The sequence below is a fragment of the Zalophus californianus genome, chromosome 17 (genome assembly GCF_009762305.2).
Source record: "Zalophus californianus isolate mZalCal1 chromosome 17, mZalCal1.pri.v2, whole genome shotgun sequence".
Classification (NCBI taxonomy): Eukaryota; Metazoa; Chordata; class Mammalia; order Carnivora; family Otariidae; genus Zalophus; species Zalophus californianus.
This window is the reverse complement of record NC_045611.1, coordinates 21,169,501-21,313,679: the sequence shown is the minus strand read 5'-3', so window position 1 is coordinate 21,313,679 and position 144,179 is coordinate 21,169,501. Positions and strand designations below refer to the sequence as shown.

Here is a 144,179-nt window from a genome sequence, read left to right as displayed (position 1 = left end):
ATTATGTGGTCTTATAATGGAAGACTGGTGAGGCCCTATGGTAATCATAAAGGTTTCTGTTTAGTACTACTTAACTGAAAACTTCTTTATGTTACTTCTATATAACAGAATAAGGGGTAGGGAATCGAAGAAGCATATGACTGAGATATGTATTAACATCTTTTCTTTTTTTAAGATTTTATTTATTTGACACACAGAGAGAGAGATCACAAGTAGGCAGGCACTGGGAGAGGGAGAAGCAGGCTTCCTCCTGAGCACAGAGCCCAATATGGGGCTTGATCCCAGGACCCTGGGATCGTGACCTGAGCCAAAGGCAGACGTTTAACCGACTGAGCCACTCAGACACCCCTGTATTAACATCTTCTTTACCCCTTTTATTTTATACACCTCCCAAAATAATAGTATTATTGAATTTCTGTTGTCTGCATCCAGTTATCTATATCAAAAATAGTTCTCTAAGAAATGGAATCTCAAAATACCTGAACACAAATTGTCAGGATCATCAAAATGCCCTGGACCCTCTCATTTCTTCAACAAATTGTGTGTGTTATGTGTATATCTTTCTGGCTGTAGCTCAGAAGATACATAAAAGATGGTGATAAAGTTAATGGTTTCTTCAACTTCCATGGTTGTGGTACCTAAGAACAATTTGAGACTTCAAGGTATCATATAAATTAGTTTCCAGGTTGCTATCCCCTAGAAACTAATTGAAATCATGTGCTTTTTCTACTTAACGATTAGCTCTGACAGCGCTTCTGAAAATGAAAAGCCAGAAGTAGCACTCTGCTCCTTGCTGTGTTCCGTTAGCTCAACTATGGCTCCAGAGTGATGATCTCTAATTATTGTAGGTTCAGCGAAGAGCAAATCTTACAGATAAGACAAAGTTCCAAATAACTTTTAGCTTGGCTGCCTTGAATTATGCTAACTAAAGTAATCTCTATTTCAGTTCATTGTTGGGGTTTCAGAAGAGATTACAGGGACCCCTCTGACTCAAAAAGCAACATGAACATTTGACACTCAACCATGAGTTTTCTGGCACTCAGTGAACTTGCCAATCCCCTCCCCCACCAAGTGTGTTAATAAACCAGAAAAGAATGGCAAAGAAAAAGTTTAAGCTTGAAATCATGGCCCTTTTGTGAGATCTGTCAATATGTGCCTCACCCAATTGGGTATTTTCATGTGGAAGAGTTAAGTATCAATTCCTTCCCAAACCCCAACATATGCTCATATTGCAGCATAATATTCTCCTTAGCGTGCACCAAAATTAACTCAGAAAATTGTTGGGTTTCAATATTTAGTACTTTTTTATCAAGTTGTTTATAGACTGTTTCACTAACTTTTAAGAACAAGAAACCATAATTTTAAAACAGGGCTTGTACATAAAAACAAAAACATAACACACATAGAAACACAGAATATTGCAGGGTATATGCAAATGTCCTGTGACTTTTGTCTTTCTTTTTATTCTGTATTTTATATTAACAATTTTAAATCTTTACATTTAATCTCTTATTGAGGCCCAGCTTGACCCTAGATTTACATATTCTCCTTGGGGCTCTTCTCTAGGCCTGTTTTCCTATCTATAAAATAACAATTAAGATTTATATATTTCTCAGGTGACTCAGTCTTAAAACTTTATCATGGCATTCTATTAATTAATTTTTATTAAAGATAAACTTTAAGAACTATCTTTATCAGTTCAAAATTATTCAGTAGCTTTAAAAAAAAAAATCCTTTAAGAGGTTGTATTCAAGTTACCCAATGGCATTTCCCTCCATTTCTCAGTAAATTCTCACATTTAAGATAGGCCAGCCCCCTCCTCAAAACTAACTCTGCAGCTGTAACATCTGTAACTTGCAGCACCTTGGTAGCCTCCTCTGTGGTTGATGATAGACACCTGAGTTCAGACCCTGACTCAACCACTTACATGTAGTTGAGCTCCAGGGTCTCAGTAAATTATTTACCATCTTGATCCTATTTTCTTATTGACAAAACAAGGTTGTTTATATGCTTGCCACTCAAAGTATGGTCTTCAGTCCAATGGCATCATTATCACATATGAACTTGTTAAAAATACAGAATCACTGGCTTAATCTCAAACCTTCTGAACAGAGAGGTATTCATTTATATAATTGCATCTAGTAACACAATGAACTTACAATGTTTCCTAATAATAAGAACTCATTAAATGCTATTATGCTTTTTTAAATTTTTATTGTTATGTTAATCACCATACATTACATCATTAGTTTTTGATGTAGTGTTCCATGATTCATTGTTTGTGCATAACACCCAGTGCTCCACGCAGAATGTGCCCTCTTTAATACCCATCACCAGGCTAACCCATCCCCCCACCCACCTCCCCTCTAGAACCCTCAGTTTGTTTATTAACTTGGGAAATGTTGACCAGTCATAGTTCAGAAGGACAAAGCAGAGTTAATATTTTGAATAAAGAGAGCAATTTCTTACAGCATAATTAATGCTGTCACCCAAAAAACAAAACAAGTGTCATCAAATAAGTGATCCTTAACCAGACTCCATTAATGGAGTTGAAAGGATTAACACATACTAATATTTTAGAGAAGAGACTACTGAGGCCTAGTGATGTTACATGTTCATTAAAATAGCAAATTATATAATAAAGTCTTCCTAATCATGTTCTACATCTTTCTCTCACCAAATTGAGGCTTTTGAAATGAAGTTCCAAGTAGGTGCCATTCCTTCTAAATATTCTTTTATGATTCATTAAGTGCAATAGATAAGACATAAACTTCTTGGTGCTCAGACGTTTAGTTTCAGCTTCTGATACCCTCCTCCATTCTCCTGTATGCCTCCATTTCCCAATCCATCACTGTGCTTCCATCACTTACACAGAATATGTGCATCCCCTTAAATGCTATCCTTCTCCATCAAGTGCAGAAATTCTGCTTAAATCCCTTCTTGCATGTCACCTTCTCTGTGAAAAAACAAGTTTCCAAAGAAGGTGTAATTCTTCTATGAGTCTAAAAGAACATAATCTCTACCCTCTCTCTAGCTGCCAATTATACTATGTTGGAACTGTCTGCTTAAATCTATCCTTTCACAAACTGTGCATCCAATGAGGGAATGTTCATTTCCACCATTTCCTTAGCTTATATTCCTAGATTACGCTTAGACAGTAGTGGACCTCAAACTTTACTGTTCATCAGAAGCTCCCAGAAGCTTGTTAAGACACAGGTTTAACTGGGAAAACCCCTGATATATATTAGGAACTCAGCAAACTTTTGCTGAACATATGAATTGAAATGGATGTATTTATCATCCTTGTACCTAATGTCAGATCTGAAGCAAAATCCCTGATCTTCTACGTACTAATCTATACATGGGCATTTTATCTTAATTTTGTTGTTGTTGTTCCCCAGAGAATTTGTTTTCTATCACTGCTTAACAAATTGCCACAAATTTAGTGGCTTAAAACACATTTATTACTATGTGGCAGTTCCTCTTGAAAAAGGTAAGCAGTGAAAGAACTTCCAAAAGATCCAGCAATTCCAGTCTTAGTTACATACTCAGAAGAATTGAAAACAGATATTCAAATACATGTACACACATACATAGTAGCACTATTCACAATAGCCAGAAAAATGGACACAACTCAAATGGCCATTGATGGATGAATGGATAAATAAAATATATATCCATACAACAGGATATTATTCAGTGACAGAAAGAAATGAAGTACTGATACATGCTACAATGTAGATGAACCTTGAAAGGAAGCCAGACACAAAGGTCACATAATATATGGTTCCATTTACATGAAATACCCATAACAGGTAAATCTATAAAGCAAAGCAAATTAGTAGTTGCTAAGGGCTTTAGGAAGTGGGGAGTGGAATGACTACTTACTTACTGGGTCCCGGGTTTCCTTTTGGGGTGATGAAAATGTTTGCAAATAATAAGTGGTGATGGTTGCACAAAATGGTGAATATACTAAATGCCACTGAATCGTATGCTTTAAAATGGGTTAACATTATGCTACATAAAATTTGCCTCAATTAAAAAATGATTAAAACACACACACATTTTTTTTTCCTTCGAGTTTTCATGCCTAGGGAGTCCTGGCACATTTTAGGTGGGTCCTCTACCCAGATCTCACAGGGCTGCAGTTAAGGTATCGGTTGGGCTGCACTCTGATTAGAGGCTTGACTGGGAAAGGATAATTTTTCCATCTCCCTTAGTTGGCAGAATTCATTTCCTTGTGCTGTACAAAATGGTACCTTTCTTCTTTAGAGCAAGTAAGAAATTCTCTGACCCAATCTTAGCCACCTGACTTCATTGCATTATACTTCTGAGGTTCTACGTCGTGACTCAAGCTCCCCCTCTGGAGTCTACCCAGACATTTGTATTCATCTTTCAATACCAATATTCTCCATGCAGGTTGTGGTCCATATATCCATATATCCATGTCCCCAAGACAATCAATTGCTACTTTTGCTTAAGTACTACACATCATAACAAATTATAACTATTTGTCTAGAACCTGCCTTCCCATATAAAATGCTAACTTCTTATCAAGAAGATAACATGACTTCTTCTTATGCCGAACAGATGGCACTCTTTTATAGGACTAACCTGATTAGATGAGACCTCCCAGAATGATTTCCTTTGATTAACTCAAAAATCAAATGCTTTGGGACCTTAATTGTATCTGAAAAGTCCCTTTACCTTTGGCAAGTCGCAGGTTCTGCTTGTACTCAAGGAGAGAGGGTTATACAAGGTTGTAACTCATTGAGGAGGTCACCTTATGATATGTTTGCTTGCTACAGAGTGAATGCTTGTGTTCTCCAAAATTGTCAAAAGATGACATCTAACCCCCAGTCAAGATATTTAGTGGTGGTGTCTCTGGGAGGTGATTAGGTCATGAGGGTGAGGCCCTCACGAATGGGATTAATCCCTTACAAATAAGATACCAGAAAGCTCCCTCGTCCTTCCACCATATTAAGACACAACAAGAAGACTGTCATCTACAAACCAGAAAGCAAGATCTCACCATCTTCCCATCCCCCAGAACTGTGAGAGATCAAGTTCTGTCCTCTATAAGCCACTCAGTCTCTGCTATTGCTGTAGCAACAGCCCAAATAAACTAAGACAATGTTATATTAACTTCTCAATTTGTAAAGTAACAAAGTAATAATATATACCCTTCAGTCTATCACAGGAATTCAATGAGACAAAGCCAGCACAATACTGGTATATTAAAGGCTTAATAAATATTAGGTACCATAATAATTATTTACCTCATTTATCATGTCAATTATCATTACTTAATTCTTCCTAATACCAATTTATTTTACTTCCAATAAAGTAAATGAGGCTGGAAAATAAACCTAATCATGAATATTATATTTTGCAGCTGAATAACGGAGACCCAACACACCTGACTCCAATGCTTCAAAATATATTTTGAGAGAGAAAATAGCATCCTAGCCCCACAAAGTAATGATAGGCGGGTTGAGAAGTAAATGTGTGGAGTTTTCTGAGCATGTGTACACATACAGTGCATCTTAGAAAGGGCTTTATTGGAGCCATTTTTTACCTGAATAATGGTGGTAACCAAATCAATGGGAGTTCACAGTGCTGTTGGATGCTGCTGCCTAATGGTTGCCTTCCCCTAAGGGTCTAGGTAAGCACTTCCAGATTATTCTTCCAGAGCCTTATGCTATTTCTTGCCTCTGAATAACTGCAGAATTTCTTCATTGCCATAATAGGCATATTCTAGATTTTCATGTAGCAGTGCTGGAAGCATAGCGAGCCGACTAGTGAGGAGGTAGATCTGCCCATTTTATGCAGGAGGGAGTGCTGTGATGAGGCTGGATATGTATGGTCTCTAGAAACAAAGCTGGACCCTGTATTTGTTTTATCACCATCAAGCTTTGTGGCTGGAAAATTATATACCTAGCTAAACCCAGGCTTCTTCATCTGCCAAATAAAAATAGCCATTCTAAATTTTAATACTGATTAAAGCATTACTTTGTATAAAATATTTTTGATTACTGGTAGCCAGTTTTGCTGTTATTGCTATTTTTATTATTATTAATGTTATGAACTACCTAATACAGAACCTGACATGTATGTGGCTTAAGGTCAATAATGATCCCATTTATAAAAGCCTTAATATTCAAAGCTTAGATAAAGCAAAGGGATTGGATACGGTTAGCTTTCCTGGAAGCCAAATGTGCCATTAGACTCAAACTATGTGGGTCAGGATCCCTGCTAATACTTGTATGACTTGGATCTTGCCACAAACTATTTATGCCAGTTGCATCATCTGTAAAATGGTGGTAAATCACAGGGCTGCCATGAGCATTGGACAAGGTGAGTTGATGGATTTCTTACCCAACACCTAGTACATATTGAGTGCTCGGTGGGGTAAGATACTAGAGAGAAATAATAAAGGGGGGGGGAATTTAGCATCATTCCTCTGACTCCATAATCCAAAATCTTAGTATACAACTTTACGTAATACACTTTTGAGGCTCTGCACAATGACTCAAGCTCCTCCTCTGTAAACCACCCAGAAAATTTGTATTTATCCTGATGTTTTCCATGCAGATTGTGGCTCATATGTCTATGCTCCCAGGGCAACCAATTGTCACTTCTGCTTAAGTACTATACGTTACACTGAACTATAATTATCTGTGTAGAATCTGCCTTCCCACTGAAAATGCTAAGTTCCTGAAAAAAATAACCTTTAGTCTTCTTCATATGCTGAATAGCTAGCACAGACCTCAACCAGCAGTAGCTGCTTAAGTAATCTAAAGTTTAAAATTAATGAAAGAATAAATGAGTGAATGAACAACAACAAAAAAATAAATGAATATTCCCTGACATTATTTTGCAGTTACCTTTGCCAGGTAAGCATCTGGTAAAGGAGAAATATAATTCTCATTTGCACATAGGAGATCCCTTTAAAATGATTTGAATGATGGCTGACATGATTCTCTGCCCTCAAACCTCTTTTCTAGAATTCCAGCTCAACAGATAAACTTATTTCACATATTCTTACAAAATTCTTTCCAGAGCTGTTTCCAATCAACCCAAATAAATCCAGCCAAAATGAACAAAATAATGTAAAAAAGAACAGAAATGGTGCAATAGGTGAAGGGGATTAAGAGTACACTTACCATGATGAGCACTGAGAAATGTATGGAATTGTTGAATCATTATATTGTATACCTGAAACTAATACTGTATGTTAATTATACTTGAATAAAAAATTTAAGAAGTAAAAAATAAATATAAATAAAATAGAAATTAAAATATATTTTAAAAAGAACATAAGTGGGGGCGCCTGGGTGGCTCAGATGGTTAAGCGTCTGCCTTCGGCTCAGGTCATGATCCCAGGGTCCTGGGATCGAGTCCCACATCGGGCTCCCTGCTCCTTGGGAGCCTACTTCTCCCTCTGCCTCTCTCTCTCTCTCTCTCTCATGAATAAATAAATAAAATCTTAAAAAAAAATAAGTAAAAATAAAAAAATAAAAGGAACATAAGTGTTTCCTAAGTTGTTTTTCTGCTTTATTTCTTATTTATTTTCCACTTTATTTTCTACTTTATAATAACTGAATATATTATTATTCAGTTACTTTGTTTTCAAGAATTCTAACTCTTGTTCCACACTTTTTATTATTTTAAAATAAACAAGTTTGCTACTCTTTCCACTCTCCTCAGAACTTTCTAGATAATCCTTTTAAGATACCTATAATATCACTTCCTAAGACCTGGTCCATACCCAATAAGAAATAGGGAGGCAGCCAATGTGACTTAGAAGAAACGAGGGGGTCTGTGGAAAATATCCTGGATTCCGGGGGCAGAGGGGTGGAAGGGGAAGAAAGAGAGTAAATGTCCAACTAATGATGGCAGTTCGAATGAGTGAATTTTGATGACTGGTAGGAAATTAGGTAGGTCCTAGAGAAGAACTAAAAAGAAAAAAGGAATAAATAAACATGCAAAAAACAAGAGTTTGAGGAAGAAAATGGAGAAGTGTAACTTCTTCATCACTTACTGAGTATGAGGCATCATTCTAGTGGTTGGATATTGAATACACACAAATGAATGTCTAAATAGCATGACTCCATCTACCCACTGCCTCATAATTTATGTCCCACAACAGGTTAATTACTCCAACTGAAACAACCTTGGTATGTTTTCTCTATAACATTTAAAATTGCTTTTACTGTTCCCCTCTACATTGACTGATATTCTCTGTCTTCATTGTTTTATTCTTACTCAGCCATATTTCCTTATACTTAAAATTTGAACTCAGGTATCACATCTTCCAGGAAATCTTGCCTGTCCAATCCCCTGCCCATGTCCAGTATCCTATACTATGTATCTTTATGCTGCCTTAATAACTTGTGGGTCTGTTTTGTTGCACTAACTTGATTGTGTCTGTCTTTACAGTCAGCAATGAATGATAGCTAAACAAATAAAAGTTGGACAAATGGTCTCATTTTAACCATCGCAGAAAACCTATAAGTAGGTGTTATCCTTCAAATCTTACACACAATAAATTGTCAAATACCCACTATCAGTGTCAGCTCCAGGATTCAAAGCCATATCTATCATACTTATAGTCCGTCCACACTCTTGTCACTCAGAAATATTATAATACTTTAAAATATAAGCTCAGAAATGAGAAAATGGCTGTTACTTGGAAAGAGTTACACCGAAAAACAATATGGACCTGACAAAGAAAATCAGAATAACTTCTGTACTCTTGATGAGAAAAAGCAAAAGAAAGGAAATAAACATTTCTGATTGATCAGAGAAGTGAAAATACATTCTGTGCAATGAAATCTGTGTTCTTTATACATGCCAGAAAGACATTTTAGGAAAAAAACGAAAACATAATCCATCAGAAGTATTATAAAGTCTTTCTTGTGCTCCTATTAATAGAACTCGTAGATGAAGATGAAAGGAAAAGAGCAATGGTCTTGGATCCAGGCAAAATGAATCCATTTGTCAGCCCTGATGAACACAGCAAAACTGGTATTTTTAACAGTGTGACCTTACCCATGTTACTTAAATTCTCCAGCCTTAGTCTCCACATCTGAAAATTGGACATCATGATATCAAGGTCATAGAACTTTTATAAGTTGTAAGTTAGTTCGTATAAAACACCCATTTCAGTAACTACCACATACTAAATACTCAGTTAAACATGATGATAATGACCATAATGACACCTAAGTCAGGTCTTAACTCCGTGAGCTACAGTGTCCTTAGGTGAATATGTTTTGCATAATCAAGTGATTATAGGGAGGACCCTAAATGATGAACTCATTTTAAGGCATAATGTGCATATGCAGGATGATGAAATTCTTAGGACAGTATTCAGGCTTATTTCTGTTTTTGTTAAGAAAGACAGTGGGCCAAGAAGCCTTCATTTCTATCTTTCTTACCATGAAAAGGGAAATGTAAACACATAGGACAAAACCAAAACAAAAATATGAAACTATTTCATTATCATTATTAGATAGAGACAGGTTTGTTCTCCACACTCTAGCATGACTCTCTCTGGAAGTAAGCAGCTGGCCAAATTGTAACCCTAAGCCAGAAAGTTCTCCTTCCTTCTACACCCAAATCATACAGGCAAAAAGCTGCTTAAAATCTCAAAGTATCACTGTACATATGAATATAAGAGTACAGATAAAGGGGTACCAGAGGTGGCTCAGTCGGTTAAGCATCTGCCTTTGGCTCAGGTCATGATCTCAGAGTCCTGGGATTGAGCCCTGCGTTGGGCTCCCTGCTCAGCAGGGAGTCTGCTTCTCCATCTCCCTCTGCCTCTGCACCCCCCCATCCTCTCCTTCCTCTCCCTCGTCTCCCTCCTTCCACTCATGCTCTCTCTCTCAAATAAATAAAATATTTAAAAAAAAAAAGAGTAGAGGTAAAGCAAAGCTAACTCTTCTTGATGTTTCACCCATTTGGTTTACCTTCTTATTGATGTTCCTAACACAGGGCCCAAAGCTTGAATTCTCTGAGAAGCAAATGCTGAGAGAGAGTAGGGGTCCAAAGGGTTTACTGGGGAGTCACCCTGAGAAAGGAGATAAGAGGAAGCATGATGGGGACAGAGGTGCCATCAGATTTCAAGGCAGAACTGGCAAAGTCTCTTGCAACTCAAAGAAAAAAATCTGGACCAAAGATTACCATCAGAGGAATCTCATATTGAATGGAAGTTGTCAGACTTTTTGCCACCACCTTCCTCAATAATTGGATAGAAGACACATGAGGGAGTGTGATCTAGGGAAGAAAATACTGAAACAGACCCTGACAATGCTATTAGGTGAAGACTGTCAGCTTCCACACTCCATGCAAATGGACAATAAGTCTTTTCTTGAAGAGGAAACTGAAAGGCATGCTTTAGTATCTCAACACAAGTAATGACCCACTATACTACTTATACAATACAGTCCCAGCCATGGCATGTAAATACCTCAAAATTGATACCTGTTCTTCTCTTTGGAAAACTAGCTAATTAAGGGACAGAAATTTTGTTTCTTCTCTTCACCTCTTAAAATGATGACCATGATAATGATGATGAGTCAATTCAAAGCACCTTCATTTGCTCTAAACTTTGTGCATCTGCCAGAGGAACTCCCTGTATATTTTTTAAAGAACTAATAAGATAAAATAAGTTTTAAAAAAGAAATTTAATTATTCTATGTTTAGAAGCTGGAAATTAATAAGAAAGCAAAGATCCCAGCATTAATCCTACTCTGACACAATTTTTGAGGTCATTTTTGGGATGGATATTTTCTGTTAGTAAGTATGAGGAAATGAATGAAAAGTTACAGTACACTAGATAATTTAAAATAAGAAATTCAAATATTCTTTGAATATTTGTGAATACAAACTATTCCAATTAAGTTGTACATTTAATCATCTTCCTTTTTTAGAATATTTAAGCCTCTTTCCTCCCAAAAAAAAAAAAGCAATTTTCCTCAGAAACCCACTGAAGCCTGAACTGAAATATGAGGAGGCTACTCAGTCATGAATTCTACCAGACAAAGAGACAAATAGCTCCACATAGTTTCATTTAATCAACTAAGCCCATTTGAGAAATGTGGGGTTAGGATACTAAGTCAAGTTGGAGATTACACATGTCAGCAGAGTTAATGACCTTTCTTTTTGAGAAATTGCCATGGGGACAGAATTATATTTAAACTTGTAGCTAAGTAAGAAAGAATTTAATTTAGCATATTCCATATTACCCAAGTGCATACTGGAATAATCAATTTATTGATCAACATTTTATTGAGCACCTATTATGTCTCAGGTAGCAGGCTAGACTTAGGGCTTTCAGGGAAGTATCAATAAATTAAAAGAATTAAGTGCTAGGATATGACTCTTGTGACTCACTGATCAGTTAGCTAAGGCTCATTCACTCTCACTGCATGAAAGCTTTCCTAAAAAATGCCCATGAAAGGAAAAGTGACTCAAATTTATAGTAATACTAAGAGATAGGCAAATTGTTCATATATATTTGAAGGAACTACCATGAGGTTCAGTGTGGAGAGATACCAGAGATTGAACAGATCCACAGCACACCAACCAGAAAATCCATCAATAAACTAGTCCCTTCCACTTAGCCAACACACACACACGCACACACACACACACACACACACACACACACACACACACACACACACACTACTCCTTTCCTTCTGCTTCATTATGGAAATTACTAAGCTAAGCTCTGGGGGTGGAAGAGGAGTAAAGTTTGGGTGCTACATTCTGAAATATGACATCAGGTAGATTTTGCAAACAGAGCAGGAGAAACAGGTAGTGGAGGAGATATGGGAATTTTATTTCCTTATACATTCTTCTAGATAGGAAAGAACCATGAATGATTTTCACTTATAAAGGAAAAACAAAACCTAAACTCCTCCATTTATTTGTAAATTCTATCAGGCAGAGATGTCAAGAGACACACAAGGCTCTTGCTACCCACACATCACCAATTAGAAGGACCAGAACAAATTCTTGCTGAAGCCCTGAAGCCCAACAGAGCCTCACGTGACTTTACCATGGAAATCTACACAATATACCCTATAACTGAACATCTGACAGGTACAGTCTAAACACCCAGATGTTTATAAGTGAAACAGAGGGAGAAACATACCCTTAACTCAGTGAACAAACAACTGTGCAAGTTAAACACGTAAACAATGTTCTACTTATAGACACTTAGCTTAAAAAACAATTTGTCAAATAAAAAAGTTGAACTTCATTAGAAATTAGGGAATTGCAAAATAAGACATTTTGCACCTATCACATAGGCAAATACATACATTTTAAACACAATAATTGTGCCTTCTTAAAGCCATTGTTCTCATAGAGCAGGAATTTGAGGTCTTAAGGGATCAGTAGATATCCCTTAAGAGGTAAAGGTATGTAAATATATACCAGAGAGGAAACATCTGAAAAGGAACTGAATTTTGAAAAAAATAACATTTTCTAAAACAAAAAAACATAGGTCATAATGCCTAGAGCTAGGGCTGTGTGGTGGTGGCAGAGGCGGCAGGGGTGGTGGTGGTAAGGAAAGAAGCCAGGTAAACAGAAAGTGGGGACCAATACAGAGCCTTGGAATTCAGGTTGCAGAGTTTGGGTCTATCCTACAAGCCAAGGGGGATCCACTAGAACCTTGGGCATTATTTTCTTGGAGCTCAGGTCAAACGGGTTTCTTTCAAATCTTGCCAATGTGGTCTATATACAGAAATGGAAATCGAGGAGACTCTGGTCGAGAGATGTAATGGGATATACTCAGGGCCATGTGATGAGTTACTGATTTTATTGCCAAGGTTAAATCCATACCCATGCATTGCTACAATATGCCTAATTATCCTTAAAAAGAACTATTTCTGCCTACAAAGGCATCTGAAACAGTGAAAAGTCTGTGGATTTTTTTGGTATTTTATGTAAATGTATTTGTCTTTCTTTTCTCAATCTGTTCCCATCTGTCCTTTTTAAGAATACTCTGCAAAAAAAATAAAAGGTGGGGGGTGAGGGAGGAACAAGCACCTGGTCATTTATATCAATTATTGAGTAACACTCAGAATAACACTCAGAATGGATTGTTCTCTAAGCATTTTGCAGTTATACTGTTTATCAATACCGAGTTCCTCACACATGCTTACTATGAAAAGATAAGCATTAACGACGTGGAACCGGCTAGAGTCTGAGACCTACAGAAACTGTAGCCAGGTGGCACAGACTTGACCCTGAGAACCTAGGCTATGATAGATGCAAAGCCTTATCAGCTAAACACCTCTCCTAAGGCAGGCTCTGCAGCTCCTTCACTGATGTATGTAGTAAGAACTGCATAGTTACTGAACACTGGGTTAGAATTAGACCTTTCACATAGGGATGCTATAAGCATTACATGGCACAATATATGTAAATGCCCTGCCTAGTACCTGGAACAGGGTAATTGGCTAATAAATGTTTCCTCCCATCATTTAGAATTACTCCTCTACCCTTACTCCCTTATACTATGAGCTCCTTATGGGCAGGGCATTTCATCTCTGTGCGTGAGCTCATCACTTTACACCTTATCGTTTACATTGTAATATGCTGCTTCTCAGTATAACACTTTCTCTGCCTCAACGCTCTCATCTGTCAAGTCATGATGGAAAACATTCTTCCTGAGCTTGAATTGCAGATTTCATATGGTTATCTGTCAGGTGTGTGAAACATTCATGGCAGACATTCAATAAATGTTGACCACTATATGCAATACTACAATATAGGGGCAGCGTAGCACCAGAGTTAAGCACATGTTCTTAGGAGCTATACTGTTAATAATAGCTGTGTAACTCTGGACTTTAGAAGCATTATTAATGCTTCTGCCTCCATTCCACATCGGAAAAGAGGGGCTGATAATAGTACCTTTCTGACAGGGTTGCTGAGCTTATTAAATTAGTTAACATAAGTAAAGCACTTAGAATAATATCTGACATATAGTAAACACTGCTATTTAATGTCTCACAATATAATCATCCTCCCTTCAGAGATGAACAAATGAGATATCAAAAGACAAAACAACCCATTCTTGTCACCCCTATTGTTTCAGATCCTACAATGCAGGGGTATTTCTTTAGAGCTGGCTGCTCCAATCACCAGCTGTTATTCTGTTAGAAAGATCTCTGGTGCAACTGGCTAGGAACACATGATAACCCCAGAAGATGTTTGCCTTCTGCTGCCTCAGGCTTTTGCAACTATTCAAATCTCGCCTCTGCTTTCCCTTCCTCTTTTCCTTGTCAGCTGTCGCTTTTGGAATCCAGGCTGAAGCCAACATCAGTCACTTTAGCAAACTTGAGTGCTGCTGTGGGCTGTTCTCTGAACCCCATCCAGCAAGCTCATGGTGTTCATCTGTGCGGAGAGAAGGAGTCTGCCCAAAGAATTCTCAGCTCTTCAGGGCTTCCAAGCATTTTCCTGGTGTCTTTGTGCATGTCTATTTCAAATTTGTATGTCAGAAAGTTGACATTGTTTGCATGGAGAGTAAAATGTTACGTTTGGTGTGTCATGTTTCTTTAAGGGTAAAGTACTTCAAATCTTGGCACAGGGTATTTTTACCAAAGTAGGTTTAATCCTAGCGCGTTTTTGTTTGTTTGTTTTGGCAATACTCATCAGTATTTTTACTCTGTTTGAGAAATGTCTAGCATCTTTCATCTCTTCAGAAAGACATACTTTCAGATCTAGATTTTGCAGTTCTGGCTATGGACTGGTTATTTTAGGACTTATTAATTCATAAATTCAAAAATGTTTATTCAATGCCAAATATGGGTCAAATACTTTGTTTCTTTGCATCACTGCATCCCCAGCACTTACAGATATTCCCCATGCTCTCAAAGAGCCTACATTTCAATGGGGATAAACACAAATCAATATGATCACAAACAACTGTGTAAGTAAAAAATTAGATAAGCTAATGGACAGAAGGAACATAAACTATGAAAGCAGTGAATAAACTTGCCTAAGTATAAGGATCATAGGAAAGACACCTCAAAGAAGTTATATTTGCATAGAAATTTGAAATCTGAGTACAAATTCACAACAGGAAAGAGAAAGTGCTCCAGGGAGAAGAAATGGATGTATAAATGTGTAAAGGCACAGTTGCTAGAAGGAGCATGGTCTGTTTCAGGATCTAAAATGTCAGTGAAAAAGAACAAAAAAGTTCATCTTGGAATTGACTATCAAAGAGGTCAAGGTTGAAGCAAGGAGTCTGCCTTGCCTTCTCTAATCTAGGCTAACAAAAATGACACTTTACTTCCTGTTAGTTTACTAATTTATGCTGTGAATTCTTTAAGCAACAGAATGTTGATGAGATATGTGGAGGGTTTCCTAAGATCATGCAAATCTTCCTATATTATTTATCTCTGTACCTCCAATTCTCTCCACCCACTACCTCCCTCTACAATAAACTGCTGTTGGCTCAGTATTCCTAAAACATATTTTGTTTTCTGGATGAACGGATGCTGCTTGTATTCTTATAGAGATGCTAAATTATTTCCTGTTTGGCGCCAACCGACCTTCGTTATTCTCTTGTGGTGGGGATGGGGAACTTTGCTTGAAATAGCTGCCTTCCTTTCCCTAAAATACTCCATTTGCTGCTGACCCATGGATCTTAACTCACAACCCTTATGTATTCTTCATTCTCATTTCAGTCCCTAGGTTACTATGATACAACAAAACTCCTACTCCTGCAGGAATAATAGCAAAAAGTCATTGGTCATTCTTCCAAATTGCTTATTTAATTTTATACTCATACTATTTTGTTCTCAATATAAGTTATTCAAATACAAGGTCATATATTTCATTTTTTATTGGCTATAGTACCTAGTCTCACTTTTTTTTTTTCTGTTTGGAAATGAATAGGATAGTTAAAAATAGGGAAATTAAAGAGGTCCCTGCCCTACATGAAAAAGTGCTCAACATCGCTCGGCATCAGGGAAATCCAAATCAAAACCTCAATGAGATACCACCTCACACCCGTCAGAATGGCTAAAATTAACAAGTCAGGGAACGACAGATGTTGGCAGGGATGTGGAAAAAGGGGAACCCTCCTACACTGTTGTTGGGAATGCAAGCTGGTGCAAACCCTCTGGAAAACAGTATGGAGGTTCCTCAAACAGTTGAAATTAGAGCTACCGTTCGATCCAGCAATTGCACTACTGGGTATTTACCCCAAAGATACAAATGTAGGGACCCGAAGGGGTACGTGCACCCCAATGTTTATAGCAGCAATGTCCACAATAGCCAAACTGTGGAAAGAGCCAAGATGTCCATCGACAGATGAATGGATAAAGAAGATGTGGTATCTATACACAATGGAATATTATGCAGCCATCAAAAGGAATGAGATCTTGCCATTTGCAACAACGTGGATGGAACTGGAGGGTGTTATGCTGAGTGAAATAAGTCAATCAGAGAAAGACATGTATCATATGACCTCACTGATATGAGGAATTCTTAATCTCAGGAACAAACTGAGGGTTGCTGGAGTGGTCGGGGGTGGGAGGGATGGGGTGGCTGGGTGATGGACATTGGGGAAGATATGTGCTACGGTGAGCACTGTGAATTGTGTAAGACTGTTGAATCACAGATCTGTACCTCTGAAACAACGCAACATATTTTAAGAAAAAAGAAAAAGAAGAAGATAGCAGGAGAGAAGAATGAAGGGGAGTAAGTCAGAGGGGGAGACGAGCCAGGAGAGATGATGGACTCTGACAAACAAACTGAGGGTTCTAGAGGGGAGGGGCTGGGGGGATGGGTTAGCCTGGTGATGGGTATTGAGGAGGGCACATTCTGCATGGAGCACTGGGTGTTATGAACAAACAATGAATCATGGAACAGTACACCAAAACAAATTAGGTAATATATGGTTATTAACATAATAAAAAATTAAAAAAAAAAGAGGTCCCTGCCCTAAGACATGAAAATTGAGAAAGTATACATCACTAAGAGATTATGGGCAAGGTAAATGAGACACTTAAAACTCTCTATATAGTGTTTTCAGAAATCTAGTCCCAACTCAGTTACTAAACCTAATACATTAAAAATCATAATCTTTGAGGATTATAAGCTTTCCCAGTGGCATAAGCTTTAGTTCTTGCTTGTGCTTGGTCAAGGTGCAGCGCTTCCTAGAGCAATGAACAATAGATTCAACACAGGTTTTTAGAGATTTTATGGGAGGGAAATAAACACACCACATACAGAAACTACTCATTCCATCATCTTAAACCAACCACATGGACCATTTTAATAAAGTACTTTTGACATGCAGAAGCTTAAGCAGAATCTACTTATATTTGGACTTCAGCGATCAAACCAGAAAATATGGCATAATACTCCAGCATAGTTCCAAATAGTGACACTATTCTTGGATTATTCGTTTTCTGAAGTATAAACTATCTCAGTATTCGCAGAAGTTTTCTCTGAAGTAATTCTGATTACCTCCAGGTCACTCGATATCTTATTGAAGTTCCCCACCAGGCCCGATCTTTCATCCTTTAGAGTCAAAGGACATTTAGTACAAAAATATTTGTGAGTGCACCTGAATATGTGTTCACAGCTCTACTAACTATCATTAAATATGGTGAGAAGGAAAGGTAGAATCATAGTCAGCTCAGGCTGCCATAACAAAATACCATAGACTAGGTGGCAGCAGAAATATATTTTCTCAGTTATGGAGGCTAGAAGGCCAAGATCCAGGTGTCAGCATTGTCAGTTTCATGCGAGAACTCTCTTTATCGCTTGTAGATAGCAACTTCTTGCTGGATCCTCAAATGGCAAGGAAAGAGAAGGGGAACGAGTTCATTGTTGTCTTTCCTTGTAGGGACACTAATTCCATCATGAGGCTCCACCCTCACAACCTCATCTAAATTATTTCCCCAAGGCCCTATATCCAAATATCATTACACGGGGAGTTAGGAATTCAACACAGGATTTGGGGGGATGCAATTCAGTCCATCACAAGTAGGAATTAGGTCAGTTCCCATTTTCAGTAGATTGAATAATTAGAATCTTTGGACAACTACTTTATTACTAGAAACTCCATGGAACTTTATCCCTATAATGTTATCATGTGTATCCAGAAACTATTTTGGACTTTATGTTGATGCACAGAAAACCGTCAGTACACTGGTTCTCCAGCCTGTAACATTTGGTCAACAAATGGATATCTGATTCCATCTTCCTGAATTTCACCAGATCCAAGACCTCTGGGCTTTTATTATACTTACTATAATAAGACATGTGAACACACTTGACTGAAATAGAATTGATTATATATTATTTGCTAAAAGTTACATTTGCATTGCCAAATACTTACATTTTATCCATCTTAATGACTAATTAGTAAGAAAAATTACCAAATACAAGATATAAAAAATATCAGCCCTAGACATATTCAGATAGGTGAGCATTTTCAAGATCATTTTATCCCATGACACTTGTCCTCAGCAGGAGCTCAGTGCATGTTTGCTGATGGATGTATATCATATGACAACACCAGAGCTGATTGAAAACTGGCTCATTCAAAAGACAGCAGGGGACAATAGCAGGGGGTGAGGTGTAGGAACTAAGAGTTCATTTTCAATATGCTACACTTTAAGGTGATTGTCTCCCTCACTGAATCGCCTGCTTCTTCAAATGAATTCACTAATCTCTTAAAATGGGCTGGTGTATCCTAAAACGGCATTGATGTACTTAATATTGGTAGAATAAATGCATGTATTGATATACTTAATAAATGTTGGTAGAATGTATAAATGAAATCTCAGTGCCTCCCCTTACCCCCTACCCCACACGTAAAAAGCAGTAACAATAGCAATGCTATTAGCATTTTTTCAATTTTTTTTCTTCAGAAACAGATATAGAATATATTTTCTCTAGCTATAACATGGTATTGGGCATTTGTGTCTATGAAAGGGAAGAGTTGAATGAACACTATAAACTAAAATTCTATTTAAATATTTATTTAGGGGGCACCTGGGTGGCTCAGTCGTTAAGTGTCTGCCTTCAGCTCAGGTCATGATCCCAGGTTCCTAGGATTCAGCCCATGTCAGGGCTCCCTGCTTAGCGAGGAGTCTGCTTCTCCCTCCTTCTGCCCCTCCCCCTGATCTTGGGCACTCATTCTCTGTCTCTCTTTCTCTCAAATAAAATCTTAAAAAAATAAATATTGAAAAGCCAAACCATTAGCTAGTTAAAATAATAGTGTGTGACCCCAGCTGACATGAATTAACAAATTAGTATACATGCTCATATATTCCAGTAAGATTTAATGAACTTCTGTTCTGTACTGGGCTCTCTGCTTGGCTCTCAGATTTTAAAGACAACCTACAGATATGGCCCACAAGACGTGCATAATCTAGCTGGGAAGATAAATATTCAAACATGAATTATAATACATGTTTCTGTCATCAATAGCATCTATATAAAAAAGAAGAGGTCTGTGAATCTAAAAAAAAAGTAAAAAATAAATAAAAGCAATAGATCACAGGAATGGCCAACCATGTAGACTAATTCAAATTCAACTGATGAATCAGTTCTAATTCTAATGATGGAAAGAGATTGCTAGGTGAAGTCTTTCACAAATATTTACATTTTAAAGTCGTTAGTGTCATATAATCCACTATGTTCCATTTATAATTCTAAAGTTTTTGAAATAGTTCTAGACAAATGAGTTTTAAAAAATGTAGGTTCCCACATAACCCTCATCTAGCTCGCCCTAATATAAATATCTTAGTCATAGTTTATCAAAATTGGAAGGTGAACATTGATACAGTTACATGAATATATAGATCTTACTATTTTGCCATAGGATACATGATTGATGTTCATCTTCTCAGCTTAATCCCTCCTCAAGTCAGGTGTTTTGACAGAATTTATCAGGAAATAGAAGATTCTTTTGTGCTAGAATTTCTAGGTATAGAATGACAATCTTGGGACTACTACAGTAGAAGACGGCTAGAGAAATATAGAGAGATTCTTTTTAGTTTGCTTATTTATTTGAGAGAGAGAGAGAGAATGAGAGAATGATAGAGAGAGAGAGAGAGAGAGAGAGAGAAAAGCAGACTCCCTGCTGAACAGGGAGGCCAATGCAGGACTCGATCCCAGGACTCCAGGATCATGACCTGAGCCAAAGTCAGTCACTTAACCAACTGAGCCACCCAGGCACCCAATATAGAGAGATTCTTAATGATATTAGCATAGTACAGCAGTGACTGATAAAGATCTATCCCTGAATGCTTAGTTATAGGACTAAACAAATACCTTTTTACTTAGACTACTTAGAGTTTGACTTTCTGTCACATGCTAAATAAAAAATACAGATATATGTAACTGATAGATATACACAAGTGACTTCTTTCAGATAAGAGCACATTAAGTCATATGTGTATATATAATTATATAATTGCCCTTGGAAACAAAGCTCTACATAAATTATAGGAGATGAATCTGGATCTTGAGTATGCTAACTTGCCACAACTTAAGTTTTTTCTCGATCTCTCTTTTTTAACATTTATTTACAGAGAAAGAGAGTGAGGAGAGAGCACAAGCAGGGGGAGTGGCAGGCAGAGAGAGAGGGAGAAGCAGACTCCCTGCTGAACAAGGAGCTCCATATGGGGCTCAATCCCAGGACCCTGGGATCATGACCTGAGCAGAAGGCAGATGTTTAACCAACTGAGCCACCGAGGTGCCCCCCTTCTCTTTTCTTAAAGATATTTATTTGAGAGAAGAGAGAGAAAATGAGAGAGCACAAGCGGGGGCCCCCTAAGTTTTCTCTTATGAGGAAAATCAAATCTATCTTACTGATTGAGACACTGTGCCAATGCACCCAGCACCAGAGTCTAGATGATATACTAGATCCTGTGCCAGGTCATCAGTGAATGACAATGCTCCTTTCTTTCACAAATTTCAGGGGGCACTGTCACTTTTTTTACCCTAAGATCATTCATTGAGAACAAGATCCAAGAGAGGCAGAAGAAATTATATTGACTCTTCATGAATTCCTCAACTGTCCTACTCACTCACTCTTTTGGTGGAAAGAGTGACTTGTAGTGTGCTGGGGAGTTTGAAATTCTCCCTTTATATTCAGAATTTAGACAAGAAGTTTGATATAAAAACTGCCACGATTATTTTCCTGTTCTCTTTGTAAGTTGCAGCCAGGCTGGGAGTGTGTTTGCCAAGTTTTCCGCCTGGAGGAAAATTGTGTGGCTGAGTTATAAATACATTGATGGATCCAGCTGGAACTGTCTCTTGTAATTTAATATGCAGAGAAATAATCTGAGTCATAGATGGAGACAAGCAGCTCCTTTCAGATAAGAGCGCTCTAAGTTTGGCTCTACCGAAGACTTTCAAAAGCTTTCTTCCATAGAAGAATAAGAGGTGGTCACAGAGCAAGTGGGGTCAAACTCTGTCCTTTAAAAAATCATTCAATTGACTGCCCCATTCTTTGGTCCAAACATAAGCAAAGGGGTTTATACCACCTGAATTCTTTAATAGTCTTACATCAAAGGATGGTCTATAAAATGTTTGCCAGTGCTGGAAAGAAAATGGATTTTAGTTGCTGAGAAGTACACTTTTTTTTTTTTACATTCAAGTCAAATAATATGTATGTGTACCACTATGAATGAGATAACATGCTACAGAGTGGAAGGGATGAGAGGCTAAGAATCGCAATTGCACGCTGCTCTCAATATAATGTTGAAGTCATAATTTAATCCATAAGTATTTGAAATAGCTCTTAAGGCATTATAACTTTACTTTCAAGTTTATGATATGATAATGCTATTATGTCAATAGTAGCATTAATAATTTCATAATTAATTATGCTTTTAATAGCGCTTTCTTAATAAGAACTTAAACCATTTGATACATATTCACACTGTTTTAACTATTGTTTATAACCAATCACTCCCAAGACTTAGTGGCTACCAATAGCAATTTTTTATTTATCTTGATTATATACGGTGGCTAGGAGATTTTCCACTGGTTTCACCTGGATTCATTCTTGTATTGCATGTATCTGAAGGATTGGTTGTTCTAGAAGACTTTAGATCCTCTTTCCCAGGTCTGGTAGTTAGTGGTGATACTGCTGAGGAATTTTCATTTTCCTCCATGTGGTCTCTCACCCTCCAGATGACTAGACCAGCTTCCTCACACGGCAATCTCATGGCAGCACTTCAAGAGGGTACAAACAGAAGTTCCACATCTTCTTAAGATCCAGCCTCAGAGGCAGAGTAATTTCTCTTCCATCATTTCTATCACTCAGAGCAAGTCTTGAGGTCAAGCTGGGTTCAAAAAGTAGTAAAGTGATACATGGTAAACATGAGAAAGCTGAGGCTCAGAAAGGTTAAGAAATTCCATAGTAAATGGCAGAATGAGGATTCAAACCATAGATACTCCCAGGGCCAATGGTTGTTTTTTCACAATGGCTGTGTGTTCAGTTTGTGAAGCACGTTTACCTACCTAAGACTGTAATTCTATCATTCCTGTGAGATAGTTGCTGTGGGTATTTTATCAATACAAAGTAGAGGTCTGGAAAAATTTGTGATTTTGTCAGAGGAATGTTGGTAGGTAGGAGTACCATATAGAATATTGAATTTTACCAGCCTCCTTCACATTTCACTGATGTCATTTATCCATCCATCCAACCATCCATCCTTACTGCTCTGTGGAGACTACAATGTCAGGGCATCAGACTCAATGAAGGAGGTAAATTAGGAGACTGTTGTGATGATGATAATGATAACCGGGGTCTAGAAATGGAGAGAAGTGGACTGGCTTGGCAACTTTTTTTTTTTTAAGGATTTTATTTATTTATTTGAGGGAGAGAGTGAGCGAGAGAGAGCACAAGCTGGGGGAGGGGCAGAGGGAGAAGCAGTCTCCCTGCTGAGCAGGGAGCCTGATGTGAGACTGAATCCCAGGACCCTGGGATCATGACTTGAGCCGAAGGCAGACGCTTAACGACTGAGCCACCCAGGGTGCCCCTGGCATATCTTTCTGAGATAAAACTGTGAGAGACCAGAACTTTGTCCTCAGATCCACTCCTCAAACTTGCACTGCTCTGTTTATTGAGAGGTTATCCCAGCAGGCAGTATCTCTAAGGCTTCACTGTCATCTGGATTCTCAACCAATGGGAGGCATAAGTGAGAGATCTGAAAGGAATGAAACAGAGCAGATGGTGTTTTATGTGATCCCTCTCAGCCTCAGAGGCTGCTGTGTATCTTCCAGGGCTTCATCCCTGCTGGATGATCCCAGCTTTGTCCTACCAGTCTAAGCATGGTAGTAGCTTTCTGTGTTCCTAGGTGGCCAATGGAGTATTTTCTTTGGCTTTCTGCTTATCTACCACCAATGTCATCAATTCCTGGTCAAATTCCCTTTCCTCTAAGTAAACATAATGGTTATATTTTTCCTGCTTAGATCCTAGACTGATAGCGACTCCCTGATGGGTTACGCGAAAGGAGAAAGGAATAGGGGAGCCACCACGTCAGGCCTGAACAAGTAGGTGGCTTGAGGTTCCTCTTAATAAGATTTGAAATCTTGCATGAGTGTACAGTTGCTAATTTTCACTCTCTAAGACTTGTTTAAATATCAACCCTCAAAAACCTTTGCCTTGAACTCCTATGTAAAAGATTGTCTGGCTTGGTCCCAAGCTTTTGATTTTTATATCTTTCAGCACTAAATGAATTAATTTTATTTTGAAACTTTCTGCATAAAAATGTAAGCTCCATGGTAGCAATGCCATGACCCTCTTGTTCTTTATCATATTCCAAGTGCATCACACACTAAATGATAGATTATAGTGTTTGTAAAAAGAAAAACGAAGATAGGAAGCAAAGAAAGGAAGGAAGGTAAAGGGAGAGGAAAGCTAGAGAGGAAGGGAGGGAGATAGGAAAGGAGTTAGACAAGCTAGTATTTCTGGATGTACCTGCCCTGGGATATTCTCATTCTTTTCTCCACCGTCTAGGAGACAGCTTTACCACTATGTTAAGTCTCAAATGACAATATATTTCCAAGGATGTGCCTTCCCCTATGTCTGTCATTACACTACCTAGGTATCTTGTTTAATAGGTGTATCCCTGATGAGAAAACATTAAAAGTCTGACATATGCATTATTCTCTCTATATAAGACTCTAGTTAGGGGAGAGGCCCCTCAACAATCCACCTCCTCCCAAATGCAATTAACCAATTCATAATCAAGTTTGTTCTTACATATAATACCTTGAAAGCAAAGTGGTACAGAAAAACTTGAGAATTAAACACAGCCAGGTTCATTCCACCTCTGGCTTGTTAATTCAATAAATCTTTTTCCCTCCCTGAGCATAAATCTTCACATTTGAAAGTAAAAGATAATTACTGAAACATTAAAAACATGAAATCAATATTTGTTGAAGGAAAGAATAAAAACCTGTCTTTGTTTCTCTGAAATTTAGGAAATTTTACATGGGTACAAAATAATAACATGGCCCCTGTTCCACAGAGGTACTCATCAAATATTATTTCATCAGACCTCCAAATCCTAATTGATATTAGATTATCAGACTTCAAGTCAGGCCTATTCTGCCCAGTTATTATGATCATTAACGGCTAGGGAAATCCCAGAGGACTGCCTTATGCCATTTTCACTTCACTAAAATATTACAGTCTACAAATTTCTCCGTGGTTCATGTTTATCTAACTGCCTGACAGTACCCTCATTTTTGCCTTTCTAAACCTCCACTCATTCCTACCACAAAACACCTTATGTTCCTTTTAAATTCTTGTATTTCCATGCTACAGACATGGAGTCATAATACCGACATGGAGTCACACTTCTCTGATCATGTCCAATTGATTCTTTCACAAAAATCTCTAAATACCCAATTTTTCTCCTATTTTTACTACCTATGATTTAGTTCTAGTATATATTTTATTGCTCTTCAATTATTTTCTGTCTTAATAGACTGCTTTTCAGGTCACTTGAGGATCCTCATTTTCTATATAGTTCATTATTTATGTTGCTATTTGAGTGATTTTTCTTTTAAGATGCTGTTTATTTATTTATTTGAGGGAAAGAGAGAGAATGAGCATGAGCCCAGGGAAGAGCAGACGGAGAGGGAGAAGTAGACTCCCCACTGAGCAGGGAGCCCGCCACAGGGCTCAATCCCAGGACCCCAGGATCATGACCTGAGCCGAAGGCAGATGCTTAACCGACCAAGCCATACAGGCGCCCAAAGTGATTTTTCCTTTTAAAACATCACATAAATAGATAAAAAAAATGAAAATCCTATCTGGTCATTATCCTTCTCAGTTTCCTTATCTGGGTCCTCATAGGAAAAAGCCCAGTCTTCTAATCATAATATACCATACTCTTCACATTCCAGCCCCAACCTACCTCCTTGGCTTTGTCACTAAAGTGACTAATACACTTTTATTATTAAGATTTTGATTTTTTAATTTTATTATTTTTAAAAGATTTTATTTATTCATTTGAGGGAGAAAGGGAGCAAGCATGAGTAGGGTGAAGGGCAGAGGGAGAGGGAGAAGCAGACTCCCCATTAAGCAGGGAGCCTGATAGAATGCTCAATCCCAGGACCCTGAGATCATGACCTGATACAGGGGCAGACACTTAACTGTCTGAGCCACCAAGGCACCCCCCAATATTTTTTTTTAAGAGCAGTTTTAGATTCACAGCAAAATTGAGAGGAAGGTAGAGATTTTCCATATTACTCCTACCCTCACTCATGCAAACCTTCCCTCATTGTCAACATCCCCCACCAAAGTAGTATGTTCGTTACAAGTGATCAACCCACCCTGACACATCACAATCATCCCAAGTTCATAGTTTACCTTAGAGATCACTCATTATTTCATATGTTCTCTAGTTTGGACAAATGTATAATGACATATAACTACCATTATAGTATAGAGATTAGTTTCACTACCCTAAAAATACTGTGCTCTGCCTATTCATCCCTCCTCACCTCCCTATCTATGGTACCCCTTGATCTTACTCTTCCCCAAGTTTTGCCTTTTCCAGCATGTCATATAGTTGGAATCATACAGATTGGCTTCTTTCACTTAGGTATATTCCTTTAAGTTTTCTTCATGTCTTTTCATGGCCTGATAGTACATTTCTTTTAGTTTTGTGTTCTTTTTAGTTTTACATGGTAATTCTTTGGGAGAGATTCATGCTACACAGTAAGGGTGCCATGATTTCACTTCCTTTGAAACTGCAGATGAAGGACTTTGAAAGTACTGATCTATTGAACTTGATACACAAAAAAACCCTCAAAATTAAAAGTGTTTTCTTTAAAAAAAAATGCACAACTGAGAAAAGAACTTTTGAACAGGGGACAAAAATAAAACTTAGCAGAGAAAGAAAAAATAATATACTAGGAAACACATGCACTCAGCATTCATACCAGCAGTATCACTGTCCTTGGCATTTTGCTTCCCCACCAACAGCCTCTAAGAATAAACAATAAGGAGGAACAGCTTGTTCATCTCTTCATATGCTGCCCCAAACATATGTTATCAAAACTTTCCCTTTTTAAAAATATCATTAAAAGCATTAAGGATAAATCAGGCCTTTGTGGGTTTAATTATTCAGTATATTACATTTTAATTATTTATTAATATTCTGTCTTTGACAAACATTTCCAGAGCATTGGGGAGGTTATAATAAAAAGATTAATTGACTCCATTAATATTCCAGAATGAGCCTAGTATATGCATCAACTAGGCAAAGCACATCCATCTTCTCTGAAGAGAACCTAAGACTAGCTTTGTAACCTTGGGAAAACTATATGACATCTTTAAGCCTTCATTTCCTCATCAGTGAAACAGAGATAGCAATAATGTCTTTAACACGAGATTCATATAAGGATTAATGGAATGAAGTATATTAAAGAGGTGGCAAAATGCCTTAAACATAAAGTGTTCAATAAATATTTATCAATATCCAGTGTTATTTCCAGTTACAGAGACAAGGTACCGCATATTTTTATATTGATGGTAAGGGTCAGGAAATGCCCTGGGAGAGTGAGGATATTTGAACTGCCTTTTGGAGGATAATGTAATATGCTCTAATTGGACAAGGCACTCCAGAAATAGCATCAGCAAAAAGCTATATTTAAATCCTAGCTCTTGGGTGCCTGGGTGGCTCAGTTGGTTAGGCGAGTGCCTTCGGCTCAGGTCATGATCCTGGAGTCCCGGGATCAAGTCCCATGTCGAGCTCTCTATTCAGCAGGGAGTCTGCTTCTCCCTCTGACCCTCCCCCCTCTCATGCTCTCTCTCATTCTCTCTCTCAAATAAATAAATAAAAATCTTTAAAAAAAATTAAATCCTAGCTCTTCTGTGATTGACTTACTGTCGGGCACCACCTAAAACTATGTTCTATAATTTTATGAATTAGTAAAATTCAAAGCAATAATTAGAACCCAGAAGATGCTGTTGGCATTTCCCACCAGGGTGTAAAAGTCTAATCACCCCAAACAAGGCATTACACACAAACATATACAGTCTTAAGAGCAAAGTAGATTCTCAAGAAGAGCCCTCAAATGTGATCTTGTTCCAAAGTTCTTAAGAGATAGCAGGAAGGATAATAATCTTTGCCACCTTGGATAAGCCTTCGATATTCTTAAAATTTAGAAGGGAGAAATCTCTGAATCTAGGATGAATTATCAAAGTAGTATCGGTTGTGCCACTTTTTGTTGTTGATGATCTACTGTCTGTCAATTTCCCCAGAATGACTAAGACCAATGCTCCGCAGATAAAAGAAAACAGATAAATAACATCTGTGGAATGTTTATTTTTTTATAAGTACCACAGAGATCACTTTATAGGCATCATCTTATTTTAGTCTCACAACAGGTCTGTGAGAATGATAGTATAAACATGTTTGAGGAAAAAAATAAGGAAAAATAAATGGTTAAAGTTACATAAAGGGTGTTGTGCACAACTGAGAATTCATCTCCTTATCCATTCTTCTATGATGCTATTATATTGTTCTAAGTTGCATATTAACCTACCGATGCCAATTAATTACAGTATTTTAGTTTGGCAGGCTCTGCCTTTGGAATCCAAGCATTCTAAAATCCAAACATTCAATAATCCAAATAATTATAAGACCATACATTCCTTTATAAAAGCAGGATCACGAAGAAACAGTGGTACCTATGTTTAGAAACCTCCTGGATCTATCCCCAATAATCAGAATTTGACTAATATGCCAAATCATATGTTATTGGTATAAATCCATCTTCCAGCCAGTATAGTATGTGGAGTAGGCACAAATCAGAATAAAAAAGGTCTGTGTTTTAGTTCTGTTACTGATAACTGAGTAATTCAGGGGAATGATTTTATTTGTATTATCCTCAATCCCCTTATAAGGAAATAGGAACATTAAATGTACCTACCACATAGAATTATTGTGCTTCCCACCAGCCTACCACTCCCAGTTCAGAAACAATTTTACAGTTTCCAAGGTATTTCATAATAAACAATTATATGTTAACTATTTGTACATCATACTTGCCATCACTATCCTCATCATTTTATGATTATCTGTTACTTTATTCACCTCCAGTGGCTCCTTGGATCAAGAAAAGATCATCAATAAAAAAAAAAAAGTGACAACACGTATGGGAAAAGTCAGCTCTCAGAAACCTCAAGTGTGCATTTATAAATTACTTTTATTAAAAGGAACCAAAGTCTGTTTTCTGATTGAGCCAAGTAGATTACTTAGCCGATAAGATACTTTTAGTATCTTATTGACAGAAAGAGAGATAGAGAGAGAAGTAATAAAGAGTCAAATAAAGAGGAAAAAGGAGAAAGAAATACAGAGAAAAGATGGTAGTTTCTACTACACCCCCTCTTTAGATCATGACCATGCTAATTACTGGAGACAGATCACTTCAAGAAAATTGATACACCATCTACAACTCAGCTTTCTTGCAAAATTAACTCTTACTTGCTTTATAACGCTCTACTTTTAACTCTGCTTTTCTCTAATTCAAATAGGAAGGAGAGAGACTTGTAAATTGTAAATGACTGTATCCCCTTGATTACTTAGAGTTCACTGGGAAAATGTGAGAGCAGAAATTAACAAGATGCTTGTAAACAATAGTCTTATTGGTTTAGTACTTATTGGAATGTTTTCCTGGGATATTTTTAAAAGGATTTTAGTTAGCCATGAAACAGCTTGTTTAGAATTGTACTGGTGTCAAGAGAGGGAAATGAACAATCTTTAAATAGAAAGGGATTTTCGCTAACTCAGCTCCCTAGAAGAATCAATACTGTATCATAACTCCCCCCCACCCCCCGTTGAAATAGTGTGGTTTAAAATATAAAGATTCTATTCTTCTTTGGGAAAAAGCAATGTTTAAATTTTCCACCTGACATGTTATAGTGTTATATTTCATGTCAGGTTGTTTCAGCCATGGCAAATGATAGGAAGCCTCAATGATACAATGATACAAATTCTGCAGCTCACATTGAGTTATCTTAGTGAAACATATCAGCTTGAAAACATACATGGGGAAGGTGTACAATTCTGAAAACCAGAGATAATACCCAGGGGTCCCAGAGATAGTGATGTTCATCATTTATTTTGGATGTAGAGACAAGATAACAAAGCAAGATAGTAATATTTATCCAGCTTCATAAAATTAAGACAACAGAAGTTTTGTTTTAACTCAGTGGGTAGATAAACCCCAAAACAGCCAAATAGAACCAAGTGATTATAAATAACTAATTCTAAAAAATGACAAGAAGGCTATTATCTCATATCTACTGTGTCAGAATCTTTCCAATATATTATTTGATTTAATAATAATTTTCTTGGTGTAGGCAACATTATTTTCAATCTTTCTTTTCCAAACACAAAGTGAAAAATAAAGTTTAGCATATTTAGCTAAATTGCCCACCATTGTCTTTTTCAAGTCATCCAAACACCACAGATTTTTTTTTTTTTTCTTTTTGGCCTGGCTTTGAGTCAAGAGACAAATAATGTCAGTTTTTCTGTTGTCGCAAACACTACCATATTTCAGGCTTTTATTCCTCTGGCTTAAAGTTTTATAGTTATTTTTAAAATGATTTTCTCAAATTCAGCTCCTTGTTAAAGCCTTCCATACACTGAAGCCAAGTTTTTATCTTTAAGTATAGTACCAATCACTCATTCCTCTCCTAAGAAAACTTCAATGGAATATATTTCCAGTTTTAAATACCATCTGAGCAACCAAGAGTTGCTGGCTCAGCCTCTCCCAATTTCCCACTGAAATAGTTAGAAACCTATAGAAATCCCAAACTCTTTCAGGCAACCAAAGAACTCTGATAGACGGTTCTGGAAACTGAGTAAATGTAGATGTAAACTAGGCCTCACAGCATACACGGATTAAAAGTAAGGCCAGAAAACTAAAGAGATTCTCTTATAAAACACCAGTTTCAAAGTGATTTAAATCGACAGGAACACCAGATACAAAGAAAGGGTCTTCAGTCAACTCCAGAAACATAGTATATGTTTCATAGTAGGGTTGAGGGGGACAGAAAAAAAAAAAAAAAAAAAGATGTTCAGATTGGAAAGAAGCCCTGAAATACCCAAATGCAAAAGCTGACTCCATTAAAGAGGGTCATGGTTATATATTATAGATGCTAAGCCAATTCTGCAGGAAAAAAAACCCTTACTATATTGAACATTAGGTTTACTTATTGCCAGAAAATGTTAGGACTGAAAATGACAAGAACCAGAACCAGACTGAGAAATTGTGGCTCATATTTGCTATGCAACAAATCACAGAAATCTACTAGTCTGATAAGTTAGCGGATCCCTCTATCTCTTTACTGATGTTTCTTATCTGAGTTTAGAGATGCAGTATTTATTAACTCTTCAATCACCTTCTGCCACTGCTTATGATTTTTCAGCCAAGACAGCCTGAAGGTTCTTCCTTTCTCATCCACATCAGGATCTCAACTGCTGTTTCTACTCCCAGACTAGAAGATGCAGAAAACCAGCAGCTAGGAAGCAGAAGCTACAGGGGCAGTCAGGGTGTAAATAGAGGAATGACAGGAAGGCTTCTGGTAGGCATACACGCAAGAGACTGTTGACAGACATTCCATCCACCAGATTGTCTGAAAACCTGACATTCAGGGTAAGGCTAACAGGTCTACAGTAGATTTAAACAGGAGCTATACCGGAATTGGGCTCATAGCTATTTACAACCTACTTCCAGCTATCAACATCCATGGGCATTCAATATAAGAGGATGGTTGGCAAACTCCAACTAGTAGGCCTCCCTTATTCAGGTGGAGAGGCAAAGTGAAAGTAAAATAAATCTATCCATCTATCTTTATATCTCAATAAAAATACATTGGAGAGCAATGGAAAGGTGTGTCATTCAGACACGGAAGGATAACTGATAGTGGCCTTATAACTTAACATTGTTCAGGAAGTTCTCTTTTTATGGACTAGTTAATACAAGATATGAATCACTTTAAAATTAAGTCACATTAAAAAATAAGTACACAACAGTATATTCAGTAGGATTCTGACTATCCATGTCAAAATGTGTATGCGTGTAAGAGAGGTGTATATTCATGTTTAACTGGGAGGAAATGTATGAATTATGTAATTATTATATTTGAGTAAAGGATTTTGGATGACTTTCATTTTCTCTTACCTACTTATTTATGGTTTTAAATTTCCTATAGTTGCCATTTTTCTCTGTAATAAAAATCTAATAAAGATTTAAAAATAAATGAATAAAATGGAGTAGCATGCAGAAAGCTCCTCATGGGCTGCTTCCAAATGTTGTATTTCTATCCAGTATTCAAGGCTTTCCATATTTCAAGTCTAATTGTCACTTCAGTTTTATCTTCATTACTCTCTTAAAACATGCTAAACCAAGTTCTCGTTTTGGCTAAAAGCCTCTAGCCAGGGCACTGTAAACTTACACAACGGAAGGAAAAAAAAAAAGAAAACATATAAACAGTTTTGTTATTTTATAGTCAGACAACTTATATTCAGTATTACCTCAGAGAGACTCTATTTTTCTATACATGACTTGGCCTGTCCATCTCCTTATCAAAAGGTTTAGTTTTATTTAAGTATTTCATGTTAAGGGAAAAGTTTATCTTGGAATCATTTAGTGCTTTCTTTTTATCCATCTATACCTATATATAAACTCCTTCTTCCCATCATATATTCCAGACCATGTGATCCGTTAGCCATAAGCCTTCTATATATCACCTATGATTTTCTTCATATTTTGGTTTCACTTGTTCTCTCCATCTGACAGCACTTGTGTAAAGCAGTAAATTAGATGTCCCCATCAGAGATCATCTCCCTCCTTAGGCATCCTAGGACACCTTACCCCTCTAACTTTTTTGCAATTATTTTCCCCCCACTGCACTGCTGTGTAACAATAAACTTTGGGAGGGCAAAAGGCTACATTTCTCTGTGCTTTCTGGTTTGCACATAACTGGTCATACAGTATCAATGAATATCCATGAAAAAGGTAAAAAATCGAGGTTTCATAATTGAAATGTGGTCCTTTGGAAATGTGCCAGGGAGCCCAGAGTAAGTGTCTAACTCAAGGAAATGGGGCTGCAGAGACCTAGGAAGAAAAGGAGAGAGGGCACAAACACTTTTACCTTCTTCACAATTTTGCCTTAGGCTCAACCCAAGGTAACATGGTAGGACAAGAATGGTAGGACAAGATCCTGAGATTGCAATCGATCCCTAACATACTAACTGGAAATTACTCCATTCACAGCAAATAATGAGAAAGAATCACCAAAGCCAAAGCAAAGCTACGTTACTTCCTTTTCCTAGAAATAAAGTAACCAAGAGTTATGATAGTAACAGAAATAGAATAGAGGGGAAAAAGGCATTTCCTTTTCCATGTTCAAATGCATTCTTCTCTTTGCTATAAAAGGAGGAATAAATGGGGGTTTGTTGAAAGCTATGTGAAGGATACATGTGATTTCTTCCAAATAGATACACAGGTGTATATATGTCTGCACACATTCTCCCTTTTTTATAGTACACCTCTGCAACAACTCAGTAGTGTAGTTGAGTACTTGAGATTATAGAGACAAAAAACCAGAGATGTCATCAGGTCTGAACTTCCACCCATGCATTAGGTTCAGTCACACCAGATCATGTGATCATTCAGCTACTGCTGTATTACAATGAGTGTTCAGTAACAGGTCATTTCTGCCTGACTACAAGTTTCTCAAGGGAAGCCCTATGTCCATTTTATCTCTATGTCCCAAATCCCTACCTTGGGAAATAGTGAAAAACAAGAAATGGTAGAATAAGTGAATACAATATTGAGTCATTCTAATAAATCAAAAGTTTTATTCTGCCTATATGGTATGTAAAATGTTCCATTTTACCTATTTCACTCAGAATCCTGTTTTACTCTTAAAACACAAAGCAGGAAGCTGATCTCTCTTTAGATTATTGACTGCTGCTGTCAAGAGTTCTGTTCGTCTTCTGACACTCCTTGTGGTTCTTTACTGTCACATTTTCATGATCTCTTTGAACTTCTCTTCCTACTATTAGTTCCACTTGGTCGACACCTCTTGCTCATTGATGGATCCTGGGAGCAACAGATTCTAGGTTATTGAATTTAGGTTGCTTGCTTCAGTCCAGATCAGTTCCTGACTTGAGGATGGAGGCTGCTTTTAAAAATACACTTTTGGGGCGCCTGGGTGGCTCAGTTGGTTAAGCGACTGCCTTCGGCTCAGGTCATGATCTTGGAGTCCCGGGATCGAGTCCTGCATCGGGCTCCCTGCTCGGCGGGGAGTCTGCTTCTCCCTCTGACCCTCTTCCCTCTCATGCTCTCTATCTCTCATTCTCTCTCTCTCAAATAAATAAATAAAATCTTTAAAAAAAATAGAAAATTATAAAAATACACTTTTGTAGATTCTACCTTTGAAGATGGTTTCATTACATTAGGAAAGAGTTCAAGTAATGACATTTCAAAACTTTTCCAAGTGATAATATTTCAATAGTTAACTTCTGGAGCTGTGGGAGGCAGATATTCATAACAATACAAGATTTGCCCAAGGAAACACCTCTGCAGAAATGCTGACATGAGCAAGGGAGGTGTGAGCCCAGGCATATAATGCAGAAGTTATATTTACCAATAAAGATGGAAATGTTCGTAACATTCCTCAAAACACACTGCACATGTTCTAATATTACCAGAGGTAATTTAGGAGTAAAAAGTATACTTCTTTAACATTGATTCAAGTAGGTAAAGTTTCTTCTTTTTGAACTATCTTTGTATCAAGGAGAAAGTTATTTTCATCTTGTCTTTATGGCAAGAGATACTACTAGTTCAATGTAAAAAACCAATATATTCAAACTTCTTTGGTATGGCACATAAATGAAGTATGTTAAGAATACTAAAATATCAAGTCAATATAGCAAATGACACTTGGTTGTGACAAAACCATGGACGTGGCAAGAAATGACTGATTTGGAAAACTGATCAGCAATGGATAAAAAATATCAGGTAATCAATCTCCCAGAAATGTATTTCTGATTGATTAGGAGTGGGGAGAGAATTGGCAAGGGCAAAAAATTTAAGTGGTATACATTTCTTAAGAAAAATGTCCCTTTTGAGGTCTGTCTCAGAACTGTTAGGGCAAGTTGATGGAGAAAATTAGGGAAGAATGAATGAGAAAATGGATTATCTCAGAACCGCTGAAAAACCCTGTCTATAGCACACCAACATATAGTCAGGATTATCCAGAGAATCAGAACAGAACATTCATTCCTTCAGTTTAAGGAATTGGCTTATGTGATTATGAAATTTGACAAGTCCCAAGATTTGCAATTAGCAAGTTGCAGACCCAGGGAGAGCTGATGATGTAATGTCCAGTCCAACGACCAGCAGGCTCCAGACCCATGAAGAGCTGATGTTTCAGTTTGATTTGAAAGCAGGAAAAAAAACTGATGTCCCAGCCTGAAGACAACAAGGCCAAGAGAGGTTCCCTTTATGCTTCTGAAAGCCAGCCTGTATATATATATTTTTTAAGATTTTATTTATTTGACAGAGACATAGCGAGAGAGGGAACACAAGCAGGGAGAGTGGGAGAGGGAGAGGGAGAAGCAGGCTTCCCGCCAAGCAGGGAACCTGATGGGGGGCTCGATCCCAGGACCCTGGGATCATGACTTGAGCCGAAGGCAGACGCTTAACCATCTGAGCCACCCAGGTGTCCCAGCTTGTTTATTCTATTCAGGGCTTCAGCTGGTTGGATGAGGCCCACCCACTTTAGAGACAACAACCTGTTTTATTCAGTTTACCAATTCAAATGTTAATCCTATCCAGGAACACCCTCCTGACAACATTGGATAACAGATAACATTTGTCCAAATGTCTGGGCACTCCATGACCCAGTCAAGTTGACATAAAAAATGAACAATTTTTTTTTTTTAAGATTTTATTTATTTATTTGACAGAGAGAGAGAGAACACAAGTAGGGGAAGCAACAGGCAAAGGGAGAGCGAGATGCAGGCTCTGAGCAGGGAGCCCGACTCAGGGCTCAATTCCAGGACCCTGGGATCATGACCTGAGCCAAAGGCATATGCTTAATGACTGAGCCACCCAGGTGCCCCAAAATTGGTAGTTTCATTCCCTGATTTTTAATCTTTCTTTCTGTTACATATTGCTTGACATATGTTGAAAGTTCAAGGCATGTTTGCTGAATAGAATGGGAAATCTCCCAAGTTTGCAAATTTCTAACTGTGTGCTTGAAATTTTTCCTTGCTGCCATCACCTATGTTCCTCCTAGCTTATGTCTGCCTTCAGATGTGCCACTCACTGTGTGCTTTCTGTACAGCCCAGCCTCCAGCACAGTCTCCTCAGGAGTTCTACAAAGAAACTTGTGTCCTTAGGAGAACAGGTTTGAAATGGTGACATTTATTTAGGTCAAATTTTTGAATCATTGAGAATATCATTCACAAACAGAAATCAACTAACAAGGACATGGTCACATTTACAAGGTTTGCCTGCAATTGGAAGGCTTTGTGTTAAGTCAAAAGAAGAAGAAAATATAATTCTAAGTATCACTTAAAAGGGATTTTTTTTTTAAACAAAGTGAGATGAATTTCAGTAAAGTGGCTTTACATTTGAATTTCCAGAACAGAGAAAAAACTAAGAGGTGGCATTTGTGATAAGGTCATAGTAGACAGAAGCCTGGCTTTTAAAAGGACTAAGGGTATGGGAGGCAAATATATCTAAAGCCACAACTTAATTACTGAAAATTAGTAATTTCCCCTTAAAATTTTTAAGCATCTTTTATCTCAACTGTAAAATGAGCATGATAACACATTTCTCTTGTCATTCTTCTGGGGACAAAATAATATTGGTACTTAAAATGACAAGCCACTAGCACATGCTCATGATATCTTTCCCTGCTTACTTAAAAGAAAGAAATCAAGGGGGCGTCTGGGTGGATCAGTTGGTTAAGCATCTGACTCTTGATCTGGGTTCAGGTCATGGTCTCAGGGTTGTGAGACTGAAGCCCACATAGGGCTCTGCACTGCAACCCTCTTCTCCCTCTTCCTCTTAAAAAAAATCAAGAATGGTAACAATATCATAAACAATTGAAGATCTATTGATTTGTTTGAATAACCGGGAAAACTTATCCAAAAAAGTGAATACATCCAAGAGTCTATAAATATTCTTCCATCTCTAGAATGTTGATTGGAATGGTAGATGAATGCATGAATTAATTCCAATGAAAACAAAGAAAAAAGTATAGAAACATAAAATGTTTAAGAGAATAGCTGATAGGTAATTCTCAGTAATTTTATCTCTATTTTGTACCTTTTACAAACACTATTTTACAATGAATAAGAAATCTTAGAAAGCTTAAGTGATCGTTCTTAGTTTTGAGAAAACTATGATTCAAATGGGAAGGCAAATACATTCTATGACAATGAACTCACCTGAACACTATCCTACAAGAAGTTTTCTCTTGAATTTCCACCCACAACCTTCTCAATGGCATTGTAGGTGAATTATTTTAATATTTATTTGAATACCAAATTCATCAAAAAGACATGTGGACTCGCAAACTACATTTATGTCATAGAAGTATGAGGGGATATAGTCCCATAATTTTTTTTTCCTCTTAGGTTATCCTTAGGTAAAACTTAGAGCTTGTACATTTCTTCCTTGATGTGTATTATTAAATGCTCTTCTCAGAGTAAAGAGATTTGAGATTGAAGTCCATAGGATGAATATACAAGATGGTATATTTTCTTATTTTAACCATTGAATTTGTATAGGGAGTACTTAGAGAAAAAATTAACATTCAGTAACATCATCTTATGCAATTCAGAGAAGTCTTTTGAAGACGTTTTCTTATTCACATTTTTAGTGTCTGACTGCTCAGTATCACAAAATAAGTGACAAGGTAGGTATTTCTACTCTCTCTCTTCTTAAAGTGTATATATTCTCACTCGAATGCAGCTTGTAGGTCTATGGACATATAAAAGTCCATAACAATATTTTTTAAAGAATATATTAAATATATGCCATTATAATTGGAAATTCACAGAGGAACGATTCTAAGCACCAGTAACACTTAACCAGAAAGTGTTAAAATCTATACTTGTTCTGTGATAACATCACACTTCTATCCCTAAGAAACTTCATGATATCAAGTGAGGTTTTTTTTTGATACATAAAAGTTTCTGAGGGGCTAGTTCACTTGGGGATTGTAGTTATTAACTTTTATTTTTATTCCTGACGTGAGTTTCAATAAATAAAACAAGTGATTTTTAACGCTAAGTCAATAGTTATGAAACCTAATCACTGAACAAATGCAGCGTTAGATTATGTCCATCATGTGGCAAGGTTTCTAAGACTTGATTAATAGGACTATTCTTTACAGAGAGGGGAAAAAAAACCCACATATTGTGAGTTGATTTAAAACACTATAAAATTAAAAAAAATAAAATTAAAAAATAATAAAAATAAAACACTATAAAATTATTTAAATACATGCAAACATTATTTCAGATATAAAACCCTTATACTCACTATAAAACTTTAAAACTGAAACAGAATCATACATTAAAAATACTATTATAGGGATGCCTGGGTGGCTCAGTTGGTTAAGTGTCTGCCTTCAGCTCAGGTCATGACCCCAGGTTTCCGGGATCAAGTCCCACATCGGGCTCTCTGCTCAGCAGGAAGCCTGCTTCTTCCTCTGCCTACCACTCTCCCTACTTGTTCTCTCTCTCTCTCACAAATAAAATCTTAAAAAAATACAATTATAAAAGAAAAAATCATTAATGTGGGAGACGAGGTTGTGTGCAGCTGGTGATCTAGTGTTTTATATAGAGTATGATAGTGGACAGTTTCCTTTGAATTTTGCACGACTATGCTATGGATACCAAGTAATGAGTCAGATTTTATGCTATTGTTTTATGTTCCAACTACAGAGAAAGCTTCATTCTGAGAGAACGCAAAAATGTCAGTTTTTTGTTATTTAATGGGAATATACAATTTATGACTATGCCTCACTTTTCAATTAACTTAAAAAAATTAAATAATTTCTACATGGTACCCATAGATATGTAACGCTAGATATTAAAAACAAAATAGAGAAAGAGAGAGCATACATAGTAAAAATGGTTTCATAAGTAGTACCTAGTGTATCTTTATTTAGGATTCTTACACGCCGATATTTTCAGGAAAAAAAAAAATCTCACCATTGAATGTCCATTTAACTTTGTGTAATCAACATTTTTCTAAACTTTTTGTGTTTTAAATCATAAGGTATTTTTAATAACATACCCAGCAACACAGTTTGAGAAATGCTACATTAGGCTGTCAATTAATTTTAGGAATCACTTTTATATAATTTTTATTAAAATGCATTATTTCATGTATCTTGTTCAGTTATAGTAAACACCAAGGATGAAATATATTGTGCGTGAAATTAAGTAAATAAAACCAGTGGGAAACAATAAGAACACACTTTTTTTCCCTCTCTTCCTTTTTTTTTTTTAAGAGAAAACAGCTTGTTGTATTTAAACCAATAAGTAAACAGATCTTATTATCTTCATACTTTACCATTTAAAAATACAGTTTTATCTGCAATCAGTAAATTTAAAAGAATTTTTAAATCTAATCTGATACTGTCAAAAGGAAGTTTTTATAGAAATCATTTAAGTGTATTGGCAATTATGATCAAGGTAGAGCATTACATATACAACAATGAAGTTCTATTTTAGTAAATGTTGCTTTAGATCTGTGTATGAAAAATAATTGAGGTAAGATATGAAGGACAAGTGAAAAATGCAAATGTAAAATATAGTATTTAACAGTGAATACACCAGTAGGGAGGGGAGAAGAAATGCTTAAGGCAAATTATTAGAAAAGGGTGTTTGTAAAGCGTGACATAATACTCACAGCAGGAGAAAGAGTGCGGATGTTCAAGAATGTAAAGAAAGGTCTTGATGGATATAGGTCACACTGAAACTGTATGAAAAATTATGGCCAGTTGTGCTTTGAAGAGCCTACTGAGTGGCCAGACCCCTACTAAATACTCTGCTGCTTAGGTCCCCTTACTGCTAAGGATTTCTCTTACACCAAACAAGTTTCTAAACTTTAACTCCCTGGACCAGTTCTCCAGTATTTCTTGAGACTCTTTTTAATTCATTGAGGCTGAAAGTCAAATTGGAAGAGGCAATTTCCTCACTTGCACGAGTATCTTTTCCACTTCAAGTCTCAAAGTGGTATTATTTCTTCCACATTACACTCTTCTTCCTAAAAATAGATACTGAGCTATAACCAGTTTTCCATACCAGGTATCTTAACTACCTTACATAGTTTATCTATTACTCTATTTAAAATATTCTGGGGGGTGGATTTTTTCCATTCTGGCCCTGTTGGGAGCTACCTCTGAGGATCAGAAGAAAGTATGAAACAGCAGAAATCACCAATTTTGAAATCGTACAGCAAATGTTTTGATAAAGTTTAAGACTTTAATAGACACATATAGAAGGAATAGCTAACAGGTATGAGTGATACCCTGGAAGTGATAATAATATAAGTCTCAAAGCATTAGTGGAGACTGCATTGGTAAAAATACAAAAAAAGAAATTTAGATTTATTTGTATTTTTCTGGAGAAGAGGAGGCATTTGGATGTGATACCAAATTCATGTAGTCCTTAGAAAAGCAGGCAGATTTTACGCCTAGTCTATACCTAGTCCTAGTCTATACCTAGTCCTAGTCTATACCTAGTCCTAGTCTATACCTAGTCCTAGTCTATACCTAGTCCTAGTCTATACCTAGTCCTAGTCTATGCCAGTCTAATGTAATTGTGCTAAATAATCAGAAGTTTTCTATTTAAATGTTATTAAGTATCTCAAAGTACATCAAAGTGGTAACTATTTTATATGCCACAATGTTATTTGGTAAAATTGTATTTCTTCTCTCTTCTTCCATTATACCACCAAATTACTTCAGGTACTCCTACTTGCAAGATGCTTAAATAGTGCATCCTGACATGCGCAGAGGTCTCTTTTCTCTTTTAGGCCTCCTTTTTTTTATTGTGGTAAGAGTATTTAATATGAGATATACTCTGGACAAAATTTTAAGTGGGAAATACAATATTGTTAACTATAGATACAATATTGTACTTCAAATCTCTATAGGTTATTCATCTTGCATAACTAAAACTGAACTTTTTATTTCTCCTCTCCCCACAGCCCCTTACAACTACCATTCTACTCTTCGCTTTTGTGAATTTGACTATTTCGAATACATCATATACATGGGATCATACATTACTTGTCCTTTTTTGACTGGCTTATTTCACTTAACATAATGTCCTCAAGGTTCATCCATGTTGTTGCATATTGTATAATTTCTTATGTTTTAAGGCTGAATAATATTCCATTGTGTATGTATGTATATATAGATATGTATTTCACATTTCCTTTGGCTTGTCATCTGTAGATGTATGTTGAGATTTTTTCTATTTCTTGGCTATTGTGAAAAATACTTCAATGAATATAGGAGTCCAAACACTATATATACATGATCAACAGGTAAATGAAGAGATACTCAACATCACTAATCATTAGGGAAATGCAAATCAAAACCACAATGAGGTATCATCTCATAACTGTTAGGATGGCTTTAAAAAAAAAAAAAAAGACAACAGAGCTGCCGAGGATGGAAAAAAATCAGAACCCTTGTATACTGTTGGCAGGAATGTAAAATGTAGCTGCTATGGAAATCAGTATGAAGCATCCTCAAAAGATTAAAAACTGCCATATGGGCCAGCAATCCCACTTCTGGATATTTATCTGAAAGAACTGAAATCAGGATCTCAAATAGGTAGGTTCCCTTTTTATTGATATAACCTCTATTTAGAGATTCTTAATACACAAATGAGCAGAGAATTGGCTCCTTTCTCTCTTTCTCATTCCTCTCTGAAAAATTTACTTCTCCTTAGAGGGTGGGAAACAAGAAATTGGGTGTGCAGAAAAAGGAAGAAATTGGACTGTTAAAGACAAAAATCAGATTCCACTTCTCTCCCAATTTACTTCATTGTAGGTAGTGTTTCTCTGCAGGGAGTTCACACAGAACCAATACTAGAGGCCAGATTAGGAGAGGAGATCCATTCATCAAGCTATTAAATAGAAGCAAATGTTTTATCAAGATCGTAAGCACACTTCACTTCTGTTTCCTGGATTCTCATGTCTACCTTGAAACTTTTGTATGAACTCATTATCTTAAATCTCTTTTCACAGAAAACTGGTTTTCCTTATAGTACATAAAAACTCAAAGAATAAGTTCAGAAAGGCAGAAATCAAGGCAAGATTTCCCACTGCTCACCTATCAGAATGAGTCTTTTTTTCTTTTCAAAATTTCTAAAGGCTCAACAGACATTACAACTGTCAGACTCCCATTAGACAAACTGGCCATAATGTAAATAGTCTTTCACCTTTGAAATTCCAACATTCAGCAGAAACAAACTTTAAAAGCCACAAAAGGAAAAGCTGCCCTGAATTAATGATGAGGTCTTCCAACATATAAATAAAATCATGTTTAGATGTGGATTACTTCCTCATATAGCATGCAGATGAAATTAGAATTAAGACTACAAATAAAAAAAAACCCCACAAACAAAAAAAACACTACAAATCTTAAATATGCAAAGTCCTTAGGAACACCTGACTCAGCTGTTTTTATATTCCTTGAGGTCCTTGGGACCCTATAAGGAGTCCTAATATCTGCCTAATTATTCCAAATTCCCAAGAGATATTAAACTTTGTAATTAGATAATGAGAAATTGGAATTCCCAAGAATTCTCAGGGATTTCTGGAATTATAAATTATTATTATAAATTATTCCATATTTTCATAGCATTTTTAAAATATGTTTTAAACATAATTAGAAACAAAGTGAGGGTTCTAGAGGGGAGGGGGTGGGGGATGGGTTAGCCTGGTGATGGGTATTAAAGAGGGCACGTATTGAATGGAGCACTGGGTGTTATATGCAAACAATGAATCATGGATCACTACATCAAAAACTAATGATGTATGGTGATTAACATAATAAAATTTAAAAAAGAAAAAATAAAACATAATGAATAGCTACAAAACAGTGACTCTTTTCTATGACAGTATTATACTGAATATTTCAGTGCAGATTTTGTAAAACAATTGATATAAAACATAAAAATGCTATTGCTATAAACAAGTATGTTATGACAAAATTCCACGTTTAAATAGTATGCAAAATAAAGTCTGCCTGATAAGGAGATATTTGATAATAGAAACATTATATAAGGGAAAATAACCACTACATGAATACCAATTAAAATTTAAAATTATAGTAGCAGAGGTATTTAATATTGAAAAGTTAGCATCTTTATAAATGAAAGTTTAAAACACATAAAGCTTAATTATTCTATCATACAATCTTAATTATTGTTTCACAACTTTCCCAGATGTTGAAAAAATTTCTTTCATTTTGCATTGATGTTGGGTGTACTGTTATGAGCTCACCCAAAATCTGCAAGTTGGGTGTTATGTTTCATATAAGCTCATTTCCTTTTTTAATAAGAAACATAATTTGTCTACTTGTCTCGATTTTTATTTGGCTCTTAAAATCTATATTTTTTTTTTTACTTCACATTTTAGATCAGTTTCTAATTTCAATTTGGAGTATTCCACATCAACATTCATATGTTCTCTTTGCATTTCTTCTTTCAAAGATCAATAGTATATAGTGAATATCCAAACACTGGAAAACCCCAGTGAACATTATTGGGTTGTGTTTAAATAATGTAACATGCAGAATATCTAGCAAAACTAACAGCACTTCACATAATTATGCATTGAAATTATCAATTTAAACTTCATTTGCCTACAAAAAGTTGTTATTTCTTGGAACACCAAAGGATTTGCTTAAAATGTACCATATGTCTAAACTTATTAATATTTAATATCTTTGCATGAATGACTCACCTTTGGCAGAAGCAAATGGCATCATAAACATGTACTGTTACATGGCAACAGCTCTAAGAAGATTAAATCATCAGATGGCTATAGCTTATTTTTTATGTATTTCTGTCCTGATTCCCAGAAATATACACTCTATTCCTTAATTCCACCTATCCATATTTCTTCTCTGGTTTCTACCTAATGTTATTCGATTCCTTCAATCCAGTGACCTCTTCATGCTAACTCTGCAGTTTTTATTTTCTGAGTATAATTGATATATATTTTTTCTTCTTATCCCCAAATAAACAGCTCCTCAGAAATGATTAGATTAGTACCAAATGACAAAATATTTGTGTGATCCAAGCCCTGAGGGGGGAGGGGGAGAGGAAAAAAAAAAAAAAGAGTTTGGTGAAAAAAAAATGAAGAGAAATAAACCTATAGATTCATGGAGCTTAGTGAGATTTAAACAGGATGAGTCCTCCCTCCCACCTTTAACATACTCAAACTGCTGGAAACTAAAGACAATGAAAAAAACCTAAAAACATAAAAATAACACTATCAGGGAACAACAGCCCTAATGACTAATGATTTCGCATCAAAAACCTTAAAGGATGGAATAAAGTGGTACAATCCTTTTATAGTGCTAAAAGAAAAAAAAAAAGGAAGTCAACTCAGAATTCTATATCTAGTAAAATTATACTTCAAGAATGAAGCTGAATAAAGGTATTCTCAGATGAAGAAGAACTAATATACTTTGTTGCCAACTTGTTCTAAAATAATCACTAAAGGAAATTCTTCTGAAAGAAAACTGGGATACTAGGAATAAAGTGAAAACCACAGGAATGGTTAATATTTGGGTAATTATGATTATTCTTCTCTAAGATCTTTAAAATGTTTGACGGTTGAAAGCAAAAAAATGATAATATTGTCTGACAAGGTTTTTAATGTATGTAAGCCTTAACTTATAAGAAACTATAACATAAAGCAAAGAAACTAAAGAAACTATATGGTAGGGAGATTCCTATATCCCACTTGAAGTAACAAAACGTTGCTACTAATGGTACTGTAAAAACATTAAGAATCTATATTGTGATCTCTAGAGTAGTCCATAAAAATAGCATTAAAATGTTATATTCAAATATACAATAGTAAAATAGGAATACTAAAAATGTTAACATGTGCCCAAAAAAGGAAAGTAAAAACAAATAAAGGGTCAAAACAGAAAAGTAATAAAATTATAGACTTAATCCAAACATACCAATAATTGAATTCAATGTAAAGTATCTAAATATTCCAATTAAAAGAAATTATAAGAATGCATTAAAAAATATGACCCAACCATACGTTGCCTACAAGAAATTCACTTCAAATACAAGGATATAGGCAGGCTAAAAGTAAAAGCCTGGAAAAAGACACACCACACCAATACTAATCAAAAGAAAGCCAGAGTGGCAGTCTTAATATCAGACAAAGTAGATTTCCAGTTAAACAAAACTACTAGAAATACAGGCATTACAAAATGATAAAAGAGTCAATTCATCTAGAAAACTTAATCTCAAATGTGTATATAACTTACTATAGAGTTTTGGAATATACCCAGCAAAACTGACAGAAATGAAAGGAGAAATGGGCAAACCACCATAATATTGGAGGCTTCGACATTCAACATTCTTATCCAGTAAAAACCAGGATTAGTATGAATTGATACTCATAAAATCAACAAGGACATAGAAAAATAAACTATATCTGACTGACATTCATAGAGCACTCCACTGAGCAAAATATGCATTCAAGTCTACATGGAACATACATCAAGATGGATCACATCATGGATCATAAAATCTTAATATATTTAAAATGACAGACCTCATATAAATTTTAATCTCTGGTCTCAATGAAATTAAACTAGAAACCATTAACAGTCACTTACCTTGTTGGAGACTTTGTATCAACTCTTCCTTTTAAAGCTTCATTCAGGTAAAGCAAGTTTTCCATTGTAATACATAAAGACTCAAAAGCCCTCCACAAAATATTACCAAATAGGATTCACCATATGTATAAAGAATTGTACACACCACAACCATGTGTGGTTTATCATAAGCGTGCGAGGCTTGTTTAATATTTGACAACAAACATATCCTAGCATAGGCATAGTCTAAAGAAGAAAATCCACATACTCATATCAATTCATGGCAAAATAACTTTTGAGAAAATTAAACTTCCACCGCTAATAAAAATTCTCAGCAAATTAGAAACCAAGACAACTTACTCAAACTTGATAAGGGGCATCAACAACAACAAAGAAAAAGAAAATCTACTGCCAATCTCACAATGGTGAAAGACTAAATGCTTTTCCCTTAAGTTCAGGAACAAGGCAAGGGTGACAATTCACACCAGTCCTATTATACATACTATTCCTATAAAACAGGAATGCTCTAGCCAGCTCAAGATGTTCAGAATAAAATAAAAGGCATACAGATTTGAAATGAAAAAATAAAACTGTCCTTACTTGTAGATGACTTGATCATCCAGGGTATAAGTAGAAAATCCCCAAGAGACTAAAAACAAAACAAAACAATAATAAAACCTCCCAGCATAAGTGAATTTAGCAAAATTGTAGGATACAAGGTCAACACACAAAAATCTATTATATTCTATGTACTACCAAAGTAATATACAATTGTAATCTGAAATTCAAAAGCAACATTGTAAATATTTAAACACTTTAAAATGTTTAAAACAGTTTCAAAGTGAAATACTGATGTATAAATACATCAGGCATATAAAGGAACTGTATTCTCAAAACTGAAACACACTGATGAAATAATCAAAGACAACCTCAAAAATTAAGATGTATATTGTGTTCATGCATTGGAAGACTCAACCTGGTAAAGATGTCATTTCTCCATTTTTTTTTTACAGATTTAATTCCAATAGAAATTACAGAAGTATATATTTATAGATATAGAGAAACACCTTCTAAAATTTAGCTGGGCGAGTGTAGGAGGGACATCACCAATATGTTGAAGTAGGGGACCACAGCCTCCACCCCTCCGCAAAGAGTAACTACTAGCCACAAAAGATCATAGCTCTAGGAGAGCTCAGGCGTCCACTTAAGAAACTTCAGGAACACAGGGGCACAAAGAACATGATAAAAACTGCACCAAAAGGGGGGCATCTGGGTGGCTCAGATGGTTAAGCTTCTGCCTTCGGCTCAGGTCATGATCCCAGAGTCCTGGGATCGAGTCCCGCATTGAGCTCTCTGCTAGGCGGGGAGCCTGCTTCTCCCTCTGCCTCTCTCTCTCTCTCTGACTCTTGTGAATAAATAAATAAAACATTTAAAAAAACATAAAAAAAAAAAAAAACTGCACCAAAGGTCGGAAGTTTCAATTTGCCTGCAACATTCCATCCCGAAGGGTAGCTCTGCTCGGCAACAAGAGGAACGCCCAAACCCCAGAGAGTTCCCTTCACTGGCAAAAAGAGAGCTGGGACTACGGGGCACAGCATCAGAACCCACTTCAGTTTCGCCCCACCCAGAAAGAGACTGCCATAGCTGAGCCACCCAGGGACGGCTAGAAACAAGGAAGAAAGCGGATGCTTCCCTACCCGCCCCAGAGCTGGAGGCGCCCCCGCTGCCAGTGGTTGGCTCTGCAAAGAGCTTCCACAGCTCTTTCTGCTGAGGACCTCAACAGCCCTGACCCGTGCTCAGACACCTGCTGCAGCTTTCGTCCTTGCTTTCATCCTTAAGGACCTCGCTGTGGACGGCAGGGACTTCTCGGCAGAGAACAGCAGCAGTTGGTGCCACTGAGGAAACCAATGCCCAGTGCAGCCACCACAGACGCCTGTAGCTTTGGCGGCTGAGGGCTCCACAGGCTTTCACTTGTTTACAGACATTAGCTGCCTGAGTCTTTACCTGCTCCAATCCTTCTTCTACTCCTCCTCCTCCTCCTCTTCTTCCCCAGCTGCCTCAGCCAAAGGCATCACGGACGCCCTTGGGGCCAGGATCCACCTCCTCAGCCATCCTCACAGCTTGCTTAAGTTTCTGTGCCTAGCACCTCAGGCGCCCTCAGCTGCTCAGTACCCGGATGTGGCGGGATTTCCCCCCCCACACACACTCCCTGGCGCCCACGCCCACGCGCATGCGCACAATTAATGCGCGCAGTCACACACGTGCACGCCAACAGCCGCCAGCCCCGCAGGTGTTCCTGGGCCCAGATTTGGACCTGAGTCCAGGCACTGGCCTGCGCAGTTGTGGGTACCCACAGGTAGCGCCTGTAGCTCTGCATCTGCGTACAACACGGCCTGACTTCTGTCACCGGCCTCGGCTGCTGTGCACAAGCCCAGAACTAAAGCCTGCAGCCTCAGGAGTGCACAGCAACAGCCAAAGCCCAGCAGCTACTGTTGCGTCTGGATCTAGTCACCACTCCTTGTTAGCTCCTAACTGGTCCCTGTACATGGAGGACAAGGACAGACAGAAGAAAGAGGCAGAGCACTTCAGACGGGTAGGTGGCAATTTTAATAAGCAAGGGAACTCACTCGTGAGAGTTGTGTCGGGCAGGCGCAAGGCAAGTAAATCTGCACACCGCCAGCTAGAATCTTAAGTTTATATAGAAGTCTTAATGCGGTTCCGTCGTGTATTCAGTGCAGGTGATCTTAAAAAAGCCATTACTCTTTAAGGGCTATAGCCGTGAAATGGCTCCAGCTGTGGGAAGTGGGCGGAACTTACAGGACTGGGGAGTGGGTAAGGAGGCTCCAATCTCCCAGTTGCATCTCACAGGTTAATAGAAGGTCACATACTCTCGATGAACTCCTCTAACACTTTATCCCTTATGGCTGGCTTTACAGTTTCATATTGCCCACCGCCTCCTTTTTCCACACTGTATCCTGAGAGGTCAGCAAGCAGTTCACTGGCATGGAGGTGGCTTGTTTGCAACTGTCTGGCTGCACCGTACTGGTGGCACATCCCATCGCAAATTCCAGTATAGTACAAAATGATCCATGGTGAAACTTGGGGCAGTGGCTCTCTCCTGTGACTTACATACCTTTACCATGTCCGGTGTCTTAGCAGGGGTTCCCAGTCTGGCATGTGGGTAGCAGGCCCTACTGGTTGAGTATTTGAATGTATTAACGGCTGGGGCAATACTTTAGTCCACCTGGTGCAGGTGGTTTTACTTGTTAGTAATTTAATCTGCTGCTTTAATATTCCTTTCTTTCTATCAGCTGTGATGCTTACCAGTTGTAAGGGAGATGGAACCAACATTAAATATCATATTCATTTGGTCAGTCTTGTGTACCATGACATTTAAGATATGACTCCTGATCACTGTCTATTTGACAAGGGTATCTGTACATGGTACTTAACATCTCTAATCCCCTAATGGTGGTAACCTGGTTTGCACAGCAACAAAGTAAGTCTTGGGTTAGGCCAGACTCAGTGTCCACACAAACCAAGGCATACTTAGAACCCTCCTTCAGAGGGAAAGGGTCAATGTTATCAGTTTTCCAGTTCTTTACTTGCTGGGAACTCTGGTGGATGATCCCAGATTCCTTTCGCAGTTGCCTCAGGTGTTGTTTAGAAAATAAGGGAGCTGTTATTGCATTAACCAAGTCACTGTATTTCCAGGTCAATTCAGCATCTTTGGCAATATGTCATCCCACCTAGGTGCTATGGTGGCCATTCTCTCCATGTATCCAATCTGTTAAATCTCCTGGAATGTCGGTTGCCAGGGTTCATATTTGGGCTAGGGCACCAGCTTGCTGAGGGTCAGGTGGTGTCAGCGTCCTGTGAGACAGGACATGGCAAACAGTGAGAACTGCCTCAAATGCTTGCAAGAGAACACAGGTGTCTTTCCACTTATCCTAATCCACAAGGGCTTATTCAGGATCATCCATTCCTCAAAGGGAAGTTCTTATAATATGTTGTTCCTTAAAGCTCTCTGGTCACATCTGATTCTATGTATAGTTTTAAATAAGACATTCCAGTCAAATCCTTGGTAATATAATCAATGTTTCTAATTGTTTCCTGTTACAAAGAGAACAGAACCTTATTGAACTTTGCAAATAATTATTTTACCATGAAAATAAAAAATACATTTGTGACCAAATGAACCTAAAAAACATATATGAGATATTCCATCCAATAGCAGCAGAATACACATTCTTCTCAAGTTATCATGGAACATCCTCCAGCAAAGATCATATGTTAGGCAACACAGTAAGTCTTAACAGATTTAAGAAAATTGAAATCGAGTATTTTTCCCAGGAAGAGATTTGGAAACACAAATATATTGAGGATTGAACAACATGCTCCTGAACAGCCAATAGCTCAAAAAGAAAAGGGAAATCAGAAAGTAATTTGAAGGATGCCTGGGTGGCTCAAGTCAGTTAATCATCTGCCTTGGGCTCAGGTCATGATCCCAGGGTCCTGGGATAGAGTCCCGCATCGGGCTCCTTGCTCAGTAGGGAGCCTGCTTCTCCCTCTTCCTTCTGCTCCCCCTGCTTGTGTGCGCTCTCTCTCTCTCTGTCTCTCTCTCTCTCTCTCTCTCTCTCACTCTCACTCTCACAAATGAATAAATAAAATCTTTTTTTAAAAAGTAATTTGAGATGAATGAAAATGGAAATGCAGCACACTAAAACTCGCGTGATGTAGCAAATCAGTTCAAAGAGGGAAGATTATAGTAACAAATACCTATGCCAAAATACATAAATAAGCAGCCTAACTTTATACCTCAAGGAACTAGAAAAAGGAGACTACACTAAGCCCAGAGTTTGTAGAAGGGAGGAAATAACAAAGATCAGATGGGGATAAATGGAATTGACTGGACAAACAACAGTAAAGGTGGATGAGACAAAGATTTTTTTTTTTTAGAAAAGATTAAAAAAAAGACAAACCTTTAGCTAGACTAACAATGAAAAAAGAAAGAATGAAATCATAAATTAAAGAGGAACTATTACAACTGATGTTAGAGAAATGCAAAGGATCTAATGCCAACAAATTTGAGTCCTGGCAGATGAGCAGGAGCGAGCTAGCAAGTACAACACAGGAAGGAATTCCACGAGCAACAGAGAAAACAGGCTCACATTTTTGAAAGTGTGTCGCATTCAAGGAACTGCAAGTAATTCCCTGTAAGTAGATACATGGAGAAATGGGGAAAGACAAACCTAATAAGATATTTAGAGCCAGTTGATACTAGAATGTGTGTTTCATGTCAGGGAGAGTAAATACAATGTTTTGGTTCTGCCTTGATTAGTTCTGAAACTCAACCAAAATTTTCTATGAAAATTCAGTAACCAAACCAGATGTAAAACTGCCATTTTTTACTTATGGGTGTGTTGGGGCAGGGGTTGGGGGTGAGGAAAGAGGGTCAGGGAGATTGGGAAAACTGAAAATCTAACCCTGTTTTTCTCCCTTGTACTTCCTGAAAATCCTCTCTAGCCAAAATTTGGAAAATATTGCAGTAATAATTGGTTAGTGACTAAGGGGCTTTCAGAAAAGGCATTGTAAGACTTTACAATTTGGACAGAAAAATATTCTTTTCAGTCAGTATTCACAGAAAAGGAAATCTCTGAAGAGTAAAAAATTAAAACCACTGTCTTTGATTCAAGTAATCACCACTGTATACCATTGCCGTACATGATGGACATGTGACTATGGCAAATCAAGACATCTTTCATTTTTAGGTCAAGTGTGAAATGTTTAGGGGAAGTTTTCCCACTGTTTTGGTCATAGCAAGGCAATGAAAAATAGAAAAATGCCCTAAGGCCATTGTCAGGCATGTACTTTAGCAGTAGACATTGACAAGTTATTTAATGAATAACAAACTTCAAATTTTTTATTAGAAGAGAAATCAGCTATTTCAAACGTCCCTAGATCAGAGGTTCTATTACGGTGCTCTGCAAGAATATCCATGTATAGCAAGTTCCCCAGGGATATTTATGTGTATAAATGTTTCATGATCTCTGCGTCTAGACTTCCACCTGTGTGAGAGCTCACACTTGATCTTATACATTCAAACTCTGGGCACACCTCTTACAGCACTGAATAGAAGACAATATTTGGGTAATTCTTGAAGATTTAAATGTTAGAGATAAGAGAAATGAGATGAGAGAGTTTATAAATCCTGTCCAAAGTCATGTAGTCTTTCACAGGTTCTCCTGAGAATTAAACTAAGTTACTTGATACAGTAACCAAGGGCATTCACTAATATCTTTATCACGCCTCCTCCCCTCCCCACAACATAGCCCCTGCCTGCATTCCCAAGTGGACATTTCCTGTCTCTCATGGAGATTATTTATACCTCAAAGAAAAGATCACTTTTAACAAGTAACAAATAGCGAATGCAGATGTTTCAATTCAATTGGCTGTTCTGGAAAAGCTCTCAGGGGTAGTGTGTGGGGGGCCTGTCAAAGCAACTGCAATTACTGATGCTCAGAAATTATTTTGCCACCAGTTTCAAGTTTTGCTCACATTTAATCTCTGGCTGCAATTAAAGACCAGAACAATCGTTTGAGATTCACATTATCTTTTCTCTTTGGTCTCTTAAGGACATGCTAAGAATTTGAGAAAATGGGCACAGCCAGATATCCAGGAGAAGCAGGAAATAGAGAACAGGGATGAATTTAAAGGGTTTGAAGCATCTAATCAGGAGATGACTTTTTTTTTTTTTTTCTTTTAAGAGAGTTGAATTGACTTTTTACATGCAAATTTGGATCAGGAAATCCCATTTATAACCTAATGAGGGTGTGAAGCTCCTAGGAGTTCTCATCAGCCATTGGACATTTGGCTTCCAGTAACTGAGAGTGAGCTCTGAGGTGTTTTTTGTTTTTTTTTTTTTTTCTAATTCAAGTCAGATTGACGGAATGTCTCCAGAAAAACCCTGACCTGCCTAGAGCTAGGTGATAAATAATTAAGGTGTTGGGAGAGATATGGTGGCCCTCACCTGCTTGATCCCTTCAGATGCCAGGGGCTTTCAGACTGTAAGGCTCTGAGAGAATGTTCTTTTCTGATGACTTAGACCTAGGAGAGAATCAGTAGGAAGTAAAGCAATTATACTCATTGTGTAACTTAATGACACAATGTAATGTGTCTGGTAAGTGGATGTGAATATATGTGGGTTATTAAAGCAAGGTTATGGATCTGAAGAAAGCAATAACCAAACTCTAAAACATTTATGACAATATTTAACAAGCTAATATTAAGCAGACTTTTAAGAAGTTTCAAGCAACTTCATGTAATAATGGAATTAACCGAAAAGAAACAGCAGCTCCAAAGAGTATCAGTCCAATCAATCTTTTTCTCATTTTGTAATAATTTATTTGTATTATTCTCTGAGACACTGTGAACATATGTGTTTATTTCTGCTTTGATGTATTGAAACTCATTACCAAAGGACTTTTTCTAAATATCCTCTGAAATATTTATGTAAATTACAGACATAACAATATTGTTTACAAATTGGCTTTATTTTATTCTTTCTTTCTTTCTTTCTTTCTTTTTTTTTTGTTCCCCTCCACCCAAGCCTTAGTAAGCTCTAATCTCAGCATGTAATTGTTGTGCTTCTGTTAGTGGGGACAGGGAGAAGATCTCAGGGTTTATAACTCTCCATCTGTGCTGGAAAGTTGACATTTGTTGCATAATATTGTTTTTGTCAAAAAATGAAAAACTGCAAAGTGTGTACGTACAGGATAATGTGACCTTTTTATATATTGATAGCATTCACTATTGCTGACTGTATTGTGGAGTGTTGATACCATACACTTGCCCTCTTCCTAACTGAGATTATTGCTTTTTAATTTAATCCATAAGTAAAGGAAATACTATCCAATTACTTTTTAAATTTTTTTAATTGTGGAAAAATATACATAACTTAAAATTGATCATTTTAACCATGTTTAAATAGTTCACTGACTTTTAATATACTCTCACTGTTGTGCAGACCTTACCACCATCCATCTCCTGAATTTTTCTCAGCTTGCAAAAGTGAAAACCTGTAACCATTAGAGAATAATACCCCATTCCTCTCTTTCCTCTGCTTCTGACAACAGTCATTTTACTTTCTGTATCTATGAATTTGAATATACTAGATACCTCTTGTAGTGGAATCTTAGGTAGTATTTGTCCTTCTGTGACTGGCTTATTTCAGCTAGTACAATGTCTTCAAGGTTCATCCCAATTACAGCATGTATCAAAATTACATTCCTTTTTAAGGCTGAATACTATTCCATGATAGGTATATACACCATTATGTTTATCCATTCATCCACTGATGGATATTTAGATTATTTCCATCGTTTAGCTAATGAGAATAATGCTACTATGAACATGGATATACAAATATCTGTTCAAGTTCCTGCTTTCAGTTCTTTTGATTTTATACTCTGAAATAGAACATATGGTAATCCAGTGTTTAATTTTTTGAGGAACTACCAGAACGTTTTCTGTAACTGCTACTCCTTTTTATATTCCTACTAACAATGTACAAATATTCCAGTTTCTCCACATCCTCACCAACACTGGTTCTTTTCTTTGTGTGTGTTTTAAACAATGACTATCTTAATGTGGTGAAGTGTTCCTCATTGTGGTTTTAATTTGCATTTCCCTAATGATTAGTGATGTTATTGGCCATTTGTCTATCTTCTTTAGGGAAATGTCTATTTAAATTATTTGCCCAATTTTTAATCGGGTTGTTCTATTCTTACTAAGTAAATTATGTTCTTAAGTGAATTTTTTCCCCCATTTTAGTGTTTTTAAATTCATGGCTTTGGACTTTATTCAAGCGTCTTAACAACAAATGAGGTTTCCCTGTGTAAATTTTCATGGATTGTCTCTGCCTCTTTCATCAGGAATGTTAACATTTTACAAAATACTTTGGCCTGTGACATATTTTAAGCTGAACTGAACTGTTATCTGAAGATTAATTCATAAAACAATGAAATAATGGTCAAAAAGGCCAAATTGGTTATCTCTTATAATTCAAAATTTCTCTAAAGAAGGTAAAAGAAAACTAGTAGTTATTAACTGTGTCTTATAAAAATTAAGAGTTGATGTCAGTGAATTTTACCTTAGAAATAATAGAGCTGAATTTGGTTGAAAGTAGTCTAGTAAACTGCAAGCAGCAGCATCCAGAACCCAGAGAACCCAATATGTCTTTGTCATCTCCAATTAGATACCATTTGAAAAGTGGTACATTTAAATAAAATTTATTATTCCCCTCCAAAACCTGACATTCAGTTTAGTTCTCCCTTCCAGGCAATATTAGTACGACCCATTGATGTGCTCAAGTCCAAAGCTTGACAGACATCTTCGATTCTCATGAAGGTTCTCTCACCACTACCCCCGACCCAATCCAAGTATGAATTCTTACAAGTAGCTCACAAATTTATCAACTTTTTTTCATACCTTTTGATACCTCCATGTGCTGGGTCATCGTGGTTGGCGTACTGGAATGATTTCATAACTGGCCTCTGGATTTCATTTTTGTCTCAGTCCATTTTCTAACATCAGAAATCTTTCTAAAATACAAACCTGCTAACGTGTCCCTCTTATCTAATATATTTTTACAAGGTTCTCAGTGCCCTTAGGATGAAGTCAAAAGCCCTGATTTAGCTTGAAAGGACTACTGTGACTGTGCCATGCTTTTCTGTCTCAGCACACTCTTCTTTTCTCTTCCCTTAACCTTCTGCCTCTCTTCACTTCCTTGAATGCATATTCTCAATTCTGGGACTTTGTACTCGTTGCCATCTATGTCTGAAATACCCTTCTCTTTTACCTTTGCAAAGTTGACTTCTATTTCTATATCAGTTGCTAATGTAGAAGAAATTCTATAGCTGTCCTCTCCTGACCCACAAATCTGAGTAAACTGGTCCAACTCACTGCTTTCACTCAACTTGTGAGTCCCCTACAGAAATTTATCCCATCGTGTTATAATGGCCTTTTAGTTCATTTGTACTTCCACCAGACTAAAATTTCATGAGGCAAAATAACACATCCATTTTGTACATAATTTTATTCACTCCTCTACCCTAACGCTTGGCGTTATGGATTGAATTGTGTCCCTACAAAATTTGTAGGTTGAAGTCCTCACCTTCAGTATCTCAAAATGTGACACTATGTGGAGATAGGGACTTTAAAGTGGTAATTAAGATTAAATAAGGTTATATAAATGGGCCCTAATCCATTCTGACTGGTGTCCTTATAAGAAGAGGAGGAGATACCAGGTATGTATGCACAGAGGAAAGACCATGGTAGGATATAACAACTAGGTGGACATTTGCAAACCATGGAGATAGGTCTCAGGAGAAACCAAGCCAGCCAAACTCTTAATTTTGAGAAATTATGACATTTTGAGAAGTATGAGAAATAAATTTGGGTTATTTAAGCCACTCAAAATACCACAAGGTATTCTGTGCTGGCAGCTCTAGTAGACTAAACACCTAATAAATGTAGACAGTTAACAAAAATGTGTTGAATGAGTGAAAAAAAGAAAGGCATGGTCAAGGAAGATTTTCATGGATTTTGACTTGAACTTTGCTTTGATTATTTAAACAAGTTCTGCACCTGCTGTGAATCATTTATTCTGCTTTTTTTTTTTTTTTTTTTTTTTACTGTAACCTTGCAAGTTAGCCATTATTACCTCCCCTTTTCAGGTGAGGAAACTGAAGCTCAGCAAGTTTCACTGAGTCTTCTGAGGATACCCAATTAATGGTAAAGATGAATTTCAAACCTGTGTGACTGGTTCTAAGTTCAGAACATTACTATGATAACCTAATGCCTCCTACATCATCTCCTCTGATCACATTTATTTCATTTTGGTTATCTTATAAATGAAGCAATAGCATACTTTCGATACGGACTTCTACAATCACGGAGCACTTGAATTTAAATATGGTTTTATGGTGAATGATACTTTAGATAAACCACATAAATTACCTTAAGAGATAAGATTTGTTCAGTTTTGGTCTACAATTGGCTTGAGTCTATAACATGTTAATTATTTGATGAATTTAGAAAGCTCACATTAAAATACCAGTATAAAAAGCATGTTTTGATTGTGAAAAGCCATATAATTAATATGTGAGAGTTTATTTCTAAATACATTAATTATTCTTGCAGCACACATTTAAACCTGAGTCTGACAGTGTGATATGGTTGAAAGCCTATTCAATTTAGTGTCAGAGGCAACTGGTTTCATACCTCACCTCTAAGACCTACAAGTTCTTGATGTTCTTGATTCTCGGGTCCTCTCCATAGATGCCATTTTTCTTTAAAATAATGTGAACCCCAAAGAACAGTTGTGGGGCTGGAAAGAGCAAACTCATATAAAACTCTGACACCTTTTCAATCAAAGTTATTACTGCTACTTTTGACATAAAGGAAGAAAAAATTAAGATGTTATAATGGAACATTTCCTCAAATCTAAAGTAATTAAACCACATCGAAAATTACTAGAAAAAGAACTGGAAATAATGAGTTTGCATAGTTTACCTAGAGCAATTTCTTACAAGCATAAAACTCTGAGGACATCTGAAATACTTTGTCAGTAATACTCCTTTTCTCTCCTTGCAGTACTTCTGAATGGCTACTATCTGTGATGCATTGGAAAATTGCCGTTCTATCCCTGGGTGTATGTGATAAGAGCAGAGCCTGAAGAAATAAAAGGTAGCTGGTGCTTTGGTCATGTCTTAGGAACTGTGTTTCCAAACTACAAGAAAGAAGAGCTTCACCTTTGGCAGACCTGTAAGTCACCTTTAAGCTTGTTTAAGTATATTTTCTTATTTCACCCATGATCATCTCCTTTATTTCTTAACAGAAGGTCAGTTCTTTCACTGTCTTAAAGAAATCTTTAAAATCACATATATTTGCTGTTAAACTATTAGGGCTGACAAGCAGAAGGGAATAGCCTACTGCTCCCAATAACTTACTCTTAGTAACTGCTCTGGAACCTGTGCATGAATAAGGGCTTTCTACAAATCTGGCATGCTCTGGTTGTATTTAGTTTGCTGTTGAATGTGTCATGAGTTGATGAGCTCTGCCAAGTTCACCGTGGAAGAAAGTACCTTCCTCCATCTTTCTTAATAGGTTGGTAAGCTTCAGTTATTTCTTCATTATCTCTAACGTGTTTTTTAAAGAACTGACCTAAATGTTGCTTGTCTTTTCTTTGAGGGCCTCTAAGTCACTTGGAAATAATGAATTTTATACATCCCCCCCCCCCCAAAAGATACTTATCTATGCTGTTCTGGTAATGCTGCTTTTTCTGTGTTTCACTACAAATACGTTTCTGTATTTCCATCATAATGATAATGTCTAATTGGCTATGTGTCCAGCTAAAATATACATATTGACTGGGATGTCAGCAAGGTGTCAGAACAGGAGGTCCCTGGCTATAGCTCCCAGTCACAGAAGGAGCAACAAACACTTATCCACAGATAATGATTTCGTGAAAATCCCAGAACCTAGAGTGAGGGTAAAGGACACCCTTAGACCACAAAATACAAGAAAAGCCACATTAAGTTACAAGGTTACAAGGAGTAGTTTCACTTTGACTGCATCAACCTTCCCCGAGGCTTATACAATGCCACACTGAGAGGGAATCTCTGTGCTGACAGTTTCACCAGGGGATAACAGAGAGCCCCAAGTGGATACCCAGCTTCCACAGCATTCCAAGCTACTTCCTAAGAGGCCTGTCCAGTTCTTTTTCATGGGGGAAGTGGCAGGGCTAGATTACTTGGGGTGAGCCGGGAACAAAGAAGGGGTCAAGGCTCACAGTGACCAGTGATGGTACTGCATCCCTGCTGGCAATATCACCTGACCAGTGAGTGCAACCATCCATTTGGCCCACCCATGGAGCAGAGCCGGTGGCCCTATTTTGCTAAAGAGCACAGTTGGCAGTTCTGCCAGGCTCAGGTTTCCAGATGGCAGTCCAGCCCAGCAACAGAGCACAGCTGTTGGCCCCACCCACAGAGAGAGCCAAGATGGAGACCCTGCCCAGCTGCAGAACATGTAGCCTGTGACTCTGCCCATCCAGAGAGCAACCCTGCCCTACTGCAGAGCTCAGCCTAAAACTTCACCGAGGCAAAGAGCTAAGCCAGTGATCCCACAAAACTGAGGAGCACATCCTGGGGCATTGAGGGAGCAGAGAGCTCAGAGAATGACCCCACCGGTTTGATGATGAAGCCCAGCTCCCACTGCCACCCAACTGAAAGATAAAGCTTCTAACCTTAATCAGCCGGGGAGTCTAGGGAGTCTATCAGCAGCCCTGCCCAGCTGACCTGCCTGAACTGTCAACATGGTAGCAAACCCAGCCCCAGGGAGAACAGCCAGCAGCACTGCTGGGAGGAGAACCCAACCAGTGACCCTGCCCAACTATAGTGCACAGCCTGTGGCCCTGATGAATTGCAGAGACCATCCTGCAGCCCTGCCTGAAGGCAGAGTCCAGCATGCAGCAGCAAAACTCTGAAAAGCGTAGCCTGGGGCCCCACCTGACCAGGGGTGATTGTGGAGTTCAACCTATGGAGCCACTCAATTGCAGAGTCCAACCAGTGGCTTTACCCTACCAGGGAAACTAATAAATGAACTCAGTAAAGTTATAGGGTAGAAAATCAACATACAGAAATTAATTGACAACAAAGTATCTGAAAAAGAAATTAAGGAAACCATCCTATTTACAAGGACATCAAAAAGAATAAAATACTTGGGGACACATTTAACCAAGGAAATGAAAGATACATATAATAATATGTAAAACATTGATGAAACAAATTGAAGAAGACACAAATAAATTTAAAGATACCCCATGTTCATGGATTAGAAGAATTAGTATTGTGAAAATGCCCATACTACCAAAAGTGATCTACATATTTAATGCTATCCCCCATCAAAATCCCAATGGTAGTTTTCACAGAACTAGGAAAAAAAGTACAAAAGTTTGGGAGTACCTGGGTGGCTCAGTCAGTTAAGCATCGGACTCTTGATTTTGGCTTGGGTCACAAATCTTGGGGTTGTGACATTGAGCCCCATTTTGGGCTCTGTGCTCAGTGGAGAGTCTGCTTGGGATTCTCTCTCTTGCTCTCCCCCTCCCCACTGTGCTCATTCTCTCTCTCTCTCTCTCTGTGTCTCTCTCTCTCAAATAAATAAATCTTTAAAAAAAAAAGTTTGTATGGAACCACAAAGACCCTAAGTAGACAAAGCAATCTCGAGAAAGAGCTTGATTTTGGCTCAGGTCACAATCTTGGGGTTGTGAGATTGAGCCCCATTTTGGGCTCCATGCTCAGTGGGAAGTCTGCTTGGGATTCTCTCTCTTCCACTCCCTCTGCCCCCCTCACCCTGTGCTTGTTCTCTTTCTCTCTTTCTCTCAAATAAACAAATCTTAAAAAAAAAAAAAAAAAAAAAAGGTTTATATGGAAGCACAAAGACCCTAAATAGCCAAAGCAATCTTGAGAAAGAGGAACAAACCTGGAGGCATCACACTTCCTGGTACCGGCATAAAATAGATTCATAGATTGGTGGAAGAGAATAGAGAACCCAGAAATAAACCCCCTTAAATATGATCAACTGATCTTCAACAGCTGTCAAGAATACACAATGGGGAGGGGCGCCTGGGTGGCTCAGTCCTTAAGCATCTGCCTTCGGCTCAGATCGTGATCCCAGGATCCTGGGATTGAGCCCTGCATCAGGCTCCCTGCTCCACGAGGAGTCTCCTTCTCCCACTCCCCCTGCTTGTGTTCCCTCTCGCTGTCTCTCTCTCTCTCTGTCAAATAAATAAAATCTTAAAAAAAAAATACACAATGGGGAAAAGATGTCTCTTCAATACATGGTGTTGGGAAAACCATAACCAAAAGGAAAAGAATGAAGATGGATCTTACCTTACACAACTCACAAACACTACCTCAAAATAAATTAAATCCTTAAATGTAAAATGTGAAACCATAAAACTCCTTGAAGAAACAAGGGAAGAAAACCTGACATTAGTCTTGGAATTATTTTTAGGTTCTGACACCAAAAGCACAGGCAACAAAAGCAAAAATGTACAAGTGGGACTATATCAAAGTAAAAAGCTTCAGTACAATAAAGGAAACCATCAACGAACCACAATATGATCTAGGAATTGGAAACAGAATCTCAAAGAGATATGTACACTCCCATGTTCATTACAGTGTTATTCACTGTAGTGAAGATATGGAAACAACGTAACTATCCATTGATGGATGAATGGATAAAGAAGATGTGCTGTATATAAGCCATGGAATAGTATTCAGCCATGAGAAAAAGGAAATTCTGCTAGTTGCAATAACATGGATGGATCTTGAAGGCATTGTGCTAAGTGAAATATGACAGAGAAAGACAAAACGCTGTATGATCTCAGCTGTATTTGGGATCTAAAAGAGTTGAAATAGTTAGAATGGTGGTTACCAGGGGCTGAAGGATGGGAGAAATGAAGAGATATTGGTCAAAGGATAGACTTTCATTTATAAGATGAGTAAGTTCTGGGGATCTAATGTACAGTATTGTGAGTTTAGCTAATTTTACTCTATTGTGTACTTGAAATATGCTAAGAAAGAAGATCTTAAATGTTCTCACCACACAGTGTTATCTATGTGAGGTGATAGATGTGTTAGCTAATGATTATGGTAATCATTTCAATATATATATATATATTTATAGTATATATACATATACATGCATGTATATATACATATATATACATACCTTAATATATGAAATTATATTTGTTAATACTTCAATAAAATAAAAATAGACATAGTGATATAGGTGGTACTTATTAAGAATAGTGAGAAGTGGCATACAAAGAAGGCAGAATACAGTTTATTTTTATTATTGTTATATTTATATAATTGTTATTTGGTTTTTATAAGATAAATGATTATTTCTGGAATTTGAAAAATTTAGAGAAATAACCAGAATTCATTCATTCACAGTCTGTCTCAGAGAACCATTGTTAATAATGTTATATAATTTATGTTTAATTTCCTTTTATGCATATGTTCATTTGTGTTAATATAACATTATAAATGTAATTCTATATTTTTATAATATTAACTTAATGCCTACACATTATGAGAATTCTGTGAATGTTACTCACGACTACATAATTTTCCATTCCATAGATGTAGTTCCGTTTATCTTTCTTTTTATTTCCATTTGGTATGTATTTAAATTGTTTAATATTTATAAATTTTAAAAATGGACAAATGTTGAGGCATTTTATTGACCCTCTAATCTTCCAAGGAGAATAGCTTCAAAATCACTGATTTCAGTTATGGTGATGGATTATGTGGATGCAGGGATTGTGTCTCACCTTTAAAGCTCCAAGCTGTTGAAAAATTTCTGCCATGTGGTATCAGCTCAAATATTTGTGAGAAAATGAAATAATGAGTGACTAATATCTATAAATACATACTATGAAATTGCTTTCTTTCTGGTTGCCATGTCTAGACAAGGATCTAGGTAAACGTAATAAGCTATAAAAAGTGAGTAGCAGATATTTATTTAGAATACTAATATGTAGTGACCTCTGAAGTAATGTAAGTTGCCCTCAGTAGCATGTGATTATTGGTCAGAGGCCAAGTCTCTGGGAGTGGAACGTCTAGATATTGGCAGTTGAGAGTTAGCCAGCAATCTGAGGCCTACACTGCAAGAGATAAAGTAGAACTGGGCTTGACTTAAGCTGAAAATGATATTCAAAATCGTGTGCATGTGTAGGCATGGTATTACATCAATTGTCTTCTAACAGTGGCAACCACAAGGACTCCACTGTATCAGTATGGGAGAATAAAACATCTAGGTCTTATACCCCCAGCAACTTACCTTATCCATGATCTCCATACCACTTTTTTTTTTTTTTTCTTTATTCTCATTCACATAAACACACCACTTTTGGAGTCTGAGAGACTAGTTCAAACCTAAATGTTGACACAGGTAAATTAGCTATGTTTTATTTCCCTTTGTCCACATCCCAGGGTTATTGGGAAGATTAGGTGATGTGGTATCTATGAGGCATCTAGTACAGTTCCAAGGACCAGTGAAGTACATAAGGAATTATAGTTTCTGACCCTCTCCCATCTTAGAGCTGATGACATTTAGCTTAAATAATTTAAAGAGATTGATTTTTATTTTAAAACAAAGCAAATAACAATAAACTGCTTGAATCTCTGAGTGTCAACATTATAGGGCCATTAAAATTTGTGAGCTGGGAAAGCCCGTGATAAAAAATGATACTCTAGGAGAAATATTTTGTCAGCATTATAAAAGGTAGATTGGAAGTGGACAAGGGAATTGAACATGAAGATATAGCGGTTGTAGAAGTATCTGTAAGAATACTTTATCCAAAAAAATATGAGGCTAGGAAATTTGGAATTTCTTAATTTCCAGGATAAGAAGAAAGGCATCATGAAGTTGTACCTGTTTATTACTTAGACTCTTTTCATCAGTATTTATTCTAAGAAAGAAAGTACTTTGTCCTTAGATCAAATAAAGGAGAAGGAGACAAAATATTTTATTTTGGCGTACATGCACCAACTACATTCAGCATAGGTGGAATGTAGGTGAAACCCAAGTGAATAAGATTAGTGACTTCTAACATGTTAAGTCTCTTACAACTTAAAAATATTGAGAAGATACAAAAGAGTTAATGCATTGTACCTTCTATAAGAGTCTAACTTAATACCCTTCTTCTCCTTTGACTAGGCGATAAGAATAGCCAGATCCAAAAATCATCCCCAAAGGGATGTTGTATGAAACTAAATAATTTTACCTTCATTTAATCACACTTATTATGACTCTGCCATTTATGAGGAATATATTCTGCTACATTTACAAATAACTAACTTAACTAATACCACAGTAGTTTATAGTTCTCCCTGTTCTAGTGGGGTGGGGTGGGCTGATGAGCAGAAAGATAACTACTATTTCTTGTTGAAGTACGGTTACTTATGGAGATAATTCTATTTTCTCCTGACATTTATTACTAGCATTAACAGTTGGCACTCATTTTTTTTTTTTTTTTTTACAAAGAAACTTGAGTGCCACCACTTCCCCAAGGTTATTATATGCACAATGAATAGTAAAGCATAATACAGCTGAACTGTGATACATATGCTATCTATACCTACCAAGTGACTGGCTCCCACACACCAGCTTCCTTGTCTGAGATTAAAATTCCTGTAAAATTATAAATCAATTTAGTTCATGGAGTTCTTGATTGCTCACAAAGGAAGATGTTCAATTCACAATCCCCAAGGGTTTGCAATACCCTTAATTGAAATGCTTTAAATTGTACATAGAACAGGAATAGAGAATTCAGATGCCATTGAAATGTTTTTGTATATGTTCAGCTGAAATTGGAACACATAGCGTGATTGCATTATGATAGTAAAGCATTATTTCATATCAATAGTAATAACTGGATTTTGTTTAGGGAATAAAATTAATTGCCTGGCACTTCATTTGGTCTGGAAACATGAGCAAGTAACTTTGTTTTGATTGCTCCTTGGAAGGTGATTAAAAGTAGATAATCAGGGCGCCTGGGTGGCTCAGTTGGTTAAGTGACTGCCTTCGGCTCAGGTCATGATCCTGGAGTCCCGGGATCGAGTCCCACATCGGGCTCCCTGCTCGGCGGGGAGTCTGCTTCTCCCTCTGACCCTCTTCCCTCTTGTGCTCTCTATCTCTCATTCTCTCTCTCTAATAAATAAATAAAATCTTTAAAAAAATTAAAAAAAATAAATAAAAGTAGATAATCATTTTGTCACAAAGGCCAGTGCAGAAGCACAACTGAATAAGCCATGAGTGGTGCATGTGAACTCCATTCTGATTGGGGGTTTCAACTATGAAATCCATTAGATTTGCTGCTTTTGTTTGAGCAGCTGTTGATCTGCAAATATATTCATTGTAAATGTTTATATTAAACATTTAGACACAGTGTGCAGTTTGCATTGTTTTAATCCAATAAAAAGGTATCCACGGGCACCTAGTTTTGCATCTTTTAATAAAATGCATAATGCATTTATAATGGATCCAAACACATTGCCATGAAGTTGGTTTTTTCCTCCCATTGCAAAAGACAATGACTCAAGTATTTTGGTGAATTGTTGGCAAGTTGTCTTTCCAAAGTGAAATTAAACCTTAGAAAATGTCCCTAGATCTTAAATTCAAGAGTCAGCCCCTCTTGTCAGTGGTGCCTCCAAGTGTTAGGGGAAAGTGAAAATTGTCTGGAATTTACTCCAAAGAGACATACTTAATGTGACTCCCTAAATAATGTCATTGGATGGTAAGCTGATGTTCATGGTTTAAGTGTAATTTAGTTGTCTTTGTCAGTAGAATGTAATATTTTGGTTCCATATTGGTGACTCCTTTAGCATCTAAGATGTATATGACAGTGGATCAGAAAAGAAATACATAGCTCAGGACTCCTGTTAATCACCTTTTTATTTTCAAAGGCTTATTATCACTTTAAGTATCCATAATCCTCTTTCAGTATAATAATCTTAGAATGTGTTCAACCAATGGCATTTATTAAGATTTTATTTGGACTGTTTAGTATAGCATGCTTGGTAGTTAGATGGAAGCTGTTGGAACCTTGTACTGTTATAACCTCTTTAAAGTTCACTTTAAACACTCATGAAAATCACGTGATTTGTACCATAGAGGCTTATTGTGAAGTTTGAATGGAGTGTTGTAACGGACGTCACTAATTGGTGATGTCTGCGTATACAGCAAGTGAAAAATATATAACCACTTCTTTCTTTAGGCAGTGTTAGCATTATCCAGGAGAAAGGTTTGGCCTGCATGAGTTCCTGTAATTTTCTTCATTCATTGTCACTGAGGGGTAGTACTATTTGTTTTGGGGTAAACAAATAGACTAGAAATAAACTATCATTAAAAAATAATAAACCTGGAATCAACTGCATAATGGGCAAAAACACATGATGCTTTAGTTTCTTTTTTGTAACCTTCTAATGCAACATGTGACAGCTGGGAAAGGAATAGCCAGTACAGAGTCATATGATTTTTGAAATGCCACCAGGTCTGTAGAAGAACAACAAGATGCAGTTTTCTGTCTGAGAGTGACTTTGACCCCATTCCCTGTTGCTGCTGATGGAGACTTAAGGCAACATGTAGAGGAATGGAGGGATGGTGAACCAAATGCACCACTTGGGTCTTCTTTGTCTGTTTTCAGATTATTGTTTCCCAGACCCTTGGTATAAGGCTTTTATTATTTGCTTTATAGTTTCTATGTTTCTTATTGTATGTATCACAAGGATCCCATAAGCTAAATGAATGACTTCTTAGACAAAACTAAATGTTTTTCAAAAGCTATTTGAATGGTATCCCTGATATACTAATAAACCTTTAACTCTGTCTTCAATAACTACACATTTCTTCTCATTTCTCTTTAGAAGCCTCCATAAGTAGTTGGTGATAGGTTTAATAGAGGTCAAATGAATAGAAATTAGGATTTTAACCTTATTATTGAATTAATGGTGTATCCCCAATACAACCATTGGAGAGACACAACTTTTACTATGTACTTAGGAAGAGTAATTGGATGAACAGAGTCAAGAGATAATGATTGTAAAACCTGGCATTTGTACTTGGCCTCACTCCTTTGCAGAGCACATTTGAGGTGCATTATATCATTTGGTTATTGTTTTATTTTAGTATGTCAAGAGCTGTGCTCTGGGTCCCACAACCCATTTGCCTTATAGGAGAGAAAACTGTGTAGCTCCTTACAATTTGGCTGCAGCCTAACTTCCAGGGTTTTCTCAAGAGAGGATCTTAAAAATAAATTGAATTGATGTAGAACTATGAGAGAGAATATTAGAAGGGAATTAATTTAGTCTAAGGTTTCAGGAGAGGCATCCCTAAGGTAGTACATGTTGAAATGGCACAGGATGCTAAACAGTCAACTGTGTAGGAAGTGGGATGGGGGAAAGGATTTCATAGTTTAGGAAATAGCAGCAGAGGAGAATAGAGGAACAAGGGCCATTGGTGGAAAAGGAGTTTATGTTGAGGAAGCATGAAAGAGAGAGAGAGAGAACCATTGAGTGAGATGACAAGAGTGAGTGATGGCAGGCTGGAGAGATAAGAGATGAGAGGAAAGGGGAAGAATGGAAAGTTAGGAGAGAGAAAAAGAAAGCAAGCAAGGAAAGAAAATGAGAATTGGGTAAATAAGGAAAGGGCTAGGGACTCAGGGCTAGAACAGTCAGCATTTTAAGCCACATTCAAATTTTGGACATCCTATGTTATGAAAGCACTTGGAGTGCTAAAGATGACCACGCCATAATCAAATTTGGGAAGTGTGGTTCCATAAAGGGAAGAGGATGATTTCTCACTTTAGAAGTTTAAAATCTAGGGGTGCCTGGATGGCTCAGTCTATTGAACATTCAATTCTGGGTTTCAGCTCAGATCATGGTCTCAGAGTCCTGAGATCGAGTCCCCCCAGTGGGCTCCCTGCTCAGCATGGAGTCTACTTGAGATTCTCTCTGTCTCCCTTTACCCCTCCCCCTACTCGTGCACTCTCTCCCTCACTCTCTAAAATAAACAAAATCTTTAAAAAGAATTTCAAATCTATGGGAGAGAGGAAGAAGTAGAAAAAATACATAACAAAAATACTGCAGAATGACAAAAACAACATGATATGAGTAAGTAAAGGGGGCTATCATGATTTATAGAAAGAAAACCAATCCAAACCTAAAGGAGAAGATGGAACATAAATTGATATCTGAGATGAGTCTTTAAAGAATTAATAACTGTCAGAAGAAAAATAAGTAAATATGTCCTAGGCAGAGGAAACAATCCAGGATGGTCATACTAAAAGAGAGAAAGAGAGAGAGAGAGGAGGGGAGGGAGGGAGGAAGGAAAGAGAAGAGGGAAACCTAACAAGTGTTGGGAAGGATGTGGAGAAATGAGAGCACTTCAACTTTGCTGGTGGAAATAGAAAATGGTTCATCTGCTGTGGAAAACAGTTTGTCAGTCCCTCAAAAAATAAACATAAAATTACCACATAATCCAGCAATTCCAGTCCTAGATATATACTCAAAATAATTGAAAACAAGATATTCAAACACATAGGGGCATACACATGCTATTCATAATAGTCAAAATGGAGGAGCAACTCAAATGTCCATCAACAGATGAATAGGTATTAAAATTGAAGCATGCACGTACAGAGGAATATTATTCATCCATAAAAAGGGAACAAAGTAGAGATACATGCTACAGTATAGATAAACCTCAAAAGTATTATGCTGAGTATAAGAAGCCAGACACTTAAGGTCATATAGAACATGATTCCATTTATATGAAAGATCTAGAATAGGAAAATCCATAGAAAGAGAAAACAGATGCCATTTGCCAAGGGCTGGAGTAAGAGGAAAATTAGGGAATACTTGCTTAATGGCCATAGGGTTTCCTTTTCTTTTTTTTTTTTTTTTAAGATTTTATTTATTTATTTATTTGACAGAGACAGAGACAGCGAGAGCAGGAATACAAGCAGGGGTAGTGGGAGAGGGAGAAGCAGGCTTCCTGCAGAGCAGGGAGCCCAATGTGGGACTCGATCCCAGGACCCTGAGATCATGACCTGAGCCGAAGGCAGACGCTTAATGACTGAGCCACCCAGGCGCCCACAGGGTTTCCTTTTCAAGTGACGGATAGATTTTGGAACTAGATAGAGGTAGTGTTTGCACAATATTGTGAGTGTACTAAATGCCACTAAATGGTTCACTTTAAATGGTTAATTTTATATTTTGTGAATTTCCCCTCAAAAATAAAACTGAGAAGTTTAAACTTCATACGTAAAGTCATGGGGAGCACTGAAAGGAAGAACGAATTTAAAAAATGGAAGATGAAGAAGAGAGCAAGGAGAGGAGGAAAGAAGGCAGATCACACATGTGTTTCTGAAAGATGACTCTGCCAAAAAAAAAAAAAAAAGAATAAAACCCTGCAGAAGAGGCAGTGCATTCTGTGAATCGAGCTTTAGATTTCCTGGAGACAGGTCTGGGAAGAAATTTGAATCTGAAATGTGTATTTGGGTGTACTGTTTAAACCTTGTAATCAAAAGAGCTATTCCTTTAAAAATGATTTTAGGATGAGCACTTCAAGTCCACATTTTCTAACTAGCCATCAGGTCTTATAATTATTTTTAGGTTGAAAAGTTTTAGAGAAATGTAAGAGCGAAACTCAGAGAAATATCCTCAGGGAGGTCACATTGTATAAAGCATCTCTGCAGAAAGCTGGGTTTCCCGGAGTTAGGACACAGCAGAGCCAATTATCCAAAGATTTATGAGCAAATTGGTCTAACTGATAAAGACAGGACATAATCCAATAACAAAATTTTGATTTTTATTCCCAAACTTTAAAGTGTGTTTCTGTGTGTGTGTTCGTGCGTGTGTGACCACATGCCTAACCAAGTAATTATAAAATGCTGAATTCTGTGATTGACTTTCCATCCTAGGAAAGAGTAAATGAAAAGTCTTTCCTGCTGTTTGGGGTACAGACCATATGATCTGAGAGATCAGCTCACACTAAGCAATTGACATGACAGGATGGAATGGTTTTATGATTCCTGTTGGCCAAGTTCTATCCAAATAATGTCGGGGATATAAATTGGTGTAGCCCCTATGATAGACAGCATGGAGTTTCCTCAAAAAGCTAAAAATAAAAATACCATATGATCCAGCATTTCCACTACTGATATTGACCCTAAATATGAAAACACTAAATTAGAAAGATATATGTACCCCAATGTTTATTGCAGCATTATTTACAATAGCCAAGATATGGAAGCAATCTAAGTATCCATCTATAGATGGATGGATAAAGAAGATGTGGGGGGTGTGTGTGTGTGTGTGTATGTGTATATATATGTATATACATATATATAATGGAATATTACTCAAGCATAAACAAGAATGAGATCTTGCCATTTGTAACAAAATGGATGGATCTAGAGGATATTGTGCTAAGTGAAATAAGTTAGAGAAAGACAAATACCATATGATTTCTCTTATATGTGGAATCTAAAGTGCATGCACACACACACACACACACACACACACACAGCCTCATAAATAGAACAAGCTGGTGGTTGCCAGAAGTAGGGCAGTGAGGGGATGGTTGAAATAGGTGAAGGGGATTAAGAGGTACATAAAAACATCCAATTATAAAATAAATAAGTCATGGGGATGAAAAGTACAGCAGAGAGAATGTAGTCAGTGGTGTTATAATAACATTGTATGGTGACAGATGGTGACTACACATACGTGGTGAGCATTATGTAACGTACAGAATTGTCAAATCACTATGTTGTACACATGAATATAACATTGTATGTCAAGTGTAATTCAAATTTTAAAAAGGAAAGAAAAACAAACACTGCTTGGAATAAAGAGATTAGGGAAGGTAATCTTAGCTAAATATCTTCTCATTCTTGGGTCTCCTTCATCTCTTTGCTTTTTTTTTATTTTTTTAAAGATTTTATTTATTTATTCATGAGAGACAGGGAGAGAGAGAAGCAGAGGGAGAAGCAGGCTCCCAAGGAGTAGGGAGCCCGATACGGGACTCGATCCCAGGACCCTGGGATCATGACCCGAGCCAAAGGCAGACGCCCAACCATCTGAGACACCCAGGCGCCCTCCTTCATGTCTTTGTATCATGAGTGTGTTGAAGATAAGTAGTTCTCTAACTTATTTTGCATAAGGAATCACTGAGGGAAGGTGTTAAAATGCAAATTCTTGGGCCACAGGCAAATATACTCTGACCCAGTAGTACTTGATCCTGATATTACTAACATGAGAAATATTGAAAAGGCAATGTTTAAGGTTTAAGGTACATTCCTGCTCAAGCATTCTATGGCTCAATAATCTTATCTTGCTTCCTATGGCAACAGTATCTTTACCAACCATGATGAATCACATCCATAGAATTTTTGTGACATGACTAATCACACACATAGTCATGTTGATTTCCTCTTCAAGCAAAATACATTGATGGTGTTTTTTCTTTAATCACACTATGAAGAATATAAAGGGTGTAGAAGTAAGTAGTGAATTGAATGAAAACCCTAAGACTTGTGCTTTCTTTCTTTCTTTCTTTCTTTTTTTTTTTTTTAAAGATTTTATTTATTTATTTGACAGAAAGAGACACAGTGAGAGCAGGAACACAAGCAGGGGGAGTGGGAGAGGGAGAAACAGACTTCCCGCTGAGCAGGGAGCCCGATGTGGGACTCGATCCCAGGACCCTGGGATCATGACCTGAGCCGAAGGCAGACGCTTAATGACTTGGGCACCCAGGCACCCAAGACTTGTGCTTTCTGAGTTAAGATTTTTATAGCTAGGTTTATTTCAACCCTGGCATACAGGTATCCCTGCTTTTCAAAGTTTTTGTTAGACCACTTCACTTTTATGAAAGACCTGTATTAGTACCTGTTTTTGCTAACAAAAAAGAAATCTCTGAGGAGGATTTTTACTTTTACAGGGAAAGGCCAAAAGCAAGAATAGTGTTCAGTGTCTGGTTTTGAGGCCCTCTGAGCAGGGACAGCTGCACCACCAAGCTCCTTCCCTGAGAACTACACTCAGCATCTCCTCACCAAGCGGCCATAGCTTTGAACTGTGTCTGTGAGCATCTGTGCTTTATCTCAATTTATTTTGCGCATCCATTAGGAAGATGTGTCCAAAAGTATCAGAAAAACCTAAGAGAGGTTATTTTTTGGGTCTGGGAACACTCAAAAATTTTCCCTGTAAATTGTAACTGCTTCTTCACTTGAATGCTCTACTTTCAGATAGCTGGGGAAACCTATATTAAGCTACCATTTATTTATTACCTCTGATAAACCAGACACTAGCATAAGTGATTCAAGGATAATAGAGCATCAACTCATGATCTGAAGGACATCAAGGTCACATAACCTTGTAGAGATATAGTTGCATGAAAATGCAGTAAGTATAATTAATGCAATAGAGAAACAGTACCAGAGAGGACTAATTAGTTTGTTTCAGGAACTAAGTTTTAATAGAGTATTTAGGCATATGAAATATTTTATTTAGCTAAGGAGAGACATTCAGATGATAATACAGTGGATATCAGTTGGATTGGATAGATCAGAAATATATTTGGAGAGATCTATCTTTTATATTAAATTATATGGACTAGGGTCCATGCACATGAATAAATGCTTCTGTAAGACCTGAAAATTGGAAAAGCACATAACCTAGGATTTAACATCAAGCATGTAATTGACTCTAAGCAGTAAGTTCCTGATTCATCTTGGAGCAGCTAGCTGACCAGGGACAGGAGGTAACATGGCTATGCTAAGGGAAAGTAGAACATATTGAAGAGTGTCTCTATATCAAACGTTTTGATACCCTACTATAATTCACGTGGGTAGGATGGTGGCATCTATGTAAAGCCAGGGGAATAAAAAGGTAACTAGTGTTAATTGAGGGTCATGCTGTGGCAGGCAGTGTTCTGATCACTGTACATATATTATCTAATCTGATCTTCTAAACTGTAATGTGAAGCAAGTGCCATAATTGGGTCTGATTTGCTGCTACAGAAACTGGGTTTAAGAGGCTAAGTGTTTTGCCCAAGATCACACAGCTGGTAGGAGAACCAAATGTAAACTATATTTATCTGATACGAAATTTTTTATCCTTTGCCTTGACTATCCCACAGTACTGCTTTCTAGCAAGCAATGGAGCTCTGAGGCATGGCCTAGATACAGGTGTTGCATATGTTTACCATTTTTTAAAAAAATTTTCTTATTGTTATGTTAATCACCATACATTACATCATTAGTTTCTGATGTAGTGTTCCATGATTCATTGTTTGTGCATTACACCCAGTGCTCCATGCAGAATGTGCCCTCTTTAATACCTATCACCAGGCTAACCCATCCCCCCACCACCCTCCCCTCTAGAACCCTCAGTTTGTTTTACAGAGTCCATCGTCTCTCATGGTTCGTCTCCCCGTCCGACTTACTCCCCTTCATTCTTCCCCTCCTCCTATCTTCTTCTTTTTCTTTTTTCTTAACATATGTTACATTATTTGTTTCAGAAGTACAGATCTGTGATTCAACAGTCTTGCACAATTCACAGCGCTCACCATAGCACATACCCTCCCCAATGTCTATCACCCAGCCACCCCATCCCTCCCACCCCTCCCACCCCCCACCACTCCAGCAACCCTCAGTTTGTTTCCTGAGATTAAGGATTCCTCATATCGGTGAGGACATATGTTACATGTCTTTCTCTGATTGACTTATCTCACTCAGCATAACACCCTCCAGTTCCATTCACGTCATTGCAAATGGGAAGATCTCATTCCTTTTTAGGGCTGCATCATATTCCACATCTTCTTTAACCATTCATCTGTCGATGGACATCTTGGCTCTTTCCACAGTTTGGCTATTGTGGACATTGCTGCTATAAACATTGGGGTACACATACCCCTTCGGATCCCTACATTTGTATCTTTGGGGTAAATACCCAGTGGTGCAATTGCTAGATCGTATGGTAGCTCTATTTCCAACTGTTTGAGGAACCTCCATACTGTTTTCCAGAGTGGTTGCACCAGCTTGCATTCCCACCAACAGGGTAGGAGGGTTCCCCTTTCTCTGCATCCCCGGCAACATCTTTCGTTTCCTGACTTGTTAATTTTAGCCATTCTGACTGGTGTGAGGTGGTATCTCATTGAGGTTTTGATTTGGATTTCCCTGATGCTGAGCGATGTTGAGCACTTTTTCATGTGTCTGTTGGCCATTTGGATGTCTTCTTTGGAGAAATGTCTGTTCATGTCTTCTGCCCATTTCTTGATTGGATTATTTGTTCTTTGGGTGTTGAGTTTGATAAGTTCTTTATAGATTTTGGATACTAGCCCTTTATCTGATATGTCATTTGCAAATATTTTCTCCCATTCTGTCGGTTGTCTTTTGGTTTTGTGGACTGTTTCTTTTGCTGTGCAAAAGCTTTTTATCTTGATGAAATCCCAATAGTTCATTTCTGCCCTTGTTTCCCTTGCCTTTGGCGATGTTTCTAGGAAGAAGTTGCTGTGGCTGAGGTCGAAGAGGTTGCTGCCTGTGTTCTCCTTTAGGATTTTGATGGACTCCTGTCTCACGTTTAGGTCTTTCAACCATTTGGAGTCTATTTTTGTGTGTGGTGTAAGGAAATGGTCCAGTTTCATTCTTCTGCATGTGGCTGTCCAATTTTCCCAACACCATTTGTTGAAGAGGCTATCTTTTTTCTATTGGACATTCTTTCCTGCTTTGTCAAAGCTGAGTTGACCATAGAGTTGAGGGTCCATTTCTGGGCTCTCTTTTCTGTTCCATTGATCTATGTGTCTGTTTTTGTGCCAGTACCATACTGTCTTGATGACGACAGCTTTGTAATAGAGCTGGAAGTCTGGAATTGTGTGGCGCCAGCTTTGCTTTTCTTTTTCAATATTCCTCTGGCTATTCGGGGTCTCTTCTCGTTCCATACAAATTTTAGGATTATTTGTTCCATTTCTTTGAAAAAAGTGGATGGTATTTTGATGGGGATTGCACTGAATGTGTAGATTGCTCTAGGTAGCATTGACACCTTCACTATGTTTGTTCTTCCAATCCATGAGCATGGAACGTTTTTCCATTTCTTTGTGTCTTCTTCAATTTCTTTCATGAGTATTTTATAGTTTTCTGAGTACAGATCCTTTGCCTCTTTAGTTAAATTTATTCCTACGTATCCTATGGTTTTGGGTGCAATTGTAAATGGGATCGACTCCTTGATTTGTCTCTCTTCAGTCTGGTTGTTGGTGTATAGGAATGCCACTGATTTCTGTGCATTGATTTTATATCCTGCTACTTTACTGAATTCCTGAATGAGTTCTAGCAGTTTTGGGGTGGAATCTTTTGGGTTTTCCACATACAGTATCATATCATCTGCAAAGAGTGAGAGTTTGACTTCCTCTTTGCCAATTTGGATGCCTTTGATTTCTTTTTGTTGTCTGATTGCTGTGGCTAGGACTTCTAATACTGTGTTGAATAGCAGTGGTGATAGTGGACATCCCTGCCGCATCCTGACCTTAGGGGAAAAGCTCTCAGCTTTTCCCCATTGAGAATGATATTCGCTGTAGGTTTTTCATAGATGGCTTTTATGATATTGAGGTATGTACCCTCTATCCCTATCCTCTGAAGAGTTTTGATCAAGAAAGGATGCTGTACTTTGTCAAATTCTTTTTCTGCTTCTATTGAGAGGATCATATGATTCTTGTTCTTTCTTTTGTTAATGTATAGTGTATCACATTGATTGATTTGCAGATGTTGAACCATCCTTGCAGCCCAGGGTTAAATCCCACTTGGTCGTGGTGAATAATCATTTAAATGTACTGTTGGATCCTATTAGCTATATTTTGGTGAGAATTCTTGCATCCATGTTCATCCAGGATACTGGTCTGTAATTCTCCTTTTTGATGGGGTCTTTGTCTGGTTTTGGGATCAAGGTAATGCTGGCCTCATAAAATGAGTTTGGAAGTTTTCCTTCCATTTCTATTTTTTGGAACAGTTTCAGGAGAATAGGTATTAATTCTTCTTTAAATATCTGATAGAATTCCCCTGGGAAGCCATCTGGCCCTGGGCTTTTGTTTGTTGGGAGATTTTTGATGACTGCTTCAATTTCCTTAGTGGCTATAGGTCTGTCAGGTTTTCTATTTCTTCCTGGTTCAGTTTTGGGAGTTGATACATCTCTAGGAATGCACCCATTTCTTCCAGGTTATCTAATTTGCTGGCATAGAGTTGCTCATAATATGTTCTTATAATTGTTTGTATTTCTTTGGTGTTGGTTGTGATCTTTCCTCTTTCATTCATGATTTTGTTGATTTGGGTCACTTTTCTTTTTGATAAGTCTGGGCAGGGGTTTATCAATCTTGTTAATTCTTTCAAAGAACCAGCTCCTAGTTTCGTTGATCTGTTCTACTGTTCTTTTGGTTTCTAGTTCATTGATTTCTGCTCTGATCTTCATTATTTCTCTTCTCCTGCTGGGTTTAGGCTTTATTTGCTCTTCTTTCTCCAGCTCCTTTAGGTGTAGAGTTAGGTTGTGTATTTGACACCTTTCTTTTTTCTTGAGAACGGCTTGTATTGCTATATACTTTACTCTCAGGACTGCCTTTGCTGTATCCCAAAGATTTTGAACAGTTGTGTTTTCATTTTCATTGTTTTCCATGAATTTTTTTAATTCTTCTTTAATTTTCTGGTTGACACATTCATTTTTTAGTAGGATGCTCTTTAGCCTCCATGTCTTTGAGTTCTTTCCGACTTTCCTCTTGTGATTGAGTTCTAGTTTCAAAGCATTTTGGTCTCAAAATATGCAGGGAATCATCCCAATCTTTTGGTACTGATTGAGACCTGATTTGTTACCCAGGATGTGATCAATTCTGGAGAATGTTCCATGGGCACTAGAGAAGAATGTGTATTCCGTTGCTTTGGGGTGGGAAGTTCTGAATATGTCTGTGAAGTCCGTTTGGTCCAGTGTGTCATTTAAAGTCTTTATTTCCTTTTGATCTTTTGCTTAGATGATCTGTCCATTTCAATCAGGGGGGTGTTAAAGCCCCCACTATTATTGTATTGTTGTCAATGTGTTTCCTCGCTTTTGTTATTAATTTTCTTATATAATTGGCTGCTCCCATGTTTGGGGCACAGATATTTACAATTGTTAGATCTTGCTTGTTGGATAGACCCTTTAAGTAGGATATAGTGTCCTTCTTCATCTCTTATTACAGTCTTTGGTTTAAAATCTAATTTGTCTGATACAAGGATTGCCACCCCAGCTTTCTTTTTGTGTCATTTGCATGGTAAATGGTTTTCCACCTCCTCTCTTTTTTTTTTTTTAAAGATTTTTTATTTATTTATTTGAGAGAGAGAGAATGAGAGATAGAGAGCACGAGAGGGAAGAGGGTCAGAGGGAGAAGCAGACTCCCCGTCAAGCAGGGAGCCCGATGCGGGACTCGATCCCGGGACTCTGGGATCATGACCTGAGCCGAAGGCAGTCGCTTAACCAACTGAGCCACCCAGGCGCCCCTCCACCTCCTCACTTTCAATGTGGGGGTGTTTTTGGCTCTAAAATGAGTCTCTTGCAGACAGCATATTGATGGGTCTTGTTTTTTAATCCAATCTGATAGCCTGTGCCTTTTGATTGGGGCATTTGCCCATTTACATTCAGGGTAACTATTGAAAGGTATGAATTTAGTGCCATTTTATTGCCTGTAAGGTGACTGTTACTGTATATTTTCTCTGTTCCTTTCTGATCTATGCTGCTTTTAGGCTCTCTCTTTGCTTAGAGGACCCCTTTCAATATTTCTTGGAGGGCTGGTTTCGTGTTTGCAAGTTCCTTTAGTTTTTGTTTGTCCTGGAACCTTTTTATCTCTCCTTCTATTTTCAATGCCAGCCTAGCTGGATATAGTATTCTTGGCTGTATATTTTTCTCGTTTAGTGTTCTGAAGATATCATGCCAGTCCTTTCTGGCCTGCCAGGTCTCTGAGGATAGGTCTGTTGCCAATCTAATATTTCTACCATTGTAGGTTACATATCTCTTCTCCTGAGCTGCTTTCAGGATTTTCTCTTTGTCTCTGAGACTCGTAAGTTTTACTATTAGATTTCGGGGTGTTGACCTATTTTTATTGATTTTGAGAGGAGTTCTCTGTGCCTCCCGGATTTTGATTCCCATTTTCTTCCTCACAATAGGGAAGTTCTCTGCTATTATTTGCTCCAGTATACCTTCTGTCCCTTTCTCTCTTTCTTCTTCATCTGGGACCCCAATTATTCTAATGCTGTTTCATCTCATCCTATTGCTTATCTCTTGAATTCTGCCCTCGTGATCTTGTACTTGTTTCTCTCTTTCTCAGCCTCTTTATTTTCCATCATTTGGTCTTCTATATCGCTGATTTTCTCTTCTGCCTCATTTATCCTAGCAGTTAGTAACGGGCCCCCGTTTTTGATTGCACCTCATTAATAGCCTTTTTGATTTCGACTTGGTTGGATTTTAGTTCTTGTATTTCTCCAGAAAGTGTTTCTCTAATAACTTCCACGCTTTTTTCAAGCCCAGCTAGTATCTTTAAAGTCATGATTCTGAACTCTAGGTCCGACATCGTACTAATGTCCATATTGAGTAGGTCCCTGGCTGACGTTACTACCTCTTGTCTTTTTGCTGAGGTGATTTTTTTCATCTTGTCATTTTGTCCAGAGGAGAATAGATGAATGAGAGAACAAAATGCTAACAGGTTAACAACGTCCCCAGCAAATATACTCTATACAAATCAGAAAACACCTGAAACCAGGGGAAAACAAAGGGAAAGAAAGAAAAAAGAAAGGGAGAAAAAAAAAGAAGATAACAACAAAAACAGAACAATACAAAAAAAAAGAGAATATGATCAAATATGATCAGGCTAGTGCATAGATCAGTGCCACACACTAGATTTTCAGCGTATTTTGGTCTGTTAGAAAAAAGTGCCTCCTAAAATTTTAAAGGGAGAAAGACATATATGTACAAAATAAGGGTTGATACAATGAAGGGATGGAAGATGACTGTAAAGATGAAAATTATAAAAGATTTTATAAAAGCAATTTATAAGATAAGTTGTTTGAAAAAAGAAGATTTAAAAAAAAAGAATAAAAGGGAGAGAATGTGATTAGTCAGGAGACTAGAACAAAGCCATACACTAGTGATTTAGGGTATATTTTGATCTTTTAGAAGAAACTTTATGTCAAAATTTTAAAGAGAGAACAACTTGTATATATATGCCAAAAATAAGGGTAACTACTATGAAGGGATAAAATATGACTCTAAAAATGAAAAATAAAATATGTTTTTTTAAAAAAGATATTGATAAACAATAAAAAAATAGGGAAATAGAAAAATTAAAAAAAAGTTAAAAAAATTAACTTTGAATAACTAATGAATTATGGTAAAAAAAAAAAAAAAAAAGCCATGAAATCTGTGTGCTGTATTCCCCTAGCGCTGGAGGTCTCCCATTCTCCTTGATCGGTAAACTTGGTCTTGGCTTGCTGGCTGTTCGTGCTGATCTTCTGGCGGAGAGGCCTGCTTCTGTGGTTCCCAAATGTCTTTGCCGGAGGTGGAATTGCCCCGTCCTTGTCGGTCCGGCCTAAGCTAGCTGCTCGGGTTTGCTCTCAGGAGCTTTTGTTCCCTGCAAGCTCTCGGTACAGCTTTGGATGACCAGGGTGAAAATGGTGGCCTCCCAATCTCCACCCAGAGAAATTGAGAACTCGGGGCCCCACTCCTCAGTGCGCCCCCAGAGAAAAGCAGTCACTCCCGTCTCCCCGGTCTCCGGCCGCACTCCGTGCTCACCCGGCCTGTGACCTAGCGTTTCTATCTCTGGCACCTGACCCCATGTGGAGTCTCCAAATCCAGCAGATCCCTGTGGTGCACTCCCGCGCCGCTCCTCCTGGGGGAGGAAGGGAGTCTCCCCGGCTCTGCCGCTCGTTGGGTCCCTCCTGGAGGAGCAGTGGCCCGACCGTGTCACGGATCACAGTTTATGGCCACCCCGAGCTGAGAGCCCGTGCCTCAACTCTGTCTCTGCAGCCGTCTTCCCCACTCCGATACCTGGGAGCTCTGCTGCACTGAGGCACCCCCGGTCTTTCTGTGACCCCAAGGGTCCTGAGACCACACTGTCCTGTGAGGGTTCCACCCCCAGCTTAGCCACTGGAGCGACGTCCCTCAGCAGAGCCAGCTTCTAAATGTTCCGATTTTGTGCTCTGCGGCTCTATCACTTGCCAGAAGCAGCTGGCGGAGGCCCCCTCCCCGCCCATCTATCCTCCTGAATATCGCCTCGGATTCACTTCTCTGCACGCCCTACCTTCCAGTAAGTGGTCGCTTTTCTGTTCAGAGAGTTGTTGCTATTCTTCTCCTCGATCTCCTGTTGAGTTCGTAGTTGTTCAGAATGGTTTGATCCCTATTCTGCTGAATTCCTGAGACCAGACAAAATCCAGGTCTCCTGCTCCTCCGCCATCTTGCTCCGCCCCTATGTTTACCATTTTTAAGCTTCTCATGAATACAGAAAAGAAAACCAGGATGGAAAAGAAAGCAAACTAATTAATCGTTTTCTCCTATCAGACAAAGACAGGACCGTTAGAGTCTTCTACTTGTACTCACAATCACAGTACCCCTCTGAATGTTCCATCAATTCACAGCGTGAAAACAATCAAATTACAGTCTTTGAAAGAAAGGTAAATCCAGCTAGGAGATTGATGTTTTTTAAATGAGCAGAATTTGTTGAGCTAGCCTACAAAAAGTGCCACATTATTAGACAGTTGTAGCTGTAAAAGAGGAAAGGGTATCATCCAGACATGTGTCTTAGTGAGATGTCTTTAAAGTAGAGGCAAGCTGTTCAGTTCACAGACTCTGAGTTTGGCCATTGTCCAAGAAGCTTACTCACCCCCACATAGATATGATGGCTTGGAGGTAATGCAGGATACAGAATTATATGCCATTTTGCCAGATTTACTCATTTAGAGACCACTTTCATAGCCTGACCCATTGCTACCATTAAAAAATATATAGCATTTCCTCACAATGCATGTTTCATGACTGCTTTGTTATGAATATTAGTGCTATAAATAAAACAGAAAATATTTATGAAGGTAATGTTGAGAGGGAAGAGTAACTGTGAATGACAAATTGATTGTGTCTTATTAAGAGTTAACTACAGTTGACACGTTCCAGAACAGCTTTAGGAATTCAAAAGACTTGAAGGAACACCTAGTCAGATGGTCCCATTTTACAGTTGGAGATCATGGAAGATACATAACTTTGCCAAAGTCAATGAGAAAATTGATGGCAGGATCTCAGTTAAAATCCGTGCTTTCTAAATCTCATCCAGTGATGTTTCTGATTCAGTATATTGGTGTAGTTTTTCTCTCTTTACATTTGTAAAATGTCTGTATGATACCGTATAATCGAGAGGTCAGTTAGGCCAAACAGTCCTTTGATATTGAACCATAGTAGGATTAGGGTGTTACCTCCTGTTTAGAGGAGAATTTAAGTCTCTGTCCCTCTCTGACCATTTATGAATTTGATTGAATTTTTCCTTCACATTCCTGCTTCCAATTTCTTTCTTCAACTGAATGAGAGATATTCTCATTTTTCTGTATATAACTGTCCCATTTTTAGCACTGCTTTGACCTTCAAGATAGCGACTCTGTTTACCTCGGACACTTCTGTCATTGAGTGCCTTGTATGTAAGGATCTTTTCTTGAAGGCTTGGGAACTTTAGAATCAAGTTATATCACAAGACTAAAAATGTAAAAAACAAAATAATAGACATTCCTTTTTCAAATATTTTGAGACCACCTAGCCTTGGAAAATTTTTACTGGGTCATCTATGTCTGTTGGCTCCAAACTTCCAAAATACTCATTTGCTTCCTCTCTTAGATTCCTCTCATTCTTGTTTTTCTCCTGTGTGTAGCAGACACGACTATTTTCTTATACAGGCAGGTTTTTTTGTTTCCTTGTTTTGTGTTTTTGCTTTTTTACTTTTGGTTTTGTGGTGTTGTTGTTTTAGCCTATGCCTAGAGCACTCCATCATCAAGAGTAAATTGCTCTAAATTGGAAAAAGGAGGAATCCTAAGGCCATATTTGCTACTGTAATACCACAGTGTTTCCCTATGGATGACATAGCAATCAAGCTTTGAGTGAAGTAGTCCTCCATTTGGACAGGACACAGATTTATTTTAAGAAGGGTTTGCTTATATCATGTTGATCTAACTTCTCTATTTCTCTAAAACCTAAATTACTTGTTTATTTTCTATTTTTGTTCATACCCAAGGAGAATGAGCTTTGTAAAAGACGGAAGCAGGAGTGCTGGAATACATTGCTTCTACCCTGTAAAAGCCCACTGAAATGCCCAAAGGAAATGGAATAGGAGTAAACTTGGTTACACACTGAAATGAAGGAAGGAAGCCATTAGTTGCCACACACCTTGAGGTCTCCCTGTTAAATATGCCTCAGATGGTATGGCCATCTGGAAAAATAATATGAATTAACCATCAATGTTAACTCCCATTAAAAAAAAAAAATCCCTTTTTGCCTGAGTGATTAAATAAAGAATTTCTTAAGGGACTCTCTCCCACAATTTCCTACACATCCAGAGTTTAATTGATACAGGCCAATATTAGATGCAATCCCTAAAAGAGGAGATGTCTAAAATTAGTGTTTCTTTTTTCCATGCCTATAAGCCAGACATAGAGGCTGTATCAAATCACTTTGGCTGTGAGACAGAACATACATAATAAATGCATAAAATATATATCCATTTATGCACTCCTACACTCTCCTACTCAGTGATTTGTACCTCCTCAGTGCAAAGTGTTCACCCTCAAGGGATTGGCACCAGCTCGTTATATTTGAAAGGCCAGGTCTGGAATTTCATGGTCTGGCACTTAAATAATCTCAAGATTATTTTCTACCCTTAGCTTTCTAAACTTCTTCAAAATTAGGAAATAAAAATATATCTAGAAAGCCAAACTTAAATAGGACAAGATCAGTGTGTCAAGTTGCAAAGCCAAAATCGTATGGAATGAAGAACTGTACGGGAGGACATGGGCATTTACATGTGTTCTGGCTTTTGGTATGATATAGTAGGTGGGATTTCAGTGCATAGGCTAAAAGAGAAGAATTAAAGTTGTATATAAAGTTGTTTTTGATGTATTTGCATACTATGCAAAATCCAGGAGTATGTTGAATGTTGTAGGAGATCCACAAATGTTTAAAATTCCTGTTTTCTTGGGGCGCCTGGGTGGCTCAGTCATTGGGCATCTGCCTTCAGCTCAGGTCATGATCCGAGGGTCCTGGGATTGAGCCCCGCATTGGGCTCCCTGCTCAGTGGGGAGCCTGCTTCTCCCCCTCCCACTCCCCCCGCTTGTGTTACTGCTCTTGCTATCTCTCTCTCTGTCAAATAAATAAATAAAATCTTAAAAAATAAAATAAAATAAAATTCCTATTTTCTTTAGATATTTTTATTCTACTTAGGAGCAACATCTTTATCTCTCATTTCAAGAAATTTTCCCATGTAAAATATAATCATTTTAATATTATGAAAACATTATGTTCATTTAACATTTCAAGTATTATACAAAGCAAAAAGAGGAAAGTGGTAGTGCCAAACACTGTACCTCAGAAATTATTAGTATTCACATTTGATGATAGGATTGCAGGTTAGTCATTAGTTAGACCTCTTTCTGTCCATATAGACAGACAGAAAGGTGGATGTGTGAGTGGATGGATAGATGGATGGATGCATAAAAAGATAAATAATAGGTGACTGGAAGGACAAAAAGGAAGACAGAAAAATAGTTGAATGGATGGATACAAATATAACTAAATTGATATTTACCCCTTTTGGGATTTTAAATAAATGAACTTCATTTGTTCTACTTGAATTTAAGAGAAAAAAAAATCTGAAGTAAAGCTAAAAGAGTTGCTACACTTAAGATTTTTTTTTTCACATTAAGGAATCTAATTTATTTAAAAATCCCTAAGAAATTAAGAAAATACATTATTAAAATCATTAAGAGGTTAGACTCATTATTTTCCCTACGTGTTTAAGGCAGTACGTATTGACTCCCTTTTATGCAAATAAGACAATTAGCACTCTGAAACTTTTTACCCACATCCCATTTTTTATTGCTAATTATATTAGTGTTACTTTGTTAAGGATTACACAAAGTACATTCTGTTCAGGATCAATTATTTTGCAGTTGTCGAGACAGTTTTATAAATGGATTAAAATGAATGCCAGCTTTTATTGTGGAATATTTCAAAAAACACAAAAGGGGAGAGGATAGTATAGGGAGGAAGCACATTATTAGTTTGAAACAAATCCTGTACTTCAAACCAAATTTAACATATTGATACATGTTATTTTGGAATTAGAGAGGAGTCACAAACTCAATGTCTAAATTGGCAGGCACTGTGAAAAATTTTGCCCTGTAGTGAAATTTGGTAAAAGTGTTGTCACAGCTGGGCATGGGGTGCTACTGGCAGTGGGTAGAGGTAGGGTTTCTGCTAAACAGGACAACACCCACAACAAAGAAGTCTCTTGCCCCAGATATCACTAATGCCAAGTTTGAAGAACCTCACTCTGTTATAATTCATCATTCAGTACACAAATTTCCTTATTATTTTCTGTCTCTGGTTTTCCAGCATCTACTCCAACACTTCTATCTCCTCCTGGGAGGTGAAAACTTTTACTTCCTCTGATAATTCCTCAAAGGACGTGGTTTTCTAAACACCATCACCATCTTGTTCCATGTCTTCTGAATGCCAGGCAAGTTTGGTTCAGACATCCAGAATGGACCAGTTTCATCTGATTAAAATAGTTTTCTTTCTAATCCATTCCTGGAAAGGTACATTTGAAGTTTCTGAGCCAGAAGTGAACCTGGATTAGGACCATCCTTTTGCTTCCATCCTTTGATCAAGACTAATTTCTGCTGCCTGTTTGCCTTGGTATTAAATACCATAAACTTAGTTGTCTGCATTCTACTGATGGCAAATTACCCTTTTTTGCATAATGTATAAACTTTGAGAACTTTAAAAACATCTTTATATTATATTGGCAAAAATATACCTGGGTTAAAATGTTTATACTTATTAGGCTATGTAATTAATATATTTATCATTAATTTCTTTGTTTAGCTAAAAATAGATGTTAACAAAATTTGTAAACACACCAAGAATGTGATACCTTTGTCATTAATCCTCTCAAGGGGGCATTTTTCAGTGCTTTTTCTGAAAAGTTAGTAGCTACTTATATACATATAGAAAGGCATATATAGAGGCCCTACTTTTAAAACAACAGGGGCGCCTGGGTGGATCAGTTGGTTAAGCATCTTATTTTGGCTCAGGTCATGATCTCAGGGTCCTGGGATGGAGCCGCACATTGGGCTCCTCTCTCAGTGGGAAGTCTGCTTGTCCCTCTCTCTCTGCCCCTCCTCCTGCTTGTGCTCTCTTTCTCTCTCTCTCAAATAAATAAAATCTTAGAACAAGTTAAAAATGAAGACAAAGAATGAAAAGTATATTGATGTGGATAATGAATCAGAATAATTGAACAGAATAAATGAACACAAAATATATGGTTAGTATTCTCAGAGTAGATCCTGAAGAAATATATGGGCTCTGAAGCTAAAATTCCTTAGCTATTAGTTATTACCCATAACTTCAGTTTCTTCATCTGTAAAATGGGCGTACTAACACAGCACCAGATTCAAAGGGTTATGCTAAGGAGTATTTCAAGTAATTATTGTGAAAGTCTTAGTTTAGTCCTTGTCACCTAAGGAAACACCAGATAAATACTAGCTGTTATTACTATCATTAATCATTGCTATAATCTAATCTGATCACATGTACCCTGTTTTTTTCAGATGAAGTTAATGGGTTTTAGTGTATGAAATGACTTTTTCAAAAGAGAAAATTTACTAAGTGGTATAATCAGTATTAAAACTCTTCTGCCACTGAGTCCATCTGCTTTGCCTGATTTTGAAACTAAAACTGTTAACAAATCCATTATTTTTAAACACAGAAGCTTCTGTGGGATACCCTACAGAGAAAGGAGAGAGGCACTTATTGAGTGCCTTAAATAAGAAGTTAGCAAAACTCTACATGCCAGAAATAAGTGGTTTGTCTCTTAGTTCTCAAGCCCTCATTTCCAGGTCCCTTCTTTTCATCTCTCTCTGATTTTATGACTTTAATTCAAGGGTCTGCACGTGTTGGTTTGGTGGCAATATCCAGAAAGACCTACATGAGTGAACCTTGACTTCACACCTAAATTCTTTCCTCCTTTTCTTAATTAGATGTAAACCTTAATACCTGTCTCTTCAGTACAGCAACCCTACATACTTTCTGGTTTGCTCATGTACCATCCTTGCACATAGCCAATAACCTAGAACATAACCTGAGGTAGGCTCAGAAACATTTTGTTCAGGACTACTCAGAGACTGACAATGGCAGATTGTGTTGGTTAGTCTCTGTGTGCTTCTCTTCTGCTTATTTTATTTACTTTAAGTGTTCAGTTATTTATTTCTGAACAGTTAGTGATTGATTAGTGAGATCCCCAGTTACCACTGACAAACTTATTCAATATTTATATGTATTTATGCTAATTGTCTTCTCTTCCTCATTGCACTAGAGCAGGAGAAATTGTTTTTACTCATCTTCATTTATTCATTTATTAACTCATTTGTGCATTTAGTGATTAATTCTAGAATTTGTTCAGTGTGTGGATTGAGTAGCTGCTACATGCCAGGAAAGTATGCAAGGCCCTGCACATATAAAGATGAGGAATAAGATGATTGATCTCTTGATACAGTAATGACATAGTAGAGGATAAAAGAGTGTCTTTGTAGGGAAGTAAATGGAGGGTTTATAAAGAAAGTAGTTCAGCCCATGTTCAAAGGCATACTAGAAACGTGGCAGGGATCAAAATAGGAGTAGCTATTCCAGATAGGTAAAACAGCATGCAGCTAATCAAGAAGAAACGGGGAGTTCTGAAGCCCAAATGGTATTTTATAAATTCCTGTTTCAAATCTGTCTCACAAAAGAGTGCTTGATGCAAATGTGCTTGATGTCTGTCACTCTAAATATCTCTATGACCCTAGCTTTGTAACCAGAGAAACTCTTTTCTTAGTCCAAATAGAGTTTGGGACCCTTTTCAGCAAACCCTAGAGAACAGAAATATACATACGTCACCTAACTTTTAGTGGTCTTACTCCCTTGCTTATTCCCATGGCTACTTGCAACGTCAAACAATGGAGCAAATAGCAACAACCATTTGCATGCAGGAAGTTCCTCTTGTCTCCAGGTAATAGTTGACTCCTCCACTCCACCTGGGCTTGATAATAATTGAATCACTGTGGTATCCTATGTTTGGATTGTCAATAAATGGGAAGCCAATGTCATTTTTAGTTTCAGGAAAACCAAACAAAACAACTTTCTGTATCTGCAGAAACATTAATCAGATCCTAACAAATAAACGACCAGAGTCACTATGCCCAAAATTAATGCACCAGTCTTCTCACTTTGTTTTCCTGTATTCCAAGGCTTGAATGTCAGCCCTGTCAGCAACTATGACAGTATGACAGTATGACAAGAGGGTGACATTAGGTAGTCTGCTAACAGTATAATGATGCTAACCCCAACTAGACCTAGTCTACTATTATATATGCAGTGCCTTCCATAAAAGGTATCCTTTCGGTAAAATGTTACATATGTTTTTTTATTTAAGTTATTAATAGCTGGGAATTTTGATTTTTTAACAGCAAAACCTTTAGAGAAAAAATAAATGAATATATATCTAGTCTGTGTGGAAGAGAGTTTGTTAGGTACTTAGATTGAAACACAGTTCTTTCAGGATCTTTGTAGACTAAAAATATATTTGGTGCAGACAGGACACTGAGAATATTTTAGGATTGCAGAAGAATAAAGTATAAAGGAGGAAATGCATGGGGATGATAATAGAAAAATAGGAACCAGATTATGAAGTGTCTGGTAAAGTGATCAGAGGACTTGAAATTCTTTCTTTAGCCAGCAAGAAGGCTTGAAGTAATTTTGGGCAAAAGAAGTAGAAGATTAGCTGTATTTTATTATAAAATTTAATCTAGTAGCAGCATTTCAATGGATGAGTCTGGAAAATGGAAAATGGTTAAGAAACTGAACCAGGGTGTTTGCCATGGGTTGGAGAATGGACACAAGACATATTTAAGAGTTAAATGCAGCTAAATTACCAGATTAATGACTGATTAGACAGTAGGCTAAAAATAGAGAGTCACTTGAGGAGTATTCCTCCAAATGCAAAACTAAACTATACTCTGCTTCCAAATGCCCTTCCCACCATTTCAGAAAATATTCAGTTATTGCTCACAGTGCCTGTCTTCCTTTTATACTCAGACAGCACTGGTGTAGTTATTTACAAGTCTCCACATCTGGAGAACTAATTTGTTTGTGGACTGCTCCAGTTCCACAGAGTAGTTAGCTATCACTCAGCTGCATGAAACTCATTCAACCCTGATAATTAAATTAAAATCTACCGTCATCAAAGAGACAGCAGAAACTTAGTAACAATACCAAAAAGTTTTCTAGGCCCCTAAAGAAAGCCACAATGCATTATAATAGATACAGATGACATATTCTGTAGTGGAGTGATGGTCAATTTAATATTCCACTCATATTTTAATGTGTCTGTAGTGTAGTCTAGCGGAATATGGTCTCACAAGTGGAGTAACACATTGGCGGCTCAATATAATAGGACTGACGTTACTATGGAGTTCAATATTACATGGGCATGACCTTACTGAAGAAGATTTAATTACTTGAAATACCAGAAGGATGACACCATAACAATATTGCAAAGGTCTTTAGAAAGAGCTTGAGTGTCATGGCTGCTGACTTCCACACATTCACTTTATTTTTTTTTTTTTTTTAAATCTGCATTCATTTCCTAAGTTAAGGGCATCACCATCAGTTTTTGCACAGCCTACAAGTCATAAAATCATTCCATCTCTTAAATACTTTTTTCCATTTTCTGTTTTTAAAAGATTGTGTGCACTTTAAAAAATAATCAGTACAAAGTAGTCTCCCTGCCATGCCTAAGCCACAGATGTTTCTTCTCTACAACTCAGTCCTTTATCCTTCCTGCAATAAGCTAAGAGTATAAATGTGTGTGTGTGTGTGTGTGTGTGTGTGTGTGTGTGTGTGTGAGAGAGAGAGAGAGAGAGAGAGAGAGAGAGACTGTTGGTCTGTCAGGTTCTGTGCTTTTATAGTACATTATGATATTTTACTTTTCTATACCTTACTTTCCTTATTTATTATTAACTTTCCTTATTTCCTTACGCCTCTTGGGAAGTGCTTACTACGGCTGTATAGTACTTACTGTATAGATTCACTATGATTTATTTAAATAGTACCCTATTGATGGCTCATTAGGTTGCTTACATCTGTTATGAGCTGAATTGTGTCTTCCCAAAATTTACATGTTGAAGCCCTAACACCCAGGACCTCAGAATGTTACTGTATTTAGAGACAGGAACTTTAGAGAGGAAATTAACTTAAAATGAAGCCAGTAGTGTGGGCCCCTATTCATTCTGGCTATTGTCCTTATAAGAAGAGGGATTTGGGATATACAAAGGGACACAAAGGACGTACATAGAGTGGTCTTCACATAGTGAGAAGGCAGTCATCTGCTGGCCAAGGAGAGAGGCCTCAGAAGAAACTAAACCTGCGACATCTTGATCTTGGACATTGGCCTTCAGAACTTATACTGTTCAAGCTACTCTGTGATATTTTCTTATGGCAGCCCTAGCAAAATAATAGTCTTTCACCTTTACAAAAATACAGAAATCAGTCATCTGTATGAGGTTATCAGTACATATCTCTGCACATTATAGATATATAGGATCTACTGACTCCATGTAAATTAATGTTGGTGCTTATTAAAAGCTGCACCAAAAAAGATTATCTTTATAAATACATGGCAAAATGGTATCTTCTTTCTTGGTTTAGTTTTTATTCCTTTAATTTTTAGTTGACGTATATGTCTTTTCATATTACTAACAACAAGCACAGGATACTTTCCTAACTTTCTGTTGTTTTAAACTTTATTTTTCTGTTGGTATGTTTGTCTTTCAAAACAGAAATATTGAATTTTGTTAGCCATTTTCAATCTCTGTTAAGTGACTTTAGGGATTTGTTTCTTATTTAGGAAAATCTTCTCTAATTGTAATGCAGTGAATAATTTGCAATTACTATACTAATATTTTGATTTTTTTTAAAGATTTTATTTATTTGAGAGAGAGAGTGTGTGTGTACAAGGTGGGGGAGGGGCAGAGGGAGAAGCAGACTCCCACTGAGCAGGGAGCCTGGCACTGGCCTTGATTCCAGGACCCTGAGTTCATGATCTGTGCCAAAGGCAGACACTTAACCCTGAGACACCCAGGCACCCCCTAATATTTTGATTTTTTAATTAGAAATAAATCTGTGATCAATTTGGAATTTATTAGGTATAAAGCTGAATATACAAATTAGCTGGGTTAGTATATTTAATATATATTAATTGGTCACCTTATAGTATAATAAATAATTACTTTTAATTATCAATGATTAAATGTTAATTACTGATTAATTAAATGTAACAAAATGGCCACTGGCATATGTATGTATAAATGTATAGTATACTTTAAATCTCTTTTATTGCCTGACCATGTGTTTTTCCCTTGTTATTATTTCTAAGTTTATCTCACTATTCCTACATGCTTATTTAGAATCAGCTCATTTATTTCTGAATTCTAAGTCCTGCCGATAAAACATTTTACAATTGTGTTAAAGTTTTAGATTGATTTAAGGAGAACTGATTTCTTTAAACATTGAGTTTTACCCCAAAATAACGATTGTCTTTTTATATATCTGAGTATTCCTTTCGTCATCACATAAATCTTGCACATTTTTTAAAGATTACTCATAGCTGTATTATATTTTCATGGGAGGTTACATAGGATGTCTTTATCCTCAGTCTATTATTATTTTTCTATTTAAGAAACTGATTTTTTTTGCATGCTAATTTTGTAACTAGTCATCTGAGTTAATTCCCTTAAATTCTTAATATTTTCTTTTTCAGTTGATTCTCTTGAATTAATTAAGACTTGCCAGAAAAAAAGTTGGCTTCCTTCACCCTTGTTCCATTCACTTTTGTCATTTCACTTCACTTTTCAGGTTTTGCACCAGCTGCTTTTTCCCACCTTACCTTCTGTTGCTTCAGATCCTATGATGGCCAAGGTTCTAGGTCCCTTTGGGTTTTTTGTGTTTTTGGTTTTTTTTTTTTTTTTTGGTCTGTTTTTTTGTTTTTTGTACTGCCTGTTTTTTCACAATTGCTCTCCCCTCTCTTCTCAGCTCAAATCTCTTAACAGTCAACAATCATAATGGAGTCATTTTGCATAAAAGTACCAGCAGATTTCTACTCACAACCAGGAACGTACACAGACATTGAGAGCCTAGTGCTCCTACCACATGCACAGGCAGATGGAAATGGTCAAAGAACACTGTCTAATTGTGGCAGATGTGTTTGAATAGAATTTACACAGGTTTTTTTTTTTTTTGGTCATCCCTGTACAGTTAAAATTTAATATGGGGAATTCCAAGGGCTCCGTTGGTGGGATAGTCTATTTCAGCTTTCTAATGTACATTCTTAGCCAATGGCCTTATTTGATCAAGCACCACTGAGAAGTCCAAAGGAGGCATTAGGAAGTAAACAACCTTGATTGTGTCTCCTTTCCCAACCTTTAAAGACTGTTATTCCTCAGCTCCGAGAGGTTGTGTGATCCAATTAGGCAAATTGAAAAAGACTGCTTTTATGCAAAAGCATAAGAAAGTTAATTGAAATCAATCCATGTTCAGTGAAAATGCTACAGACATCACTGATAATTTAGAGCAATTAAAAGATGTTGTCCTAAAGCAAGGCAGAAACATTAAGTTTAAAAGCCTGTTAAAGGAAAATTACTGAAAATATTTAAATGATGTTATTCACCTAAGATGGACTAGGGACAGCTAAACTAATTAGAAATTGTAAGGTATTTCATTAGTCAGAAGCTGTGTTTTTAAAACCATTGAGATGATGATTCTTCACCTGTATCCTTTGTTATTGCAAAATTATCTGTTAAAAACAATACATTCACCCTAGTTTTGAATAAGTTCTTCATGAAAATTGCTATTACAGCTCAACCATCAGCAAATAGTTCTCCTATATATGAAATAAAGGCATTTTTAAGCTAGTTTTCAAGCTGTACTTTTCAGAGATCTAAATATTCTGGGAGGTAATTGGGCATGTATTATTAGGTAGAGTAAGGTAGAACAGAGCACAAAGGAATAACCAGTTAGAACTCTGGAATTCTTATTTCATAACAAACACATGAACATCTCTGTTTTATTATATTGGAAAATACATGGACAACAGGGATCTCAGACAGGCTCACTGTGTCACCATTCCCTTTGCCTTGGCCATTACATATATCACCATTCAATCAGGTTTTCTTTTCCCCTGAAGCTTGGATAGAGCCTCAGAATCTTTCCTAACACAGTGATACAGGCAGCTATCCCCAAATAATCAGTTAGTGTGAGACAAATCTTAACATAAGATTTCACTTATGAAATGATTCCTTCATAAAAATAAACAACAGAAAAAATTGTTTTATCTTAAAAAAACAAACAAAAAGAACTATAAGCCCGTTTCTAGATGGCCTTGGATCTTGTTATGTTCTTTAAGCCTTGGGTGTACTAGCCTCTTTATCTGCTTCTAGATCCCCAGTTGCCCCTTGCTATTCTTATTGAGTAAAAATCTAACATTCTGGTTGCTCACAGAGTTCTGCTGAGAAGTCTGCTAGGCCTCCCCCCCTTGCTCACAGGATACAGGTGACCACCTTACAAGGGCACCAGAAGCTCTCCCTATTCTGGCTGTATAAACAACAATTTCTTATAGTTGCTTGCTCCCAGATTCATAAACTTATATACTTTCCTAAATGCTAAATGCCTCATGCAGTCTCTCTTTGCCCCTTTACTTTCACATGCTGGAAAAAGTCTCTGGAACCCCTAACCCTATCCTCAAACAAAATCATTCTATACCTTTCCAATCATTTTTTTAAAACCCAAGTAACATGTTTTCCCTCTGTGAGGCCTTGCTCTGGCCTGCTACAATGCTTTTTGAACCATTCTCCCTTTTTTTTCTACCATTCCACCCAATGTAACCCCACCTTGGAGTCCCGATTACCCTTCTTGTGATGATTTGAGATGATAAAATGCTTTACTACCTATCTGTGTGACTTTGGGGAAATTCGTTTGTCTCTCTGAGCCTTGGTTTTCAGTAAAAAGATAATGTTTGAAAATACTAAATTCACAAATGCAAATAAAGCACAAGTATTATGCAATCCAAAGTGGTTAATATTTCTATGTTTTTAGTGTTATCCAATCATTATTACTATACCTACAACTACTATTGTTGCTGCTACTGTTCCTACTATTACTCTGAATATCACTAATATTCTATCCACTGAAAAAAGTGTAAAGTTGTTGCTTGAAAATGTGCCCTATCATATGCTCTCAGCATAAGAACTCAGTTTGGGACATTCTCAGACAATTTCTTCTACTAGCATCACCCTTAGATCACGGTAGGTGAAACCTTGTCCCAGGCATTGAATTTCTAGGGACTCACACTTTGGAGTAAAATTCCTTGACATTTTCAACCAAGAAGTTAGAGCAGCAGTGACCACTAAATGGAATGTCCCTGAGTCCAGAACACAATACATGTGGGCTTTGGTCTCCGTTTATTTCCTTCCTTCAGTATTCGTCTACATTTCCAACGATCCCCTTACTACCCCTTCCAAGTGGGGTTTACCAGATGCCCTGATGATATCCAGGACTTGCACCTATGAAGTTGTCCTCGATCCATGATCAGGTGCAGTTCTAAAGGACAGCCTGATGAGCAGATCACTCTTGCTGGTCAGGGTAGTATTTCTTTCACAAGATCACATCAGATTGAGCTACTAGAACTTGGTTTGTTCAAATTATTTATATAAACAGACATCTCACCCAAAATTTTTTCTCAGGAGCCTAAATATTTTAGAGACACTTCCGTATAATGTAAACTCTACATTGTGCCACTTTCCTACACACTGATCATGTAACCCATTTCCATTTACTGCCATTGTCTTTGTCATACACGAGGAACTTCGCCACTCTCAAGGATTCACCCACTTATTCACTCTGGAAAAAATGCTGATGTCTCATATTCTACCAATCTGACATATTCTTAGATGCTTAATTAATTTAAGTGTGTCTTTTGGATGATGCCTTCACCTTGTAGGTGGGATCTACCCAGCTCAGTATTTGGCAATTCTTCTCTAAGGCACTTAACCATCATTGTTACCATCCATCATTTTTGGTGCCTAGAACTTGATGGAGACTAATTCACACACCTATGAATAAAAGATTGCTCCTGCCTTTGAGAAGATCAATGGAGATACAGGAAATACTGTCTTCCCTAACAATCACCTAGAAATACCTTGACTATGACATGGTCATAGTCCATGGCATGTGGCATCTTGTTTCAGGGGGTGATCATTTGCTGTTTGGATTTATTTGCATTATCTGAGAAGCATAATATCAGCTTCTGTGGGGATTAACTAGCACTGGATTTAAAATACAGTGACTGATGTCAGATAAGCAGAAATAAAATATTGAGCCAAATAATTTCATATCATGTAGGGCAACTGTAGCAAGATGAATAAACCTCTTACTCAAATGATCTACTTCCCGAAAGTAGAAAAGGTGGCTCATGGAAGATTCTAATAATAAAAACTTGGGACTATCAGAGGTCTCAGGACGCTGTCGCCAAAGAATTTGAGGAATATCTAAATGACAGAAGTGTTGCCAGAATATTTTTCCATTGCCTTCCTAATTATTCTGTTAATTATTTCCACCAGGCTCTGCAAAACTGGTTCTAATTTTTAAAAATATTAAACTGTTTTTTCTATCATAACCAAAGATCAAAGTGTTCTGATAAATGGAACAGCACAGGAATCTAGATGCAGATTTGTAACTACAATTACTCCAAACTATCCACATCATTCAGTTTTCCCTTAATTTTCACTGTGGGTAGAGCATTAAGTTAATTTAATTTAATTTTATTTTATTTATTTTTTTTGCATTAAGTTAATTTTAAAAAGAGAGAGAGAGAGACAACAAAGCAGATATATATATGACATGGCCGTTGACCTTGTCTTAATGACAGAAATTTATTCAACTAAGGTATAAAAAATAACATTTGTAAGTTTTTTGCCATTTTCAGATAGTCTTTTATGATATACCATATTTTAATATAGTATACAATCATTAAATATATAATATGTTCAGATATCTTACTTTCCCAACAATAGTGAAGGCCTCTTTGTAAAATGCACATAGTTGGCACTAGCTAAATTGAAAAAAACAGATAAGCTATTAATATTATTTTCATTTTATAGATGAAGATATTGACACTCATAAATATTAACTAAAGATAAAACTCATGCAGCAACTAATGAGATTTGACTTGAATCCGGTTGCTACTTCTAAATCCTTTGCTTATGTGCGTGTTTGTGTGCATGTGTGTGTTTTCCTATCTTAACTGTTTTGATTTTTTTCTTATCTTCCCTGGTACCTGGCACTTGGCTCTATTCCCACAACATTTGTGCTTCTAACTGAGCAGTCTCCCCTGGCACCCCAGAACAAGTGCCCACAACTCTCATGATGAAACTACACATTTATCCCACCAGATTAGAACCATGAATATGGCAGCTAGTTACAGAGGACTTTGGGTTTGCCACACTTACTTACAGGGTAGTTAAACTGATGTCTATCAGGAGATCAAGTCTATGAATAAGTTAATCCTTCAAAGTTCGCTCATACTCTTTCCCTGACTAATGCCCCTTCCCACCGTCCTGACTACAAGAACTCCAGGTTCCACTTGTCCAAAGGTAACTTGATTTATGCACTGGTTTTCTCCCTTGCATAAATACAGGGGTTTCTTGCTTAGCTTCAATGATCAATAGCTTTAACCTCACTAATATGTATGACCCAAAATTTACTGTAGAGTTTTCTTTAAAATAAGATTTCAAAGCATCTTAAATCTTTATTAGTTAAACAATCTCAAGCATAGGACTTGGTCAAAGAAAGAAAGGATGGTGATTAACATAACAATAAAAAATTAAAAAAAAAAGAAAGAAAGGAGACAGGTGGGGAGGGAGGGAGAAAGGAAGGACAGAAGGAAAGGAAGGAAGGGAGGGAGGAAAGGAAGGAAGAAAAGAAAGAAGGAAAAAGTAGAGGAGGGAAGGAGAGGGGGAGAGGAAGGAAGAGAAAGGAAAGTCTACTTTATTGGCCTTTCTATATAGAGGAATCAATCACTCATCATTGAATCTATTCATTAAAGAGACATGCATTAAGCACCTACTCTATGCTATGTCATATCACGTCCTGAGTGACTTGGCTGTGCCCACCCTTTTCCCTTCCAGTGGCCTTCCTGCAGTTTGTAATTCAGTTTCTTTATTGGCTCTCTCTTGGAGCTATAAACTCCATGAGGGAACGGACTAAAGGCCTCTATCCACAATGCATTAGATGATGTCTGGGACATAGCAGACACTCAACATTTTATGAATGAATTAATAAATGATTAAATTAATTAGAGCGTTACAATGGCTGAATATAAAACAGCTACCCTTTCAAGGATGCTCTGAGTGCTGTACTCCACCCCGGTGTCTAAAGTTCTCCTTAAATCCTGGATTTGAAATTTCCTGGTAGGACTTTCTGCCTGTGCCTAGAATGCCTTACTTCTCTGCAGAAGATGCTGCAATTGTCATTACCCCAGTATTCTGACGTAGCATCTTGTCAGCTCTGGATTTAGATCAATAAAGGTATCCAACATATACTAACAATTGAAGGTTAAAAAAATCCATTTTAGTGCTGAAAATATAAGCTTCATAATAAGTTAAAAACCAGATTTTGTAGATGATTTGTTCATTTAACCTCTGCTAAGGACAAAAAATATGTTTTATTGATTTTGATTTTCTAATAAAAAAATCATGTCACCTTTTAATAACCAACTTATTACCAGATGCTGGGGTCTTGGGTCCCATAAACAAGGATTATGGTTAAAACATATTGAAAGGAGAATTTCAATATAAAAATCAATAAAAATATGTAAAGAATAAAATGAATCAAGAGCAAAAGCAATTCCTTCTCAGGGCTTTATAATAACATTTATAAAAAAAAAAATCCTTAGCCTGTTGCTGATCCTGAGTAGAGCAGTTGAATAGTAATAGTGGAAAAATTAACAAGTATAGTCATAAATACTTTTTTAGTAAAGACAGTAGCTACCATTTGAGTACTCATTGCATACGATGTGTTAGTGTGGAAGCCTAAATTACTACAAGAGAACCATGTACATACAATTGAACGTGTTCCAGGCGAGAGACTTAGTTTTTTTTTACATAACTTATCATATTTAATACTCAGAGCAAATCCTTGCAGCTCTGTGTTTTAATGCCCATGTTTTAGAATGAGGAAGTAGAGGCTCAGAGATGTTGATTCACTTGTGCCAAATCACAGTTAATATGATTGAGTTTAGATATTTGGTGATCTTTCCACTAAACTCTACTATCCCTCCCAAACACAGGAAAATACTAAAATAAATTCAATCAACTACCCTGTCAATTGCTGTAGTTTTAGTTATTTTTGAGGGGAATTGTAGGTCTTTTTGTTTGTTTCTAATATATCATTCCCAAGGCGGTTCTTAGCTATTGCTCAGGATAGTTTTAATAAGTGCTGACATTTAAATTTTTGCATATGATAGTGAGGATTGTACAACCGAAAGCCAGGGCTTATTTTCTGTAATGTTTAATCAAAAGTGACCCATAATTTCAAGCTCCAATGCCTACCACCACCTTATTAATTTAATACTTGTTCACTTTGGAGACTCCTCACTCAGGTTTAAAATATGGTGGATGATCCTTAGGCTCTTTCCCTACCTTCCTCTCCTCTGGCTGCCCTTTCTAAGAGCTCAAGAAAGCAGCTTCTATCCTTTGGTTTCTTAATATCTCCTGCTTATGACAGATGAGTCAAAAAAATATTAAACTTGCTAATGAGGGTTTTTTTAAACAAAGTACAAAGTCTGTGGTATGTTTGTGTACATACATGCATGTGTGTCTATATGTGTGTTCTGGGATAGGAGCAGGAGAATATTTAGTCTCACTATTATCAAAATGCAGTCTTTTTTCCAGCCTGTATGTAAGCCACTCATCTTTAGTCTAGTATCCCAAAAGAATTTCCCACCAACTCAGTGAAGGGGACTATTGTATCTGACTATAGTAGAATGGGGGATATTATCCATTAAATCAATCGTATCAGTTGTGGAAAAAAGCGTATAGATTCTGCTCCCTTTCCCCATGACAGCATAAACTTACATTTTATAACTTTTGTTATTTTTAATAAATTTATGTTTTTTTTAAATAAGGATGTTTTATAAGAAAAAATAGAAAAATAAATTAATCCTAAAGCCATAAAATGCTGTGATCTCCTATGTTTTCAAATTATATGCCCACCTCCAGGCTTCTTCTTCCTTCCTTCCTTGATACCTTCCTTCTTTTCCTTTCCTTCCATTTTATCTATATATGTAATTTTTTAATGTCACAGATCTGCTTTTATCCAAGGTCTTAAGAGAGTGATTTCTACCATAGAATGGGAAATAAAACAATCAGAGGACTGGCTTTGAGAGAGAAATAAAACAGAATATCACATGAAGAGATGGTTGGCAATGTTTTGTGGAGGAGGGATTGAAGAGAGGTAGGAAGCAAAAGAAGAGCAAATAGAAGATAAACAGGGGAACGGCCAAGTGACTTGTTGAGACTGTCCATACCGATGTTGGCTTTTTTTCCCCCCTAATTGGGCCATTGCATGTTAAGTCTTTGAGTAGATTCATTGGGTTTGTATAATCAGGAGGAAGAGGCCCGTTTGACTTGGTATCACAAAGACACTGGCAGGAAATTGAGACCTGTGCTTTTTTAAAGTACAGCATTTGGATTTAGAAAGCCAAGAAGTTTGAATCCTGTTTTTATCGATACGATCTTGGATTAAGTCTCAGTTGGTCACCTTCAAGAAATCTTGTGAAAGAATTAAATTCTTACAGGTAAATGGGATTAGAGTGAGGGGATGCGGCAGGTATACCAAGAGGGAAAAAAAAAGTGATGATCAGTTTTGGAGATTTATCACAACCTTTGAGAGTCATTTGTGGCAAAGTGACTTACCTTTATTTTCCTTATGCATGATTCAACTGGGCATTTAGTAGTACTGGATTAATTCAGATCCCTATATTATCATCCTTTGGCTCAGTCTGTCAATATGTGGAAAGCTAGAAAGCCACGTTTTGGTTGATTTGTCACTTCCTGACACTTTCCTAAAGAATCTTTAGGCAGGCAAGTGTAGTTAAATGGTAGTGTGATGGTGTTCAAAAAAAAAAAAAATCAAAATATCCTTTAAGCTATCATTTCAGGGTCAATCCTGGGGTCTTAAAATTACTCTTCTGAATTGTGGTCATCCATCAGGATTGACACAGCATATCTTCTGCCAGAAAGTAAGATTTGGAAGTTAGAAAGCTTTTACTTACTGCATGCTTTTTTTTAAATTATGTTATGTTAATCACCATACATTACATCATTAGTTTTTGACGTAGTGTTCCATGATTCATTGTTTGCTTATAACACCCAGTGCTCCATTCAATACATGCCCTCCTTAATACCCATCACCAGGCTAACCCATCCCCCCACCCCCTCCCCTCTAGAACCCTCAGTTTGTTTCTCAGAATCCATAGTCTCTCATGGTTCGTCTCTCCCTCCAATCTCCCTCCCGTCATTCTTCCCTTCCCACTCTCTTCTTCTTTTCTTTAACATATAATGTATTATTTGTTTCAGAGGTACAGGTCTGTGATTCAACAGTCTTACACAACATGAACAGACATTTTACTGCATGCTTTTGATCCCAGAACAATTTTGTTGGTTCTAGCTACATTCCTCTTGTACACATTCCTTTTTTACCACGAAGAATGCAGTCAACCTTCACCTCTAACTCCCTCTCCAACCCATTCTTCTTACAGTAAATAAGTATTTGTACATATACATATATATTATGGTGCTGATGAACAAGATTAATGACAAGATATTTCATATTACAAGAGAAACATTATAAAAGGGGAAAAATGTCAAAACATATCAGCCATTCTTAGATAAATTTTGTAGAATATTTACCGTTTTGTTATTTTTTCTTTTGCTTCATAATACCAATACCTTCCCCAGTCCTTTGATAGAAATCTCATCCCACTGGGAAGTAACAGTGAATGAATTTGGGCTCTTCCAAGCTCACTGGTATCAGTGCTGGGTGAGAAGCTTAGATTATGTAGTCTGTTCAAGGGATAGGATCTAATCAAGGGAAAAGATAAGACCAAGAGAGACAGAAACATGCAATAAACTTTACTGAGTGGTACTTGGATATGGATGTATGAGAGACAAAGTCTCTTAGAACATGAGACCATCCAGAGGCTTATGGTTAAGAGAACCAGAATGGAGGGAGCATAATGGCACTCCTCGGGGAGGGGGAGATAGTAGATGATACTACTCAGCTGCAAGGCAGGGAGTCTGTGTCAAAGAGTTCTAAAGGGCAGGAGTTGCTTGGAGTCTTACCACCACAAGTCAATAATGCTGGGTAAGGTGTGCAAAGCAGGGAGGCTCTGAATGGCTAAAAATCTACTTATTGAGTTATTTTTTAACATTGAGTGTATGAAAACTTGAGTTTTGTACCTGCAGGCTTTTGAACTAATAGGTCTCAATATGCAGTGAAGAAATAACGTAGGGACCAATATAGTAGAGGCCATTTTTGCCTCATTTATGTAACAGATTCATAAAGAACTCAGAATACCAAAAGCTGAGATCAGGTTCCTAGACAAGGAACGTTGGAAAGATCTTCTGTTCCTTTCATTTTATAAATTTTTAAAAGATTTTATTTATTTATTTGACAGAAAGAGATAAAGCGAGAGAAGGAGTGCAAGCAGGGGGAGTGGGAGAGGGAGAAACAGGCTTCCCGCTGAGCAGTGAGTCCGGCGGGGCTGGATCCCAGAACTCTGGGATCATGACCTGAGCCGAAGGCAGACGCTTAACCAACTGAGCCACCCAGGTGCCCTTCATTTTATAAATTTTAAGAAAAGAAAAAAAGGGTACAGAATTTAGAGAAGGCTGGAGTTGACATATTCTTATTGAATTTTGGTGACGTGATCCTTTTTTGAATAAAATTTGGGCATAATAACATGATTTTCATGCTCTTGTCAATAAATTAAAATTTAATTTAGTTTAAAAATTTCCTAAGTAAAATAATCATGCCATATATACCTGATTTTAAAGAGCTATAACTATTAAAAGTGTCTGGGGAGCTGAAACATACACTAAATACTGTGACCTTAATTTGGCCTCACATAGTTTTTCAATTAATATTCCTATCATTGTATATCAAGCAACTTGTTTAACAGTCTCAAAACAACCTAGGTAGATTTGTTTGTTACTGTTATTTTGGTTTTGGTTTTAAACAGTCTTAGTGCTAACAATCTATCAACACTGTCTTTCAATCCCCTTATGTGTCTTTCTTGGTAAACTCTTACTAATGTATCAGCGTAAACTTATTAGTTACCTCCTCATAAAGTTTTCTCTGAATCTCCTAGGCAAAATGAATAAACACATCCTCTATGTACTCATAACATTTTGCTTGTGGTATTTTTATAGAACAACCCTGCTTCATATTATAATCATTTTGTTATATTTTCTATATTGTAGACCCCCTCATTCCATTCTTTGAAGGGTATGCCTCTTATAACTTTGCATCTCTATCATCTAGCACAGGGTCTGAAACAGAGTCACTTAGGATTGGCTAGATTAATAAAGTGTATTAATTTTTTGTAACATTGTAAAGTGTTTATCCATTTTAATGATATATGACTATGTAATAAATTACACTAAAGGAGAAGCTTTTAAATGATTAATTATAATAATTATTTTATAAAAAGAATGTGTATACAAATAAGCAAGACAAGTTAAATCCTTCTAAATGCCATGGGTGGATTCCAAAATATATAAAAAGTGTGAGAATATTTCAAAAAGTTCTGTAACTCACCTTTGCTTCTCTGGAGATGATAGAACTAATTGCCTAGGAAGTTCTTTCCCATAGTTTAGTGGGGGAGCTTCTTTTGGGTGGCAGCAATAATTCTCCATGTCATGAAAAACCAATGTCATTGGGATTTCCCCTTGAGAGAAATCTGACAATTTTCAGAGTAATGGAAAAAAAAAAAAGTCACTCAGGGGCATAACTGCTATAGCATGTTACAGACCTGAGTATACTAACTTTACCTGCACACACTACTTTTAGATTTTCTTTTAACTTAAACCATCTGTTGGTCTGGATCTTGTATTGAGTTGTGCATCCTTTTGGAAGGCAGAAGCACAACACCTGCCTTCACAGATGTTTCAAGACTCAACCAGATGCCCAGATGTAAACTGATAAAAAGAGAATTGGCTAAATTTAGGGTGAATAAAAAATTAAATGCAATTTAAAAATTTCCATCCACATATATGATAATCAGGAAATGGTTTATTAAAGGTCTTCAGGCCTGATTTTTAGGCTTGGTGCAATTATCTATGTTTTTTTCTGTATAAGACTGTATTTCCAGATCATATTTCCCCTTTCTTGATGCCAGAGTTTTTTAAGTCTTTGAGCAGAGCCTCATTTGATAATGCATTTGCTACTAAACAAATAGTATTTTTGCATAGTTTCTTTATATGATATGCATGGCTATACATCTACCTGGGGAAATACATGGTGCATTATGTGCAATTCATCTCTTTTGGATCATGGTAGACATGGCTAATCAAGCCATACACTCTGGACAGTCATTACCAGTCGATCATAATGTACACACTTACATTAAAAACTAGTTGTTTTCATATATACGATGTGTGTGTGTATCAAACAAATTAGGAAAATAATGACACTTTCATTCTTCTCTATTCAAATGTCCCCTATTCATAGAGAAGTTTTTGGTGACATTATAAAGTAATCCCACTCCCTAAGAACTAGCTAATGTATCATCCATTCACATGCTATTTATCACAATTTGGAAGTATTATATTTGTTGGTTACCTTGCTTTACTTTCCATATGCTTCATGAAAAGTAAGCTATAAAAGGACATACCTTATCTTTCTTTCCCAATCACCTCGTATTCCCAATATTGAGCAAACTGCCTGATAACTGGCAGGCACTCAATGTTTGCTTAATGTATGAAGAAAATGTAAGATAAAGTCCAAGAGTAGAAACAAAAATGAGATCTGTCTAATTTATGTCCATTAGTTCCTTTTCTCTAGACAAAACTGTCTAAAATAAATATTATGTGATCTATGTACACAGTTTTAAATTTCTTGTAGTCCTATCAATAAAATTAAAAAAGGAACAGGTGAAATTAATTTCAACAATGTATTATCTGTCCCAGCATATTTAAAATATTAACATTTTAATATGTAATCAATACAAAATTAATTAGGAATTCTGTATATTATTCATACTAAGTTATTGAAATATGGTGTGCGCTATATATTCACAGCACATCTCAATTTGGACTAGCCCTGTTAAAAATGCTTTATAACCATATGTGGCTAGCCACTGCCCTATTGGACAGCGTGGACCCAGAGTACAGAGTCTGTGCGGTGTTAGGTGAAAAACAAGACCATAAAAGTAGGGTTGGTTGGTTACAGTGTGGAAAGTCTTAGAATGGCAGGGTGAGATATTTGAAACAAGTAGACAAATGACATTTTCAACACGGAATGAGATGATTGGCACTGCACTTAAAGAAAAGCAATGTCATGCATGGTAAAGAAAAGGAATAATAAGAAAAAAATAGAGGTTAGTTGCCACTAAATAAGTGAGAAATAATAAATATTTGGAGTAAGGTGGTGACATAGACTGAGAAAGATTGGGCAGATAAGTCTGACTGGATAAATATTCTCAAATATACATATCTTCACTGTAACTTCACAAAATCTTCATGATTATATCTATTTTGTACCAATAAATATTTCCAGGTCTCATTTAGAATGATTTGCTCTAATAACAGTTGAGAATTATGAATCTTTTCACTCATAAAAGAAGTCTTCTTGCACCTTTAAATTACACTCTACTGACAGCCAACCTGCTGAAAAGTAAATTGATAAGTACAAAATGAACATAGCATTTAAAAAAACTGTACCTCATTATATCAAACTTAGTTGGAGCTCAAAGATAAAATTATCTTTTGAGGCTACATCTTTATGTTCAGGAGAACAGGATAGACTCTATATGGCGACTGCCACCCAAATACTGCCCCCATCGTCTCTGCTCCATCAAAGCCAAGTCCATAGAACTTGCCTCAGCTCTTTTTTTCCTCTGTGAATATAGAACATTTTCTGTGGGCCTATAATGTACCTGACAATGTGTTAGTACAATCGCTCACAGATATCCCAGCTCCCCTCTATCATACTGTTTTCTCCTTTAAAAGCTTTTTTTAAAAAAAAATATTTATTTACTTGACAGAGAGACAGAAAGAGAACACACACAGGTGGAGTGTGAGGCAGAGAGAGAGGGAGAAGCAGGCTCCCCACGGAGCAGACAGCCCAACATGGGGCTCTATTCCAGGACCCTAGGATCATGACTTGAGCTGAAAGCAGATGCTTAACAGACTGAGCCACCCAGGTGCCTCTCCTCTAAAGTCCTAAGGGATGTTTAAGTTCTTTCAATCTGTCCCTTTTTACTTAAAAAAAAAAAAAAAAGTTTATATATGCAGAAGACTCACCGTAAACCATTACATGTGTAAAACGCTTAATATATAGCGTTGTATTTATTCTTTGCAACAACCTTATAAAGTAAGCACTATAGTTAATCACATTTTCCAAAGAGAAGACTGAGCCTTAGGGTGTTAATTATCTTCCCAAAATCAGAAGAAAGTTGAGAAGGGATAGGAATATCGTTGATCTGCATTTTTAAAACAATCATATCAGATACCCTTTAACACTGTAACTTTTATACTTCTATTATTAATCTAACTTAAAGTGGCCATCTTTAGAGGAATACCCATGAGAGTTTCAAGAAGGATGTTGTCAGTAACGTCAGCTCATCCTGAGAAATTAAAGAAAATGAGGACCAAGGACATTTGTTTAATTGCATTTTCTGAAGAGGTCAAGATTATTTGGTAACTACTTTTTTTTAAAGATTTTTATTTATTTATTTGTCAGAGAGAGAGAGCACAAGCAGGGGGAGCAGTAGAGGGAGAGGGAGAAGCAGGCTCGTCACTGAGCAAGGAGCCCAATGTGGGACTCGATCCCAGGACCCCGGGATCATGAACTGAGCTGAAGGCAGACGCTTAATGATTGAGCCACCCAGGCGTCCCTATTTGGTAACTTCTGAAACAGTATTTTAGATGAAGAATGGGGAAGAAAAGAAATGGCCAATCATTGAAGAATAGATAATGATAGAGTAAGAAGGGATGTGGGTAATGCAGACTCACTGGGAACTTCCAAAACTCCTTCCTCCATCTCTGTTCAACTACCTACTTTGATTTCTCAGAGAAGTCACTGAAGATAGTGTTGGCAATATGATTGTGTTATAATCACTAGCCATTTTAAGCCTAATCTACTGGGTAGTCCTAAACCTTCAGAGTCAGAAGTGATTTTAGGAGCATTTAATACAGACTTCCCCTGCAACCTTCCATTTTCTCTGGTCTTTTGGAAAACAGCATGGGATTTGGTGTACTGGGTTTAAATGCTGATCCTTCCACCTATTTTTTTTTTTTTTAGTGTTTTTAATTACTAGGTAGGTATAAAAATCTTTTAACTTTTACAATGGATATAACTTGTATTGATGCTCTGAGATCAGAATAGAGGCATGATATATATGTATGTGTTTATATACTGGAAGAGTTATATATTATATATTTTATATAATAGGTAGTGTTTTGCCAATACAGTGCATACTTTCCTTTCCCCTTAAATATTCCTAATAATGACATATCCACTAATAAAACAACTCTTTGGTTTTCAGACAGCATAGTTGTAATGCCTAACTCTGAGTTGCTAAAAGTAGTTTTGGAAAAGAAAATTTCCTTATAAGAGAGAAAGAGCAATTCAATAACTCCTATCCATTAATATGACTGAAATGCCCTTTCTGCAAAATGCAGAGAGTCTCAGTAGCACCAAAGAAGTTTTTAAAGTTGGATTTTCTTATATCTCTCCTTCAACCGCAACTCAAAGTGTTTTCTGTCCCAAACCATTCAGAGTAATTTCTGTTAGTTCAGTAGATACTCATAATTTCAGATTCAGTTGTCTTCTAATCATTTCTTACTGGCCTCTTATTTTCAGTTTATTAGAGTATTGAGCAATAAGTGAGTTGACCCATTCTTAGTAGTTTGGGACTGTCATCTCCTTTACTGAAGGTACTAGGTTTTAATTAAAGCAAAAAACAAAACAAAACAGTGCAGTTTGTCATGGGCAGCCAAATCAGAGTCATCCCAATCTATCAACAAGTTTGAACATTGAGGTATACATACTTACTGAGTAGGAGCTAGCCCTCTGAAAATGTTGCACATTAATATTTATCTCAAATTGATATACATTGATGAACTAATATAAATGAGGAAGTATTATTTCTATAACAAGAATATGATCACTTATCCGCTTTTATGCTAGGTATACCTAAGTCTTTTTTTTTTTTTTTTTTTTTTACAGTATATCACTCCATTTATTTCCGTTCTCTTTGATTTCTTTCAATAATGTTTTGTAGCTTTCAGAATACAGGTCTTGCTCACTTTTCTGAGATGACTGCTAAATATTTCACATTTTTTATGCTATTGAATAGTATTTTTATATTTCAATTTCTGATTGTTTCTTAGTAGTATACAGAAGTACAATTAATTTTTATATATTAATCTTATGTGCTGCAACTTTGCTAAATTCACTTATTAGCTCTAGTAGATTTTTTTGTAGAGTCCATCAGTTTTCTACAAAGTTAACCATGTGTATGCTAGGTATACCTAAGTCTTTATATATTAATTACTTTGTGATGCGGGACCTTCTTCATGCCACTACCCTGACCTGTGGGGGCTTTGTATCATTACTCCGTCATTTACAAGTTAATATGTCTCCCTTAGTCCCAATTACTTCATGTACACAAAGTGCTAATTATGGTATCAATCTCAGGATTATTGTGCGATCCAAAAGGAGTCCATGTACTACTTCTCAGGACTGTAATTTGCTATATAATTATAAATATTGGCTGCTATTATTAATAGCTTTCAGAGTCATATGTTTGATATGTATGTCATAGGTCATATGTTTGATATGTAGAAGCTTCGGAGATAGAGCACAAAATTTAGGGGGTGTGGAATTAGAAAGGGAGGTCATCATGAATGTAGCAGATCCTGTTGACGCCAATTCTTTGTGACTTAAATTATGCATTCTGTTTTTTTCTACAAGTCTAAATGAAATTGTCATTTAGAAAAGTCACAGTGACTTGACACATTGATTTAGATCAGCGTTAAATAAGTCTTTGTATTGACAGAGACATTTTAGCCCTTAGTAATAGTTTGACTATTCAAAAAGGGCCTAGCTCCATAAGTGGGGACTTACTTGTAAGAAACTTAAATAGGAATCAAAGAAAAGGTGATGATATATGCAGAAAAAGGCAGGGGAATTAACAAATGTAGATATCACTTTCCATAACCAAAGCTAATGTGTATTTATGTAAATTGATCAGTGCTATTATCACATGCTGGATGAGTTATCCTATGTGAGTGGTGTTACTTGTAAAATTCAAAAACAGTAATCATAGTTATTAGCAAAACAGTCACACGGAAATCAGTTAGCCTTTTGCACTACAAAACATTAGAAATTTAACTCATTATTCTTGCCTGTCAGTTTGTTTCCCAGCCTTATATAAAATGATTCCAGTATGCAATGAAAACAACTACAACCCTTAGAAAAAGTTTTTTGGGATTGTGTCTGAAAGCAAGCGGGGGTCATGACTATGAAATAGTAACTTTATTATGCTCCTTATCATTATCTGTGTGTTTTCCTACCTTAAGTTTACACAGATTTACACTTAGTTTACCTATCAAATGGAAAATTGTGTGTGCTGTGATTTTTGAGACTTTTAGTCTCCTCAGTATGAATGCATATCCTTGTATTTGAAATCTAGAGGATTCATAATATAGCGCGATGAGTAGAGCAAGAGATTTTCAAAGTTGTAGTTTAGTTGCTCTTCTCCAGCACAAAAGAAATAATCTTCAATCCAACTTCTAAAGACTCCTTACATTTATGTATTATACATCTCTGTACTTTAATGTTCATGGAAGTGCCTTTATCAATTCTGCAATGAAAGTGACGAGGCATAATCTCTCTCTTTCTCTCTTTTTATCTCTCTTTCATAGACAACGGCTATTCTTTCCTGGGGCAATTTTTGTTTGGCAATATATTTAGAGACATTTTCAAAGTCAAAAAAGCATGAGGGGACTCTGAGATTATGAAGTTATGAAATGCAAGTTGTCTTCTTAAAACATAAAATGATTGTAGCGCATGCCACTCCAGGGGAACAGTGCCTTGCCGCTGATTTTTGCTAATGGAAACATCTGAATGACTCCAAGGAGAATGTTGCTTCATGATTACTAGGGCAACACTATTGTTCAAAATCTTGGTCTGATTTTAACACTAAGGACACAGTTTTAATGCCCAGTGATGCTGAGTTCTCTTGGGCAGTGAACAACTCTTAAAAATTTCAGATGTATCTAAAGGATCCCCAGCCTTAAAGTCTAGATGCCCGTATATGAATCTTAATTTTTTGTGAACTTGAACAAGTGATTAGACTCTTCTGAGCTTTTCAGGATTTTGAGGTTCCCTCCTGGTGACCCAGCTAGTTTTCCTAGTAACCATGTATTTAAGAAATAATTATTTTTGCTTGATTTATTGGTTTATTCATTCAGCGAATATTTGTGTAGTGACTTCCATTAGATTAATAAGCGCATGGCAACTCTATAAAAGCTTTACTACTGACTACAAGCTTTAGTTTAACTGACGAGTCATAAAATTTGCTTCAACATCCTTACCTTACCTTTCCTACCTGTTTAGTGGTGGTCATAAAATTTGCTTCAAGTACTTTATTTTAACCCAAGTACTTTATTTTAAACCTAGTGAGAGTATATACTCTAGAGCTCGAGTATGAAGACGTTTTGCCCTTTGCCAAGATTATAGATTTGTAGCCCACTAGAATAGTGAGACTCCTTCCAATAGTTCATGGATTTCTTTTTCTTTTTTCATGTCATATTTTCACATTACTGATTCTGTAGTATTGATTAGCACTTTAATAAAAATTGTGTCACTGTTTCTATTGAAAGCATCTTATATTATCTCTCTGATATATTGCTATCCATTAATTTCCCACACTCTTCTGATCTAACTACAAAGTGCTGGGGAGCATGGTGATATATCTGACATTAACTCTCATTCTCTTTCATTCCCTAAACAAGTACTGAGCACACTGTATGTTTTATTCTGGCCCTAGAGATATAAAGGATAAATGAGTCAAGATCTCTGTGTTACAATCTCATAGTCTAAAAAGAGAAGCTAGGATGTTAATTAAGGCCACTACTGCTAATGCAAGGAAGAACATTTTGTGTATATTGGGGGGATGCTCAAAGAATAAAGATAGTTCTTCCGAAATAATAAATTCCTCCTAAAGTTATTTATATATTTATTTGACATGCCTCACACGTTTTAGTCAAATATATCCAACCTAAATAATTGAAAGTTTATGTAACAAAATAAATCACAGTATTCATTTGTCTTTCTAAATAGGGAAGTATCCTGGAATAGTCCAATATTAATGTATCCTAAACTCAATTACAGATACCGTCAGTTTGTAAAATCCGAGAGGTTGGTATATTTACTGTCAGTTTAGTTCAAATAAAGCTGCTTTGCTCATTTAGTACAGTATGAAAACCTCAGAATTATCCTAGGTTTCTTTTTATTTTATCAGGGCTAGGACAAACTACATAAGGACCTAAAGGAAAGGGAGATTTTAACAGAGGAGACATTTTATTATTATTTATTAAACATCAAAAAAAATTTGCAAATTTAGCCCCAGTGCTTCCCAAATGTACCTGCAAATTCTAAGCTCTTATTTATTTTAAAATGTTGTTTTAAATCATAATTACTGACATTGTTGAATGTGCAACGTGTACAGAGCTCTCTTCTAAGTATTTTTGAGGCTCCATCTCATTTAATCCTGACAGTCATCACATGAGTCATTTTTTTTCTCAGCTGAGAAATCTGAGTCAGAGAAAGGTTAGCCAGCCTGCATGCACCCACCAGAGCCTAGCTAAATTTCACAGTCTGAGACATTTCTTCCCTGGTAGATGAGCCACAAGATAATAAGTCGTGGAGGAGTTACAAGTCTAAGTTCTTAACCAACTGAAGCTGTTGTGCATGTGAAAATTGACCCAACTACTTTGTAGCCAAATCAGCATATTTCACAGTCACTTCTTTTTTGCTTTCTCTGCAGAATCCACACATGGCTCTGCTTAATGTTAAGCTACGCATGGAAACCTGGTTTAATTGCAACTGAAATGGCACATTTCTCCACCCTGTCAGTGTTATTGCTACTGTAGTTTCTGTGAACTGTGATGCGCAGCTTATATTACTGTATTTGGCTTCTATGTTACAAAGTCCCTAAGAAATTGACAGTGTGCATCTTGATCTTTGACTTGGTACTGGAATAGTGTATGGGGTAGACTTGAATATAATTGAACTAGTAACATAATGAAGCTCAAAGCAAAAATGCTCAAATAACCAGTTCCTCAATTGAACTGTATAATATATATTTTATTACATTATTCTAGTTAAAAACAAAAGGGTAACTATCAAAATACTATTTTCAGAGTAACTTTATAACAAACTTAGAATGCCTTTGTATTTAATATTCCTTAGGAATGTGCTTGGTAGAAAAATGACTGCGTTTGTGGGAATTATTTTATTTTTATGTGTTAAAATTTTGTGCCAGATAATTCCACATTATCACTTGAGACTGTTCTGGGAATGGGAAAAAATATCAAAATGTTATTTGGAAACTTAACTGGGGTTTTAGGTACTTAACCACTTTTGTGTGTATATAATCTATTCAGGAAAATAAATGACAAAGATTCCTCTGAAACCATTTTTTAAATGGTTGAAATATTTTAAAATTTGGAGATAAGTTTAAGAATGTGGTATGTGTGTGACTATCTCTAATGGTACGAACTGAAACTGTCTGGGTCCAAATAAATTAATTAATACATAAACTTCATATAATCCTTTTCTACTTTAAAAATATCACATCTAAACTATTATCCAACCCACCCCCCAAGAGGGTACTCCATTGAGTACCTACACTTTTGAGTAGTGTAGAATTATCTATTTATTTAACTGTATTTGTATATAATTCCATATGTAAAAAACCCATTTCTGAAAATATAGTCATGTTTGTCACTTTCATCATTTTTTTAAAGATTTTATTTATTTATTTGACAGTGAAAGAGAGAGAGAGCACAAGCAGGGGGATCAGCAGGCAGAGGGAGAAGCAGGCTTCCCACTGAGCAGGGAGCCCGATGCAGGACTCGATCCCAGGACCCTGGGATCATGACCCGAGCCAAAGGCAGATGCCTAACCAACTGAGCCACCCAGGCGCCCCTCACTTTTATAATTTATGAATGCTCATAGCTGGTTGAGATATTCAAGTGGTTTTCACTTTGGTAATTATATTCTTCAGTTTTCACCAGAAAAAAGGTTAGGTTGTTAAAAAAATAATTACTCATAGAGTAGGTAGAAAACCACATAAATTGCCAGATACTGGAATAAATTCCCCCATTCAAAGGTAACACTCTCTTACCTACTGGGGAAGGAAGGAGGGAACTGTAAACGTTGAGGAGACATTAAGATCAAGCATATGTTATATCATGAATCCTATATGCTGGACCGTGCTGTCTCCTCTTGGTACCCTCCCATGCAGAAAAATATATTCTGTGATGTCTCTCCTTCTATATCATTGTAGTCTCAGATATTTGCCTAATTTACATCATGACAACTGGAACTCAATCACTTAGTTTATCTTACCTTACTTTTCCCACCAGTTTAGTGTTGGTCTACATTAGCTCTGGCTACTCCACAGATGAGCATAGACTAATCATTAACATAAGTGATTGCCTTATATAGCCAGAAGATAAAGAGGTTTTATATTGATTATTGATTACTAACAATGGTCATTTAGCCATGGTAACCCATTGGGCTATGGGTGTCCAATCCCTGCTTTCAATGTGCATGCATCAGTGGATGTACTCATACTTGACTGTCCAAAATCATCATCACAAGTGTGTCTTTCCAGTTTTCAACAAATATTTTTGGGAGAGTAACAGTGATATAAAAGAATGAGTGAATCATATTCATTAGTTCTTAGTCTCTGGTTGCCGATGCAAGTCTCCCTATCTGATTTGGTTGAGTTCCTTTTCTTCTCCTTCCCTACCCACATTCTCCCTTTCTCCTATTGACAGTGGTTCTAAAATTTTGGCATATATCTTTTTTTAAATGTAAACTTAATGTAAATTTATTAAAACTTGTATACATATATTTGTGCATATATTTTTAATTTATACACATAATATTATACTATTATAGAGCCTTTAAAAATTTTTTTTCTTGCTGGGTACTATGGTTTTAAGATCTTATCCATGCTGCTTTGTGAACTTCTGGTATATTCCTTCCAGCAAACTTTTTGTTTAACAATAGCCACTCAAGGGGTGCCTGGGTGGCTTAGTCAGTTGAGTGTCTGACCCTTGATTTTGGCTCAAGTCATGATCTCAGGGCCCTGGTACCAAGCCCCACATCTGGCTCCATGCTGGATATGTAGCCTCCTTAAGAATCTCTCTCTCCCTCTCCCTCTGCCACTTCCCCCACTTGTGTGCATGCGCGCTCTCTCTCTCCCTCTAAAATAAAAAAAGAAAGAAAGAAAGGAAAAGAAAAGAAAAAGAATAGCCACTCAAGTGATGATTAATTCTTGCTACACATCAAAATCTCTTAAGAAATGTTTGCTTGTTTGTTTTTGTTTTGTTTTAAAACATCTATGCCGGATATTCACCCTAGAAAATTCTCATTTATAGGTCTGGAGTACCAAAAGGTTTAAGCCTTTCTAATATTTTTGGTTCAGTCAAGATTAAGAACCAACAGTAGACTCTAATTATACACAATTTCTTATATCACAATCCATGTCCTTTATGTTATAATACCTCTAAAATTCAATCTAATCTTCTTTCTCAAATATTATTAGCATCCAATCAATGCTAATTATTTTTTAAAGATTTTATTTATTTATTTGACAGAGACACACACAGCGAGAGAGGGAACATAAGCAGGGGGAGTGGGAGAGGGAGAAGCAGGCTTCCCGCTGAGCCAGGGAGCCCAATGGAGGGCTTGATCCCAGGACCCTGAGATCGTGACCTGAGCCGAAGGCAGATGCTTAACCGACTGAGCCACCCAGGCGCCCCTATTTATTTTCTTAATAATGAACTTACTTGAACTCTGCACAACATCTGATATTAATTACTGCCTCTTCTCACTTAAAACTTTATCTCACCTCACTTCTTTCTTCCTCCCGAGTGACTGAGACATAGACTTAGGTGAAAGTGGTTTTTGGGGAATTTCTTTTGGAATGGAGTAAAGGCATAAAGAGACTGATTAGTGAAAGGAAGAAAGCCAGTAATGGTGCATTGTTGAACAATTTCCCATCCTGAAAACTAGGACCCAGTCCTATTGTTGATCCTCTATGGAACCATGTAGAATGTCCCAGCAGCACGTTCCTTCACGTTCCTTCAACTGATCAAAATACAGGGCATATTAATCCAATAATTTCTGTGGCTTATTGGTTACGGGTTACCCCCAGAGGTGGTAAGTAAGCTCCCCTACCTCCACATTGTCAGGCTGTGCCTGTGCTACCAGATGTCAATTGCTTGACATTGTTGAAAGCCTAAAAGCTACCATGGGTGCCTTGACATGAGATGCTGGGACTTTGCAAGATACTCTGCCCCACCGCTATGCAGGAATATTTTGTGAACCTCAAGTAGTGTTTACTTCAAAAGACTTTCTCTTCTTCCTTTCTTATTCTTCTTTGTCCCTTCTTTTTCTTCCTGCTTACACATAGAAATATAATCCAGGGTACTGTGTGAAAGTTCAAATAATGGGAAAAATCCAATCATTCGCTATTAATTAATGAATTCATGATTTACTGGGAAAGGTAGATCATTTCAATCCAAACTGGTACTGGAGGAAATAATGCAAACAGGACCATTGAGGTTGTTGTTCCTAAATCACCTTGGAGTAGTCATAGAAAGCTCTTTGGATGGGCTTACCTCTGAGATGCATCTTAAATGATGTTTACAAGCAAGCCTTTGACAAAAACAAGCTATTTCATTGTCATGTACTCACCCTTTTCATTTGCCTGAAAAAATAAATGATTCCATTTTTGACATTATCTCTTTACACATTTCTTCACTGTCATGTACAATTTAGCTTTTTTTATTTGAGTGATCATTTGATTAATGTTTGGCTCCCATAATAGACCATACACCACTAGAACAGAGATCATGTCTTTTTTCCCTTATTATCCTTGAATTTCAGGCCCTAGCACAGTGCCTGACACATGGATGAATAAATAAAGGAACAAAAGAGAAAATGGAAGAGCCAAGAGTTCAGTGCTTTAGTTTTCCCTTTACTGTAAACTTATGTATGGCGTTGGGGAGATAATTTGTCTGTCATGGGCTTCAGTTTTCTCAGTTTGTCATTATACTTAGTGATATAAAAGGGATCTTCTAACTCAGTCTTCTGCGACTGTAGATGCTGTGAAAGCAATTTGGGTATTTTTACTTTTCAGGGAGTTGATGATAGCTTTTCTTTGTGGAGTCATTTGCCTTGGAAAATAAGTGATCATCTTATGTGTACATGATCATAGAGTGACCGTAACTCACCTTTAAGAGGTTTTAAACCCCTTCTTTTCCTACCTTCCACATAAACTACACTTCTGTATAATCTTTCTCTAGAAAGGGAAACTTGTATTATTTGAAGGTTAAACAACATAAATATGAGCACGCTTCCATTTACTAAAATCTTCTCACTTCTCTGGTCCCAAATAGCCACCAAGTGGACATATAATCAGAGTATATTTAGAGCTAGTATATCTTTTGATTTTTTAAAAAAAATATATTTTAAGAAACATTTTGGGATTGCTAGGTTAATGTAAGTCAGATAACACCAGAGTTGAGATGTAGTGTCTGGGCAAGTCCTCAGCATCTGGAAGAGTCATGGAACTTCAGATCACTGTCACTTGAGCCATGCGTCCTCCAGCCAAGTTAGAATTAAAAACAGATACCTTCTGATAAATTCACTGCAAAACATGGTAGCCATATACTACCATGGGATATTTTCAAAAGCAGAGTGAGTCCTCAGTAGTAGAAAGAAAGTCACAAGATGATGGAGTGAATAGTCTTATTTCGTGAATCCAGGCCACTGGCTCTTTTCCTGTATATCCATTTCCATATTCAGAAGAGAGGTCACACATCCATAGTGACGTGCCTTGTCTTTACCTTTGTACAGAAGGGAGCACACCTCTGTACTGGGCGTGCATCCACAACTACAGAGGAGAGAATGCACTCTGACAAAAACTATCTAGTGAGTTAAACCTTTTCTTCAAACTTTCTGAGTTGTCAGCAGAACACAGTGTCCCATGCTGAAAATTATGTCAGCCTTTCTCCTCAGAAATCACTCCATAAAAATTTAACTCTGTACCATTTCAAATTCATCTGAGGAAAAGAAAGATAAAGTACCCTTAAATCAAAGAGATTTATGTATTCCACTAAAGCCGCAAGATTTTGTTTTGATAGCAATAATGCAAGAGCCAACAAATTAAATGCTCTTGAGGAATGATTATGGCTACAGGAGCTATTTTGTTTTTATCAGGACTGAATAGCTGTGTAAGTTGTCTCTTACAGCTGTACAGATTGCTGTGGTATTGATAAGTGGCTTATGAGAAATGGTGTTGAATTAGGAAGAAAATATAATTTACTTTTAATTTGATTTCATTTAGCAAACCTGACTTTACAGCTTGAGTTGTAGTTATTTATTATTTACCAGCCATGATACAAAGTAACCTGCCACCAGGGACATCAGTTATGCCCCGTGTGAAGATCACTGTCATTGGGAGGAATGGCACACCCCCTGCGTCGGTGTCAGTGATGAGTAAATTTGAAATTGCCTCTGACCTCGGAGGGAGTTTCAGCTTCTGCTCACTTCTGCTGCCAGAGGCTTGTCTGAATTTGGCATTCACTAAAGAGCCACAGAGGCAGAATGGACTGATCAAGTGATCCGAAGGCCAGTCAAGATAAATTAGATGCTTAATTTATACACCAGGCATTGCAGACAGACTAATTACACAAAGACAGTTTGATAAAGTAATGTAAGACTTTGCACATATTAGGCAGAGCCTGCTTCCATGAAGTTATTGCTGATATATGTGCTCTGAGCTTTGAGATTTTGCATGCACAATTGTGCAGCCAGCACTATGAAACACGTTCTGTAAAGGTATATAAAACAAAGTGCTATCTGCCAGCCTTTTCTCTTGTTATGCTGCCCACAAACAGACGTTTTTTTTCTCCTTTGCATTGTGCCTTTTATTATTTAAAGTACTTGCTGAAATGGGTATGAAAGAGTTAAACAGTTCAAAGATATGATAGCTGAGAAAGATGCTGAAAATGAAGCAAAAGCAATATTCATAGAATCGATCACTAAAAAATAGGGAGAATGGGATTTTTGGGGAAAAAATGCTGGACCTAAAGGTTCTTGTCTTATCTCTTAAGAATTCAGAGACTGCACTAGTGCTCAGAGAATCAGAGCACGAAATGAGAGCTGAAACACAGTGCTAGAGAGAGAAAAGGCCCGCTGATGTACTGCAGAAGCCCAGGATAAAGGACGAGCTTTATATTCCAGAATTTGTGTTTGTGTCCAGTGGCTAATAGGGGCAGCCAATAGTTCATATTCTTGGACTGGCTTTAAGCATAATTGAAATGTACGCGTAACTCAATTGCCTAAGGACAGACTAGGAATTGACTGCAGTTAGTATAAATACTAACTTAAAGAAAAGGCCACTTTGAAATCAAGGGTGAGACACATGGCATAATTTGGAGAGAAAAGAATCTCAGGTTATTAAAGGAGAACTTTAAAGATATAAATAGAGCTAGAACAGAAGCAGTTTTCATAATTACAGGTGGGTAATGTTTTTGAAAGTTCCCTGATATGGGGAGTTACTTTCAGAATCACACTGGGTGCTCATGTTAACATGGTGCATGAAAGAAATGTCTTGATTTATTTCTAGAGAAAAATATTTAAGATGAACAAACTATGCAAAGGCTCATTGTAGTCCATGTACTAGGGCACAGAATTTCTAGATGAGATAAGCACTACCTATAGCAAATAGCAAAGGAAACCTGGATAAATTTTCTCGGGTTCTTCTATATGTTTGACTTTCTATACAGTGGTTCCTTCCAGGTGAATGGTACCTGGAGTCTGGTATCTGGGTCATTGCATACATTCTCTCCTTAGGTTTCAAGAGACACTTTTATACCCATCTGAGCCTGTTAAGAGTTAGAACCTTGTTCTAACTTCAAGTGGAAGGCTGCCTTGAGGTTCATAGAATTCTTGACATTAAAAAATTTCAAAGCCACTTTCTCTAAAATTTCAGAAGAAAGTTTCAGTTAACCATTCCCAGCTTCTTGGGGGGTAAGGGTTATGGGGTGGGGAGGATTGCACTAAATTCCTAAACATTTGAAGTCAGCTCTGAAAATTTCTTACTCACCCCATCATTTAGCCTTTCTAAGACACTGTCCTTGCTGTGGAGACCGATCAAGAAAATAATTATGCTCTTATGTCCCTCTTATTATGCTTTATGATATTTGGTTTGCCAACAGTTTCCTTAGCAACATGCCTTAATTATGTGTTCAACTCTATCCTACCTCTATGTGTTGCACTCTCTCACCCATGAACTCACTTTAGCAACAGCAGCAATGAAATCCTACATTTTAATTCCTTTTTGAGTCACAGATTACTGATTGCAAGTGTATGTGGGGAGACAAGGTAGCATCCTCAATAAAAATAAAAGGTCTATAGGTTTTAGAGTCAGACTTCCTTAGTTCAAATCCCTGTACCCTATTTTGCCACAATATAATCTTGGACATGTTATTTTAAAAGCACCAGATTTTCATTTTGTTAACTTCTTTGCTTACTTAGTCAAATGGCAATAATGACCCTTATTTAATTGGACTATAAGGAGAATTAAATGGCAGAATATGTGCAAAACACTTAGCAACGTGCTTTGATGCATAATTAGTATTCACCAAATTTATAACTGCTGTATACTTCTCACTAAACCAGACTTTTCTCAGGAACATATATGGCTAATATTTAAAGTGAACTAGTGCATACTCTGTGTTCTCAAATGTACAGTGTTCATGGTTACACAAAAACGTTCCATTTCTGTGTACTAGATACATGAATTTGGCATCAATGAGATATTTTTCCTTGCAATTGACACAATCTTTAGTTCAGTAATATCATTTTTTTTGTTTCTATGTCTTGTACATTTTCTCTATCCATGTAAAACTCAGGTGAGAGACCTAAATTTCTCAAACCTTGCTTTTCCATGTGGTAAAGATTTGTCCTCCAGTACTAAATTGAAATACTGTGACTGAAATACTATTGAAATACTGTGTATTGAAATTCTATGACTTTTACTTACCAGACTTATAAAACCCTCAGGTTTTTTTTAATCTGAAAATTAACTTCAATATAGTATTTTATCAGTTACTAAAGTATCTTCATTCTTAATGCATTTCCAAGTTGAATTTCTAGCCTGATGACATAGAAATAACTAATTCCTCTAGCACAGGAAAGCTATCAGAAGACTAAATATTCTTCTGCCTGTGTTCCAAACATAAAACTGCTTGTTGGAAGTAAGAATTGAATGAATTGTTCAGTTACAATCTTTAGTAAATTTATTCATTCATTCAAAACTTATTTGACTGCCTGTTATGTGCCAGATGCTATGATAACTGCTAAATGTATGTGTGTGTGTATGTATATGCACACACACACATATATATAGTCACACACATGTATAGTCTTTATAGTTCTATAAAGTGCTTTTGATTGAGATTATATCATTTGACATTTATAATAATCCAATAAGGAAGGTGGATGCTCCATTTTAAGATAAAGAAAGTGATGATAAGAGAGACCAAGTGATTTTCACATCATTCCATAATTGAGTAGTGGACAGAAACTGGATATGGTCTGTTAAAACTTTGTTATTTCTAATAAAACTATACTCATTTTAGGGTTTTTTGTTTGTTTGTTTTACCACATAGTCAGAAAAAAAAATCTAGTTCAATACATATCTTTCTCAAGACTTAAACCTTAAGATAAAGTCTCCTGCCATTGCCTCTTTCAGCCTTAGGTACACTATATTTCTGAATGGTGAGTTAACACATAGAAAATCAATTATGCAGAATTGGAGGTCCTGGGAAAACCACTTGGATTCTTTAGCTAATATATAATGATTTCGGGTTGTCTGACTAATGAAGCATAGAATGCAGTGTTTCTCTCTAAATGGTGCTATTTCAACACTCAGCCTGGAACTTTATCAGAAATGCAAATTTAGACAAACAGAGCTGTCTGTGCATCTGCTGAGTCGAACGGTCTCTGAATGCTTATGCATTCTTTCTTTTGGCACACCTGAGGCTCTGAGAGCTAGAGAAAATAATCAAGACCACATATTAATAAAGGATGGGACTGACTTTTGAACCATCACTCCTTTCCTATATAAATCTGAATCTCCTGATTGGTTCTCATCTCCTTACAGAGAGAGGGGACCCTTCATTTCTGCAGTCTCAGTGCCAAGTGCACTGTGTGTGCTCATTAAGTGAGTATTGGATTCTCTGCATGGTGAACTTTTCTTTCTAGTACCAAATATGGGCTTTTGCACCAGATGTGTTTCATTTCATGGGGCTGGGTTTTGAACTGGATGAGCCAGTCATGGTTGCCTTGTCATGCTACACTGGATTGACTTTAAAAGCCTGCTTAATCCAGTAAGTGTTCCACGCTTAAAAACTTCTCAGTGAACTCATGGTATCTGATGTGCCTGCCCCCAAATGCACATAGACACGTGCCTTATGGGTATTAGTTTTAATATTATGAACTAAGAGCTGTCCCTTAAAATTTCCATTCCTTTTCCTATATCTTGTGCTGGAAGAGACATATAATTTAATCACTGCAGACATATAATTTAATCACTTCTATAATACAATGTTTTCCAGTTATAGCCGTTTAAATACAAGGCCATAGAGGTACTTTTTTCTTCTAAAACCATCCTCCTTCCATCCCCATGAGCACAACTAACACCAAGACCAGGGATATCTTCTGTACAATATCTCCCATGAAATTTGAATTTCAAGAAAAAAAAAAAAGATAGGGACAAAAGAGAATTACCTTAAGGGCATGTTAAATATTTAACTAAAGCATTCCTTGGTAGGTGTAGATAATTGCTAATAAAAATTGGTGAATATTTAAAAGTTCAATTGCCTAGAATTTTTCCAAAGTAAATGAATATTACAATGAATTTTCTGCCCTTAACAAATTTATTACAGTTAGATATTATTCAATATAAAATTACCTATTAAAATCACAAAATTCTCCATAAATGTATTTTATTATATATAGATACCTTCTATTATACTCAAGTATGTCGTCTATTTTATATATATATATATATAATGCTTCCTTCCTCTGAAAAAGATCTCTTACTAGAAAGTAAATTCCATGATGGCTTTGATATTTTTCTCTTTTGTTCACTGTTATATCTTCAATGCCTTAAATATACCTGGCATGTAGTAGATAATCAATATATGTTTGTTGAATGATCAGTGAAACTAAACTTAAGGATTTCTCATGGCAACAATTGCTTTATGCTAGGCACTAGCTTGGCGCTGGTGATTTGAAGATGAACTTGACCTGTTTTCTGTCCTTAAGGACCTAACAGGGTGTTGATTTAAAATTCTCTAGGGTAGCAAAGCTTTCAATAATTCCTATGTCCCAAATGTGGAAGCCAAGGCTAAGTGACACTGAGGGATTTGCTCAAGTTCATATACCTAATTGGTGGCAGAGCCAGGACTGGAACCCAGGATTTCTACCAGAAATTTCTTCTAAAAATTGTCCTGTTTTCCAAAGATTAAAATGCACATGCTTTGAGCCAGAAACCTATATGAGTAAACCTGAAGCAGCTCCCTAGTGGTCTCAACCTCTGGCATGATTCTCAGTAAGAGACAAAGTGGATAGTTGAGAGGGTCCCAGGGAAGTCACACCTGTCATGTGACTTATGAACATATAAGAGTTCTAGGGGAAGGATTTGTCCTCAGAGTCTACAGAATTCTTGAAAATATGAGTAAGCTTCATGAGAAAACCACTGAATGATAGTTTTCAGCTCTGGAAGGTCCTGGTCTTAAAGCCCCAAAAGAGGATCATGTGATTTTATTGATCTCTAAAGATAAGCAAAAATGATTATTATGGGCATTGCATGTTGAATTATTACTCTTGACACTTGTAGTTACATCAGTATTGCTTTATGTCCCAAAGGAAAAAGGTGCTGATAAAATACCAAAGACTGGAACAACTGGTATCAAACCATACTTATGTAAGTAAATATGTTAATATATGGTAAATGCCTTATACATGTACATATATCTTTACATTTTGTGTTTCTACATTTAGGAGTGTATTTTAAAGAAACAATCTCAAAGAAATTTTTGAGAAAATGGTATATTTTATATATTATTTAAAAATACTGGAACAAGAAAACATTCAATGTGGTATGACCTTAGTGTTCTGTAAGAAGTCTGTGTTTGTGTACATATGTTCGTTTCATGACTACCGAACAACTACATAAAACATTTCATTTCTATAAAGGAAAGTTGTGATCATTTCTTGCATAATGATCATTTGCAGTTGAAAATGATTTCATCGAACAGGATTTCACATTCTCAAGGTGCTGTTTCTCAAATAGTAGATTCCTAGGAACCAAAGGAAATATTTTCAGTGATTTGGGGAAATTATTTATTTCCCTTTAGAAGAGACTGTGCATTACTTAAATTTGAGAAATACTATTTATTATAAAGTGTAAAGTTCTCTCTGTATGTGTGTGCTAACACAGAAAAAAAAATCCTGAAAGGAGATAAACAAAAATATTGACTGCTATTTTCTTTACAGAATCTTCTTTGTCTTCAAGACTGTATGTTCCCCTACCCCCAAAACAAATAAATAGAAACCAGTAAATGTCATATTAAAGCCATATCAAATTTACTGGTCATTCCCTAAATGAGGTAGGCCAAATACATCTTCCTCGACTCTACTATCTTTTATTTAGGATCACTTTTAACTGAAAATTTCATATATCAGTTCTTGTAGCTATCAGCTACCATTTTCCAATTTACTAGTTGATCCAGTTCTGTGGAGAACATTTTAACACTTTTGAGATCTTTGGGCATATGCTCTATAAAATTGTAATAGCATTACTGATTAACTTCATGTTACTTTCACACAGAATAAGATATTTCTTATGGTCTAAATGGAAGTATATGATAAAATGTAAATCATTAACTCTATTACTATTGGTATTAATAATAATTTTAATTATAGCTTGAGTAATGAATGAGTCTGACTCTCTACAGAAAAAAAGAAAAGGGTTATATAAAAGGAAGAAGTTTTTATGAATCACTTAACTTTTTGTGGCATTTTATTTGTGAGATTGGTATTTTTATCTTTATTTTTAAATAAGTGAACACAGAGAGGTTAGCAAATCGGATCAAGGCTACACAGATTGTATATAAAAGACACTGCTGAAATTTGAATTTGGACCCTCTCTCTTGAAATCGATCCTTTCGATCATTACTGTGTGCTTCTGCTTCTCAAATCCCTTTGAAAATAGGTCCAAGTGTCTTATATTGTCCCATGCAGGCTCATTATTCCCATTGTAGGTCCTGCGTACCATATCTCTTCCCTTCTCCTGACTGTTCCCACCCAAACCAGCTTCCTCATGCTCCATCATGAGACCCAAACTCACCTGCCTTTTTTCTTCTCTGTCTTTGACTCAATTAAAAATAGTATTCATGTATTTTCTGCTCCAGGTTTATCACTATAGCCCACATATATTAGCTGCTAAGACACATACAGTTAGGGTACAGATATTCTTCAGAGAATAAGTAACTCCACAGTGCTATCACCTCATCAAAACTTTCTAAGATGGCAGCATTTATTGTCTATGCCACTTCTGTGCCAGAGGAGAACTGACAAAACCCATGTACTGAATTTGCATGGGGCAACCATAGAGGGTGTAGAAATGGGCATTGTAAATAGGCAGATCTGGATTTGTGTCTGAGTTCTGCCTTCTAGTAGCTGTCTTAGAGTGGGGTCTAGTGGAAGCAGACACAAGACAAGGGTTCAAGCAAAGGAGATCCTAGGAAGTGCCAGTAGGGAAGTGAGTAAGATATATTGGAAAGTGTAAGAAATTAACAAAGAAAGCATTAGTCAACAGGTTACAGTTGTGTGCAACTGAGACTAAGTTCCATTTGGAAACAAAGAGAGTGTAGAACATGCCTCAGTGTTGTCCCAACCAGAAGGGCAAAGAAACTAAAGTTTTTCTTCCAGCTTCCATCTGTCATAATCTGAGTCATACTCCTGAGACCATTAATTCCCTAGCCTTTGTGATCTACCCACTGAACAGGTGAAACACGTGCACACACACACACACACACACACAGACACACACAACTTAGGTGAGGAGTTATTGTGGGACCCTATCAACACATAATGGAACTATGAGTGTAATGTGGCTATGGGTGGGGCTCCTCTAGGGCCTGCTACATGAGGTGGAATATTTAACTCTCTCACCTTCATCTGTAAAAAGGACACAAAAATCACAAAGTGTTTTCAAAGGTTATTTGGAGTAGCATGAGTGATATCCCTAACACAGTGCCTAACACCAAAATATGCACACAGAAAAACAGCTATATTTCACTGTTAAGGGATAGTTGACAAAAGATACCTTTAAATATATTGAGGACACTCTAAAAATGTTTTAAGGCCATCAATTCTCTGGGCCACATGATGAAAGTTCTTGCAAAATAATATTTGAAGTGCTTTTATCTAGGGAAAGAAGTGCTTTATTTGCAGGTGGGGTTAGCAGTGGGGGTAAATTATGAATCCACTTACTAAGTTGTAAATGTGTATTAACTCCTGGGAAAGGAAAGGTCAGGTAGAAGGAGGGAGGAAGTGAATTAAAAGCATCCTGCTAAGTAATTGTAAGAACCTAAGAAAAGACTAGAAGAATTATTATGGTGCCACATTCTGATTATGGCCATGTCTACATTGAGCAAGTAGGTCAACTTACTTAACTAAGAGAAGAAATAAAGGATACAAAAGGAGTTGAGCTAGAAACAATGAAATCTTTGGTTGCTCTCTTGCAGTGTGGATTTCTACATATATCCATTTATCAAACAAAGTTATTTGTACATTGTATTAGGTAGTCTCTGTGAGTGCCTGTATATGCAATGCCTTTGTTTGTATTTATCTTACTATGAAATAGAACTCTTTGGAGATTCCACAGTTGCATACCTTTCCATGTATAGCAAAAGCAGCAAAATGCACAGTATAAAATAAACCCCCATACAAAATAAAAATAACTTTAAGACCATTAAAACAGGGTATTTTATTTGATATAACTAAGAAAATTAAATGCTCATTTAGGACTATTTCAGATTCAAACTTAATTTAAGGCTCATCTTAGCCTTGAAATTTAATAGTATACAGTTCCATGTGAAATAGAAAAAAAAGAGACAGAGCCCTGAGTTCAAATTATGATTGTGTAGAATAGATATGAGACAATAACATAAACCTTCTGTAAGCCTCAGTTTCCAGGCTTCCACAGTGGGAGTAGTAATACTTACCTTGGATGAAATATGCCTCTTCCATTCCAGTTAGTACACTCCCGATATTCCTGTTAAATTTAGCTCGTAATTCTGAGATAATTCATTTGATCAGTGCACCCATAGGATTTTTCATAGTCCAATACGTGACAAATGAACATTTTTCACAAATGAGCTATGCCGAACATATTACTATCTGGCATAACTTTATAGCATATATGTGTGGACTGCCAGGAATACCACATATGTATTTGTTTATTTACAATATTTATTAATGACTGTTATATATGGCGCACACATTTTCAAGAACCTCAGAAAAAATATACTTAAGACCTAGTCATAGTCCAGAAGTTGATTGTTTTAATAGGAAGTATATGTATACAATTAACATTACCTGTAAAAGAAGAAGTGTTGGGGGTATTTGGAGGAAAAAAAATCAAGAATTAGTGGTTATAAATAATATGTACAAGTGACCCTCATGGAAACAGTGGGTTATATGAAGGTAAAAACAATAATTTAGAGCCAGTTTTTGGGTTTAAGCCCTAGTTCTGCCACTTACTGTCAGTATGGCTTTGAGAAAGCTCTTTAACTTCTAGATGCTTTCGTTCCCTCTTCTTTAAAATGAGATTGTGGTGAGGAGTAAATTTTTCTTTAACACAAGAAAAACAATACAGTGTATGGAATGTGGCAAAGGCTGATTGTTAATCTTTATTATAATATACTAAATTTTAGGTGAAGGACTTTTTGAACACCATTTAATCCTGTCAGTACTATGAATTAAGACTGGTGTCAACTTCATTTTATAGATGGGTGAATTTGGTTTCAAGACATTATTTTAACTTGCCTAATTTTATACAGATAATATATGGCTGAAAGAGGTTTTATTCTATGTGACTCTAATACAAGCTCTTAACCATATTGCTCTTTGAAAAACCAGGCATAGCAAGAAGTTAAGGCAGGATAGTATCCTTGTTGGAAATCCAGATTTGGACCAATAAAGGATGTTGGCATGAAAAAAGAGCTAGAGAGAGAGAAAGAGAGAGAGTTTATAGTCTTACAGCTGTGTCTGAAAAACAGCCTGCTAATTTATTAGGAAGGTACTTTATGTTTGGTGTGATTAATAATGTAATTATGGTTAGAGATAAGTTTTATCTGACGTTAAAAAGAGTTGGAATATTGGTTGGTGAAAAAAAAAAACAGTTGGAAAAAATAACCCCTTTTTTTAAACAGGGGTTATTGCGTTTCCCTATGTATGGTTGAGATACGTACTTGTAAGTATGTAACCCAAATCTCATTTTTTTTTCCTATTCAAGAATCTGAATTAGCATAAGTTCCTGAGATCAAGAGATGACTCAGCAGATGGCATCTGACAAGTTTCTGAGTTCTAAGCAATCTGCTATGGGAGTCCAGAAAGGCAAATAGCTAATTCTGATTGGGTGAGGCCAGAAAGGTAATCATGGAAGGTTAGCTTTACCTTGAGCTGTGAAAAGTGTGTAAGCTATCATTCTTCTATAATGAGTGTTTTATTGATAGTACATTTAAAACCCTTTGCTCAATTACCTTTTATTTTACTTCCTTCAAAACTCTCTATTCTCTAGGTGGCCATCCACTCAGTTACCTGTTCCAGAAACAAGTCATTAAACATATCCAGCAGTAAACAGTAAATATACTCAAACTGGCCCATCTTGCAGGAAGTACATAATCAGCAAGTAAAGATGGGTTAATAGGACCTCTTGAATCTTGAATGGGGGTTTTCCTTAGCTGCAGCAATTAATGTGTTTGAAAATTAGAATTAATAAATAATCATAGCAAGTTCAACCTCAATTACCATTACAAATGTTTGTTTTTATTTTTGCAGAACAATTGACATCTAATTAGCATGTTAAGAGCTACTTGTGTTTAGATATTAATCTGATATCTTTAAAAAATCTTATCAGAGTTATTTATTTACATAAGGCAGGCATATGCATAATTGTAATTAACTTATACCACTACATGATTCACCTCTCACATAATTTCTAGAACCATAAACATACACTCACTTGTTTATTCATTTATTCATTTAATAGCATGATGTATCAGAAACCATTTATTCTCTAAAATACACGAAGATTATCCACACCTCTCTGGAATGATGTCTGCTCCTCTATATTACTCCAGAACCCAAAAGTCAAAGTTTTTTTCAGGATGTATCCTAGTAAACAAAATTGCCCTTGCCTATAAAGCATCTTCCAACTTTTAATACCCCTGTAGCACTCTGATAAGGTTTTATTCTTAATACTTTGTGTTATAATATTTATGAGTTCATCATTCCCAGGAAACTGTGAACTTCCCAAAAATGATTTTGAAGACTTTATTTTAGTTTGTATATCCAGTTTATAACACAAAGTCTGGAAAGTAATAGACATCCATAAGGCCTATTAAAAAAATGAATTATCTACTGGTATGCTCAGTTGTTAAAATGTACACTTTAAGTCCCTTTAAATAAGAGTGAACTTGTGGAAAGTTCAGACTTTGTTATTAAACCTAGGGTGAAAAATATGGCTTATTCCTTCCCTAGCAAACACGGGCAAATTGTATAATATCTGACTCTCAGACATCTCATCCCTACAACAGGAATTACAGAATTACAGTATTTCATGAGACGGATATAAAAGTCTCCTAGCACAGTTAATGGCATGGAGTAAGCACATGGGAAAGGGAATTTTCCTTTATTTATTTTTTTTATGTAGAAACAAGATATACCTCAAAAATGAGATTACATTTGTAGAAGATCCACACCAGTCTTAAGTATTGGTCCAATACATAGCCTCCGTCCAGCATCTGCTAAAAAGAAACAGTAAAGTGGAGCCATTCTTATGTCCACTTGGAATTTTCTGGTTACATGGCTCTGGGGAGCAATTTCTTTCACTCTGCGGAAGTTTCTTGGCCCTGTTTGCATGTGGCTTAGAGAAGTTACTTGGGTTTCAGTAGCTTTCTGCTGTTCCTTATGTCCCGGGGGTACACTGTGTTTTCTCTGACTCAGAACCAGTGCTTGGAAGGGGGTAAAAATAGTCAGAAAGCAGTTTTTGTATCAAACGGAAGAAAGTAGAGCTGAGCTAATTCCTGAACTGAAATCAGAAAGCAAGCAACGGCAAATGCTAGTATTTCTGTTGTTGCCCTCACTGGGGCAAACAGCCTCTTTGCTGGCTAAGAAAAGTAACAGAAATATGAGACTTCCTATCCATATGAGACTTTACTTCAATGCATCATAGCACAGACACTGCCTTTGAGAAGGTGGTCAGTCTACATGTTTAAATTACCACCATGACTAGGACCTCAACATCTCATTTTTCAACGCCTTCTGTTTTTGGTTTGGTTATATGTTTACTTATTTGTTTGCTTTTTGTTTCTGTGTTCAGCAGCTTCTAAGTTATCTCCCAATAATGCCTACCTTCTCATATTCATGCCCTTGTGTTATCCCCCTCCCCTCAGGAATCTGGGCTGGATCTCGTGATTTGTTACTGAAGAACAGAATACAGAACAAAATAATGGGATATGACTTCTGAGATTAGGATGTAAAAAGAGTCTGGCTTCTGTCTTGTTCAGCCTCTCTTGCTTTCTCATTTGCTTATTCTGATGGAAGCCAGCTGCCATATTGCATGCTATTCCATGGAGAAGCCCACATGGCAAGGAAATGGGGGTGCATCCAGCCAACAACCAGGGAGAAACTTAAGGCTCTCAGCTTAACAACCCAAAAAGAACTAAGTCTTTCCAACAAAAATATTTTCAAATAAACAAAAATGAAAATACAATATGTCAAAATTTGTGGGATGTAATAAAACAGTGCCGAGAGGAAAATTTATAGCATTTAATATTTATTTTATTTTATTTTAAGATTTTACTTATTTGAGAGAGAGTGAGTGAGAGAGAGCACAAGCCAGGGGGGTGGCAGAGGGAGAAGGAGGAGCAGACTCCCTGCTAAGCAGAGAGTCTGATGCGGGACTCTCTGCCAGCACCCCGGGATCATGACCTGAGCCGAAGGCAGACGCTTAACCGATTGAGCCACCCAGGTGCCCAAATTTTTATTTTAGAAAAAAGATCCGTAATCAATAATATATGTTTCCAAACTTAAAAAAAAAGAATTAAAAAAACTAAAAAAAAAGAAAAAAGTGAACTCAAAGAAAGTAGAATAAAAGAAGTAATAAAAACAAAAATCAATGAAATAAAAATAGAAAATAATATCAAGAAAATAAATGAAAACCTAAGTTAGTTCTTTAAAAAGATAAACTGATAAATATCTAGCAAGTCAGAAATAAAAGAATAAATAAATTATCAGTATTAGGAATAAATGTGCAAATATCTTTTTGAGATCCTGGTTCCATTTCTTTTGGATATATACCCAAGAGTTAGATTGCTGGATTATATGGTAGTTTTAATTTTGATTTTTTTTTTCATTTTGATTTTTCTTTTTATTTCGAGTGTGGTTGACACACAATGTTGCATTAGTTTGAGGTGTACAACTTAGTGATTCAACTTCTTTATATGTTATGCTATGTTCACCACAAGGGCGGCCACCATCTATCCCATTACATCTTTATTACAGTATCATCAACTGTATACATTATGCTGTGCCTTTTATGCCCTTGACTTAACCATTTCATAATTGAAAGCCTGAATCTCTCACTACCTTCCACCCATTTTGCCCTTCCTCCTACCCACCCCTACCCTCTGGCAATGATCAGTTTGTTCTCTGTATTTATAGGTCTGATTTTGCCTTCTGTTTGTGTATTCATTTGTTTTGTTTTCTAGATTCCACATGTAAGTAAAATCATATGGTATTTGTTTTTCTCAGTCTGACTTATTTAGCTTAACATAATACTCTCTAGGTCCATCCATGTTGTTGCAAATGACACAATCTCATCCCCCCCACCTTTTTTTTTTTTGGCTGTGTAAAATTCTGATGTGTGTGTGTGTGTGTGTGTGTATGCACCACATCTTCCTTACCCATTTTTCTACTGATGAATATTTAGGTTGCTTCCAATATCTTTGCAATATGCTGCAATAAACATAGGGGTACATGTATCATTTTTAAATATTTTATTTGAGAGAGAGAGAAAGAGAGAGCATGGTGGGGGGGTGGGCAGAGGGAGAGGAAAAACAGACTTCCTGCTGAGCACGGAGACTGATACTGATGTGGGGCTCCATCTCAGGACCCTAAGATCATGACCTGAGCAGAAGTCAGATGCTTAACCGACTAAGCTACCCAGCTGCCCCAGGGGTGCATGTATCTTTTCAAATTTGTGTTTTTGTTTTCTTTGGGTAAATACTCCATAGTGGGTTTATTGGATCACATGGTATTTCTATTTTTAAATTTTTGAAGAACATCCATACTCTTTTCCACAGTGGCTGCACCAATTTACATTCCCACCAAAGTACACAAGAGTTTCTTTTTGTCCACATCCTCACCAACACGTATTGTTCTTGTCTGTTTGAATCTAGCCATTCTTACAGCTGTAAGGTGATATCTCATTGTGCTTCTGATTTGCAGCTCTAGTTTTGATTTTTTGAGGAACCTCTGTACTGTTTTCCATACTGGCTACGCCATTTTGCATTCCCATCAATAGTGTATATAAGCTTTTCAATTTCGCTCTTTGCCAACATTTACCTTCTTTTTTCTTTTTTTTAATAATAGCCAACCTACTGGTGTGAGGTCATATCTCATTGTGGTTTTGATTTTCATTTTCCTTATGATTAATGATTTGAATAACTTTTCATGTACATGTTGGCTATTTGTATGTCTTCTTTGGAGAAATGTTTATTCAGGTCGTTTGCCTATTTTTTTTAAGATTTATTTATTTATTTTGAGAGAGTGAGAAAGAGAGAGAGAGAGAGAACATGAAATGGGGGAGGGTCAGAGGGAGAAGCAGGCTCCTCGCTGAGCAGGGAGCCCGATGTGGGACTCGATCCCGGGACTCCAGGATCATGACCTGAGCCGAAGGCAGTTGCTTAACCGACTGAGCCACCCAGGTGCCCTCGTTTGCCTATTTTTGATTAGGCTACTTGTGTGTGTGTGTGTGTGTGTGTGTGTGTGTGTGTGTGTGAGAGAGAGAGAGAGAGAGAGAGAGAGATTGAGTTTTGGGAGTTTTTTATATATTTTGGAAGTTACTCATTATCAGATGGATGGTTTGCAGATATTTTTTTACCATTCTGTAGGTTGCCCTCTTACTCTGTCTATTGTTTCCTTTGCTGTACAGAAACTTTTTAGATTGATGTAGTCTCACTTATTTAGTATTGATTTTGTTGCCTGTGCTTTTGGTGTCATATCCATGAAATCATTTCCAAGACCAATGTCGTGAAAATTTTCTCTTATGTTTTCTTCTAGGAGTTTTACAGTTTTAGGTCTTATGTTGAAGTCTTTAATCCATTTTGAATTGGTTTTTGTGTATGGTGGAAGATAGAGGGGGGGTGCCTGGGTGGCTCAGTCAGTTAAGCATCTGACTTTTGATTTTGGCTCTGGTCATGATCTTAGGGTTGTAAGATTGAGCCCCACACTGGGCTCTGTGCAGGGCATGGAGCCTGCTTAAGATTCTCTCTCTCCCTCTCCATCCGCCCCTCCCCACCTCTCTCTCTCCCTCTCTAAACAAACAAACAAAAAGGTAGAGGTCTGATTTCATCCTTTTGCATGTGGACATCCTGTTTTCCTAGCATCGTGTTTTAAAGAGGCTATCCTTTTCCCACTGTGTATTCTTTACACCCTTATCAAAGATCAGACAATTGTAAATGCATGGGTTTATTTCTGAGCTCTCTAATCTATGTCATCCGTCAGTCTATATGCCTCTCTTTATGCCAACATCATACTGTTTTAATTACTGTAGCTTATAATGTATTTCAAAATCATGTGTGATGCCTCTAGCTTTATTCTTCATTCTCAGGATAACTTTGGATATTCTAGGTCTTTTGTTATTTCATGCGAATTTAGGATTATTTTTCTCTTTCTGTAAAAACTGTCTTTGGAATTTTCTTGGTAATTGAAATCAGAATCTGCACTGCCATATTTACTGCAGCATTATTCACAATAGCCAAGATCTGGAAACAACCCAAATATCTATAGACAGATGAATGGAGAAAGAAAATGTATTATATACATATAATGGGTTATTATTCAGCCTTAAAAAAGAAGGAAATTTTACCATTTGTGACAACATAGATGGACCTGGAAGACATTATACTCAGTAAAATAAGTCAATCACAGAAGGAAAAATATTGCATGATTCTACTTATAGGAGGTATATGAAGTAATCAAACTTAAAGAAGCAGAAAATAGACTGGTGATTGTTATGGGATGGGGATAATGGGAAAATAGGGAGTTGCTATTCAGTGGGTATAAAGTTTTAGTTTTACAAAGTGATTAAGGTCTAGAAATCTGCTGTACAACATTTTGCCTATATTTAACAACACATACAGTGATGTGTACTCAAAAGCTTGTTAAGAGGGTAGATCTTATGTTGAGTGTATAATCACCACCCCCCCGCCCCCGCAAAAGACACAGGAAGTGTTTTACAAGTGATTTTATTATCTTAGTTTATTATCTTGGTTGTGGTGATGCTATCAAGGTTGTATGCATAAGTCCAAACTCATCAAAATTCATTCATTATATATCTTTAATTTTTGTATCAATTATATCTCAATAAAGCCATATGAAATATTAGGAATGAAAGAAAAGAGATCACTGCAGACCCCATAAACGTTACAGAATTTTAAGAGACTACTAAAAACAATTTTATATGCATACATTTAACAGTTTGCATAAAGTAGAACTATTTCCTGAAATACCACAAACTATCAAAATCCTAAGGATGATAGATAATTTGACTGTTGATAATTTGACAATTAAATTAGTATTTAAAATGTCATTGTTTTTTCCAGAGCTTTTGCAGATGAATTCAGAACTTTCCCATTGTATTACCCAGTGGCCGGTCTGGGAACTAGCAGTTGGTCTCTCTCGTAGGCTCATCAGTGCCCTCAGGGTTAGAGCCCTGCAAAAACAGCTCATGGGTAATCCCAAGTGTTCCTAAACAACTGTATATTGTCTGTTTTCCTGTGTGTTCCCCATGCTTTCTGGTTTCCCAGGGTCCTTCATTCAGAAACCTGAGGCCTCACTCTTTTTTTGCTATATACTTCCTACAAAAGCACCTACATTTGGGGCCACATAGTAAGAGGAAAGAGAGAAAAAAATGATCAGGGGCTTCATTCCACCCTCCTGAAATCAAAGTTCCTAAAATCGGAGAGGAATTTTCCCTGCCCTGAGAATTTTAGGTTCCTGTGGGCTGTCTTGGGCACAAGAAAAAGGAGAAAAGAAAATAATAGAAAATTTCTTCCACTCTCTGAACGTTTGGAGATGTCTTTCCCAGTGATCATGAGAAAACTATACAGGGCTTCTTTATCATCCCTCTTTGTCTGGGCAAAGGGCCACTTCTTGGTTTGGAGCTGCTTTGAGTCCATGCTGGAAGACATCAGAGGGGAGGAAAAAAAAATGAAAATTTTATTGTTTACTTTGAATTCTTGTCTTCTTTCTCAATCAACCTGCTACTTTTTAGTTTTCAGAGTCCTCAAATAGATGCTATATTTATTCTGCCCAGGTTTTACAACTCTGTTCAGTGGGAGAAAAACACGTTTTTTCCTAAGATTTAACTATCTTAAAATTCAAGTATTTCCCAATATTGTTGTATGTTGTGCTTTGTGTTAAAATAGAGAAATTTGTATTACGTCACCATCCAGAAGCACTTTTAATATTTCTCTATACATACTCAGTTTTCAAAAGAATGTATCTTCTACTTCTACGGAAAATGTAATATGCAAATCCAGGATCTGCACTAGTATGGCACAATGTTAAAATACTATAAATATATTTGCAATATAAAAGTGCATCATAGTGTTTGGTGAATAGCATGATAGGTTTTGCTTGCCTATTTCCCTGTAGGATATAACCAGAAAATATAGAACTAAAAGTGGAAAAAAATGTATCACAAGACCTTTGATGAATGTTTGTTATTTTGAGATTTATGATCAAGGATTCTTGACTCACAAGAGGTCTGGCTCACCCACTGAACTAGTTACTGCCTGGATTGAGGCACCAAGCTTTAACTCAACAATAATATTCACCAGATGCTTGGGATATAAAAAAGAAAAGTCATCAGAATCAATATGAGCCTATTTTTATAGAAAAATGTACTTCATAAATAGCATTCCCTTCATCTCACAAGTTCAGAACACAGAACTTTCTTCATTCTAGAGTTTGTCAAAGCCTTTCTCTCTCTCCCTCTCTCTCTCTCCTATATCTTATTCTCCTCCTTCCACGGATTTAATATTCAATTTGTTAAGGTTTTATGCAGGTAAATACAATTATTTAAGGAGAGTGAATCAAAAATCATGCTGTAGAAGCCTGATATATCAAGAGATAATTTTCTAATTCCCTTCTTTGATTATACGAACCTTTAAATATAAAATTCATTCAAACAGCACTTACTGAATTCTTATTCTATACCAGATGCTGGCTTGTGGCCTCAATCTCTACTGAAATGGATGGATGGATCGATGGATAGATAGATATTTTTTTTAAACTAAAGATTAAAATCGAGATCAAGTGCAAGGTAAAGTGGGATGCAGAGGATGAGGTGTCGAAGTTTATCTGATAACTTGCTTTCTCTAAACTAGTTTGGTTTGGATATGCTGTCACTTGTGATCATTGAGTTCTGATTTATACATAAATCTTAATAGAGGAAGTAATGTCTGACTGGGATGTAGGAGGAGATATCTGGGTGAGAGTATTTCCTGCAGGGGAAAAAGTATATTCAAGGGCAATGAAACATTTATCAGAAGCTATATATTTACATTTATGTTTATATTTTTGTATAAAGAGAGAAAAACAGTCCAAATAGTGCAAATGATCATTGATAATGGCGTAATGGAAGGGTAGGAAGAGAATGAATCATGAGACCCTTTCCAGACTTTTCACTATAAAAGACTGAGAATTATAAGTGTGTGTGTGTGTGTGTGTGTGTGTGTGTGCACGTGTGTCTGCGCACGCGCGCGCGCGCTTTGGGAGGAGATATGTTTGTGTTCTTATTTTAGAAAGTGGAAATAATTTATTGGATGGGGAGATGCAATAGTTAGCGTGATTAATAGATTATGAAATGATCCAAAATGACTAGGGTGACCAGTTAAGTTCAAAAGAACTTCATGTTATTTAAATGAACTTTTCAAATAATTTTAAAATATTTTATTTCTTTTTCTTAGTACACAATAAAATTTTAGAGGTATGGATTATAAAAATTGAAGGGCTTTTTTCCCTACATTTATGCTCACTTAGGGGATTTTTAAGGCAGATTTTCATATAAAAATATCAGAAAAGCTATGCTGGAGCAAGTGACTTTAACCCACCGAATTTCTGTTAATATGTCACTCCAGTAAGAATAATAATATCCACCCATCTGGACCCCGGGAATGATGTCAGGGTTGTTTAGTTGGGATTAGAGTTTGTATATTTCTGATATTTGCTTATCAGAGGAGGAAAAGGAAAAGAAAATCATTTGAATCTTGGTCTTAGAGACTTTCAGGACTGATCCATGGAAATCAAGAGGGGGACAACGTCCAAAAGGCAGAAGTGGGAACTATGAATGAAACCAGGGGCTAGTGGTTCAGTTCACAGAGTAGAAACAAAGGCAGTCCCAGAACTGGCATTTACCTGTTGTTGCATTTTCCTAGAATGGCAAGATCCAAGGCTTGCCCATTATTTTTGCTAACAGGCTACCAGGAACATACATATTTTACGTTAGTTTAAAGGTACAGATATTAGAGGGAAATCATTAATTATTCATCATGTCATTATGCAGATAAAATAAAAGGCAAGTTAAGGTTGGCTGTTGTAATCATTGTTATTTTTATTATATTAGGAGAGAAGAAACTATTTTTGTAGCTATGGAAGCCCTTACACAACCAAAATGTTATTCGAATGAAGAAGTCAAATATATGTGTTTAACTTCATTCATACAAATCTCTGGTATGTTTATCAGAGACTTTATGATTGTAGGCATTTGATTGGCCATTTATATAAGAACTTTCTATATATTTTAAATCATGTAGTATTGTTTCTTTGGCAACACCTACAAGATTTTAATAGATTCATTAATTTTTCTGAAGAGTATGGCGGAGGTGAACTAGCTGCAACAGCTATATTGTGGAATTTGGTTATGATTTCAGTTTACTCTGAGATCTTTTTTAAGAACTCAGGTGTCAAACTTGCAGAATGGAGTCCCACAATTAACATAAAAATGTGATTTTGCTTTCTATCTGTCTGGTAGGGCCCAGGAATCAAATGAAAAAAGGCTTAAAAGCTATTATGATAAATCTGCCCCATCTATTTAGCACACTTGCTAAAATTTGACAGATACCTTTCTACTTGAAAAGTGCTCTGCCATTCATTTTTACTGAAGAGTTATTATTTTGATCCCAAATTTAATCAGTAGCAAAGAATATGTTTGAGCACAAGTTTTCTGATCTTATTTTGTTGTTTCCCTTCTCCTAACTCCCACCCAGATTAACTCTTTTCAGTGATGAAAATACTGTACTTATTCACTGAAATCAATAAAGATGACCAGCCTTATTCAGTCATTTCCTGGGAAACAATTGCCATCTCTTTGTAATTCCTCTGCTCACATCTCAAAAGCCAAAATGTCCAATACCCTCCTTCCAATTTTTCATTAGCTACAACACAGTTACCTCACCTTACCTCTTTATGGCAAGTTGGTGTTTTTGCCCAGTACTTGGAATCTTGAGTTAGGAATACCAAGTGTAGAGGCAGTTCAGAATTCATTCTGAAGTGGGGACACTCACATCCATCACTTGAGGTGAAAAGCAGGAACAGAAGCAGTGATGGAATGGAATCTGCAGTGAACATAGACCAGCCTCCTTTGGTTCTCTTAGTTCCCTATGGGCCTTCTAGTAAACTTATTACCTAGTTAGTTGTCTTTTGTTGTTCGCAAACAAAAACTTGATACAAATATGTTAGCTCTGAAAGATGAGGCAAAATAGCAGCATATGCTGCCAAATTATTCCATGCAGGAGGATATATATTTTCAGTGCTTTGGTGGCACAAACATGATTTAGATATAGTTCTTGTCATTGACTTCCAGAATATTGTTTTCATCCCAACGTTTTGAGTTTTGCACACACCCTGTAGCTGAGATTAATATATACATTATTATTGACCAAACTTCTAATGTGCGTGTGCAGTGTGACATGACATAAAAGAAGTGGATGCCAAATTACCAGTGTTTGTTTAAATGCTTGAGGAAGAATATATATCCTTTTTATAAAAAATATGTGATAGAAACTTATTTTCAATTGTGCAAAAATAGTCAAGCATATTATTATTGGATGACAGACACTAGTGATTTATGTCATTGCTTTAAGGAAATGATTAACATCATCGACAGAATTGTAAACATAAAACTTTTCTGCAGTTTTTTTTGTTACATAACAAAAATAATCCGTGCTTTCCAAGCCAATGTTGTTAAAATTATTAACTAATGGGTATTTCAATCTCAGCCAGTGTTTTGTATACATACAGAAAAAACTCAAAGCTTTTGGATCAAGTAAAAACATTATGAATTTGAACAAAATCACTTAATGAACTCTAGTTCATTACTAACAATAATGCAATTTGACATTTGTTAGAACATTCTTTGTTATGCTAAGGCCTATCTGTGCCATGGGAAGTAACCTCTCACAATATCTGGCAATTCAAGTGTTGAAATCTTGAATGACTGCTGTGAAGAACGAGAGAAAGTTCAGAACCCAGGGTAGATGTTAAAAGCAAATGCTATGGCATGGTACAACGTATGGAGTGCTGTCTGAGGCCCAGGTGAACCCACTTCTGTGCATTGCACCCATGTGTGTTATATTGCTACTCAATTTTCAGTAAGCTATCATATTCAACTTCCCCGATCTTAGTTTCCTCATTAGTACCATGGTAATAAAATATTTATTTCTAATTAATGTGCTATTTTGATGATAATTTTATTTAAATAAATGCCACTGTACCTACTTCGAAGAGTTAAAATGCATCACCACTCAACAGTTATCATTAAATGTTCCAGTGAACACAAGGGAGTTCACATGAGATAAATTTCTAGATCCATCAATAGTTAACACAATCTGGATTAATGAATATATGAATAATGATTGTTTCTACCAGAGGACATCATTCCTCAATGAAAACTATATGAATAGGAGCAATTGAGAATAAAAATTTTAGGTCAGATATTATAGTGCTCTTACAAATATTTTCTCTTGGGTAGCATAGCCTCCAGGAATGAATTAAAATGCAGTATTTTTAAAGAGTAAGAACTGCTGACAAGTTAATAAGTACTAAGTAACATAGAATAAGGCAGAATTTCAATCTCCTTTTTTTAGTAAAATGAAATGAAAAAGGGAAAAGCCAGAAAGAGGTGTGTTGGACATGTTGGGCTTCAACATTTATTACACAAAATAACTCAAGTGTTCAGGTGGAATTGGATCCCTTCTGTAATATTTATGGAAGGGTTTTAAATAAACGGAAGAAGGTGTTCCCAACTATGGAATAAAAGATAGTCAAAATATTATTGACTCTAAAAGGAAAATATAATAAAGTTCTATTAGGTAAATGGATGTCAGAAGCATCATAACATTTTGTTTGATGACTTTTTTTTTCAGTCTATCCAAAGCACTCCTCCCACCCTCTTTTTTTCCCCTTTTCACTGAAAAGATCTGTAATAGGGCCCAAGCCCCCTTCTCATTCAACACAAATAAATACATGGGGAGGAATTCTTGTTATGTATCATAGAGTGTACTAGACTTTACCTATTCCAAGTATTCGAGGCATTTCTGAGACCTCTCTAGTGTGACCCAGGTGCAGGCTCTCTATTCTCTATCAGCTTCCATCTGGTCCAGCAAGTCTCCTAAAAAATGGGTTTTTACATCTTTCAGCCCAGCTTTTCCATCCATAACAGCGCCAGCAAGTAGGACTCATGAATCCATAGGCACCCACAAATACCTGGAATATTTTCATGGGATACAGACAGTCCATTGGGAAAAACAAGATGCAAGGAGATCAAAAAAAAAAAAAAAAAAAAGATGCAAGGAGGTCATCTAATGGCCCTTTTCCACCTGAGATTTAATTTCCTTCCTATGCAGACTCCTTTCAAATTTCAGTGTGGTACTTCTTTTTGGTGTTAATGCCAAAGCTGGCTCTTTTCTATTTTCTAATTTATCATATTTCAGTCTTCAGAGATTTTGTTTGTTCCTTGTATACCTACAAAACAATATATTCCATGCATGGCAACATAACAAAACTCTTAGAATGTACATTTCCCAGAAACCAAATGATTTATTCCCTGTAAAATAAATTTATATACTGAACAGTACCACCAACCATGCCCTGTTTCTAAGTTTTCCACTTTTTATTTTTAAAAAAATCTTCATTTCTTTATGTCCTTCTCTTTTCATCAGCCTATCATTATCCCTTATCAGGTATTAGGTTTTTTTTCCAGACATCAGTTCTTTGACTTCTTACATCAAACCTATGTACATGATGCTATAAACCCTTCAGTTTTACAGAATGGTTACACACACACACACACACACACACACCTAGGGACAGAATCAGAGGCGCAAATGGGCTAAGATGTGAATGATGACTGTAAAGGTGGAAAGTTATTTGTGTACCTAAAGTACTTTTTCTCATTTTTACAAGTAAGGAAACTAAGAATAAGGGAGTTTCAATAAATAAGTCTCCCAGATCTGGTTGTTAGTGAAAAGCAATGAACTTGAACTTATGTTGGTCTGATTCCAAAATTGGTACTTTTTCCACTGCATCCTCATTAACATTTACAGATGTGCATCTGCTTGAGTGTTCTCCAAGGATAGAATGTAACATTGTCAGTTGGTGGCATCTCAGGAAATAATGTCTACTTAATTATAATTAAGAAATTTGCTTTTCTATTTTAAAAATTAGGGTTTTTTCAACACTAACTAAATAAACACCCCTCATTTTTCTAAGACAGACTAATAACCAGAATTGTAGATGATCTGTATTCTGTTATTAATGTGGGGGACCTGGTCACACACTAAAAATAAAGTACATCAATGAGTCTTTCTTTGGAAATCATAAAGAAATTGAGCTTGCCTATTGCTGTCAGCCTGATCTTTAAGATATGATAACATGCCAAATTACTTAAAGATTTCCAGAAATTCAGAGAAGTAAAGAAAGCATTTTGAAAGAATTCTCCCTCCTTCCATAAGTCAAAATCTAGCTTGTTTTATGCTTAAAAATCTGAGAGTTATTTCATATACCTGCATTGGTTGTTGAAATAATATACCTACTGAAAAATTTCTGACCAGATTTATATATACACATATATTAAATTATTATATGTTATATTATATCATAAATATATATAATATACTTATCCTTCTATCTTTTTATGTAAACCATCAAAACAGAAATATTATGGACATGTTCCATTGCTTCTTGTTACTCTGGATGTGTGTGTGTGTGTGTGTGTGTGTGTGTGTGTGTGTATCTCAGAATCTAGGGTGTTGAATCTTGTTTTCTCAGTTAAAGATTTTATATTCTTTCTTGACACTCAACAGTGAGATGATCTCTTGCACACGGAGTACCTGGCATATGGCACAAGGGTAAACACGTAAGACACTTACGGTACTCTGCTTACCACTTGTCATTTAATCCTCATAATTACCAAAGAGGTAGCTACTATCACTGCTCCAATTTTACAAATGGGGGAACCTGAAGCAAAGAGAAGTTGAGTAACCTTAACAAGTTCCATAGATAATAAATAATGGAGGAAGGACTTGAACTTAGGCAATCAGGCTTCAAAGTCCCCTTTCCTTCCCTACACTGCATTACTATGCCACATGCATTGTCAAGTATATGTTCTTTCTTCTGCTTTATCATGATACTACAAGAGTTTCAAGGCAGCCACATGAATTGCTCAGTAAAATGTCATTGATGAGAACTGGATTTTGTGAAGATCAATTTGAATCTAAATCCTGACTTATTCATTAGCTCTGGGTTATCACTTTGATCTTTAGTGTTTTTACTATAAAATCTCGATACTAATACCAACCATATACTGTGTTGAATATTAAAAATATTCAACTATAATAGAACCTAATAGATTTATCAGGAATATTATACAAAATAATGTATGTAAATCACCTAGGCAAGGGACAAGCATATCACAGGTGTTTGATCGACATTCATCCATACTCCTTGGTCAGTTCTTAAAATCAATATTGTCCTTGAATACTGTCTAGGAAAATATTTTTTTTTTACAATTATATTTATTTGTCAGAGAGAGAAAAAGATTGAGCATAAGCAGGGTGAGCAGCAGGCAGAGGGAGAAGCAGACTCCTCGCTGACCAGGGAGCCTGATGAGTGACTTAATCCCAGGACTTTGGGTTCATGACCTGAGCTAGAGGCAGACGCTTACTGACTGAGCCACCCAGGTGTCCCTAGGAAAATATTTTTAAAATAAATGGATATTTAGAGATACTTTCTATCCCAGGAATTTACAGTGTTTCTTAATCTCATCAGGTGTCTTGAATCATGACTTGCCTTTGATTTAGCCTTTACTGGTGTCCCAGCATTTTTAGATCTCAGATTCCAGATCCTGCCCCTCAATTCTCAGATTCTGGAGTCCTCCCAAACAACTTTAGATTCACTTAAACCCATGATGGGAGGAATCCAGTGTCCTCATGACCCTGATAGAGAGCACATTAAAAGACATCATGTAGACCCTTAGGATGGAATGCATCTTATTGACTAATACTAATGATAGAATCATTAGAGAATACTTGTATGCTTAGGAAGTGAAAATTGTATTCATATATGCAGCAGTGTCATGTGGTTTACACACACACACACACACACACACACACACACACACACACACATACACACACAACTGGAAAGCAACTGGTATCAGCATCATTTTATCGGTGAAGAAGCCAAGGCTATGAAATCAGACCACAAAGCTACTTAGTGGCATAGTCAAAATTCAAACTCAGACTTTCTGACTCCAGCTCTTTTGGAAAATCTTTTAACTCTATACAGTGTTGACTTCCGTAAACTTTTAGAACTGTTATAATTCCTTTATATTTTCACACACTTCACCTTTCCCCATCCCCACCCCCGGTAAGAAAACTGATGCCCAAAGAGCAAAAGTCCGTTTTTAGATAATATAACACTAATAGAATATTAAACATGGTTCTTCCTGGTCATTTTTATTTTATCTATAAGAAGTTAGTCTCAAACTCTTTATGAGAAATGTTTTGATAATTACTCTGAATAACACCCTGTTTTAATCAATGGCATGAACTCTTTAGATTTGACTGTACAAATGACTGTAACAGTAGTTTATCTTTAAAATAAACCTTACTTCCTGGGGCGCCTGGGTGATTCAGTCGGTTAAGCAGCTGCCTTTGGCTCAGGACGTGATCCCAGGGTCCTGGGATGGAGCCCTGCATGGGGGCTCAGTGCCTGGGGCTCAGCAGGGAGTCTGCTTCTGCTTCTCCCTCCCCTATGCTCTGTCCCTCACATGCACACTTTCTCTCTCCCAAATAAATAAATATTTTTTTAAAAATTAAAAAACCTTACTTTCATAAGGAAAAGCAGATTATGACTCTAAAAATGTAGCCTTAAAGGATCTCTTGCAGATTTTGCCCTCCAAGACTGGCTTTTTTCATTTAGCATAATTTCTTTAGGATTCATCCTTGTTATAACATATTAAAGGAGTTCCTTCTTTTTTAAGGCTAAATGAAGTTCCATGGTGTATATATACCATGTTTTCTTTATTCATCAATCCATTGGTGAATACTTAAAAATTTTTTTTAGTCTCTTGTGTGTAATAATGCTGCTGTGAACACAGGAGTGCAAACATCTCTCTGAGATCCTGATCTCAATTATATTGGATACTGCATGATTCTACTTTATGAAATATATAAAGTAGTCAAATTCTTAGAAGCAGGAAGTAGAATGGTGGTTGCCAGGGGTTTGGGGGAGGGGGCAAAGGGGAGTTGCTCTTTGATCAGTATTGCTTCTGATCATGCAAGATGGAAATGTTCTAGAGACCTGTACAACAAAGTGCATATAGTTAACAATATTGTACTGTGAATTTAAAAATTTGTTAAGAAGTTAAAAAACAAAGAATCATGAACAGCAGTTTACTTAAGTATTGTCAAAACTTTATAAACTGAAAGTTCTATTTTGTTTCAGTAATATGATGTAGAGGAGATAGAGGAGGCTGTTTATATATCATGTTGTTGATGTATTTCCAAAGGTTAAATCATATATTTAATACTAGACATGAATGAACATTTATATCTCCTTCAACCTCTGTGCGTTTTTATGCCCATCTTTGTCCTTGCTCTCTCTCATGGTAGAGGTCATAGGCAATGGGCTCTAAGTCTCCCTCATCCAGTAGGAGCTGTCAGCCCTATTATTCTGAAGTAAGTTTAGGAATACACTTAATAAGTTGAATAATCATGTTTCTGTCCTTTTCCACAGCTTGTCTTTCTAGACATATGTTGAATAAATTTTCAGTCATTGCCAGAAATTCTAAGGAAGTAAAACCCATTTGTTATCTTAAGGGTGGTTGAAGGAGTTTTAATGTCATCTGCTGGAACAACATCTGAATAGGGGATATTACATAACAGTCCCAGCATAACATTTATTGGGCAACAAAGTCAGATGTAGGCTGAAAATGATAAAAATAAGTAAACTCATGTTGTATCTTCATATTGAATTCAGTCTTTGGTTTGGATCTGGCAGAATCTGTTTTATTTTTATTTTTATTTGAGTGTCATCATCCTTCACCTGTGTTTATGGTTTTATATTACTGGATATGTGTCTGATTTACTCTACAACTATTTATTGTAAGTGCTGAGCATCTATGTACTATAAATATTTAAAAGTTTACACAGAAGTTATAAATGTAAGTCAAAACTACTCTACATATATCAACCAGGGATTCAGAAGATCTCTAATACTAGCTTTCTGTGTTAGTAGATTCACATCTCTAGGTTTGATTTCCTGTTTGTAAATGCAGGGAGCTTGAGTCAACTATTTTTAGGGCCTATAATTGATCTAAGTTTTTTTCTCAAGAAATTACATTTTACTGAACCCCTGTGCCAGGCAGTGGACTGGATATCCCGTGCACATTGTAATACAACAAGTAGCCTTGTAAGGAAGGTAGCATTACAGTGTTCCATACCAGAATGGTGATGGGCATCTCCAAAAATCAACATCTGATACATTACAAAATGAGAAAATACAATCAGACCTGTCTGTCTTCAAAATCCAATTCTTTCTACTAAGTTAGATTTCTGTTCATGACATGAACCAAGAGTTGGGAAATCCCATGATTTTGTTCCTATTCTATCCAATTTTGAAATAGAAAGCATTCCACAGATATTAAGAGAATATAAAACATCTGTTTTAATCTTGAACTCACATGTAAAAATTAGAGATCACAAGCGAGAGGTTTTGGGGCAAGATCCTTCTAGAAATCCCCCTAACATTCTTAGAGGCAGTGAATACTTCTAGTTAAATCCTGACCTTCAGCATGAGGGCTATTTTTAGTTTTTCTAATTTTTAAAATCCCTTTCCAGTCAGAAAACCAGCCTAGAAATGCCCCAGCTAATGATCTGAGTTAGAGGAACTCAGCAGAGACCAAACATTATATTCTATAGTACTGTGTTGCCTTTTCCTCCTTCACTTTTTTTTCGCTGCTGTGAAAAATGATTCATATAAAGGAAACTAAAATAGTAAAAACAGAAAGAAGCCATGAGAAAGAC

At 36.7% G+C, this 144,179-nt stretch overlaps 1 long non-coding RNA gene across 1 annotated transcript; it reads left to right on the top strand.

Moving 5' to 3' along the window:
- Positions 1-47,710: 47,710 nt before the first annotated feature.
- On the top strand, positions 47,711-128,031 carry LOC113936655. The gene is made up of 5 exons (XR_003524328.2): positions 47,711-48,026; positions 57,089-57,259; positions 120,940-120,997; positions 125,597-125,733; positions 127,758-128,031. It is a non-coding gene; the product is annotated as an uncharacterized LOC113936655 (long non-coding RNA).
- The last annotated feature ends 16,148 nt before the right edge of the window (positions 128,032-144,179 follow it).